The sequence below is a fragment of the Gadus chalcogrammus genome, chromosome 9, assembly GCF_026213295.1.
Source record: "Gadus chalcogrammus isolate NIFS_2021 chromosome 9, NIFS_Gcha_1.0, whole genome shotgun sequence".
Lineage (NCBI taxonomy): Eukaryota > Metazoa > Chordata > Actinopteri > Gadiformes > Gadidae > Gadus > Gadus chalcogrammus.
This window is the reverse complement of record NC_079420.1, coordinates 4,376,969-4,521,147: the sequence shown is the minus strand read 5'-3', so window position 1 is coordinate 4,521,147 and position 144,179 is coordinate 4,376,969. Positions and strand designations below refer to the sequence as shown.

General features: G+C 43.3%; 1 long non-coding RNA gene and 1 pseudogene across 2 annotated transcripts; both read right to left on the bottom strand.

The window, feature by feature from the left end:
* Positions 1–9,881: 9,881 nt before the first annotated feature.
* On the bottom strand, positions 9,882–10,044 carry LOC130389873 (U2 spliceosomal RNA; annotated as a pseudogene).
* Positions 10,045–40,698: 30,654 nt separating this feature from the next.
* LOC130388817 (uncharacterized) lies at positions 40,699–127,475 on the bottom strand. Of its 2 annotated transcripts, none has more exons than XR_008896468.1 (4): positions 127,253–127,475; positions 126,027–126,113; positions 111,571–111,652; positions 40,699–41,463 (listed from the first exon to the last, which is right to left on the bottom strand). It is a non-coding gene; the product is annotated as an uncharacterized LOC130388817 (long non-coding RNA). The 2 variants fall into 2 exon arrangements; XR_008896469.1 differs by lacking the exon at positions 40,699–41,463 and adding an exon at positions 105,569–105,682.
* Between the last annotated feature and the right edge of the window lie 16,704 nt (positions 127,476–144,179).

Here is a 144,179-nt window from a genome sequence, read left to right as displayed (position 1 = left end):
TATTAAAGGATATATCGGAGACTATGAAAAAGCATAGCTACCCCTCTCTCATATCGTGCTTATTTGGCATTATTATGCTGACCGGTCTGTGACCACGCTTCGTTTTGGCTGTGATTATACATGACATATCTTTCTCTTTCAGCTGTTCTCAACTGATGGCCAAAAGTCTATCTGAGGCACAAAAAAAAGATTATCACTGATTTTGCTAAATTTAATTTAGCTTCTACTTTAACAAAAGATAAGCTATGCTTGACTCGTGTGTGTTTTATCCTCTGCGTGCTCCTGTGGTTTTTCGGGCTGTGCCTGGTAGTCAGCTGCCATGTTGATCTATGGGCTTTGTCTCTGATGCGGTCAGGACATCACACGCTCACACCTGAGTGTGCACTACTCATTACCTGTTGGTAACATTGGGGTCATGGCCTTTCTGCGCCCCCCCCCCCCCTCAGACACAGGTCAGAGCTAATCAGAGAGACAGAACAGCCAGGCAGGCCCGAAATAAAAATGGTAAATGTCAGGGCTCATTACTTAGGCTGTGCCATCCGCATGGGGGCGGGTGTATTTGTGTGTGTGTGTGCGTGTGCGTGTGCGTGTGTGTGTGTGTGTGTGTGTGTGTGTGTGTGTGTGTGTGTGTGTGTGTGTGTGTGGACATTAACAAGTTCTCGTGAACTATTTCGATTTTATCGCTGAGGACAAAGACATCATTTGACGTGAATTAAGTAAAAAAAAAAATATAAAGAAATAATTGAACAGCAGCGAGAACGCAAAAAAAAAAGCATTCGGTATACCAATAAAATGTATTTTCAGCGATATTGCAGATTATTTAATGTGATGAATTCAAAAAACTTGTCATTCAAGGGCATCTTGCCTAAGGATGGCCACAGGTACGAGGCAGGAACAAAACCTACAACCTTTTGGCTGGAAGTCGAACACCTGAGCCACCAGCTGTCTAAACATTTGTCTTTTGAGGATGTGACAGCAAACCTAACCTTCTTGGGTATCTCCTGTCCCCATTAACAAACTCCGGCGAAAACTTCAACCTGGATAATGGCATGGCTACTGTGCGAAGGCCCCGTAGACCTGTTGCCATGGAAACGTCATCGTATTGATTGCCCTAATTCCCTGAGATAAATGGAAGTGACCCTGAGCATATCTATGCCCAGCGTGGCTGACATTCATCAATAGGTTCATCGGAGGGTTCAGAGCCTAGCGAGGCCAAGCTGGTGAAAGGCATTTTGAAGTGGGTGCTAGAAAATTACATTTTAACAGCCACATACAAACACACACACAAACACACACACACACAAGCACGTACAGAGAATTCAATGCAGAGTTGGCTCTGTTTTTCCAAAAAACGGGCATTAGCATAGCGGTTATCCCAACCCATGAAAACGAATACAACTAATGAATGAAGATAACAAATTAGAAAAAATTATCTGCAAGCCACTACTTCCACAACTAGTAGGAATCAAAGAGAATGTGACACCAGAATAACAGTCCAAAAATACCATGTCCGAGCCGAAAGCTCAGCCTTTCTTTCGATGTTGTCAACATCTTGCATGCAGGGGTCTGTCTTTCTTTGGGCATATTTTATGACTTCCCCTCGCTGTGGCATGCGTGATTTATAGGCATCTGAAACAGCACCGCTGGGGGTTGCAGAGGAAAATCCAATTAGAGTGTGATATGGATGTGCGGAATGTTGCCAATTTGCGTTCCCCCAACGGAAGTGATTGGCTAAGCCACGCACACGTGACGCCGAGAAAAAAAGAGATGTGAAATGCACAACTAATTCACAATGGTGGTTAGCCTCGCCTCTGATTGGCTGCTTTTAAATAACAATCAAATCCTTATGCATCATCCTCCCGCGCCCCTCTGTGTCTTGCGGTGGGGGGGTAAGTCAGCTTGGGGGGGCAGGCGTGGTTCTCACAACAGGGCCAATCGGACGATATGAAAAACATGCAAATATGTGCTCAATTAAAGTGCCTTGTAATGAGAGCCCATCCCATGGGACACCCTTAGAGAGATGACACTCGCCACCTGCCGCAGAGTAATCCCTCACACCTGATCAACCCTATCGGCTTATTCGTTATGAGCCGAATGGAAAGGACTAATGACAAGTATCGAACGTCTTTCTGGCGGTACAATCGTTTTTTCAGGGTCAATGTGGGGGACGGGCGGGCTCGAAGCTGTAGTTACCATACACATGGGAACCACACATTTACGTTGTGCACGTCGTGTAGGAGGGAAGGATAGTGGGTTCGATTCCCATCCACAAGGGACTGGGTTCGAACCCCAATGTCTGCCATCTGTAGCCTTCCTTAGGCCTATGCTCACTGATGACATATCGGAATCTAATGCATTTGCTAAGCTGCACTGGATAGAAATGTCCTAATATCGAACCACTAATATTTATGCAAATGGGATTGCGAAGGACCTGAGGCAGCCGCATGAGTGATCTTTGATGCTAGGAAAACATTTCGATATTAATATTAAAAGTGCTAATATTCTCGTATCTGTATCACGGGGTTGCCCTTGTGTTCTGCCTCGGGGGGTCGTCTGCCGATCACTCATTGTTAATCAAGGACCCAGACGCCTCGGGCGATGTACCGCCCTCCTCGGGTGACCTAGGGGGGGACTCAGGCTGCGGGTTTGGCTCTGGAACGAGGGGAGCGGGCCCCGGTGTCGCCCTGACATTTGAACACGACGTTCCTCAAACACGGAGAAAACAAACGGACTGGGCCGCCGGCCCCGTTCGGGATGGACGTGTTCGCCTTTCGCACGATTGCCCTTTGAAAACAGAAACAAAATGGATTCATGGAACAACATGGGTCTTTTTTCTTTAAATTGTAAACAAGGACTGTTCGTTCCTGTCCATGTTTTGCACAAGCTAGATGTTTCAAAATGCGAAGCGAAAGAGAGGGAAACTCCACGTTCACCCGGGTTTGAAGTCGTCCGCCGTCAGACTTTTAATATGAATCTAAAGTCTTATTTGTGAGACTATGGTTCCTTTACCACCATTACAAAAATAGTCTGGACACACCAAAATGCAAGCACAAAATAAAAAGAGACCTCAGGTTCAGCCACAGGGATTGGGAAATACTGACAATATTGTTCATCAAGTCTCTATTAGGATTGCATAATAATCAACATGAACAGTTCCCTGGGGAATCATCCAAAAGGGAGAATTAACATTGTTCACCTCGTCCCCTCGGTAGCTCCACAATGCTTTGAAACCTCGGTGACTTTTCTCCGCCCTGCTCTGGGATAATGAGCCTGTCATTGAAATAAAAGGCCAATGAATTAGCCCCTGGCCTTGCTTTTAATCAAGCCTTAGATCAGCAGCAGATTGCTCATCACTACCTTTCCAATCTCCAAAGACTTCAGTGTTAAACACTGGGCTCCGCCCACCAAACTGAATAAAGGAGACACGAAATAAAGACACCCTCAATGATATGGAGATGAATCCACTGTTGGGTGCTTTGGATGTTAGTATCTGCTAAAGAACTGAGTCGTGGTAATATAAACACATGGGCTAGCTGGATTTCATCAGTCATCATCAACCCTGACTGCAAGCTACAGAGTTGCTGGAAAAAACAGTTGTATATTACATACTCACTGGAGTGACAGTTGCTCGAGAGCATCAGTGAGGTTGGGTAAGGTTGCTGGTTTAATCCTCGGCTCCTCTTCGCCAGGTGTCAAGGTGTCCCCCAGCGAGACGCCTCACCCCAACTGCTGCCAAGGACCAGGCTGTTGCCATGCGTGGCTGACACCGCTGTCAGTGTATGAATGAGTGCATGAACGAGTGCATGAATGGGTGAATGGGAGGCCCAAATGGTAAGGCGCTGGCCATATTTCAGACAAGCGCTTTATATGTTCAGTACGTTTTCAATTTACTGATTATCAAGACGATCAAAGCTCAATGTGTCATGCGTTGAATGATGGTTTTGTGAATAGGAATGGTAAATCTTCAAAGTTAATTCAGATTCACAGCAGGGTTTGTTTGATATCGGGGTGGAACAGGCATAGAATAACTTCCCAAGTGAATTTTATACATCTAGTTATAAAAACTATTTAAAAGTAGCACATCAAAAAACAACATCAAGCTACCTAACGTTTTACTTTCTAAAGTAGAGTTTATTACAGTTGTGCACCTTTTTAGAAAAATGCCTGTGCCAGGCTTTTCCCCTCCTCTCAGCAAAGTAATAACTCACATTAAGGACAACAAGAAACATAATTTTTGCCTCGTTTCTGCTACAAAAGCGTTTTGTGACCGGGTTTCAACAAGGAGGAGGTGTCATATTCAAACCATACTAATATTGATGGAGCTGCGTTAGAGCATCCACCCACACTCTTATTGCAAGTCCAACCCCAGGAGAACAATAAATTTCCCTCCTTGATTGCTTCAATCTATCTGTCATGGAGACAGACATGATGCTTCGCTTTCCATATACAATTATTACTAAATAAATACCACACTGTGACACTTCCAGATGTCAGCTCAGTAACACACACAGTAAATGCCTTTGTCAATTGTCCTTTCTGAAATGCCTTAACAATGTGATTCCTGCCTTTGTGTTGCATACTGGATGTGGTTTGTGTTTGAACTGTGCTATATAAATAAGCCTGCCTTGCCATAAAACTGTATTTCAACGGATCAAGTAAATTACTCAAACGCATATTTGGCGCACTTTATTTTAAACGTGGCATCCCCATTGTCTGTTATTCAATTGAACCATATTTTTTACTAACTAAAACTTGGGAGTACTCAGGAGAAAAAAGTAATTACCTGAAACCAATTTTCAGCATATTTATAGCTAGGGGAGGCAATTCGAATGGTTAAATGTATGCACACGGTTTAATTTCGGAAAGCCTTATAACTGAATTAGGGGTCGACAAGTTCACCAAATAACTCTTACCCAACTACATTGGACATGCAAAGAAAATGCTGCCCTTGAATACAAACTGTACAGCAGTCTACCCAATATTAGCATAAATAAATTAATAAATGAAGTTAAGATTTAATAGAGCTTTCTTCTGGCTGAGGCTGAGGTCTTAACTGACCTGGGAACACAAGCATTTCCTTTGATCTAAATTACAGTGGGGAAACATAAACAAAGACCTTTAAAATTAGGAAAAGAGAAAAGCTCCTTAGATAAAAGTTCTCATGTGGTCGCTGGAAAGCTGTGGAAAGATCAATGCAATGAGGGGCCTTATCAGAGGGCTGTGTCACGCACATGATAACCATTTCTGACTTCTTCCCCACTTATAAATAAACAAAATACAACAATGAACGAAATATATTTGTTTCAGACAGCAGTGTCTGGGTTTTAATGAGTATATATTGGAAGATATGCATTACTTTCATAATATCCTCTGCTATTTTTATTTGGCTATTGGCTTAAGAATATGGGAGGATAAAATAAACACATTCTATGCATGCAATTTGAAAAACAAAACCCTGGCCTTTCTCTGACATTTACTATAGCCTTTGAATTCTAATCGGCAATATTGGCGGATAATGAGATGGTGAAATACCAATTGTGTCTGTTACATCTTTGGCTCAAATAAATTGGAGTGCAACCACCCCCCCCCCCCATAATCAAATCCATCTCTACCCCCATAACCTTGTATATAAAGTGTAAATATGTATACCCCGCGAAAGGCAAATATCTATATAAAACCGCTTGGGGGGGAAAGAGATTGTGCTTAAATAGGACATCAGTTCAATTAAGACAGGATTTCTATCTGCTACTAAAGTGCAACACAATTCCAGCGGTTTCACTTGATATCGTAGGGTCTTGTTCGGAATGTAGGTTGATTTATCTACCAATACATCTGGGTTCACACCGCCCTACATTAGTCTGTGTTAAGTTATTACTTAATTACTCGTTTTGGAAATCAGACATCTGGCAATTCTCCCACTGAAACTGTAACTGTAGCTCCAAAGATAAAAGACAACAGAACTATTCTCCCAATTCACAACACTCCACACATGACAATAAAACGCTGTCACTTTGGGATACAAGTGCCTTGTGGAAGTTGGTTTTTTATCCAAGTAAGCACTTCTAAAATGCTAAATCCATAGTGTGAGTGGTGGAAGGAGTAAGTAAAGAACACGGCCTGTAGGCTGCCACCTGGCAGCACGCAGTAGGTTATCAACATAATCAGCCCCGGGAACAGATTGTTCAGTCAGATTCTCTATGCCGCCGTCATCATTTCCAGCTCCTGAAAGAATTGGCTGATTCCAGAGTTGTTGGCACCCAAGCATGTGCTGATTTATCAAATGTTGCCTGCCAGAGGAGGGGCATGTCATTTTTAGCTTTAGCTCCATCGTTCCACAATAGGAATAAAGAATGTGTTGCAGGTTTTTCCATTACTTTCATTACACAATTGCTGGGAAAAATCTGTGTTTATCACAATAATGACACACTGCTGGTGTGATTGACACCTATAGGTTTGTGTGAGCAACACCTGATTGACTCAAGACCTTGTGTTTTCCTTCACACCAGAAATTTGAACATGTGAAATAAATTCTCAACATTATCATTGTATTACGGTAAACTTTGTCCCACACTCACCCTCCAACACCCACTCTCTCCCATGAATCCACCTCACACAATTTTTGTCTGCCTGTGCTTGCTCTGCATAATAGCACAAAATCACACTTTGTTGTCGAGTCCTGGATCGAACAACTAATTCAATCATCCGCCCTGCAGCCATATCCACGGCAAATCCATCATAAGTTAACTTTTTCATGACCACGTCTGTTTATTTCGTATTATTTGATTGTATTTGATGTCATGATAATGACAACGCATCACGCGGTTTATAAGACGTCCAAGCAATAGTGCGTCATTGGAAGGGACGGGTGGCAGAGCCATAGCATATGATTCGGAGCACACATATAAACCCGTCAGCGGGGAAAATTACAACAACGACAGCAAAACGAGAGAAGATGGCGCTGCCTGTCATGTCAGTGGCCATGATGGATGATCCCCCAGCCATTTTCCCGCCATAATGTTTTCCCAGGTGATATTCTTGTCTCTACCAAGCAGATCCACCCCAGGACATCATTACCTGTATGTGTTGAGAACATCATAACCTGGCAGCCATCTTGCCAGAGTCCACCCATGCAGCTCGCAGAATAAGCAGATGTTTTCCCTGGTTGTCCTTAATATCCTGCTGCTATTTGTTGGCATTGGTAGAGAGACCGGACCAATTAAATACACTTTACAATGAACACCAGCACAAGAGGCGCTCCAAGTTTTGACAATCCAATACAAGGTCGGGGCTCATTGGGTTGGGTCTGACCTGAGGCAGTTCATCCTGGTTTCCTAAAACCCACCACCCCAAGAGATGTGTGACGAATTAACCAGTTATCTCTGCATGATCCACTTTTCCATGCTGGCTCGGTTCAAACAGTACTTCTCGCGACATTCACGGTTGAATCTGCAGTTCATTAATGTGCATATAACGCTCATCGTGATCTATACGGACATGACTGACACATCTGTCAGAATCATGCCGAGCACGTACAAATGCATATCCGTGCACATGTCGTATATACTTAACCATGTGATTGCATCTAAACAAATGCTCCGGACTAAGCAGTCCAGAGCATTCAGTCCACGGTCTCTCCTCCGTGGCTCATGCATATGCATGGTTTTTGGTGTGGGAATAGGGTCCTACATTACGATAAAGCAGAGAGAGAGTGTTAAGGGTTAGGCTGCAAGGTTCCTCTCCCTGGGGAGTCCCTGGATGGATGCACTTGAAAGGGGAGCCAATTAGGCACTGGACAATAGTGAGGCTGGTGGGAATAGAGAGATACACAGGCAGGGATTCACACCGTGTATTCTATACTGGAGTTGACATCCACTCACTTATATCTCACCATCTATCAGGGCTAACGCACTGTATAGAAACACATTGTTTCATGCATTATTGACTAGTGGGAAGAATAAATAATGGATTATGTATGCTATCCTTTTTACTCCAATATTGAATTTATGCCTTGATTGTTTTCAGCTTTGTCGCTTTGGATAAAAGTATATTCTGAATGAATAAATGTAAATATTATATTATTCTACTACTTCCACTGCAGAAAAAATACGCTTGTATTCATAAACATAATATTAATAATAATTGTTTTGATAATAACTATATTCCCTGTGTCTGACAGATGTGCACCCTTGTGCTCGGTTTATCACATGCCCTGTTAATCACATGTCCTGCAATCATTGTTCTACACTTGCGGTGCAGTGGACCTTGCATGAACTTGCGGTTTGCGGTTGAGTCTGAATGCCTAGTGACTTGTCTGCCACATCCGAGGCTGGGTGTTGTTGTCAACCTTGGAATGAACTAAGATACCTGTCCCTTCGCCCTGCTCCCGTTCCCCAGAAAGCCCCGATCACATGTGAAGCCTTTTCTAATCAGAGAGGTTGTTGCTGTGCATGCAATCAACAACTATTGTGTGCCTGCCACACTGTCATGTTCAATTTAAAGTTGTACAGCACAGTATTAGATGATGTTTCCAACTTGATCTAATGCTTTTTTTCATATTTCTAAATTGGATATAAAGTTATGCGTATAAAGGGAAAACTAATTAAGTTCCCTGTAAACAATCATTGAAAAGCAATGAAAGACAATAATTGAACAAATAAAATTAAAAGTATGATGCGGTACAATAGTAAATATACCAGTGCAGACATGCACTGGTATATTTGCACAGTGCAGCACAGTGCAGACTTTTTGAATAAAAAGCTGAAGCAAGTAGAAATGCTCTGAGCACTGATGCAAAAGTATAAAGTGTTGATGCAGGCAGACAAACGTGGAGGTCAGCTTAGGTCTCTGTCAAACCCGATACACACAATGCCATAAACCATCCGAGGCAGGCAGGCCTCGGGAAACGATTTTAGCAGGGTTATCATTATACCTTTTTATTGCGGGTAAAGTTATCAGCAAAGCAATCTTACTCAAGGCTAATGATTTAGCCAGTTTTACTGGGCTAGTAATTATAAATATGCACAAATATTACAAAGAGTAATATTTAACTGCAGGAATTGCAGGATTGGATAAGGGAGAGGAGATGAGAGGAGGTTGGTTAAGGAAAGAGGAAAGGAAAGACGAGAAGTAAGAGGTGACGAGAAGAGATGAGAGGAGGTGGGTAAGGAGAGAGGAGAGAGGAGAGAGGAGAGGTGATGAGAGGAGAGGAGGTTGGTAAGGAGGAACGAGGGAGGAGAGGAGAAGTGAATGGGAATAAGAAGAGAAGGTGGGTAAGGAGAGAGGAGAGAGGAGAAGTGAGAGGTGATGAGAGGAGAGGAGGTTGGCAAGGAGAGGAGAGAGGAGTGGAGAAGAGAGAGTTGATGAGGAGATGAGAGGTGGGCAACGAGGGGAAAGCAGGGAAGGACAGAGGAAAGTACTACTATGACTACAATAGCTAAGAGAAAATAATGCAATCACGTAAATGTAGAAAGCGCTCAATCTGCATTCTCATAAGCTAGCACTTTGTTTTGGGGTTGAAAATTGGCTTGAAATTGCTATCCGTCTGTGCCGGCCAAATTATATTGCGTTGTTGTTGAGCCGATTGAATCATATTGCCAGCCACTCCATCGCACAGCAAGGCTTAAGTGACTCACACACGGCCATGGATCGAGTTCTACTTCTGTGCCTGAAAATAACCTTTAAAGGTCACAACATAAGTCCTTCTCTAACGTGGATAAAGACGTCGCTAAGAACAAAGCAATCAGACGGTGAAAACAAGTCGGCATAACGCATGCCCTCGCCAAGCAGTAGGTTTCTACTGTTATGCTAGCCACCTTGCAACCTCACACATTCACACAAATTATACACACAACATAAACGCGCACATACCCGCACACACAAAAAACGATTGTACTTCATTGATCCAAGAAATGTGTGGAGCGAATGAAGCAAGCTCCTTTCTTGACTCCAGCTGCCAAAGCTCTTGTCCCCTTATACTGGAAATACCAGATATTAAACTGAGGAGAACCGAACCTGCCCTTGCTCATAACCAAAAGGCCATTATATACAGAGAAAACACATCCACACACACATAGAAGCATATGACCTTTCCTGCTTATTGCTTTCAACCGAGGGCTAACTCGTTTTGTCACCATTTATCTCCAAAGATTCAATGGCTTCCCCCTGCGTGAGGCCCGATCTACAGCTCTGGCCCCAATATCTATATCTCGGATTGACATAATTTTCAACCATTACATGAAATCATTTGAAAAAAAAAACTCTGTGCCCTTCCGCCAACCAAACCAAATTGGTGAGTGTTGTTTCTCCTGGGCTGGATACGTCATCATCAATGAGTCAATAATGAACTGTGAACTAACCACAGAGCGCAGACAGGGACAGGCGCGGGGCCAGCCCCTGAGTGGGAGTGGCGGGGCTCTCCGAGTGGTTAATTAGAGTCGGCGCTACATTACCTCTAATTGATGAGTCCCACAGCTCGTCCCCACGAGTACACCTGGACGCTCACATCTGTCAACGCATGTGAGGGCTGGTGGGGAGACGATGATCCCTTCCAGTCTTACTGACTGCCCTGCCTGCTTCAATGCCCGTCTCTCTGCCTGTCATACAGTTTGTTTGTCTCGTGATTGTTTGCTCTCCTCACTGACCCTGCTCTTCTACGGCCTGTCTGCCTCCCTGTCTTACTGTCGGCCTGCCGGACTTTCTGTCTACCCGCCTTGCTGTCTGCCTGTTCTGCCTTACTGCCTGCCACCTGTATTGCCTCACTTCCAACCTGAAGGCCATCCCCCCCCCACCCAGAGACACTATGAGGGAGGTTGTAGTGTGTATGGGACCAGGCCACTGAAGACAGATGGGGAGGGGGGGACAGAGATGTCAGACACAGCCTCCCTCCCTCCCGTCGTCTTTGAAAACACTTGAGGTGCTTTTCTGCTTGTCATTGCCTGCGGTATCAATTACGGTTCCCCCCCCAAAGAGACGCCACGTGCCCAGTAATGGGCTGTTGGCATGGAGCACCGGTTCATGGTGGATACGTGGATAGCCTCTCGCTCCATCGCACGCAGCCATTCTCCTCCTCATAACCTAAAATATACCGCAGAACCCTTCCTCACCAAGCATACCCGGCCCTCCTCTGAAATCACACTTCAGAAGGGGGTTCTGAAACCCCCCCTTCCTGTGGACGTCACTTAAAGGACCCAAATGAAAGACCAGCGGGGGACTTGATTCCTTAATGAAGCCATCATCGGCGCATAATTGATCCGGGATCACTTGTTGGCATGAGGAAGGCTTCTGCCTTGACGCAGCTGGGAACAGTTAGTGGCTAGCAGGAGAACAGAGGCTGGGGCAGAGCAGCAGGGCTCTGATCCCCCAGGAGAGTGTTTACACTGATGGATCAGACCATTGGGCTTAGGCCTCATTCTGTGAGGTCCGCTCGTCACCTCTCGTGCAATATGCAAGGAAACACAGGCCCTGTGTTTCCCTGGCCCCGCCCTCCTCTATGCTGATGGTCGATTGGTCAGCGAAGAGGAGGCCTTTCAAATGATCCTCTCCTTGGATGCCAGGAGAGAAATGGATTGAGCTGTACGTAAATGTGATGGTGGTTCAGTTCAAGAAATCGTTATTGTCCAAAAGGAGAAATTCGTCCATACGCTGAAATTCGTTGCATCAGGAGCACCCATTTGGCTCCATTTAAATCGCACGGCGTACAACATGACAATGCAAAGAGCCTTACATGCAGTAAATGTAAACACAAGAAATACAAGAGGCTAAATCATTTTTAGCTATGGTCAGTGATTTAATGAATGAATGGCCACAGGGATAAAGGACCTCATGGTCCTTTTTGAACCCCCCCCTCCACCCCCCCCTCTTGACACCCTGAAGCCTTGCCCAGGGAGGGAGCGGGTTCAACCTTCCCTGCAGGGGGGGGCGCCCCGCAGAGCCCAGGATCACATAGGCCTTTGAAGGACGCTGACAGGTAGGCTGAGCCATTGGGATCAAACAGGAAGTCGAACACTGTAAATCCTTTACTATCCCGATGGTTTTTGTTTGTGCTTAGTTCCGTTTTATTTGCCTTTTTTTTTTTAGGGAACCACGGTAATTTAAGTAATCCTCCAGCATGTTTCGGCACGCGGTGACTCTGCGTTGCTCCGGTTCTACAGTGGCACGGAGAGAATTCATCACAGGCAGAGTGCATGGGCTAACCAAAGAGGAAGTAGCCATAATGGATGTAATTATTAAATGCTTAGCCATTCTCCAGGTTAATGTGCTTTACGTTCAATTGATGCAGGGCCAGGTAGAAAAAAACACAGAATCAAATAATGAGAGCAAGCGCAGGCAACCATTACGGGCAAAATGAATTAATCATTCACCAACAACACTAGCGCTAATAGTTTAAGCCTCATCCGCCCGCGCTGTAAATCCAGACACAAAACGTGTGACTTTGGAAGTGTACAGCTAAGTGTGCAGCTATCAGAGAAGTGTTTAGCTCTTGAGTAGCACATTAATATTATACACGTCAAACGCCGCCCCCGCCCCCCTCCGTTCCTCCATCTTTCTCCTCAGGCCGGGCAAGCGTGTTTTTTGAGTGCCAAATAAAGTGTCTGGGCGAATTGGGGGCTCCGTATCGCATGATTTGATAACATACGTGTTCGCCACACATGGAGATTCCAACACTTACATATGTGCCACACCATTCCATTCCATTCCCCTCTTGACTTCCCCGGCAGTCTTCGCCCACGAAGGCGGAATGAAATAAGAAGGGAATTAATGATTTGTTTCTTTAGATTCTGTAAGGCCTCTCCGATGTCTCAAGCAACATCACCTCCACCACCATCTTCAAATGAATTTCCAATTGCATCACAAGCAACGCAACACCATCAGAGCCGCCATCGACGGCTCCGCCACAACAGCTGTATCATCAAACATAACGTGTGTAACTTTTGTGAGCTCAATGAAACTGAATATGAAATTCATTTTATTTTGTATTCTCCGTTTTATCATTATTAGTGACTGGGTAAGTCGATGGAAGAAGAAGTTCATTTTATGCATGAGTGACACAGATATGTTAGCTTGGCTATTCAAATATAGAACATTTGTGATTGCCGACTTTATTGAAAAGGTGTGGGCTAAGTAATCAAATGCAAGTTTCCGACTTTCAGTTGTTTTTTTGAAGAATTTACGGGTTCAAATAAAAAACTTCCCTTTTCCAAATGTAACATGTATAATTCAATCAATCAAAATATGAAACATTGATATTTGTTTTGACACAAAGATTAAAATGCTTTTAATCCAAAAACCTTTTTTCCGTTCTTTTTTTAACGTTTACTTGTATTTGTTTACAGGCCAGTCCTGGCCTCTCCAATATGAAGCAGCAAAGTTAAACTCCAATATAATCTCCACCACCACCTTTATCACAAACACCTGCACCACTCTCATGTCCTGTTAACTACAATAGACAATCACACGGAGCAGGGACATTGGATTAAACAAATGTTATAAAATAGTAAGGGAGATAGAAACCCTAGGAGGAACAAGTGAACATGACCAGCAAACACAACTACAGGTAGAGAGGGGAAAGGAAAGCCAGCGAGACGGATAACAAGGGGAAGAGAAAGAGAGAGTGTATGTGAGGCGGAGATTAAGTGAACACTGTAGGGAAGGGCTAGAGCTAGGTATGGAAGAGATGTAGCGATAGAGAGATTTGTGTATTGGGAGAGAGGGAGGTAGGAAAGAGATGTATGGCCAAAGAGGAGGAGAGACAGAGAGAGTCAGTCTGGGAGACAAAAAAAAGAAAGAGATTGTTGAGAGAGAGAGAGAGAGAGAGAGAGAGAGAGAGAGAGAGAGGGGGGGGGGGAAGAGAGAGAGAGAGAGAGAGGGGGGGGAAGAGAGAGAGAGAGGGGGGGAAGAGAGAGAGAGAGCGAGAGGGGGAAGAGAGAGAGAGAGAGAGAGAGAGAGAGAGAGAGAGAGAGAGAGAGAGAGAGAGAGAGAGAGAGAGAGAGAGAGAGAGAGAGAGCGAGAGCGAGAGCGAGAGGGGGAAGAGAGAGAGAGAGAGCGAGCGAGAGCGAGAGAGAGAGAGAGAGAGAGGGAGAGAGAGAGAGAGAGAGAGGTTTGTGGATGGAAACGGATGAGGATTTGCTTGAAGGGGTGGGGGGGGGGGTTATCTCTTGCGCTGGGCTACCATGCAGCCCTAATGACCTGGCCGTCCACCCGGGGGGGGGGGGGGGGGTAAGCCGTGTGCAGGGGAGCGTATGGATCCACATACCAAGACCTGTGCAGCAGAACAGGGATGAATGCTGGGTCAGGGTCTGGCCGCTAGCCCTCGCTAAGCCAGCGGAGGACTACAGCATCATTACAACACATCTCAAACAATTATAAAATATGACGTTTATTAATTATAAAACATGTAATTAACATATCTAACATTAAGATGGAATGGGTGATGAATGTTGTCCGTTTTTAATGTCTATATTTTACGCAGGATATCCTGGGGCGTTGCACCGTGCAAACAGAGTTCCAGTCCTGCGGTAACATCTGTTATCTCTGATTGGCAAATGTCAATATTGATTCGCTCCAATTGGTCCTTTGGTATTTGTCCAGCCCCTGCTGGCAATGTAAATAATAATTTGCCCTTTAAATACACCAGAGGAAATCATACAGACATCTGACGGGCACCGGGCCAAACCCGCCGCGGCGAGATTACTGCTCAGTTGTGGTGTTGGTATTGATGGCTGGATTCCTGTAGATCCATGCTATGGATCTCTTGCCACTGCTAAACAGGTGCATATGAGCTTTCCTCTGGCTGCCTGATACCATCCTGATCTCACAAGTTCACGTACTGTTTCTCTCCGCAATTCGTTCTGGCCTCAATCCTGTTGAGAGATTTCTCCACAGTCCAATGAGCACTATGGGGCGGGGGTTTCAGTTCATAATGAACAAGGGGGTCTGCTGAAGTCCGCTGTTATAAAGTGGCCACCGAGGAACGGGCTACAATCAAAACAGTTTGAACAGACTGAATAACAATGCTTAAAGATGAACAGAAACCTGCAAGGAAACTGCTTGGCTATTTTAAGATGAGTGGTTGTTTTTCCTTTACTTCAAACCGGGTTTCACTCTGATTGGCTGGAGCCTTTTTTAAATAAGGCCGTGACCATATTAGGGAACCAATTGCTGCCCAGCCTATGCCAGTCTAGAATTGTACATACATCCTACAAAGTCATACACACACACACACATACACACGCCAGCATGTGTGCACACACTCACGCACTTGTACAGTATGTGAGAAAAGTATGTGAGAGCAGTATGTTCAACGCAGAGCAGAAAGTGCATTTTATTTGGGCATAAATAACTTCCCAAGGCATCCACATTTCTATTTGAAATGATAACATCAAAGATTTGTATGATAATGATTAACATTGAATTATGATTCAGAACTATGTTGGGAAATGTTCCAGCCACTAACAATCATGACAAAGAATAAGTAGCTGAAGGTAATGTACAGATGGGTGGGTGGTTGAATGGATGGATAGATTGATGAATGGATGAATGGGTAGAATAGTGGACGAATGGGTGAAAGTACGGATGAACGGATGGATGGATGAATTTGTAGAATAGTGAATGAATGGGTCAACGGATGGATGTATGGATGAATTGATGGGTGGATGGGTGGATAAGTGGATGAACGGGTGAATGGATGGATGGATGGATGGATTAATTGGTGGATGGATGGAATGATGGATGGCTTGATTGGTGGGTGAATGGGTAGTGATGTCCGCAAGGCAAAATCCAAACAATCAAACTAATCAGACTCGATTTGGCGATAGCCTTATATTCCAAATGTCTGATTATGTGCTGCATCCCACCTCGGCTAAATGGATCGGACCTGCGGAAATATGAGCATTTACACGGCGGAATCCACATTTTGATGATGACATAAGCCCACTCTATGCACAATTTTGGACCTTTCGCAAAAATGACACAGTGACTGGCAGTCTAAAAAAGTACTGCACTCTCAATTCAGCGGCTATCTCTGCAGTCCGCCAAAACAAACCTCAGCCGTCTCCCTGCCCTCTGCCAACGAGCGCCCGATCGATTTCCGCACGTCTTTGTTGCCTCCCTCTGAATGTCAAGAGTTGGACTTTTTTTTTATATCAGATGCCAGACAACAGTGCTGAGTGACTGAACTTTTTAATGAATAATTGAAGTGACATTGCAGGCGGGGAAATGACAGAGAGCCCAGTGTGCGACATGGGAGCTGTCGGCACACACATGGGGTTTGCTGCTTAGCGGAGAAAAATGAATCGTTGAGTGGAAATTAAACATGGGCTGGGGAGGGCTCCCTTGCCAAAACAACGTTGGCATTGGAGCCTGATGGGGACTCACCTGTTGGGATAAAGGATCTTTTGGAAAAGGATTTTTTAATTATCATGCGGAAGTAATTGTAACACTACGATACGCCTGTTTCGACACAGCTTTGACAATGCTACTTCCAAAGAATATAGCATGATAAGCTCAATGCGTGGGGTAACGTAGCTTAGTGCAATGTGTGTTTTTTTACAATAAAACCATTCATCACTGTGTGTTTTTCTCTTTGTTGGCATTTAAATGATTGATAAACTATCCCTGAGACCCCAAGGAGACCCCAATAAACACTGAAAACAGGCACCCATTACATATCCTGTTGTACAGAACAACTCATCCCTAGCAGGCTAACTCCTGTCCGGCTCTCTGTTTGTCCGTCCGTCTGCCTCTCAAGCATCTAGAGTAGATCAGCATCTATCAATGAAGCACAGCAAACCAGGCCACTATATTGCAGTCTTAACCTTAACACCGTCTCCAAGCCAAATTAGTGCCGTTATGCTTACCACCAGTTTGAGGTATGAACCTGCTCCCAACCCCCACCCCCCCTGGCCCGCTTCAGGGAGAGCGCCTGAATCAATTACAGCCTGCCCCCTCCAGCCTGGCCTGCCAGCCCCTGCGGCTGCCTGCTGCAGGCCAGCCACTCTGAGCCATATGCTAATCGGACCTGCATATGTTCGCCCGTGAGACTATCCAAGAGGCCCGGGCGACCCAAAGGGCAACGCGCCTGACGCTGTTGCTGCGACAGGCCAGCGATGTGGGCGGGGGGGGGCGGGACAGTGGCCCAGGCCCAGTGTCTTCAGGGGTCATGCTGCATGGGAGAGAGAGGCTTCAAGCTAACGCTAGTAGAGCTGCTGGGAGTGTAGCGCCAGATGGAACGATAGCCTGGAACGATTGGACCTAGCAGGGGGGGAGCGGTGAACGCACGCACGCACGCACGCACACGCACACACACACACACACAGTGCCAGAGTGCATCCAAAATAGGCGCGATGCTCAATTGTGCAGAACAATTATTTTTTTGGTTCATCTGCTCATATGTATGCCAACTGACAGTAAAAACGTGTTAATTTGTCTTGATATTATGAAACCAGACATTATATTTACTGCATAAAGACCTGGACGAGGCGAGATAAAAAACGGCTCAGTGTATTAAGGTCAGTCAAAGCGTAAAGTAAATTGTGTTAGGTAATAAAAGATGGGTGGATGAATGGATGAATTGATAGGTGGATGGGTGGATGAAAGGGGGAATGGACGAATGGATGGATGCCAGCCCGTGGTGTAGATCTACAGTCTCTACATGGGGGGGTAGTTAGCAGGGAACGCTCTTGCGGTTGCACCTCAGGTCTTAGCCCCTCAAGATCTCAGGCCAACAGTCTCACGCCTCTATATATGGTCGGCTCAGCATGCACACATTGGCAGCCCTCCCCCAGAGACGGAGCAGAGCCTTGTACCTAAGGCACGGACAGACAGCAGGGGTACAGATGGCTTTATTGATCCCGGAGCAAATGATTTAAGACCATGAGACCAAGGGGCTCAGTGACAGAGTGTCACAGAGAACGGGTCGGTTCCTCCTTAACTCCCCAAGCCACAGGGAAGGGAGGGCCAGAGAAGGGCTAGAGGAGGGCTAGAGAAGGGCTAGAGGAGGGCTAGAGGAGGGCCAGAGGAGGGCCAGAGGAGGGCCAGAGGAGGGCTAGAGGAGGGCTAGAGGAGGGCTAGAGGAGGGCCAGAGGAGGGCCAGAGGAGGGCTAGAGGAGGGCTAGAGGAGGGCTAGAGGAGGGCCAGAGGAGGGCTAGAGGAGGGCTAGAGGAGGACCAGAGGAGGGCCAGAGGAGGACCAGAGGAGGGCCAGAGGAGGGCCAGAGGAGGGCCAGAGGAGGGCTAGAGGAGGGCTAGAGGAGGGCTAGAGGAGGGCCAGAGGAGGGCTAGAGGAGGGCCAGAGGAGGGCTAGAGGAGGACCAGAGGGCCAGAGGAGGGCTAGAGGAGGGCTAGAGGAGGGCTAGAGCAGGGCTAGATCAGGGCCAGAGAGGAGGTCCATATGAGCTGTGGGAGTACATTAATGAGCCTTTAGCCTATAGCTTACAGCCTGGAGGCCGACCAAGCCAAGCTGACTAGCGCGCACACACACACACACACACACACACACACACACACACACACACACACACACACACACACACACACACACACACACACACACACACACACACACACACACACACACACACACACACACCTGGAACAAATGCATGCACGTGAGATCATGCACATGCACACATTTGAAGATGCAAAAGCAAAAAAATACAGGACAGAAATACATACGCACACATACTCACACAATTTCAGATGTCAACTTCTTTCTCACTATATGTTTGTTTGTGTTGGCATGTGTGTGCATTTATGTGCGTGCGTGCGGATGTTTGTTCGTGCATGTGTGTGCGTGCTCATGGTATGTACAGTGCGTTCAACCAACGGCCCATCCATCTGCGTGTTCACATCATACATAAGACAAAGCTAATCGCCCTTAAAAGAGTGATGTATCACTCCATAAAACGGCAATAAGGAGGGAGAACGGGTGCCCCGGGATCACCGGAGGACAACCTCAACTCGGAGAACGATGGACCATTAAACCATTCCGACCCCACCCCCTGCTTATCAGGTGAGGTGTGCAGAGGCGGAGCTGGCAGGAGGAGGCATCCACCTAAAAGGGGTGGAGGCACACGCACGCTCCACTGAAGCACGAACACGGACTGTCAGCCCGGCTCCCGTGGAGCGCAGGATTCGCAATTGCGTCATCCCCATAAGCAACTGCAAATTGTATAACCCCCCCCCTTCCCTCTCTCCCCATTCTGTCATGAACAAGTGCCTGTGAACCGCGATATATTGTCTATCATAAATCAACCCCGGGTTTCTGAGAGTTTCTGTCAACTACGGACCGCAGTGACGAACGGTACACACCGAGTCTAATTGGATGAAGGAGTGCATTGGAGTGGGTACATTAGTCTGATGCGAGGGCTCACATGCACTGCATGCCCGGCTGCATGCCATTAACTCGTCTCACACACTGGAGCTCAGTAAAGTGGAAAAAGAACGAAAAAACAGCCAGGCAATATTTGTCAAGTAATGAGCCATCATTCACAGGTGAATTACACAAATTGACTATCAATGGAAATACGAATGAAAATGAATGCTCTATACATTTATTTTTTTATTTGAAAGGGACAATGCATTGCTCATTAGCAGTATCAGAGTTAGCTATTAGCTAATTTACACCTGTAGTCCTTGTGGGTTCAATGGTTATCTGACACATTTTACTATTTCCAATTGCATGCTTGGTAGTTCTAGTACCACTCCTCGAGAACCACTCCATGTACTAGAGGTTTGTTGTTTCATGGTAATGAAGACCTCCGTGTCTGTCATTTGTATTATTGGAGGAGCATATACCTTATGCTCCTATGCTCTGGGTTAGGAGGAGTACTGTGGAGGAACATTGTAATTGTTATCAAATGAAGCGGGAAGTCTAATTTGTCCTCGCAGAATGTCCTGCGTAACTGCTTACATTAAGATAGGTTCCAAATTAAATAATAATTTTCCAGAATATCATGTCTACCTTTCTTTCAATTCTTTTCAAATTGCAATTGGTCTGTCTCTGGACGGTTGGCTTTATTCAACATATTCTTTAATGAACTTGTAAAATTGAGGTTCAGTCACGCCCAATAATAAGTCAAGATATTTGGATTTATCAAAGTGGGCAAATGTAATTTCCCTCGCTGCAATTACCGTCCCTCATATCAGCTCATCGAGTAAAGGACTGGACTTAATGATGTCCTATTCCTCAAATATATAATAATTCAGGGACATATAATATTTACCACGCTGACATCCATGAAGCCAATATTAACATTATTTTAAGGGTCAGCGAAAATGATTGCCAAGCTCCACAAGAAGCCCAGCTAAAGCAGCTATGCTGCGTAATTGCATGCAAGTTATGTTATCTTTTGTTATGTTAATCATATTATCGTATCTTATTAAAATCGTGTCTTCAGATCCTAAAAGTGTTCAAGGAGTTGGTTTAGAAAGTGTTCTAGTGAACAACGAACGAGGTGAAGAGTTCACCGAGTCATTGAAGCTTTTGTCACGAGTGATAATGCCTTTTTTTACGCTTCACAGTCGATGAAGTAAGGACCCCCGAACAAAGGCAGAGTAGGTACATAGCTATGCATAGGTATTGAGTAGGTCAATCAACAGTCCACCGTCTATTGTGTTAAATGCTCTATACGTTCAAAGGCAGTGAATGTTGGCTGGCTGCAACATCCCGAAGTGATGAAACTCGATGATTGAGTTTCTTTCCAAGGGTTTGCTCCAAGGGGAAAAGTTCAGATTGGACACTAATGGTCTTCACACGGTCTAAGAACTAGCTATGTTTGATGTGGCATTTTTTTTTAAGGTAAATCAAACAAAGGGAGGCAGTGTGATTTTATTTTTTTTTTTTAATGATTCTTAACGCAAAGTTAAAAAAATACTATCTTTTTCGCTTTTCAATGTCATCTTTTTATTTTCGGTGGAAGAAATACTTTAATTATTACTCTTTCAGAGTGTGTCCTCCGTTTACATATAGAAAGCCTCTTCTTCGAGGTAATAAGCTATTGGCTGACCTATGAGCAATTCAAAATAACTTATTCAACTCATAAGTAACTACAATGAATAAAATGTAATCTCATGAAATCACAATAATCAATCATTTGTACTCGTACTACCTCAGCTGCCATGGCAACAATCGTACCGATCGGCTTTAAAGGAGGGAATATTTCACACGTTGCCTGATTTTGGCCGCCCATTTCCCTCTGGAGGACTTAGGGTTGGGGATGCCCAATCAGATTTAACGGAAGGCTCATGAGAGGCCCATGAGACAGAATTTGTGATGATGAGCAATATAAATAACACACACACACACACACACACACACACACACACACACACACACACACACATTTTCCTTCCCACAGCCTGCATAATACGGTAAAACAATGCATGTCCATCGTTATTCAATCTCTAAGATTAGAGAGCAAAAAAGAAAAAGTATCCCCCTAACAAGCACCAACGGCTGACTCAGCGCCTGGTAGTAAAACGCCCTTCGGATATTTCACGGTCAATCCCACGCTGGGCAACACCTGCCATCCACCAGCGTTGCCAGAAAACACTTCCTGCGCTTTCATGGTCGTCAGGCAAAATGATGAGCCGGAAAAACACTGGCCAGATAAACCGACCGAGGAGATGCAGACCTACCCCTCCAAAGAATAACAATATGTCGGTTCATCAAAACACGTCGAACTGTATAGCGTAGTATGTCACAGCCAGCTGCTCCGCACCGCTAGAGAAAACAAGCGAGGGGCTCCGGGAGGGAAGGACCCGGCGGCGTTGTGCTCAATGTGTGTCAAAACACCAGTCCTCAGGTGTGCAGGACTGGAGCTTCTGACAACGTGCCAGATGTTGGGTGGCGCGTTCGCTAACCACTTTGGGCCATGGATGGTAACAAGTGTTAAAAAAACACGTTTATTCTGTTGTTTTACTTGAGAGAAGGGCTTACGGCTCTCTTCATAAGCGTTTCTCTTGGGTATACAAATAGAGCTTTGAATTGCATGCACTGTGCCTAAATATGAAGATGAAGAACTATTAAGTAATTTAGCAGGAACCATTATCAAAGGGACTTCCAGGGAAATCCTATGCACTCGTTCGGTTGCCCTACATAGGAGAAATTAAACAAAAACCAAACTAAAATTTAACTTGGGCTAGGTTAAAGGACGGGGACAGTATTATAGCGAAATACCGTTTTGTCCTGTTTTATTTGGCATTTTGTAAATCCACAAAACACGACAAAAACTGTATTTCACTACGATACTTGATTAGGAACATCACCGAACACCACCAACCACTCGATGAGTTTCACATTTCTAAAAACAAACGTTGAGGGGTGTTTCAAGGACAGGTTTGTGAATGCACATAGCCAGCCATTGTGAAGCAGGCAGGGGCGTTTCGAAATTAGCCAAATACCCGAGATAGGACCAATATTCAAAATGTCGGTGTTAACCTCTCTATTTCATCCTGGACAAACCAGAAAGGGGGCTCAATGTTCAAAATACCGGACTTGTCCTTTAACTATCTTGCCAGAGGATAAGAGTTGGCAACTTTCTTACTATCAAATACGGGATAAAAGGTGTTTTCCTAGTGGCATGCCACATTTCGGTGTGTATGGTGCCAGGGCAATGGGGGTATGTTTTGTGGACACACATTGACATTCATGCACTGTAAATTCACACAGTAGGTTTATCCACATTCATGAATAAACCTACATTAATTTTGCAGGTTTATCCATAATCACAGTTTAAGCCTTTCTAGCACCTGCAACACTGACAAAACACCAGAAATGAACTACCGTTTTTCCGGGCGGGGGCAGTGCAATAATGCTATGCATAAAATGGATGCACATGAAGGGTTGCCTGTGCTCGGATGACGGGTGAAACCAGGGTGTGATCACGCCACAGCCATGGTGTGAGCAACACAGGATCTATAGCTGTTGTGATCTAGGATCTGCAGGAGAGCCATATGGTGATCGGAGTAGCAGGCAAGGGAGTATGGGACGTATGACAGACAGACAGACAGACAGACAGACAGACAGACGGACGGACAGACAGACAGACGTAAACGTTATTGATCCCCAGGGGAAATTCAACGTCACAGTAGCATGAAGACATCACACACAGCATACCACATAAACAAGATGATGAAATAAAATATCCACATGGAGAATGTGTGTCATGATGGTAGTACAAATAAATACAGCAGTGCAGAGATAAAATCTAGAAGGCAGCAATCTGGACAATGAAAAGGAATAATGTATGGCACAAATCAAAATTAGCCCAATATAAGAGACGTCTTGGGTGGTACGGGAAGGTTGGCAACCCTATCAAGGATCCCAACAGGTACATTGGGGATCGAACCTACAAACCTCCTTGCTGGATTTGAATACATTAGACAGACTTAAACTGCTATTCTGCTTAAATGTTATTAGGCAGGCCCTTTTACCCAAAGCGATTTACATTGAGCATTTTTTTGTAATATCAGATCTTAATTACCAGATAGGTAGGGGTGTCTTGCTCAAGCATGAATACAGGTATAGAGCAGACTTTTTGTCTGGGAGTCGAACACACTATCCTCATAGCACCCACTCATTGCACAGTACTGTGTTGGGTATAGTGTTGTATGTAAGCTCCTACTTTACAACCTGATAAACAGCATCAGCATGCTATTCAACCTCAACCACAGGAGTTTAATTCAGCTTTGCTTTGGGTGACCTGTCTTTCACCCCGGGTTTTTCGCTAAAACACTAAATGGCATATCACCTGCTTGTCAGCAGCCCGGTACAGACCGCTGTTTTCATTGCAACATGTAATGAATTGGTCTTGATGAGCATGGAGACGAATACTAATTGGCCGGTTAGGCATGTCTCTCGGGCTGCATGTTTATTTCCCATACACTGGACTTTTTTTATTTCCCATCCACACATAAATGGTGCAAACATGAATGAGGAAAATGTATCTAATAGATACATAGATTAAATAAATACATTTGCTCATATTTATTCAGGGTGACGGTGCTGTCCTTCAGAAATCTGAGTTCACCTCACTTTAGACCCGTTTCCTTGCTTTTTACTTTTCGGTCACATGCAATACTGTAGCTTCAGATTGCTACTGTTGTGTTGTATGTTAGCCTTTGCTAATGCCTTTCTAACCCCGCAATCTGAAAGGACTAACAGACCGATGTTGTGGTTCTCTGCAACCCTGATGCAACGCGATTCCTTCAACCCACAACTTTAAAGCAAATCCACTTTAATACTTTTAATCGTGTCCGTATATGTCAGGCTGGGTGCCCACCAAGCCTCAGAGTCAGATTCACCACCCCCGCCTCTTAATTCAAGGTGAAGCCTCCCCAAAAGTGGTCGCGATGGGAAACAGTCCAATTACGCCTCCGGTTTACGGAACTGTTGGTAACAGTAGTGACGAGGAAGAGGGGGAGAAATGCAGAGTGGACACAAAGGGCAAAGCAGTGAAGAAGACTCAGATATGTAATTGCAGTGCCATTGCACCTAAGCTATGGGTCCCTTTACAGGAACTTGAATTCATGGTTCGGCACATGTGTTTCTGATTGTAGTCTGCCAAGAGTCAGTAATTCATCAGGTGATCTTCATAAAGTCAAGGAGATTGGTCGTATGAATTAACATGGTTTATCCAAACCCCCTTAACCAGCCTATAATTAATAATAATTAATTTACCTGGAAGCAGTAGCAGGAATAACGAAGTGGAACGTATTTCTCCCTGATGTTTGGTTACGTTGTTTGAGAGGTTGTATGCTGGGGCAGCAGCCTCTATAAACCATGCGGGGGACATAGACACCCACATACTGTACCTGTCTCTACTGTGGATGGTGACACACAGACCCATATACCTGTCTGTACTGTGGATGGTGACACACAGACCCATATACCTGTCTGTACTGTGGATGGTGACACACAGACCCATATACCTGTCTGTACTGTGGATGGTGACACACAGACCCATATACCTGTCTGTACTGTGGATGGTGAAATACAGACCCACATACCTGTCTGTACTGTGGATGGTGACACACAGACCCATATACCTGTCTGTACTGTGGATGGTGACACACAGACCCATATACCTGTCTGTACTGTGGATGGTTACACACAGACCCATATACCTGTCTGTACTGTGGATGGTGACACACAGACCCATATGCCTGTCTGTACTGTGGATGGTGACGTGGAGACACACATACCTGTACATTGTGGGGCTGGTGACATAGCGACCCACATAACTGTACATACTGCTGCAGGTGAAGTAGCGACCCACATACCTAGATACTGCGGCTATTCAATATATATATATATATATATATATAGATGTATATTTTTTTTAAGTAGATATATTAGATAAATATATTAGTAAGTATAATTGAGGATGAAGTCATTTCCGTCGGCTGGTCTCTGATCAAACTCGACAAACACGATGACGACGGTGTGTGGAGTCACACAGCAGAAGAACAGGCAGGACCCCCAGCGGAGAGGGAGCTTGTTGGTTTACCACCCTCTGGGTTGTCTGGGGGTGGGTGGGGTGGGGGGGGGGGGTACAGTCATACCTGCCTAGGCAGATGGCAGCCTGTTGATGGTCTAGCCTGCTGGGATGAGGGGAGGTCATTAATCAGCATCGTTTGGAAACGCACGCGTCAGCAGCTTGGTCCCCGGGCGGCCCACAACAATAACAGAGGTATCGACGCCGTCTTCTGATGATTGAGCAGTTTACCTTTAAAGGGGAATACCCGTTACGTTGTTACGTCATCACCAACACATCACCGTACAATTAACGAAATTCATCCCTAAAAGGGAAGCTATGTGCCATGTACACACACACACACGACAAAGACTGCACATTTGATTTAATTCTACGCAGATATATTTTGTGTGATAATTGAAAGGGCTCCGTTCACAGCCTCACTGCCAGGTGATAACAAAATAAGGTGCAGCAATTAACAGAAAATTGTCATGCCTGAATTACCAATAAACACTCCAACATAAATTGAGCCGTCATTTTCCCAAACATTGATATCACTCTCACTTTTTACGTTAGATAATGGAGTATAATAACTGCTGTGACAATGCAGGCCACCACTACTCTGAAGAAAAAGAAAACGAAATTCTGGTGGCTTCCTCATAAAAAAATGTACGCATTCCTTGAACGCTACTCTTCATTTGATGGCTAACATACTAAATATACCTTTTACCTTTAATAGTAACCTGTCCATGGTTGCCAATGGTTCAGCCATACACCTTCATTGTACATGGCTAGCCATTGGTGTAAAGAACGGCCAGCCTTTCATACCAAGATGAATGTGAAAGAGCTGAACCTTCCTTGAATCCGGATCCTCCATTCATTCACATGTATCTCCCCTTGGGAGTCTTGCATATAGGAAATAAAAATCAATATGGCTTAATGGCTGTATTTCAAGGACAGATAAAGTGGCCCTAACACATCCTAATACAGCCCTTCTATATCACTTCAATCCCTCAATCTGTCAGAAATGTAAAATTAAACATTCCACCTGTGACTTATTTCACAGTAAAAGCAAACTTTTGTGATTAATAAGTGAGCAATGTAAAAGTGTGAGGCTTCCATTGCTAGCATACTTCTACGTCTCATTTCGAAATTAGGTTATCGTGCTTCTTGTTTTTGCCTTCCAGGTAAAGGAGACTAAGTGAGGCTGCCAGTATGCCCTGGTTAATTGGAATGCAGCCAATTGCGTAACATGGTGGGATATGAGTAATGTAATGACCAACTCACCCAGAGTCCCACTTTAGCTGTCTGTGTCTTTCTATTCCGGCGCTCGCTACGCTGGGAGCTAATTAGCCTAATACAGTAATTAGTATTCGCAATGAGACAGTGGTGCATTGTGTGATATGTTGGCTCCATTCTCGTATCTTCAACAATTGAAATGACACAATGGCTGTAACTTTGACGAAGAAGAGCATACTCTCTATTCAGGGATCCAATTGGAGCTGTTTATATGATATGTTTGACCCCATTCTGTTGAAACAATTACTATAGTCCTTAATTTTAATTTTTTTTAGAAGCTAGTTTGAGCTTGAGTAAATATTTACCATGCAGACATTTAGCAGATGCTTCTATACAAAGCAACCCAGTGAAGTCGCCAGGTACCGTGCTCAGGAAGGCCTTCCAGGTAAAGCGCTGACATTGGGCTTCGAAACCCAGCAACCTTTCTGCTTTCTGTTCTGCCACTGAACTCCCAAGGTTCAGCCCGTCCGCTACAAACTCCGTCCTGCCCAGATATCCGGCCCCTGCTATGGCTCATAAAACATACTGTAACCGTGTTCCCCATGTTACAATATATGAATACACTTAATTTCCAAAAATGGCTATTCAGGAATGATGAATCACCGCAAAGGTTCTGCGGAGGTCCGTCTGCTCGGACACGACGGCCCACTCTGGAGGAGGGTGTCCGGGAGACAAAAGATAATGGATGTCCTCTCTAAAGGTTACTGCGCCGGAGGGCTAATGGGCCCAGGACTCCCAGCAGTGCCTCTGAATGGGCTCCGGTTCTACAACACCGCACGCCCACAATGGAGCGCAGGAAGTGAAGCGGAGGCGGAATCTGGCCCACTTCTTGGAGGAAGGAGAGAAAAATGAATATATACATATGCATGTCTATAGAGAGGGAGAGACAGAGAGACAGAAGGGAGAGAGGAGAAGGGTTGTAGAGTGTCTCTCCCTCCCTGGGAGAAAGGTGTAAAGGAGTGGAGTAGAGTCGAGGGGTGAAAGTTACATGGTGATACGAGAGAGAGAGAGAGAGAGAGAGAGAGAGAGAGAGAGAGAGAGAGAGAGAGAGAGAGAAAGAATGAGAAAGAGAAAGAGAAGAGAGCGAGAGCGAGAGAGAAAGAGAGACTATAGTGGTCTGATTGACTGTCGGTATGGAGAGAACTATAATCTTGGGTGGAGAGAAGCGAGAGAGAGAGAAATTACAGAGAGAGGGAGCTGCCGAGAGACTACAGAGAGAGCTATGATATAGAGAGGAGAGAGAGAGAGGGAGAGAGACTACAGAGAGAGCTATGATCCAGGGAGGAGAGAGAGAGAGAGAGAGAGAGAGGGAGAGAGACTACATAGAGAGCTATGATCCAGGGAGGAGAGAGAGAGAGGGAGAGAGACTACATAGAGAGCTATGATCTAGGGTGGAGACAGAGAGGGAGAGAGACAGACTACAGAAAGAGCTATGATCAAGCGCAGAGAGGCGTGAAGGTGGAGCACCATAAGCTCCCCTCTGGTGAGGAACTCTTTGGAGACGAGACGTTCCCCCCTGCAGCACACGAGAGATCCCGGGTACGTTTGCGGTCGTGACTCGGGTTTGACCCCGGGCCACGCCTAGCTCCCTCCCTAATCCTCATCGCAAGGCCAGGATTATTTGGGGAAAGACGGGGAGAGAACAGAGATTTCACTTTCAGCTATCAGCTTGACCCCAGTGCCCGGATAGGCTGGTGACGTCCCTTTTGACCGGTCCAGAGCCTGAAATATCTGTGTGTGTGTGTGTGTGTGTGTGTGTGTGTGTGTGTGTGTGTGTGTGTGTGTGTGTGTGTGTGTGTGTGTGTGTGTGTGTGTGTGTGTGTGTGTGTGTGTGTGTGTGTGTGTGTGCGCATCTGTTTGTGGGCAGTATAGGCAGTAGTAGGACATTAGGACTGTTTTTTATTAGGCTTTCATATCTGTGATAATTGGATATCAGAAAGAACAATATGGTATACAAGGGGACCACTATAGTGTACACCTCACAAATGGCGGCACCTCTCTCTGCATACCAACGCAATTCGTTTGTTGCATTGGCTGTTGAAAGCGATTGTGTTGTAATTAACAAACTATCACCCTATACATGCTATTCAGAGACATTTGCAATTATAGCTTGAATCTATACATGCTGTTTCCATACACCGCGACTAATTTGTCATTCAATACAAAATTGTGTTTCACATTTAGTGGGCGGCGAGGCCGTATGAAGCGAAGGGCGGGCTAAAGCAACACAGAGAACTGCCCTTTTAACGTTTTTTAAATGCTTAGGTTGAATTGTTGCCTGTAACAGTGGAACTCGCCACAGCGACTCGCTCAAGGGTCTCTCTCTCTCTCTCTCTCTCTCTCTCTCTCTCTCTCTCTCTCTCTCTCTCTCTCTCTCTCTCTCTCTCTCTCTCTCTCTCTCTCTCTCTCTCTCTCTCTCTCTCTCTCTCTCTCTCTCTCTCTCTCTCTCTCTCTCTCTCTCTCTCTCTCTCTCTCTCTCTCGCTCCATCCCCCCCCCCCCCCCCCACACACAGCCAGGCAGTAAACAAAGGGCCACTCTCACACACACTGAGGCGCGTGGTTGGCCCAAGGTGCACATGTTCACATTAAAAAATTTGGAACAACATCCGACGTCTAAACACTCCGGTTTTCGCACACCTTCAGCTCTGTTGGTAATCTGCCTTTACCCAGACTTCCCGGCTCCTCTGCGCTCCCGTTGGTGCTGTTGTGGGTGCATTCTGGAAAGCTCCTAATTATATGTGCCGCCGCGAGATAGCATCCGCGCAGCAAGCGCTTAGCTAACAAGAGCATCTATTACACGGTGTTCACCGGCACCGTTTGGACGTACAGGGGGAGTTTTTTTAACCAGTATTGTCCGCACATCGTAAGCAGGGAGAACTTTTCTTTCTCCTCCTCTCTGTAAACCTTTCAGTATGGATAAATTAGGGGGCTGATTGGCAGATCAATCATGGTTACGGCAACGAGACACACTGTGTGTCAGCGTGCGTGGGTTTCCAGTGTTACCCTGAAGACCGCCTTTCCAATTGGATGAATGATGTGCTCTATCAATGTGGATAGCCATGGAAAATTATTGCACAAAAAATCACATGCACACACCTACCCCACTGGTTTTGCTGAATGTTTTGTTTTAATTGCATGTTGTTTTTTATTTTCTATGTTCTGTGAGGACGAAGAGACAAGTTTCCACTTTCTGTACCATACAGGTCTATCTCATAGAACTAGAATAATAGAAAAGTAAACTACAAAGTCTTTTGAGGAACTCCTGAACCCGAATAACACGCCCTCTATGTTGGAGGCAGAGCTCGAGGTTGATGGTGTTTCGTCGTCAATTTCCCTGGTGGAGGTCACTGAGGTAGTCAAACATCTCCGCAGTGGCAAAGCCCCAGGGATTGATGAGATCCAGCCAGAAATGCTAAAGGCTCTGGGTGTTGAGGGGCTGTCATGGTTGACACGCCTATTCAACATCGCGTGGGAGTCGGGTACAGTGCCAAAGGAGTGGCAAACCGGGGTGGTGGTTCCCCTGTTCAAAAAGGGGGACCAGAGAGTGTGTGCCAATTACCGGGGTATCACACTTCTCAGCCTCCCTGGTAAAGTCTACTCCAAGGTACTGGAAAGGAGGGTTCGGCCGGTCGTCGAACCTCAGATTGAAGAGGAACAATGCGGTTTTCGCCCCGGACGTGGAACTACGGACCAGCTCTTCACTCTCGCAAGGATCCTGGAGGGGGCCTGGGAGTATGCCCATCCGGTCTACATGTGTTTTGTGGATCTGGAGAAGGCGTATGACCGGGTCCCCCGGGAGAAACTGTGGGAGGTGCTGCGGGAGTATGGGGTAAAGGGGTCTATCCTCAGGGCCATCCAATCCCTGTACTCCCAAAGCGAGAGCTGTGTTCGCGTCCTCGGCAGCCAGTCAGTTTCGTTCTCGGTGGGTGCTGGGCTCCGCCAGGGCTGCGCCTTGTCACCAATCCTGTTTGTGATATACATGGACAGGATATCGAGGCGTAGTCGTGGTGGGGAGGGGTTGCAGTTCGGTGGTCTGAGGATCTCGTCACTGCTTTTTGCGGATGATGTGGTCCTCATGGGATCATCGGCCTGTGACCTTCAGCACTCACTGGATCGGCTGGCGGCCGAGTGTGAAGCGGCTGGGATGAGGATCAGCACCGCTAAATCTGAGGCCATGACTCTTAGCAGGAAACCGATGGATTGCTTACTCCGGGTAGGAAATGAGTCCTTAGCCCAAGTGAAGGAGTTCAAGTACCTCGGGGTCTTGTTCGCGAGTGAGGGTACTATGGAACGTGAGATTGGCCGGAGAATCGGAGCAGCGGGGGCGGTATTGCGTTCGCTTTACCGCACCGTTGTGACGAAAAGAGAGCTGAGCCGCAAGGCAAAGCTCTCGATCTACCGGTCGATCTTCGTTCCTATCCTCACCTATGGTCATGAGGGCTGGGTGATGACCGAAAGGACGAGATCGCGGGTACAAGCGGCCGAGATGAGTTTTCTCAGAAGGGTGGTTGGCGTCTCCCTTAGGGATAGGGTGAGAAGCTCAGCCATCCGTGAGGAACTCGGATTAGAGCCGCTGCTCCTTTACTTAGAAAGGAGTCAGCTGAGGTGGTTCGGGCATCTGGTAAGGATGCCCACTGGGCGCCTTCCTTGGGAGGTGTTTCAGGCACGTCCAGTGGGGAGGAGACCTCGGGGAAGACCCAGGACTAGGTGGAGAGATTATATCTCAACACTGGCCTGGGAACGCCTCGGGATCCCCCCGTCAGAGTTGGTCAATGTGGCCCGGGAAAGGGAAGTCTGGGGCCCCCTGCTTGAGCTGCTCCCCCCGCGACCCGACCCCGGATAAGCGGAAGAAAATGAGATGAGATGAGACTACAAAGTCCTAACTACAAAGGTAGTAATGGGTACTGTCTTTGGCTGAACAATAGGAGTTGAAAGATCTAAAGAACAGCTAACTTCTAACTAACTTTTGCACACAGACACGCACAAACACACGCACATAGTTGTATCTCTCAGCAACATTTTGAGCGTGTTCTTGCACTTAAGTACAGGTTGAGAACAGCTTGTGATGAGGACAGAGCAACTAGGCGAGGTTGCACGGGAGGGCCCCTTGGTTGATGAATGAGGCATCGGCGTGGATGCAGAACTAAAATGCTTCCAGCTCAGCTGTGGTGACAATGTGATTAATATTTACTAGGCATTGAGCTAATTCATCATGGCCATGTGCGCACCTATGGCTGACAAGTCTGTCAAATGGATGCTTGGGCTAACAGAGGGAGAGTGGGTTTTGGCGATGGAAAGCAATTATTTTGAACAGAAATAAAAATAAATCGAGGAAATGCGAGTTAGGGTCTGGTAAGGAAAGACCTGAGGAATATGGAAAATGGAAGAGAGCAGATATTTGCTTGTTTTTTAGTTTTATTTTAATGGTGCCATTACATTTAAGTGATGGAAACCGAATTATCTCCCTTTAAGTTCTGGGGCTGTACTTGAGAAAAACATCCTAGGGAAGTGTTCCAACTGTCCAAGTGCATCTCTCCAGGGGTCTATTTTTGAGCCAAAACTCTGGTTACTATGGTTTTGGTAACCAATACAATTTAGCACTAAAGCCCCCGCAGAGAAAAAGCTGTGAGCAATTTAGTACAAAACATTTAAAGGCGTTTTAATGACTTCTAGGTGCCGGGTAGCTTAATGGTTGATATAAAGCATTTTTTGTATAAGCAAGACGTTCTTTTAACAACTTAATTTTGAGGGCATAGTCTCTTTAAGTGGAGGCGTCTATGTTCATCTAAGGCCCCTAGCCAGGAGCTGGTGCCCTGCTGGGACCAAGCCCAAGTTAAATAACCATGTCCAGAATAATCTAGGAACAAAGATTGTGAAGAACCCAGTTCGTTACTGAAACTGTTTATGATCTGACTCTATTATAGAGAATTTCAGTAATTCTTCCATTTTAGTGGTTATTCTTCCATGCACTGTATAAAGCACACAGGGTTCAAATTTGACTTTTTTATATTGTCAGCCCACTGACACTCTTACAGTCCTTTATCACAGAGCTGATCAGGAAAACTACACTCATTTTACAAACTTTTAGTATACAGTATATACAGTATTTACTGTCTATAAATGAACATTTATCCGTACTCTAACTTAGGTTTTTGCACAATGAGATAAAACTTAACTTTAACATAAAATATAAATCATTCATATTTTTGCACTGGTGTTCAGAGGCTTTAATGGAATATAGGGTGTCATTTAGGGCTCCAAAGTAGATAGTACTTAGGTAAGAGATAATGAGCAATGCAGTATCCAAATAATCCTATCCTGGATCGTACAACCCATCGTGCCTGAGGAAGGCAGAATGCATTAGTTTACATGTTCTTCAATGTAACTGCACACTCATTAATGGCTTTTTAATGGCAAAGCTACCCAAGTAGAAATGAATTTGTTATAATCAGCTCATTTTTAATTTCACTCAATACTTTTGCTCATCTTATTCGTATTTGAATGATAGCTAACATAGCCTGAAGATAAAACACAAGTTCTTAACACATGGCTGCTCGCGCCGTTCACATTCAGATTACCATGAGATCTGCCACTAGCGTTGGATCTTCAATTACCACTCCTCACAACTGTTGAACATCGGAAGCATTGTGGATGCGCCGTATGAATCCAATCATATCTCGTACTGGATTCTCTACCGTTTCCTCACAAGCTCTGGGGGACACCAGAAAATCTTGTATTTTGTCAAATAAAATATTGTTCACATGCTTTGAACGGTGGATGCCCGGTGTTAGTTGTATTTGTATTCGTAATACCCTCTGGACCCCATAAATATAAAACACTCGACACTGATCGCAAATATCTTCAAACAAGACATCCACTAGTCAGTTAAAGTTGTCTTCGTGAGAATACGTTCGCACACAAAAAATACATCTTACGGATGTTTTTCAAGTCACAAAATATTGAACTCCAAAAAGCCATCCGATTTCCGGAAGGCTCAGTCATTCCGCATCTCCAATTCTAATGTAGACAATCACAACCCTGCTAGGTGAGGATATGCCCACAAGCCATAGATGGTATCTCATAAATACATGAATGAAGAATTATTTCATTTTGTCGAGTTCAGTCACCGGTCTTCCTCACCTCAGACCGATTATCTATCGCGATGCAAAGAGGGGTTTATGGGTCGCCTGCTGTGCTTAAGATAGCCTCGGTTATTCCTCAAGAGGCTACACTTCATTCGTATAATATACACATACATATATATATATATATATATATATATACACCTCCACTGCCAGCTTGCAAACACACACTTTATATCTATCGATAATATATACTATGTATACAAAGATAGATAGTCACCCCTTAACATTGGTTGTGAGCAGCACACCGTGGTTGTAAAGCACTTGGTTTATGGTCTGGTGGGCTTGCCGCAGTGCCAGCGTCGGGGCTGCAGGACCAGCTCCTGGCTCGATGGGTCTTGCTGCTCAGCGGCCAGAATTAAGATGCGACTGCTGTCAGGGATGGGGAGGGGACGGGCACTCCGTTGGAGAGCGAGAGAGCAAGAGAGGCCAACAGGCAGGGCAGTAACTCACACTTTGAGGCCGCTGCCTTGTTTAGAAAAGTAATCGAACCCCACCCCCCCCCCCCTCACCCAGCCTTGCCTCTAGCTTGCTTGTCAAATGATACATGGTCAACGCTGGACAGAACAGTGCATGCTCAGGGTGGTCCCGCATGGCTCCGAGGGCAGCCTCTCCTCTCTGTAAGAGGTCTCGTACCTGGACCAGACACCGTGTTGCTGGGGAGAAGATGAGGACTGAAGGCTCAGTTATGGTTCCACGTCGACGCAACGCAATGACCACGCAGACGCTTCGACGCAGTCCTGAACCTGTTTTGGTTCTGCGTCGGGTTCTAGTGAGCGGACCAATCACAGCCCTTGCTGCTTCGTCGCCTCAACGCAAGGTTACAGTTTTTGGGAAGCGCGCGTCCGGCCCTCGCGGTGGACGCAAGGAAGGTCCGCGAGGACCGAATGGGTCCGTAAACCCCCTCGTGTTGCGTTAACGTGGAACCATAATCAGGCCTTTAGACCGACCCGTCAGGTGTTACTTCACTCTTCAGTTATGAATGCATAATTGAAGCGGAGAAGGCGGACACGCGGGATTACGGATCCCACTATTGGTCACGGTGGGACCCCAGACTGCCCAGAATAGTGCTATGATTGGCTGGCCACCCAAGGTTACAGGTTAAGGTATAAGGTATGTAGCTATTAAGTTACCTTACCTTTACCTTACGTTTAGGTATTAGGGTATGCTTAAATAAGGTATGGGGTTACAGACAATATAGTTAAAGGTGTTGTTATACCACCTGGTGTGAGTGTGATTAGCCCTTACAAGCTTTTTTGAATATCTTGGCTTGTCCACCTAGGCGTATGACGGATAGATGAGCAACGTTTGCTACAGTCCACTGGGTAGGCTGGTAGACTGATCTATCCGTCTATCTGGCATCTAGGTGGACCCGCCCACTTTTGATGTTAGATGAGGCATATTTTCAAACCGGCTTGTAGCGGCTAATCATACTCACCTGGTGGTATAAAATGTCACCTTTAAGGGTTAGGGTTAGGGAAGGCTGTCTCGTGACAAGCTGATTAGAGCATTGACAACACCTGCCCCAATCTCACCAGTCTTCTAATGAGGTCTCAGGAGCCACGCCCGCTCCTGTCTCTCTTCTACAGAGGGAGCTCAACCACCTACACACTGAATAATTTATGGTTTGTGTTTTGTTTTTATCTTTAAACCAAAAGTTCTGTTTTTGGTTGAGAAGCGTGTGTGTTGCTGCGTGTGTTGCTGCGTGTGTTGCTGCGTGTGTTGCTGCGTGTGTTTCGTGCGTGCGTGTGGTCGCGCGCGCGCCTTGGGGTCTTTCGCGGGTCATGCCAGAGTCTTTGCTTGGGATAAGTAATGTGACTCAGATGGAAATCTGGGCTACAATCCTACGATCTCTGGCCAGAACAAATGAACTATATTTATGTGTAGTAGTTAATATACAGTACCATGTAGGGGTCAGGGCATCTTGGTCAAGAATTCCTACAGGTAAACTGGAGGACATTAGTGTACGAACCCATAACCTTTCGGCTGGGAGTCCCTGCGAGACACTGCCACTACACTATCCTGCCAACAATGGTATATTAATATTTGCCTCGAGCATATTGCAATTTACATACCTCGTACATTATAGCTCTCGAGTGGAAGTTATATTTTGTTTGCATCTCCAAGACCTTGTACACTATTCTATTGCCTTATTTTCCAATTGAATATTGGAATAAAATAAACGTACCTGAACTGAAATACATCTGCCATTCTCTTTATTTGTTTAATATAATACATGGTTGCGGCAATGGAAATAGATCTGCATATAACAGGTTGACAGGGGTGGCCCATGCGAGTTGTTTATGACCATATAAGGACATCTTCAAAGAAGGTAGCTAGTCTAGCTGTTTTGCAGTAGATTGCAAACTATTCAAATAAAAAGGATGCATTTCAGACATTTAATAATGTACTCTAAATGTTTTTTAAATTGTAATGCAAATCATGGTTTTGTTTATTTTTGCAATCAATTTTCGTTCCGCGTTTGTCTTCTTTATTCCTCTAGGTTATAAAATAAAAAAGCACATTTCAACAATAGCTGAATTGTTCACTGATAGTTGATACTAAAGGTGTTAGCCAGCAGAATCTCTTCTGGGCCTCAGATAAAGCCTGTTTTCTCCAAAATCTCGCCGCCACAGTTGCTTGCATCACCGAGCACAGAGAAATATGAACCTTATCGTTCTGGAGGCTAGAAAGTCAGGGCAAACACTTCTCTGCCTACCCTTGAGTTTTTTTGATACTGCTGCTCACCACTTCACAGGTCTGTTTGTGGATGGCCCTACAAAATTGGCGCAAACTGATTGCTGTTTTAATTGTTTTTGTATATCTACTTAACGGACAGCCATACTACATAATGTATTCTCAGAATTCACTGGAATCCTTTTCCTCCCCACAAAATTGCCACAAGGGAACATGCATAATAATATAGATACAAAATATAATTACATATTATATGAATATACTCTTCTACCATTTAGAAGAAATCAAAGAAGAAGGATGAAATATTTAAAAATGTTTGTGCCACGGGTCAAACTGACTTTTCCCCCAGTTCTTCTTCCTGCCCCTAACTTGCATGACCAATCAGAGCTCAGCAGAGCAACATTTTCCCGCCGAATCACTTCCACATAGTCTTATGGTGCGTTTTAGTATTCTCTGCGAACCGACTCGGACCTCGGATGTGACGTCACGCCCACACTTCAAGCGTTTTATCATGTTTCGCACGTCGGTCGTTGGAGAAAAACATGGACGCCACCTGGAAAGCTGTTGTCGCGGTAGCATTGGCAGCGTAGCCTACCAGGCGCTCCAAAATAAGTATAGGCCATAGGCAGAGATACGGATGCAGTAAGGTATTGCAGTAATATGAGTGATTCAATTTGCCATTTTAACGACCAAAGCGGAATGTAAACAGTTCATACTTAGTCACACCGGGCGCAGCCATCTTGAATTCTGTCTCGGAATCCTTGGTCGGTCTCCTCTGAGTTCAACCGAGCAAGCAAGTTCGCTGTCCGAGGAAAAGGGGCGTGTTCATGTGTGTCGCTAGGCAACGTCCTCGGACCTCCGAGGCGGATGGATAATAAAAAGTACCATTACCCCCGTCGTCACGCTGGGATGCCATACTGTATTATAAATGATTCTGTTTATGATTAACTGTCGAGTGGTATGCGGTTGCTCGAGCTAGCAAAGAAGTTAATATGAAGTGGTTCAACTCCAGCGTTGGTCTATATGTACATATATATAATAAATTGACAAATGCATAGTGACTTACTCTGTTCATAATTCAAGCAGTTCAAGATAACACTTTGCATATGCTTCCAAAGCAATTTGTAGCGCTTAGTTGTCAGATTTAATAAAATAGATCATGTTCATTCATCGGTGAACGTTTTTTTCTCTCAGTGTGATATTTACATGCACTTAATCTCAACGCTGAAGAAAGCTTTTTACATTAATGTTGAAATATCTGATGGGGAATCTTTTTGAAAATCCCATAGGCGTCGATTACACCGGGGACGCTGGGGACGCGGCCCCACCAGATTACGTCAAGATTCATTTTGTACCCACCATTTTTTGTGCGAACGTATTCTCACCAAGACAACTTTAACTGACTAGTTGATGTCTTGTTTGAAGATATTTGCGATCAGTGTAGAGTGTTTTATATTTATGGGGTCCAGAGGGTATTACAAATACAAATAGGCTACAACTAATGCCGGGCATCCACCGTTCAAAGCAGGGACGTGCACAGGAATTTTGAGGGGCAGTTGCTCTGACCTGAAATAAGGGCACGGTCCTAGCATGGTCCTCTCATATATGGTGATCAGCACTTAGGCCTACCTGCCCTATGTGCCTCCTCCTGGTCCACATTTTCCGAGTGTCTGGAGGCTTGTGACTGCTCCTCATCTTAAACGTAATGTAATTATGAAAAATTGCCATTAGTAGGCTAAAATATGAGTCTGATTAATTTATCAATTAGTATAATTTTGTATCACTATGCAAAGTCTCTGTCCCACCTGCTGTTTGGCTTTTTCGTAGCCAACCCTGTAGTGATGTGCTCCTCTTTGATGCCTCCTTTAGTTGTCTCTCTTTCTCCTGAATCCTCCTCTTTTCACTGGGCATTTCGGCTTCACTTAACAATAACAAACAATACCCAAAATAGTGATAAGATTTAGGCATGAACCATTTTGAATGAAAGAATTCATGTGATGCATTAGCCTACTTCCATCATTTATTCTTCTTGTTAAAACGAAATGTTAGAAACTAACTATCAGCAGACATGTAGCTTAGTTTGGCTACCAAGAAATGTGTAGACTATGTGATAACGGGCTGCTTGTCTGCAAGCTAGCTAGCTGTCTGATTATTTAGGCTAAACGTTACGTGGCAAACTGAGCCTGGATTTATGAAGATTGTAATTCATTTCATAAAACGTGATGATGATTGTTTGTTTGTTATACATCTCAAATTCACCTTTTCCGACAACATCAAGGCAGTCGTTTCACAGGTGCTGGTGTTCCGGTTGCGTGCAGCGCTGCAGCGCAAACAGGGAAGGGCGGCAGAAGGGAGGCGGCAAAAGCGGCTTTTGCCGTGCGGCAGAGTTTGCCCTCCCCCTACTGACTTTCACTCTCAGTGCCCGAACGGAATTGAATGAGGCTACGCTTACTTTATGAAATGTTTCGAGTGGCGATTTTTTTATCTAGGCCTACATGAAATTCTGCATCCATTAAATGATTAAAAAAAAATATTTATTTTTTTTCCTCGGAAGGGCAACGTGAGTCGAGGAGGGCATATGGGCAGTTGCCCAAGCAACCTGAGCAACCCCCCTGTGCACGTCCCTGGTTCAAAGCATGTGAACAATATTTTATTTGAAAAAAAACATTAGTTTTTACAATAGTAAAAAATAAAAATCGAGTTGAATAATTATGGATTATTACACACGGGTCTTCTCAATACCGTGGAACGCTCCGTTCACTTGCATGGGCTCTTCACAACTTCCGGCGGTGAATCCGTTGCTAAGTATAATTGACCGCTGTCAAGGAAAACAAAGGACTTTTTGCCTCTAATGACGTCTTTGGTATCACTCCTCAAGTAGTCCGGTAACTTTTCAACCCCAGAGTCTTCGGTTGCTAAGCGACTTCAACGTCTTTGGCGGACTATTTCTCTGCTGATCAACACTACGAATGCTGGGTAACAAATAAATTGTAAAAAGACACACCATGTGAAGTTATTTTTTCGTTTTGGCAAGTAGCCGTGTAATAAGTGGGATAATGTATAGAACGTCGCCGGTCATTATCGAAAATAAGCCCCTTCAGGGCGAAGCAAGACACCTTCGCTGTGCGTCGGTGTCCTGTTCGCCCTGTTGGGGCTTATTTTCCCGATAATGAAAGGCGTTCTATACATTATCCCTTACTTATTACACGGCTCTTCTCAATGCAGTAGACTGCTCCATTCACTTGCATGGGCCTTCCTAACGTTCAGCTGTCAATTATTTTTGTTTATTACACGGCTCTTCTCAATGCAGTGGAATGCTCACGTCCAGCATATTTGACCGCTGTCAAGGAAAGTGTTTATTTTTGCCTCTGATTCACGTCATCTGTATCACTCTGCCGCCTGGTAACTTATCAACCCCAGCGTATTCTGTTGCTATGTGACGTCAACGACTTTGGCGAAACAATTTCTCTGCTGATCAACGCTACGAATGATAACAAATACATTGGAAAAAATTTTTTTAGATTTGGCAAGTAGCCATTGCTAATAATGCCAATACTCTTTGGCTGGGATGACAATCAAGTAAATTTAGCCTGAATACATAGGTAAAAAGCACCAGAGCAGTTTGCTAGTTCCATGGACAGTATCAGAACGATAACCTGTTGAACTAAATGGATGTGGTAGGCTACACCATAGGGATGCATCTGCCGACCACTGCCACATAAATAAAGGTAAGACGCGATATTTATTGCTTAAGATTTGCTGGTGCTGTGGCGAGATCTTTTGTGTTTTTTCCACTCAAGTGGTCGGCTGTTTTAACTTGCAATTGATAGTCGGTGGAGTCAGTCTCTTGTTGACACAAAGTGACTTTTGGTCATTCTTGCTTTGCTTCAATTCTGGAATAATTGTGGGGGGGAGTGCTTTTGCGTTTTGGTCAGAATGCCTGATGTAGGCTAGTTTCGATGGAATGCGTGTTGTGAATTGAGAACAGCCAGCTCATCATGCGATACAGCGTTCAGCTGTGCAACAAATATTTTTTTCTTTTTCAATCTTGACGACTTCTGTAGTTAGTGTTTAAGTCCTTCTGAAATTAAACACGCAGATAACTTCCTTTCCTAGCTCCTCTTGTTTATGTTGTTAGCTTAGCCATTTCATGTCACGTTGTCAACATTGGATACATGGAGCAGAACATAGTGGGTCATATGTCCGATGATTTTTGGAAACGTTTTCTTCATAAAACTTGTCAGACAGATTATGTAGACATTTTATTCCTTAGTAATAACTACATAGGTATGCCGTCTTTCAGAACCTTTCATTACCGGCACTCAAGAGAGAAAAAAAGAGTGCGTCCTCATTGTACCCAGCACTTTTGAAAATGCACTTCCGAATGGGTCTCTGTCCCCAGCACATTTCAAACCAAGCTGACGCCCATGTGTAAACCCAAGGAACTCAATATTTGAGTAGATTTCTCTCTTGCTTTTCACACGAAACAACTCTTTTAAACTAACTCTTTCGGATCGTGATAAAAACACAGAACCAGAAGTAACACCGATCCCCCTTAGCCTAAAAATAAAAACGTCCACGCTGGGGAGAATCATACCTCTGCGCTGATTCTGAAGGCCAACTCCGGAGCGAAACAAGGCAGCCATGCGCGACGAGACATCAACAAGCCTCGGCGTGGCAGCAACAGCCGTCCCCGGAGATTAGACGGGGAGGGAGGGAGGGGGACGTGGCGATCGCTGGTGTCACTTTGCCTCTCCGCCGCGCTTTGTCTTCGACGCGGCTGACATCGACGAGGACGTGTTGCCAGAGATGGGCCGCAGTGCGCTCCGCCTCCGCACGTATATCCACTCTGACCTTTGACAGGAAACAGGATGCGTCGTTAAAGTCAGCGAATGTGACGTGCGGTGTCACAGCCGGCTGACAAACGATAAAACAGAAGGACATCTGTCAGACATCTGCCACACAGCGAGTCAATATCTGTGGAGGCAGCGAAAATAGCAACCAAGAAAATATATAAACAACAGGCTAAATGGAGTGAACAGGAGGATAACAGTTGTTAATGCCTGCCTGATGAGACTCATACGGTTTTTACGACGGTATAACCAGAGTCAAGACGAAATGGCACCCAGTGAGTGTTGAACATGAATGAACACACACATTCACTCACCCCTTCAACCCGCTCGTGGCTAGCTTCTCTGGGTGCAGTGGAAGCACGGAAGCCTCCCTCACCTCAACTAAGCTGCACTGTTTTTTTTATTGGTGCTATCATAGACTAATTCGATTTCCAGTGCTATGGCCAAGCATTTCTGTGAATTTGGCTGAACGTTAAAGCTTAGGGGGATATTAAGTGTCTTAATGCAGCTCTGCCAAAGACCGGTAAACTAATTAAAGTCTCCTGTTGTCTAGATGTCAATGGAAAAGCCTAGCTGCTTCTATCTAGAAATACCCGATACCCTCATTCAGTCAGAGTCTATCTTTAACCTCCCCTACAGAGTGAATGAGGATGTAGAGAACCTGGTAGGCTTTGAATAATGTGGTTTCATTCAAAGTCCATTAACTTTTGAATATAGTATGTTTCGAGGGGAGGGAGGAGGGGGTCTTCATTTATTGCCAAGTCACCGTGGTTGAGGGCTTTAACTCTGAAGGCCGGCTCGACCCAGCTTCCCTCAACCCACCTTAGTGCCCATATAAGGGCATAAGACAGTTCCAACTTCGAGAGGGCGTGATGAGCATAAAGCTAAATGCTTTTGCTACCCTTTTTAGTTATAATTTCTATAACTATATATCTATGCGGCCAACCACAATGGTGACTGTCTGACTAACCTGGCTGACAGACTGGCTGACAAAGAGACTAGTTGCCTGGCAGACTGACTGCAGTTACCTGGTGTATAACCACCTGGTGTAAAATGGGGTCAAACAAATGAAGCCAGCAGTCATGCTGGCCTCTACAAAATGGTTCAACCTTCCAAAGAACGATCCTTCCACATTATTCAAATGGGTTGTACTTCTAGGGTGCTTTTAGACAGAGTGCCTAGCCATAGTACAAGTGCACTCATTATTTGGCAGTGTTGATAATACACCCACTCAACTAATTGCTGTACTGAAATTGATGTGACTGCAAAAAAAGGTTCTGTCTGGATAAAGGCAATGAAATAATATTGTTTTAATAACGATATCATGGTAACGTTTATCCATATCTGGAATTTCACGTTAATACATCCACTGTCTATAACTGCCAATGGTTCAGTCTAAATTATACCAGTTGACTACCGGGAGCAGGATGGCTCAGTCCTACCCAGTTCTTCATGACATGTGACTTAAGGATGACTTAAAGACGGAATAGTAAATACTAAAATAGTATATTCACTAACACAGAAGGGTCGCTACCCCTGAACCTGCGTTTGAGGAAACATTTAAGATATTTGATATTTTTTGTATATATTCATATCACTTTTATATATTTTTCAGTTATGCTGTAACTCTTTAAAGAAGAAAAGAACAATAAAATGCAACATGTATGTTCCCCAATGTTAAACGTAGGCGGGGTAAAGTGTAAAGAATGTGACAGGCACTGTGTAGGCCGGTTAGGGACCGGAGTAACTAACATTAACGTTGGGGGGCATTCAATTAGGGTTTGGGTGCCTGCATGCCGATTGGCCAGTGACATTCCCTGCCGCTTCCCCGCCTCGCATTGATTGCACAACGGGGGGGAAAGCAAAAGGCGGAAGTTAGCGATCTCCTCTCTCTCTCTCTCTCTCTCTCTCTCTCTCTCTCTCTCTCTCTCTCTCTCTCTCTCTCTCTCTCTCTCTCTCTCTCTCTCTCTCTCTCTCTCTCTCTCTCTCTCTCGAAAGTTTCTCATTTTCACTCGCTCATGAGGCTTAACGCACCTGTCATCCTCGCCAGAGAAACTGTATCGGGAGAGAAACTGGAGAAAGAGAGAGAAACTGGAGGGAGAGCTGGAGAGAGGAGCTGTTGTCATGGCAACCAAACTTGCCAATTTGCCCCCACCTATACGTGAAACACCAGCGCAAGACAGAAGGGAAAGGAAACAATGCAGGAAAAGGTTATAAAAAAGACAACGATGGCGAGAGAACAAAAGCCGTCGTTCTCCGCCTCTCTGTCTCATGTGGCCACCGGGAGGAGATAAGCAACCATCGTGGGATATTCAATCCATGATCATTCCGCGGGGTTTATCGTTTATCCTAATCCAGGTCTGTTGTGCTTTTTGATAACTGACACGCCGTGTTCAGGTGCAAAATGTCTGAACGAGGGGCTAACACCCCACGTCCTTAGCAGGCTGGGGGTCTTTAGTGTCAACCAGGAAGTGTTCCTTCTCCTAGCGTGTGGTGGTTGAGGGCATCCGGCTGTATGGTATCTCCACCCGGTTTGGGCAGCCTCAGTGTACAGCTGAAACCCCAGATTACCCCGGCCATTGAGGGAGCCATGAAAATCATGGGAGTCAGGCAGCATCCCAGACTCCAGGCATTTGCAGTCTTTGATGAAACATTCATGAGACGGGCCCAAATAATTATCTCAGACCCCACCCATGTCCTCCAACCCTGAGTACCAGCTACCCTTAGGCAAACTCCTAGTGCAGGCTCAGCCGCTTTAAGAACTCCTTTGTCGGCCTGTCCATCAAAGACCTAAATGGCAAGTTAGCCAGAGGCCTACCGCTATAACGTTGCTTTCCAAATGCACACATGTACACTTTTGACAATTCCCTGTTGATGAGGCTGCTTTTTACCCTTGATGCACATGTTATGAATGTTATTATGATGACTACAGGTGTGTTGGACCATGAGCAGGGAGAAATTTGTTTGTTAATGGCAGCCAGTAGTCTCTGTATGCATCTGAATGGTTGAGCGCCTTTGTTTTTGCTGTATGTATGCAAATGTTATTTGTGTTATTTAACAGTAGATACTGCATGTGTCAAAGACAAATTTTCTTCCGGACAATAAAGTAAATCTTGAGTTATAATGTGTGATTTGATTTGGTTATTTCGCTGTGGTATATGGGTTGTTTCTGTTGCGTTCTGTTCGTCAGTCAGTATCAAAAGAAACAAACTGCATTTGAAGTCTCAGTTTGTTCATTCATCAAGGCTTTTTCTTTAGTTTTTCATCAAGCAAATGTGAAGGAAACCAAACAAGAGCACTGTCATTAGGATGTTTTGTTCCCCACACGTTCAAGAGAAGGGGAAAAACAACAACCTTAATGGTGGTTCCTTTACAAAGCGTTGAGGAGCTGCTGCTTAAATGACGGTGCGCTGACAGACTTGGAAAAAGTAAATAAAGGAAAAAACAGGATGAGCCCTATCCGGCACAGCTGAGCTACTTTGCTGTGTACTTCCTCCCCTAATAGCGTACGTTCATCGCTACATCACCGGACCGCCTCCATTTTGGAAACATAAGAGAAAATAATACCTCATTACGATGCGGCGTTGTGTATGAAAGGGCCACAGCATTTCTCACGGGAGACATGGCAGAACGTGTCGACCTTAGCCCGGGTTACGGTGTATTCATGTTGATTCAGGATTCTACAGAACTACAATTCTCTGAAGTACTCTCAATATGGCCGACGGAAATCCCTTGATGCAGTCTGAGGTACAAGCCCCGGTGGTCCAAGCTCTCCACACCCCCATGGCTCTCAATGTCTCCTCCTCCGCATCTGTCTGGGAGGGAAACCTAAAGGGGGGCCACGGCGGACGAGGAGACGGTGGAGGGAGGGTGGAGGAGGAGGAGGAGGTGCAGGTGCTTGGAGGGGAAGGAGGATGGGCAGGAGGAAAGGGAGGAAGGTACCTCCAGAGGGCATAATTACCAGCAAATCTGTGCACAGCCACTATCATGGTGTTGATGGGCGCAACCGAGCGGTGTTATCAGGTGGCAGGGGTGGCTGCGCCCTCATTAACGACCCTCACCCCCGGCCGCAGGAAGCAAGTAAACAGGGGGAAAAAAAGAGAAACAGCAGGAAAAAAAAACACAAGAGATACTCTTTTCTCTTTTTTTTTTTTGTTATTGACACACACGCATGCACACACACGGCCACAAACTCACAGACTGAAAATAATAGGCACGACAAATAGACACACATACACACGGTAAGCCGGAGATGTACACATATGGGGTAGAGTTTCCTCGTGCCCTGGTTTGAGATTACATAGATTAAAACAAACAGTTTGAGAGGCGAGAAAATGATTTTTTTGTACCCGCCGGCTGAATGTGTGTGCTCTCTGATGAAGGAGAGTTGTTAGAGATACAACAGTACTGTTTCTTGCGGGTCATTTTGTGCATTATGCATTACGAAACAACTGGATTAATCAAATATTTTAATAACTTCTAGGAGTGGTTTAAAGATCTTTTCGACAAAGAACCCAATGCCTAGGACAGTAATGAAAGTCAGAATTAGACCTTGGAGTTCTGTTTGTTGGATAATGTGGTACATGTTAATAGTAGGGCACTTCACTGTTGTATCTCCAATGATATTGATGGTCCAATATATCAATGAAAAGACTAACAAACCCACTGGAGAAGACTGAATGAAGAGTATTGAAGTAGTCTGTAACTGACTGGACACTAATACCTTTTTTATATATGTATATTTAAACTATTTCCTTTGTGAACAGAATATCAAACGATACGACGACACACATGGAACAGAATGAATCAAGAGTATTGAAGTAGTCCATACATTCCTAAGCTCCGCTGGGTTTCCTTTTTCAAGTTCATGCATCTTTTTTTTTCTAGTTCTGCACAGGGTTGTCGACGCCAGTTGCCACGGCAACCCGGGCTGTCATCACACCTTGTTTTGGTACTCCGTTTCATAACTTGATAATTAAGTTCTGCATAACACTGCTTAAATCCTGCTGGCACTTGGAGCCAGCAGGATTCCCTGCATCTCCCTGCATCTCCGTCTCCTCCTCTTGCTCCACTCCTGCACAACCTGCTCTTGACAGGAGAAAGAACACAGCCAGCCCACCTTCACCAGTTGCTGGCTCCTCTGTCTGCTCATAATTGTCCGAGGGATAAAGACACATCTATATATAGAGAGATATGTATGTCGCATCTGATATCACAAAGTAATAGGACGGATTCTCTTTGGCTTCTGCATTGTTAGTCTTGCTCACGGTGAGTCTGGGAGCGCCTCGCTTTCAAAAAATGTACGACGCCCTTGAATGTGTTTTTTCTTTTCCCGTATACAGACGCCAGCTACTTGTTTGCTTATAAGCCTGTGTCTTTGTTGCTGTTGTTTTCAATGTTCGACTCGTACATTTCTTTCCCGTCTCTTAACTTTGTCATGCCTTGTTTGTCTCTGCGACGACAAACCCCCAAATTGTCCCCTGTTGTGCAAGGAACATTTCAGGAGAAGTTTGTTTGTTCGAGATATTCCTTTTGCATCATTCTCCATGGGACTTGAATGCAGAATACGACTCTGAATCAGGCCCTCTGCTCGCAATTAGCGTCCTCGGATGGCTTGTTTCCCCCATACATTTTTAATAAACTGCTCTCCATCAGAGACCAACACACACACGCACACACACATAGGCCCTCGTAAGGTATAGGGAATACACCAGCTCCCAATACACACTGTGATGATGCTGTCCCAAACCCAATTACTTAGATGACGTCACCTTTTTTTTTTTTTTTACAGATTATTGACCTTTAAAGGGATACGGCGAGAAATATTTTTTGACTTCTTGGGTTCCAAATTCATCATTGTGTGTCCAGAAGGGGGCCCCGGTCTGAAATCGCTTTGTCAGTGTTGTTCCTACACCATCATAATTAATGTTGCTCCAGGAGCATCGTTGCAATCACGTTGTTGTGGTGACAAAGCGTTGTGTCCAGGTGAAGAGACAAGAGAAACACTGGAGCGTGACTCCTTGCTCACACCTGGAACAAAAGGTAAGCATAAAATACTTTGTTTCAAACATCTATAATAACCCACACTCTAAATAAGACGCTAACATTAAATTGTTATATCAAAGATTTAAAAGGAGATAGAGATGGCTTGAGGTGTGAGGCAACAAGCACAGAACACACACTCGCACAAACACACACGCACACACACACACACGAAAAATTAAATATAAGACAGAACTCTGGAGAGAGAGCCCAAGTCTCTGTCTATATTAGTTTGCACAAAAACCCACTAAGCAAACACCAATAACTGACCATGAAGAATATTCGTCAGTTAAAGTTAGGGATAAGGTAGAACCTGCCACCGACGCAGATGCTACAGCTTGTGATTCGATGAACAACGAAGCACTAGCTGTAGATGTTCACAAGTTAAGTGGTCGTTTCACTTGGCCTTTTTTACATTGGTTTCCGACTATTCTTGCACCATACAAAAAAAGATGTCCGTCCATCCATCTAACTGTATCTATCGATCCATCTACCAACCTTTCTATCTATCCTTCTTTCTCTCTCAGAGGTTTCCAGATTTCTGTATATGTTTTATTTATTTGTATTGCTTAATGCAGCATACCACTCCCATTGGACCCAATAGCTGAACAAATGGCTGCGTCCAGCTCACGTTTGACCATGGAAATGCAAAGAACCAAATAGCCAGAAATGAAAATGAATACACAGGGGGACAGTTTTGAAAGTATTATTTTCATGTTTTGGTTATTCCATATGCTAAATTCTAATTAATACACCACGATGTTCAACCATGCGATATGCTACCAAATAATACAAACATTAAATCGATGGCTGCTTTAGTCCGTTTAAGGCAGGGGTTCTCAAAGTTTTGACAGCTGAGGGCCAATTTAGGAACCCAAAATTTGATTGAGGGCCGCCAAAGGAAAAGAAAATTGGCGAGAAACGCCGTCAGCATCCCAGTGGTGAAAGAAAACATTGCACCGTGGACCTCTGGGAGTGAGGTCAAGTGAGGTGTAAACCACGAAACTGAGGTTCATCCTTTCAAAGTAATGTACAGTCGGATTAAAACAAACAAATTTAATAGGATTTAATTGAAAGCTAGAGAGTCGACTTTTCTCTTTATATTTATTTATTTTTGTTTAAATTAATATTGATATAACAATAAAAAAAAAAAAAAAAAATTAAAATCTATTTATTTTTTACTTCCATCTGTATGTCATTGCGGGCCGCCAGGAATGTTTCTGCGGGCCGCCATTGAATAGAGACTTTATGGTCATTGCACATGTCATTGCACACGCGGGCCGCACTTTGAGAACCAATGGTTTAAGGTAAGAATAACACAAATTTTTTGGAATTAACTATTCATGTTGCCTGTGGGCCCTTCGTAGTTTGCTCTCCAGAGAAATCTAGAGGATGAATTGGTTTGAATGAAAAATGTATAAAAACAAAAAGCCTTTCCACTCATTGCTTTCTGATCTCGAATGAAGTCATTAAAGAACAACATGTTCACTAACGTGCTGCTGAGAGACACATTTAATTTGAGTATGCATGCACTTTTATTGTTTTCCACTTGTCGCAGATCATTAGTAGCACTGGCAGTGCTGTTATTTGTGTCGTTTCACATTTTTACCTTATTCAAATAGAAGAAAAGAGTGGATGAAAACAGTAAAACTATTTTGCCATTGGGCACAATCTCTTGATGATGATAGCGCATTAACTGTAACATTTTTACCGGCTTCTCTTCCAGTTAAAATAGTGCTCATTTCCAGTGCTTGGATTACTTTAAAATATGTACTGTTGTAATGTACACAGAGCAATTTAGAAAACGTTGTTTTGCGAATAAGGACTCATCTCAATTTGCCAGAACTCACTTTCCAGAATTATTATATTTTTTTGTGTTAGAATAGTTTGAATTCTCTCCATTTGACTACCGCTCAATTATGTAGAACCACAGCTATGTTTGGATCTATAAGGGTGTCAGTGTATCAGTGACTGCATTGACTAAAGAAACCTGGTGTCGGGGGTCTCTCCATGAAGCCATTGGACGAGGATTGCCCTTGGCACTTGGATGAGACGAAAGTTCCTGCTGACTGAGCACCTGGTGCCTCTACTTTGAACTGGCTCCAGCCTGACGGAATGCCCTTCCTCCAGGGGCAAGCCTGGACTGGCACTATAGTTTTGGTTGTAAACAATGTAAAAAACATCTCTCAGAGAGACAGAGAGACAGAGAGACAGAGAGAGAGAGAAAGAGACAGAGACAGAGACAGAGAGAGAGAGACCTTATTCGGTGTGAATACTTTTTTCAATTGCTGTCCAAATGTTCAATAAAACAAGAGTCACAGAGCTGTTGCATCGATTTTGATCTGTACAACACAACATTGTCTGATTAGGTTGTTTCAATGAGTGGAGACAAGTCAAAGCAGTAATACACCAGGCTTGTCCATTTGGTTAAGGGAAAGCCCTGTGTACCTACTACAACCACCTTTAAATGGTTTCGATACAATGAATGAACGCTGAATACATTGAGTGTGTAGAGTTAGGCAACCATAAGCAGTAGCATATCACATTTATTCCAACATAAACTGAGGCACGCAGCGGACAGAGTGGAAGATGTGTGTTATTTATTTTGCTTTTGTTAATCATTGATATTCTTCAATTAAAAATCGATAATCGGGTTTGGTTTGAAAAGATCAGAGATTTCATTTTTAGGCCAAATCGCCCAGCCTTAGTTGACAGTGTGGCACCGGCGACATCCCATCGTTTCATTTGGGCCGAACGAAATGATGGGAAGAGCTATCACAGGCCGGCGACGGCCGCAGATGCCAGATTTTTTTTTTTTTGTAAGAGCATTGGATTTATTGATTACTGCAGGGATGCAAAGCGTATTTCAACAAATATGAAAAGTATACTTTTGCTTTGCATTGCCTTGCTTTGATTCAACAGCTCGCCCTCAAGCAAAATTAGCCTATCAACATGAAAGCAAATTGTGACGGGGCTTTTTGTCTCCCAGTGTGTCGTAATGAAATTAGCAATAAGGTATCTTTGTAATGAGTGTTCTCATCAACGTGTTCACTCGAGATGCGTTTGGACACCGTACGAACGCCACCCAGGAGTTTGCAGTAAGGGGTCTCCCTTTGAAGCTGTAATCATTTTCAACAAGCCATATTGTTTTTGGCCGAAGCTTTGCCCGCCTTACTGAGGCGCAGGCTGTTCAACAGCGTATCAAGTGAGCAATCAGTGCACCTCAGAAGCTGCAAGGGTCGCTGACTTTGTGTGGTATTTTCCCCACATTCATTCCAGTATGTACACACAAACATATATACACATATATATATATATATACACATATACTTATATACATATATACTAGGGCTGGGCAAAGATTAAAAGTTTTTACCGTGATTAATTTATTACCATAGTATTGGTGAGTTAACTCACGATTAATCACACTTTTAAAATTATATTTTTAATCCACTCCAATTGAAGTTAAATGAGATTATCAAAAGGAACGACACATTATCATTCATACCAAATGTACTTAATAAGCAAAAACTAGACAAGTGATCTTGAGGGAGTTTTATTGACTCACTCAGTGTGGGTTGAAGATGAAACCTACGGATCACCACAGACTTGGGAATTGTAAACAGGCTGTCACTTACCTCAAGTGTAATTGAATGTAAAGTAAGTGGAACTGAAAACAAAAATGATTTCTGATATGAATGTTGACATTCCGTGGGCAAAACCTTTCACAATCAAAGAAAAAAAAGAAAAAAAAAGAGATTCTGCGTTAATGCGTCAATTTGTATTAAATGCGTTCAAATAAGATTGCGTGAACGCGTAATTAACTCGTTAACTTGCCCAGCCCTAATATATGCATAAACATTTTATTAGACTAAACACGTTACTTTTTTTACTTTATTAACTACAAAATCCGAGTGCTTTTCAGATTGAAGGGCATGCCAATCCGTGCAATGTGGACCCTATACAATTTCATCCCCCCATATATATGTGTACATATATACATACATACATACATACATACATACATACATACATACATATATATATACATACATACATACATACATATAGCTATTCGGGAAGGCTTGGCTGACTAAAATGTTATGACTGTCCTTCCAAAAGTAAGGATTGTAAAATGATTTGAATACCCTTGAGCAACCCTCCTCTCGCCTTCACACCGCAATTCCATCTCCAGCTGGGCTCAACGGGGAAAGAGGTGCAGTAGTTAAGGTCCACCTTCGGAGGATGGCCGTTCATCTATGTCGTTGCCCCAGTCGGCACAAGACCTTCCGACAACATGTTGGAAAAACTCAATGACACAGCCTCTGCTCCTCGCTGGGACACCGTGCAGGCCGGGACAATGGGTCAATACAGAAAAAAACAAGCCACACATGTGACTCGCAATTACGCATCACATTCCCCCGCCCCCCCCACCCTCTCTCACCCCCTCCCCCACCCTCTCTCACCCCCTCCCCCACCCCCATTTCAATTGGCCTTTCACATTGTCAACACATCCGAACCTTTCCTCTTCAAATAACAAAATAACAAAATCGACCGTGTCTAAGAATTAGTGTATGAGACCAAATTGGTCCAACTGTGGTCCAACCTCCTCCCCACTGAGGTGGGGAGGAGGAGGTGGGATAGGGAGGGGAGGAGGAGGAGGAGGGTGTATAGAAGGATCCGAAGAGAGGGAAGAGGATGTGGGGTGAAGGAGAAGGGAGGAGGGTATAGGGAGAAGGTGGAGGAGGAGAAGTTGCGAAGAAGTAGAAGGTGGGGAAAAGGAAATGGAGGAGGAAGAGGAGGGGAATAGCAGGAGGAGGTGATGGTTGAATGAGGAAAAGTGTTTACTCATGCTTCGTTCGTTTTTTGTTGCGAGGGTTTGGTTCCTCCCTTCAGGGCCTTCCCTCTATGTAATGCCTTTCCTTCCTCTTCTACTACCTGCAATTAGCCTTGTGCATTAAACCACCCGCTGATGTCTGACTAATGGCAAACATCACACACACACTAACACACAAACAGAAGAAAGGATTTAGCTGGAAGACAAGCACGCCGTGTCATCTAATTTGAAGACAGAAATCCTGTGTGTTTACTGAAATCAAACAGAAACCGCTAGCCGCTATTTTTTTCAGACTGTTGAAGTACGGAGAAGAGAGCAAAAAATTGACACGTTTTTATCTGTTTTTCTAATCAAGGTTATTTCTCAAACAAAGTGTGATTGTATTATCATGAAATAGACTATTTTGTCAGAGAACATTATTTTGTGTCTTTAACAAAACATTGATTACACTGATCACTGTCGCCTTGCTGGCAAAGCAAATCCTTTTAAGTGATTTTAGCACACGCTTGTATCCAAAGTGTATTAAGTTGTATTAAGACGCATGTTATGAAGGCAACATGGAAAGCATAGTCATCCCAAGCTCAAGGAGGCCTACCGGTAGGTTTGCAGAAATAGGGGAACCAAAAACCAATTCAACACCCTACAGTTCATCACCTACACCCCCCTGTTGACTATTTAGGCTGCAGAGATACTGAGAGTTACTTTGCGCAATCTTGTGGGCAAAACATTCATGATGAAACATGATTGCCTACTACACTGAAACACTGTCATCCTCACAAGGGAATGGGCTCACAGTGCAAAACCAAACTATTCACTCAATTAGTTGTTTCTAATGGGCTTTTTGAGTTTCTTGCCGGGGAAAGGTCAAGCCATTTGCACAGTGTCATTGTTTTGAAGGGGAAGCACAATGAGGGCTGAAATTAGCATCATATTTAGCTAAATAGGTGGCAGAATAGTAGAGTATTGGCTAGGGTTTTACAGCCACACACCACCGAAAGGTATTCATCCCGAAGATGCCAAATCTCTGCCTGATCCTTAATGACATGCATCTTGATTCACTGTTTTTTGCTGTGAATAAAAGTACCTACTAAATTATCAGGGTGATGGTCGAAACTTAAATTATCAGGGTAGGGTCGAAACACCATATACCCAAAAAGGTACTGGTTTTGATTTCAGAGGAACAGGCTTTAATCTGATGCGACAAGATTAATTTGTCAACAATGAGCAGGTAGGGTTGAGGCTAACTTGCTCAACGATTCCTACAGGTAGACTAAGGAGAACCGTTCAATCCTTCTCTTCTTACCTGCCCACCTGTACACATACGTCCTGAAATGTCCTCGGTCAAGATGCAGTATGCCAAAAAAATTACCACAAACAGCATGAAGGTTGACCATAAAGGCCAGACAGGAACCCATAAACACAGCAACAGTACTGATCCGTCAAGGAGATGGTCAGAGCGAAGACATTATGGCCGTCACTAAAGCGCTCCCCTACACGGTGCTAATCCCTCTTCATAAACACATCACTTTCACTTTCTAAAGCACATATCTGCTGTTTCTATGCAATTTCCAATGGGTAAAAAGTAGAGCTGTCAGTTAAACGCGTTATTAACGGTGTTAACGCAAACCAATTTTAACGGCGTTAAAAAATTTATCGCGCGATTAACGCAATTATTTAAAAAAAAAAAAAAATTCTTTGGCTCAAAACAAAGAAGCAGTAGCCTGACTGCTATGTTCAAATGACATTTGTTCAAAGCAGTCGTTTAATTGCACTATAGGCTCATTTTTTGTATCGTCCTGTTTTGATCAGTATATGCCAATGTTGTTATCAATAAAAAATCATTTGCACAAGGCAAGCCGATGCACTTCACCATGTTGATAAGAGAATTAAAATGAGAAGAATTATGGGACAAAAAAATCAAGGGATATTTAGCATAGAAAAATAATTTGCGATTAATCGTGAGTTAACTATGACATTAATGCGATTAATCACGATTAAATATTTTAACCGCTTGACAGCTCTAGTAAAAAGCAACGACTCCACACCTGTTGTGTTTTTTGTCACACTTGGTTTTGTTTCATGCAGGAATCAAAAGGATTAACGCCTTTTAAGCAGCACTAGAACTGTGCGTGACGTGCTGTACATTCACCACAGTGCTCTGAAGCAATGGGAGGTTTGAAAAAAGAAGAAGGAAAGGTGCAACTAAAATAATACATTGCATAGCTAGAGGAGATGTGTGTAATTACAAAAGATCTATTGAAAATGTAACTTCCCCAGGCTTATTAAACGACCGCTGGGGAGCATGTTTAAGTCAAATGCTTGGGAGATTCAGCTCTCTATATTAGTTATATACTTTTGGTCTTCGTCAATGAATTCCGTGAAAATGGTTTATCTCCTCATGTAGAATTTTTAAGTATGATAACCAATGTGTTGTCCCCTCCGCCAAAGTCTGGACGCGCTGCACAGTTGACTTTACATAATCCATCTCAACCCCTGACTCTTTGATGTCGAGATGTGCCTAAATCCATGCACCCTGCTCAAACCCCCAACCGCCATTCCATGCCCTGGTGTCCAGAGTTTCTGTTGGTGGGGGGAGTCATTAACCCTAGTCACTGGCTCCGAGCCCCGCATGAAAAGAGTGAAACATAGTCAGCCTCGACGCCCTCTGACAGGGACAGTGAATAACAAACAAAAAACCATCAAAGTGATGCATAGCATCCACATCATTGCTTTGGCTAATATATGCAGACTGGCTGCACTGCTTCACACCCCGAAGGGGGGTGGGGGGGGGGGGGGGTTGGGAATGTGGCTCTTAAGCCAGATGCACAAAAGTGACAAAAGTTCTGTCCTTTTTTAAACACTGTTGACTTCTCAGATGGCACAAATGCAATATAATATGTTAATTATAACATAGCTCGTTTTAGTTAAGTAAACAGCATTATGTGGTGTGCTAAGAAACCCTGAGAACAAATTAATTAAGGACTGCAAGGCAAATCTAATTCTGATCCCATAGATTCTAGAATAACAAAGCAATAATGGCTCTGCAAATAACCATGGGACATGAAAAATAACAGTTTGACGTTATTGCCACCCAGCAGAATTGGTAGCATTTTGATTGTCTTCCTCTGAATGAGATGGCTATCACCCTCAGGGGTGTGAGATTGAAAGGCAAACAATACCAAATACCCAATGCAATACAGCTCTACTTACTTTGAAAAACATATGGAAAGTTGAATGGATGGGAGGTGAAGCCCCGGGATTACCTTCCTTGGTGGTTCTGTGTGGGAGCAGGCACACAGGCCTACTTTATGATTGGCACACAGGCTACACAAAATTGGCTGTGATCCATCTAAATATATGTACATAGAGAGATGGTCAGAGCAAGCTATAGGAATGGTGTAGAATTTTTCCTTTAAAAGTGAATTCAGAGTTATCTTGGGGGAGATTATGAAGACATAGAAGGAGAACATCACATTCAGCAACAAATCAGACATGCCCACTTGGATCCTGCCCCGATTGTAAGATGCATTGTCTTTTCTTTATTCAACTCCAACCTTGCTTTGAATATGGTGCACGCAGGGCCGGCCCTGTACACCTGGGGACCCTAAGCAGGATCATTTTGGGGCCCTGCTTTGCGGTTGATAGAGTAGTTTTGCCTAGGGCTACCAAAGGGCTAGAACCGGACCGGGGGGAGAGAGGCGATGTCGGACATAGGTAGCGAGCTTCGTTTAGCTTCGTCATGTACCGTATCGTCATCATCGCGGTTGCCAGTTTGGGATCAGCCGAACCAGAGCCTGCGCTGAATCAAACATCATGCTCCTTGCTTGTTGCCGTCTCAGCAACACCGAGCATTACATTAGCAACATGTGTAGGGTTGCCAGATCAGTCGGAATCACTTCATTTTAGGTCATCATGATCAGACCTCTAGACAGTCTATGGGACAGACAGACAGTCAAAATTCTTAATTCCACCATTGTTTTCTTAAACTATTATGAGCTGTATGTTTAGAATGTTTCCTTTCTTGTTAAGTAAATTGCTTTTTGAATTAAAAACAAAAATAGTAAAAAAAAAGATATATATATTAAAAACTAAATACACTCTTGCGGGCCCCCTGGTGGTCGGGGGCCCTAAGCGGCCGCTTAGTTCGCGTATAGGGAGGGCCGGCTCTGGGTGCACGACCAGATTATTGAAAGTGTGAAATGATTGTCTTCGGTCATGTGATGCATCACATCTAGTCCCTTATGACCATGAAAGAGGTAGAAAAATGCACTCTGTTGCTGTTGGGTTGATCGAAGGAAAAGCTGGGTATATGTATATAAAGGCCCATTATCACATAAAAAATTAGATTATTAATTGCTGGTCATAATGCAGTGACAAATATTGTTATTAATGCTACAATGTCTGACTAGTTAATACTTTTTTACCTCATTGATTGCTGTAAAACGTATATGAAACATGTCACGTTAACTCAAACTAGACTGTGATGAAGTATTCATTTTACAATCTGCATTGAGTTCGGCCATCTTGTTAAATCGAAAATTGAATTAGAACCAAGTAGCATGCTTTTTTTTATGCTATAGCCAAACTACAGGGACAACCCTGCTTTTGCTTGTTGTACTAGAAAAAAAGCTGAAGCATTTTTATTTCCCTAAGGGGCTTTCATTTCTCAGGCAGAATAATATCCACTCAGCAGCTATGCTAGCACGACCCGACATGACCGTTAACCGTTTCGACTCGCTCAATCAACAGTGGTCACCTAATTTGTTGTGCAGGAAAATAAGATAGGTATCCAAACTGTTTCCCTTTCAGTTTCTCTGATCACGAGTTTCAAATTACGCTTAATTACAATTACCATTGCCATCTGTGCATAATCATTTGCGCTTCAAGACCCCATCCATTTGTCGTTAGGACCAATATTTAAACAGGGGTAGAGCTCCAAATGTCAGTCTTAACATTAGTGTTGGGGCTAATGCTAAGGTTTGGGATATTTTAAAGGCAGCTAAGAGCCCCCTAATTTGATTCCTATTCTTAGGCTGTGAAGACGCGTGGTTAAATGTCATTGTGTGACCTGAATTCTGAAGAGGATTTACCGAGGTGATGCATCACCAGATAGCACCCCGGATTACCCAGGCCCTGAGTTAGTGAATGTAGATTGATTGACCATGATTAACATTTTCATTTCCTAAAGAAACCCAGCATCATTATGTTATCTCAGCATTACAAGTTGGAGATTGATTTAACAGCTTTAAACTGAAAACCAAATGACAATTTGGTTTTGATAATTACAGCCACCTTGTAAGTTATTGAAACCATAGAACATTACTGTAATTCAATTTCATTGAACATATTACTAAGTGGTATTACAATGCAGAGGCTAACAATGAGGAGAACTGCCACGACAGTGTGACCACCTCATTGTATTGTCATTGGATGCAAATCCACTGTAATGTTAATGTCTTAGTGAAACTTACATTTATTAACACTGCCTACTTAATAACCTGCTTAGTAATATAATGAATTTTCAGATGGCCAGAAGGACAAAATCAACAGACATACAGTCCCACCAATTTCAACAGGGACACATGTGTGATGTCTTCAAAAATGAAAAAACATCTCAGCAGTGTATCGGTACAAACCCCAGCAACAAACCAGGAAAGTATTCTCTTATGTTTGATCTATAAGTTTCACCCACTGCTAACTGTTTGTAGAATGCAGCATGAGGTGTCCAGCCTGGTTACTCGATGTACTGTACCATACTTTAAACAACACTGTAACTCCAACGTGTAATTATTTGACGGGTAAGTTTCATCCCCCCCTGACACACGTGTCGTTTGGCAGAGCAGTATATGTTATTGTCCGACAGCGTGAAAAATAGAAGCAAAGTTCATCCACTCGCACTCTAAATTGATGGTCTGTGTTTGACAATACAATCCAGTTTGTGAGAGTCACTTTTCTTTGGGAATACACTTTTACACGGTAACCCCCAAAGAATGATGTTTCTCGATGGAGGGTTTTTAAATGTATGATTCTGCATAAAATATTGATCTGCTGGAATCAAAGCTGCAGTGAGATGCATACGATTAATTATAATGAGCATAAACAAACCCTGTCAATGGAAAACACTGCGATGAACAGGGGCCAATGAAGAGCCCCTAATTAGACGAGAGCAAGAGAAACAGAGCAAGATTACCATGTAATTATCCGGCGCAAAGTAAGACATCAATCCACATTAAATCGAAAAAATATGCAAAACATCGATGGCATCCGATATGCACAGCATTATTTTGAAAATGTTTGCTTGGAATTTGTTCATAAGACACATCATGGAGTTGTGGAAGTTTGATTGGTTTTCACCAAATTCACTTTTAATCTGCAAGTAGGGGAAAAGTCACATTCTGATGACTGTACTTTCGATGACTAGCTTGAGCACAACATTAGAACAGCCTTGTTAAGACCCATGTTAAGAAATATATTCATTCATATATTGCAAAACTCTTGGCCTATGGGCCTACAGATGAAAAAATCCATCAATAATTGCTTTGATCAACAAGGTTGATGTGATAGTGTTTTGAATGTTTTATACTGTATATCCTGTCTCAGATGTACAGAGTATATTTTGTATAAGGAATGAAAAAATATCCCAAAGCCTTTTTGTTTTAGTTTTTTGTTAAAAATGTGGTGGGGAGTCATCTATTCAGTGTGATAATGGGGTGGTATTATAACGCTGTTCACTTAAACCTCAATCAATCACTTTGATCGATTCCAAATAAGGTTGTGTATCTGCAAAGTCTGATTGTTAATTCCTTGCGTCAATGATGTTCTCATCACCAGTCCACAAAGGTTAACCGCACTCGCTTTGGGAGTCCTTCACGAGAGGAGCGGAGTAATTCTGATCAGATTTTTGTCAGTCAAACAATTCGGAATGAGAATTCTTGCTAACAATGTTTTAATCCGGGCTCGAGCCCATAAATGTGACCAATGGGACGGGACCTGTGACGGGTTCAAACAGAACATGCACGGGTTTGGGTAGGGCAGTTTCATTGGGCCCGTTATAGTCTGGTCTGGTCTCAGCAGATACCTTGACTCTGTTGGTTGTAATGTCATATTTGGAAGCTCAATCTGTACATTTTCCCCCAAGAAAATCTCACCAGAAGTAACCATTTAAAGGGTTATACTTCAACATTTTCTTACGGGGGGGCATCCCCCCGGACCCCCCTAGCATTTCGAGGTTACCAACTCGCAGCACCACTGCTACAGAAAAATCCAGGGGAAACGCTTCCGCTGAGAGAAAAAAACGCAGTGGGCCGCACAAGCCTCCTGAGACAGTGGGCTCTGGAGGCTTTTCCAATCCTGGGCCTCACTCACAGCACCATCACGGCCACCCAGGGGGCGCTCATTTGTTATCGTTACGAGACAATTTCCCTCTGTCGCTTTTGTGTTGTTTTCTGTGTGTTTCTTCCCTTTTTCACCAGAAGGAAACCAAACACCCTAAAGAGAAAAGACCGTCAGCACCATGAATCAGGTGCATGGGATTTCCATATGAAGAACGAGCGGGGGGGGGGAAGAAGCAGATGTGTCCCAGCATTACTTGGGAGAGTCATCATTCATGTGATTTGTTGGTCGGGAATGTTTGCGGCATTATGTTTGTTATGCACTATGGCACAGCATTAACCCTGGATGAGATCAATGGATTCCAGGTGTCTATGCCTGTACTAGGGCTGGGTAAAAAAATCGATTTCGGATCAATTTAATTTAAATCTTGCAATATCGATTCATAGGGCATGATACCAATTTTTCCCCATGAATGTTTTTTTTTATTTTTTTTTTATGAAGTTAACCCCAGTAGTCTCGTGCGTGATGATGCAGCAGCACGTTTACGTCAGGTTGACGTTGAAGCGCACAAGCGTGCATAGACAAAATGACCGACGCAGGTAAAACCCCGCTCAGCAAGCCGTCTCAAGTAAAGTCTGACGTCTGGAACCATTTCGGATTTAAAACAACAAAGGACAAAGGGCTGGATAAAACCAAAGTGGTTTGCAAGATCTGCCAAGCGGAGCTCAGTTATTTTCGAAATACTAAAAACCTCAGAAACCACTTGACAAGGTATCACCCTACGCTAACGTTAGCTTCCGACAACAAGCTGTCCGGGCCAAAACAAAAGAAACTGAGGGAATCACTAACATTACCAGCCCATTCTCCGCGGGCCGTAGAGATAACCGAGGACATCGCAACTTTTGTTTGCAAATGTTTACGCCCGTCCTCGTTCGTGGAAAACGAAGGCCTTAAGCGGCTCATTCAGGTGCTCGAACCACACTACGTTATGGTGCAACGTAAACATCTGACTGAAACTGTTATCCCCATGATGTATACATGTGTGAAAGACGACATCCTAACGAAAATGCAATGGAATGTTCAAGTAAACTTTCACTTGCAATTCCTTTTTAATTTCAAAATTCCACTTTTGAGACTTGAGACAGTTTTGGCTACAGCTCAAGTTTAAACAGTCCAATTTACAAGTTTGCACTTAAAACCTGTTGTTTAAGGTGAAAAAAAAGAAAAAGAAAGTAGGTTTGTATTTTGTAACACAGTTGAGCCATTTTCATTATTTAAGAGCAGGTTGAATCGAATCAAATCAAATCTCGATTAATCGATTCAGAACCTTATGAATCTAAATCAAATCAATTTAGGAAATTGGCCATGATACCCAACCCTAGCCTATACTGCCAAGAACGTTGCGTAAACCTCATTACACAAGACATTATCACAGACCATATATTATTTAGTAAGCACTAAGACTCGACAAAAAGTGTTTGGAAAACGTGGACCTAGCGTGTGAGGAAAGCTTTAACCCCATGGAGCTGGCCTAATGGAACCTCTGGTGTTGGCCTGATGCCACTATATTTACTTTACTGTTTAGTTTTTGGAGTTGGAGTGATTACAGTTCAAACAACATTCAGGCTGGTAGTCCAACACGCTTAACACTAGACTACCCTTCCAATAAAGAACAAGTACTACATAGTCACGTGTTTTATGTATCAGCAAAATAAATTGCAGTTTGCCAGCAGGGTGGCCAGTAAACAAGTATTTTTGATCTTTAGCTGATTCGACGTCTAACTGAAGTTCCAAGACTAGACGAGTTTGTATTCTGATCCGTCACAACTCTCTAAATTAGCATTGAAACCACAGGGTGTACCAGAATCACAAAGGACCTGGTGTATTTCCATCAAGTTATGTTGTGGCTACAGGCTTTGTTTATCAAAGAGTCTTGATCTTTGCATCTACAGTTTGCTATGCCTCCCCTGTTGGATAGTAATGTGGCACTCCTTCCTGAACCCAGGGGTCCAGGGTAAGGCTGCAATCCACTGTATTACCATGTCCTCGGTTAAGTCATTGAACCTCTAACATGTCAAGGTAGAACAGTTCTCAACCGGGTGGCCCGCTTCTGTCAAGACAGTCTGAAACGAAGCCTGCTGGGATCAATTAAAAAAGTATGAAATGTCTGTCGAGTTTTCTGAACACAAAGCTGTTTGTTGTTAACAATAAATTGAGACGGATGGACGAGCAGAAAGAAAGATAAATACTGTTTTCACAGAAGGGGACTTCAGGTGTAACAGCTGCATACACATCAGTACTAAAGGTGAAAAATAATACAAATAGAAATCCAGTGAACCACCCCTGCCGTTGGTCAGTCTCCTGTCCCCTGCAAACTCAATTGATACAACAAAGGCGCATCAGGGGTTACCTTCACCGGACCAGAGTGGTAAACGGGCTCCAGCGACAGCCAGAGCAGAGACCCCTGCAGTGCAGTGTACCTTAAGGCCATGGACCCCAACCCCCCCCCCCCCCCCCCCCCCCCGCAACCCCCAACCTGCCATGCGGAGCGTCATACTTCCTCTGGGACCCACACAGCCGCTGGCAACACATTTCACTGCGGTTGAACTTGTGATCCTTGTGGAGGCCATCTGGGAGAGTGAGGGGAAAAAAAGGGGCCAGAGGACAAGAGAGGGAGAAAATAGTGGCGGTTCCCCAGCTAATAACAGTGGCATGGCGAGTGGCTAGCCCGTCGCTACGCTAGCTACTCACGCTGGCCCCCAGCACTGCAGCCAGTCTGATTGATGCGTTGAGAATTACATTCTGTCACTTTAGGCCCCACCAGGGTAACACAGCCGAAAGCTTCCTCCTCCCAGGCCAAGACAGGGGTCTGGCCCCTTGATATTTGGAGAATGAGTAGGGGGTCATATTCGTGCACTTTCTGCCTGCCATGCATGGCTACAGACTCGCCGAGTGCTTGACATGTGCTGAACGCTGTAGTTTGCAGATGTATGCGTGTTTGAGCGTTGCCTTTTTTTGCTTTACTTCGCTTCAATACCCTTCAAGACAGATGACACAGTCCACAGTTCTCACACTGTGAATGGCAGGAACACTGAAATGCAGTCAATTAAGGGGAATTCCAGAAAAGTAGTTTTAATACTATGTGAGCATTATTTTAACACTTCTTCTTTGAATAGGATGTGGTAACAGCTTTATAATACATGTGTGAATTCATTTTGAATGAATGCACAACAGCAGTGTTGGATCACTTATGGCTTACTGCATTTACAACAGACTTCATGCGACGCCAAGACCGGACTTTGCTTTAGACTTTACTTAGGCGGGCTGCACAGGTATAATAAGGTCCGTCAAAGTACATTTGGCGACCCATTTTAGCGTTACATTTGTTTTTCTGCCTGAGAAACAACCCCATCCGCCATCAATAGTATTAGTACACATTCATTAAAAAAGAATCTCCAACTCCATGCAATCTCCAAACATCATGCGCAGAAGAAAGGATTGTTTTTTCACATTTCCGCACTCAGAAGACTCACAAATCAGAAAGGTAGGCCAGAAATACCAAAAGAACTTGAATCAAAATAGTAGTACTCGAGAACTGAAAAACGTCTGTGATAGTGCCCGCCAATGTACAGTTCAACCTGTATAATACTCAGTCTATCTTACACCTACAGCTCCCCTGGCCGTGCAGTGTTTACCTGCTTTTTACTGTTGTAGAGCTACTGGGGATACACAACGATTTGAATGTTATATCCATAGGGAACATTTTGAAACGTTAGACGTTCTCTGGATTAATTGCAGTTTAGTTTGTTTATTGTTAAGGGCACGGTAATTGGTTTTTCGCCTATTGTGTAGAAATATTGAGAGGTGGACTGCTTCCCAATGGATTCAAGTTAATTTGTCTGATATTGGGCCCTTTGCTTACTTTATCCAAGTCGGTAAAGCCCTATGGAATTTCCTTTTGCCCATCCCTGATTTAGATTCACAGAAGAGAGACTTTATGTTTAACCTTATTTAAAAGTCATCTGTATATATTCAGAAGATCCTAGATGATTTCCTAAATCCTGCTTTTTTGTTTAGCGATTTGTTCATTTTCCCTGCAATCATTTAAAAAGAAATATATGGTTTATGGGCCATCTGGAAATCGCCAAACACCAGTGAGTAAATGTTTGGGTGTACTTATCAACGGCGTCCAAATGCAGCTGCTGGCTCGATAAATAGAGACCAGAGCCAAAAAGGTACCAAGTATGTTTTGGCCTGTACAGTGTTTCAGTATTTCTCGAGACTGAAATTTGCTGATTGTTCGTTGGTCTCTATCGAAACGAATTTGTATGCTTCATAAAAGGCAGTAGGCTGATGTCCTACGTATTGCCCTGCACCAACGTCGATTCCTCTCATGGGAATCGCTCCATGGCCTTTGACCTGACCACTCGACAACACAACGGAATAAAAAAGAATATCAGCCAGCCAGCGTTAAACGAGATGACTATTTAATTCATAACAATCACAATAAAACCACATGAACAGAAAGCGCATTCCAGAGGCATGTGGCTGTTGAAGCCGAAAGGGTCATTGTATATGACCCTATATAAAGACAGCAGAATGAATGATGTCTGACAGATAGGAGAGATCTTTTAAGACTTCTCATTGGAGGATTAGAAAAATAATTATACTTTTAAACTTGGTGTAAAGAACGATGAAAGAAAGACGGCAAGCCAAGGTCTTCTACAGCACATCCTGTGTGTGTGTGTGTGTGTGTGTGTGTGTGTGTGTGTGTGTGTGTGTGTGTGTGTGTGTGTGTGTGTGTGTGTGTGTGTGTGTGTGTGTGTGTGTGTGTGTGTGTGTGTGTGTGTGTGTGTGCGCATTTGTATAGGCGTAAAGTGAGTGGATAGTTCCTCCATTCTTGACTCACAGTGCTGCGCGGAACCTCTTAGAATCCATTTTGAGGGAACCCTAATTATATGAATGGTTTCGGACGCAACATGTGACAGCATGCACACTCTACCTCAACACTGTCACACATTGCATGTGCCATTTGCATAGAATTCATAACATGTATTGGGTGATGTATACGTGGAATCACAATGTGTGCTTGTGTGCTTGTGTATATATGTGTCCACATTCTCTTCAGCCGGTGCTCTTTTTTTTTCCCCCATAAACCTCATCACTTCCAGAAGCACTCTTCTTATCCCAGGCCGCTGATTTGCAGGGTCATGGTGTGCTCGGTGAGTCTTATTTAAAGTAGCCCTGGCTGGGGCTCACAGCTGTGTGACTCAGCTGTTTGGAGGCTATTGCAAATGACCCGGCCTGCCGGATAGAGCCGGCGGGGACGGAAGGAGTTCTGGTACAATTAACCGCAGCGCTTCTCTAAAGGCCCTGGAGCAGGGGCCTGGGTTTATCCATCTTCTCCTCCGACCCACTGCAGATCCCAGAATGATTTTTTATTTTTAGCTCTGGCCGTGTAAATACTGTTAAGTGTTGATTGTTTTTTACTCTGATAATACCATTCAGATGAATTGCCGTATAAATTGTGGATTCATGTGATTCACTGACAAGAGGAATTATCACCCTGTCTTGAATTTGGTATTTGGGAGTCCCACTGTTAGTTACATTTTATAACAGATTTTCGTTCCATTCCATGGCTGAAACCCGTAAATTAAATGTGTAGGTACAGTGATCCACTTAAGAAAAGGTACAATCCAACATTTGTCTGACAAAAGCTTGGTTGGTTTGTACTATCTTTTAACAATAAAATGTATCTGAACTATTAAACTATCCTATCTTGACTCAACAACAACTACACCCCCAAATGCGTAATCTGCCCCTCGATTTTCTGTCTCTAACACCACTTTCTCCTCAAGAGATACACCAGAAGACTGAAACTATTTTTCCATGACCCTTTGTGGAGGCAGTTTATAAAATGACGATGGAATTCACTAAGGAATATGAACGTCTTCTTTTCAGTATGACCGATAATGACCTTGAGTTTAGGCTAGTCGTTATACTACTACAACGTGGCCCGGGAAAGGGAAGTCTGGGGCCCCCTGCTTGAGCTGCTCCCCCCGCGACCCGACCCCGGATAAGCGGACGAAAATGAGATGAGATGGTTATACTAATTTCATGGAGAAAGAAACGCTATGAATCAGCACATATGATTCATTGGCAAATACAACACCCTGGCTCTATCTGAAGGGTTCAGGGCTGACAACTAAAGCACTGTAAGAAAAAAAGGAAAAGGGAATAACAAAGGATTTCAAAACGTTTATGTTGAATGTTCAATGCAAGGAATAAAATGATGAAGGTTGTATACCGGCTCTGAATGAACGGATATCCAGGGCTGAGCTACCTTGAGCTCTGTTTGAAACGCTCATAAAGAAAGTTTGTGGGGGGCCCATTATAAATTATTGACACATGGACACATTTCTGTGGAGCAAACTATACTCGATCAAATACAACCAATCCTTTGGTCCTATGTATCGAGGCTACTGGTAAATAAATAAAAAGAATCCTCCGTTGGCTGCCAAGGTCTTCCGTGCTGCCCGGTGTTGAATATAAATTAAAGTAACGACTGGTATTAATGCATGCTTGTTGGCAACGATGTCAAGTGAGTGCCAGAATCATATTGTGGTGTTGGAATTGGACAATGACAGGGAGCCTGGTAAAGCTTTTCAATATAGCCTACCGGAAAGAACTGTTAACATTCTGACCCGCTTTAATTTCCCAGAATGCGTGGCCATGGTGGGTGGGCCTCGCCGAATGCCACGGTGTACTTCGCACGCTGTTTGTATGTGAATCTCCCTCTATATATCTTTCTCTAGAGAGGCTGTGTTCATGGGATTGTCTCTCTTTTTTGTGTTTAGACTTCTCACATGTGTAGGCACGTGTGTGTTTGCAAGTGTGCAAAAGACGATAGAGCAACCAATTAAATTAACCAAATTTCAAGATTTACAATGCTTGCCTTTGAGTCCTGAAGGTCTTAATTTTCCCCCCAGTAAATCAACCGCACAGCTAAAACCAAAATGGAAATGTCAGATCAGTTACTTTAGGAAGTAGAAAGAAAAAACATAAGCTTCTGGCCATCGAGCAGTGACACATCTCAATGTGCAGAACTCACTGTTTTGAACAGCCCCATGTTCAACGGGCTGCCTGCAAGCAAATGAAAACGGAAAAAGATACGTGCGAAGCCCCCATAGGCGTAAACACATTGCATAATAGGTACTTTCTTCAGAATACTAACAGCCCCAGAAAAATGGCTTATTATTTCAGAGGTTTGAAGCGCAGGGGGTTGAAATTCAGCCGAAGGTAAATAACATACCATTGCATGTGTAGTATTTGTACTATAAACGGAAATGGGACCGTGCACTATGAAACTGTCGGCACTCTCACAGGCTACCACTGCCAATATTGAAGGTCTCTTCAAGGTTAATCCGGAACACACTGCTATCTTTTGCCTTCAGGTTAGCGTAACTGGGGCGTGGCAAGGAGTCTAGCTCCTTACGGCACCTTAAAAATGGTCTATTCAAGTACAACTAAGTGTTAATTGAAACCGGGTTCCCCAAATACCCATGTTCGCCAATGAGACGGAGGCGTGACTTTCCCCAAAAACAATTATAGTTTTTAACAAGTAAATGAAAATCTAATGAAACGACCCAAACAAAGCAGCAGTGACGAGATCTAGGGGAAGGGGTATTAAACACATGCTTAGCCTCATAAATAGACAGGGGCTACAGCTTAAACCTGGCATTTTTAAGGATACCTTGAGTCTCGACAGCCGTACCCCTCACCTTCAATGAAGTAAAATTGTCGTTTAACTTTCAGGCGTGTCGCGTCGCGTAAAGAACAAAGAGATTATCACAATGAGCCCAAATATCGGCATCACTTCCTGTGACAGAAGCTCCTAGCAGCTAGCGAGCTAAACGTGTGGCTCATTAGAGAAGCATGTGTCTGTGATAGCATATATTCCCTCTCTCCTGAGGGACACTAGCCTTGCGGTTGCAAAGGCTCTCTGCTATCTCCAACCACCAGGCTAGCACTTTGTGCCTTGGCCTCCTGTCAAAGCCATGCAGAGAGCCACTTGGTTTAAGGAATGAGAGCAGTTATTGAATAGGAGCCTTCTAATTAATGTGGCTTCTTTGCATTGAGGGATCATTTGCGGTACTCAGCTGTCGCCCCGCATGCAGCGCTTTCTGTGTACAATATGGAGCAGGTTACTGTTCAAGGTTTCCGGATGCTTCCATTCAGAGGCAGTTTCCTTTGCCTGATTCAAAAAATTGAAAGAGGTTTTTTGTTCACAGTGTCTGTGTTTCTCTGGAGGTGGTACACATAGTACATTCAAACACAATTTAAGCACAGTGATACAGCAGCTGTAAGAACACCAAGTACATAGTACATAAAAAGTAGAAAATGGCCGGCCGTTACAGAAAAAATAAAAAAGATCTGCATCGAAAATGTTTTAACACCTGTACATTCCAGTAATATTTATGCATTGGAATTTATTTTAATGATCCATCCTCTGGAGAACATTCAACCATTGAGGAGCTGCTCGATCACACTCTACTGTTTAACCCCCCCTCTACCGGTGGTTATGCAGGATTCGAGATGAGCAGCTGAATTATCATTGAGGGGTGCTTTACGAATGCCAAAGAGACAGACCATGCTATACGGCCTCATTATGTAGAGTCAATAAGATGTTGTGACTCAAAGATCTCTCCTCACCCGGACAGAATTCTTCCTCTCGTATTTGCTCTGCGTGTTGCTAAGCAGCTCCCGAGGACAGTGATAGATAGCCTGGTGACAGCGATAGGTGTCTACCGACCTGCTCAGGGAAGCCCACCAGTCAACCCAGACTCACAGAAAAGCGTTGTTCTCTGTCTCCCCACACTGCACGCCAAATAACGTGCTGAGCCTTCAACACTGAAGTATGGGAAGCAATCAGGGTATTCCTATTCTTAGTATGTATGTGAATTGGTATGCTACCGGCATTTTGATATCCCCTTTGGATTTCAATGGAAGGAATGCATCTATCGCTATCTGCTCTCTCCGTCGAGCACCGAAAAGTATAGTAAACTGAATAGTAAGCAATTGAAATAGTAACCAACTGTGGAAAACTGCAGTGCAGATGTACCGAGCACCTGTTTAACCACAGTACAGGGCTTTAATTGAACTGAAGTGAATGATGAGAAGGATTACTTTTGAATGGAGGTAAATTGCACACACAAATCCATTTTGAAAAGGAAACATCATAATGTGTCATTAACGGGGACGAGTGTGCTTGGGATTCTACCAGCAGGAACGCTTGTTTATTTGCCGTCATATTTCTTTTGAGGGGGAACCTAACATGTTGGCAACATCTTGAATGTTATTAAAGAAAGTGTCAATCATAAAAGCCAACATCTGGAATCTTAAACAAATTTGTCAATCATAAGTTAGGTTTGGTCATTTGAATTGCAGCTCAATTGTCAGCAGATGATGCCACGACAACCTTTCACATCTGCAACACATAAATGTGTAAATAGCATTGATCGCTTGTCTTGATCCCTTCGTTTTTACATATTTCCCCTATTGTTTCTGTTTGAGGGTGACGTAGCATGGCAGTATACAGTATGCTTCGGGGACGTGAACACAGAGCTAAATCATCATCCCTGCCGATTGTTCGCTCCACTGCTCCCCAACAGGAATTCAGGATCGGCTTTAAGCGAAGGCTGAGTTTTACAGATCATTGTGATGACTTCAGTTATGACACCCTTGCCTTTTTCATGTTTCCCGTCTGAAAGCTCATATTTGTGAATGACATAGGTCTTAAAAGATGTCTGCTCCTTGTATATGACAGCAAGTCTTTATCAAAGCTCTCTGCAAAAAAAAAGCAGACTTTTGTGTCATTTGTCACAATAATTATGGGCTCTGAGCTTCAGGGGGTTGAACACCACCAGTGTTGCTGTGTGCAGCAGTTAACAGATTCAATGAATGACCTTTTTTTCCGGGAGGATCGCACCAAAACTGAAAGAATGACATTTATTGTCCCGGTTAGAATAATAACAATAATACCAAATTGTTCTTCGTCACTTCTGCGGAAATTAGGCATAGATTAAAGGAAAGAAAGAAAGTGTCACTGATAGAAACATATGTGCAGAGATCTTGACAAACAATGAGGGATAAATAAACTCTAGTCTCTTATCTATTGCTTAAAGTATCATATATATCCTATTCTAAGAGAATAACTTCAAAGAGAAGGCCAAGACCTGGGGCTCTAAAGGAATCGATTTCCTTCTGAAAAATAGGAAAAAACTATTTTGTAGGTGAAGGCAGAAAGTGAATCAGTAATTGTATGAGTGCGTGAGTGCCCCAAATGAAGTGAGCACCTTGCTGTCTTATTCCACACCAATCCAGTGGTGTCCGTGTTAGAAGGCAACATTAAGGGTGTTTTCACCCTTTTTTAGGATGTTACAGTAATGCACTGAAGTGTCCCTAATAGGCCTTTTACACATGCACCGAAAGTCTGACAGTTTCCGGATCATCCAACCCGGAGGGGTTGTGTGTGTGAACAGAAGCGTCAGAAACAGCCCCGGCAGAGTTTATCCCACCAGGCCCCTAGTGTATAGTCCGGTGAATCTGAGGGCCAGGGAATTCTCAACGAGCAATGGGAGCACTGAATTTAGCTGCCACCTACTTTTCTCTTCTCGCTTGTGTTTTGCGTTCAAACTGTTTTCTGCTTTCCGTTCTTCTGGCTGTATTGCGGAAATTTACTAATAGATTCCGGATGGATACCAACGCAGAAATCATCATGGAGTTGGTAGCGTCACCCGCCATCTTGGATGTGTTGAAAACAAAACACTGCGACCTCCACTGCATTCATTTATGTCCCGTCCTGCCTCCTACCAATCTGCCCGGACACCAGCCTTATCCTAAACTAAACAGAGTATGTCCAATGTATATATCTCAGTGCGACAGTTTTCATGAATTCATCGGTTGTTACTTCTGCAACCCTCTCACAAATGAGCCATTTTTACTAGTTCTGTCAAGCGATTAAAATATTTAATCGTGATTAATCACATTGATGTCATAGTTAACTCGCGATTAATCGCGATTAATCGCAAATCTTTTTTCTATGCTAAATACCTTGATTTCTTTGTCCCATTAATTGTTCTCATTTTAATGCTCTTATCAACATGGAGAAGTGCATCGGCTTGCCTTGTGCAAATGTTTTTTTATTGATAACAACATTGGCCTATACTCATCAAAACAGGACGATACAAAAAAAAAAGCCTATAGTGCAATTAAACGATCAACATACAAACATACTGCCTTGAACATAGCAGTCAGGCTACTGCTTCTTTGTTTTGAGCGAAAGAAAAAAAAAATATATATAAATATATATATAATAAATTGCGTTAATCGCGCGATAAAATAATTAACGCCGTTAAAATCGGTTTGCGTTAACGCCGTTAATAACGCGTTTAACTGACAGCACTAATTTTTAAATATGAGGACGTCATCTAACTATCTGTTCCAGGGTTTCTCAAAATTTGCAATGGCCTTGCCATGACTTTCTGTGTTTGAGGACTGATGTGTTATGCTCGGCACTGCTGCTTCTGTCTGGTTTGGGTTATCGTGCGCATCGTTCGTTTTTTGTTTTAATCTGCTCTTGTTTCTGTCCTTCATGATCCGGTGGAAAGATACAACCATGGAGCCAACACTACATTGGAAATATTCAAGATGCTTGAAACGCACAAGCATCGGTTTATCTCCTCTGTACATCCCATCCATCAACATACGTCCGTTCTGATAAGAGCATTTGGGCGGCAGTGACACTGGGGTCGCGGTGGCATTCACTCCTCCAGCAGACACATTTAGGCCCAATCCCATTTCTACCCCTTACCCCTTCCCTTTACCCCTCCCCCTTGTTTTGAAGGGGTAAGGGGAAGGGGTAAGGGGTAGAAATGGGATTGGGCCTTAGGCCCAATCCCATTTCTACTCCTTACGCCTTCCCCTTACCCCTTCCCCTTACCCCTTCAAAACATGGGGGGGGGGGGGTGCTGACCATGACCAGCGCCTCCTGGGGGGGGCGAAAGGCAAGGGGGGAATGGCGGCCGCGATGCGGGGGAGGGAAGGGGGGGGTCATTGCCCATGGATCCATTATTATCCGGGGCAGATGAATGTGACAGGTTATTAATGAGGCGAATGCGCACCGCGTGCTCATTAGATAAGCATGAGGTCGGAGTCTCCTTCAATCAGCGCTCTCGGGCGCGACGGAGCCCCCGGTGGAGCGGACGGAGACCCCGGGCGCTGTCACGGTGCGTCTCCCCTCAGCGGGGGGACCCTGGATAGCACAATATGGGATTCCTGTCATGTCTTGAAAAAATTATCGAGGGGTTTTAAACTTTGATCCGCGCCGAGAGGGGTGATCGACGTCACACGGTCACGCGGCAGTGCACTCTGGAGGGGCCTTGAGTGATTGATTTCGAGCTCAATCCTCCTCATCCTCACTGTAGTATTCAGAGAACAACTCCCGATGTTTCTATTAAAAGCCGAGGCTATGAATAGCACATGTGCAGGAATGAACATGTGACGCATTGTTCACTCGAGAGATCTAAATGCTTGATGGCATTTTCATTTGGAGCTTTTATTGTGCCTGGGAAAAATGCGGGTGTTGCTTATTCATTTATATTCTCAGACTGTTTCTTATGAAAGTTTGAATCCTCAACCATTAAAAGTATATGGTACAGATTTTTTTTTATTTTATTTACGTTCAGAAAAAAATTAATTGTATGCACTGAATGTGCTTGTTTGCATTGGGGATGGTGGCTGGGTTCCAACAGATTTGCCCGGGCCACAAATCAATCAATCAAATGTGTTTCACAGTCAGTAAATTTACGAGAGACTCAACAGCAACCAGAACACAAAGAAATATTAGACAATCACACATGCCTACTCATGAACTCACTTGTTTCTAGCGGTTATGAATGTAATTTGATGTAGAAGTCTGATCGCACGTTTTGAGAGTTCAAGGTTTTTTTATTTGGCCGTGTTGCTCCAACTTAGGTTGTATTTGCTTAAAAGCGTCTGCTAAAAAAAATTATAAAATACATTTGAAATATGGAGCCAGATAAACATTAGCATTTTATTATCTAATCATAACAACTTTGTTCTAGCTCATGTATTTCCAGGATTTTATAACCTATAAACTGCATCCAATGAAAGCAGAAAAAACCTTGATTACACATTCATGGAAGATTTTCGACAAGATTTCGCTTTTGGAACACTTCACCGTTATCAAGCAGGAGATGTTCTTCCTACATCTCAGAGACGTGCTGCAAGTTCCAATGATAAATATATGTCGAGGCATTTGCTGTGAGACACGGCATGGCAGGGGCCTCAGGCTGGATACATCTCCGCTACAAAACGGAGAAAAATAGGCTTCATAATATGCAGTATAATATATTCAGACTTGAATATCTCTCGGTTTTCCAAGGCTTCACAAACAAAATAAACAAACTAAACAATCCGATCACATCCACAAAGATATCCATTTAGGCTCCCCATTATGACATTGTAAATCATTCTAGATTAAATTAGGTTGGGTTTTTACCGCTGGTTTTTAGTATGTATCATCTACATTTGTCGGTTGGGCGTAACAGGCTTTTATTGGGTTCTTGCTTGTTATTTGAATCCTCATAGAAACAGATCTGAGGTATAATGCCCTGCTGATTCCTATGTGATCTGGAGGTCAGGTTGCACTGACCTTGTGCTGCACGTATCAGACACGGGAGAAGTAAAGGGACTAGCTCGGTGAGGGGTTGTCCTACTCGCCTGATTATTGGCTACTGGCCTCGAGGTCATCCACGCTGCTGTCTCCGTAGTATTGAGTAACGGAATGACAGCCTGTCAATCAGACTTCGATCTTGGTTGGGCATCTAAAAGGCTAAACTAAACGTCCGTAGCTTGAACACTTCTGTTGCAGAAGGCGTTCAAAGACCCGCTGTTCGGCGACTGAAACTGGCATTGGGCTGTTCCAATTGATCATTCAAATCACGTGTAAAGTAATGAATGCAACCAGATAACGTACAAAGTCGTTTTGTTTGCGATTAATTTGGGTTGTAAAGCCTCGCCGCTGGACTTAAATCCAACAGCGCCATGACGTGGAGGTCAAATCATCTCAATTGACACACTACAAAAAGGGGTCAAATATCCTCCACTCGTCACCGTGTGCTGATGTGGTGACAGATGGAGGGGCAAATCTCACATAAATACATGCAAAGCCTGGAACTAAGACCGCAAATTGTATCGGGCACGCGTCCACGATAGCCATCCTCTCGCTGACACAGGCATCTGCACCCGTGAAGATAAAAGGCTGCGGTTCTGGAAGGGGATCCAAACTCTCCTCAGAAGGAGGAAGAGGAGGAGGAGGAGGAGGAGGAGGAGGAGGAGGAGGAGAAGCTCTTACTGGAGCTCTTGCTGGCGACCGCTTGACACAGATGAGCTCTGCCTCTCAGTCCCTTTCTGACAACCATTTGAGGGCCAAATCCCTAATCCTCTTCATCCAAAAGTTACAATCGTTTTTCCTCTGTGCAGGGCCACGAGTTCCATCAGCACTTCAGAACAAGGGGTTTCATATACCATATATAGAGAGAGTGAGTGAGCGAGTGTCCTATATATTCTGTATGCACACACACACAGACGCACACACATACACACTTGGCAGCGGGTCACATTTCAGGCAACACAGAGCACTGTCTACAGGCTCATGGGTTCCGCGATGAAAAGACGAAATGGAGAGCAAAGCCTCCATGAATGCTCAAAGCTCCATGGTCAGGTGGCAAGCCGGCGTGGTCAGCTGGCCAGGAGGATACACAGAACCTGCTGACCAGATCACAAATCGTGAATCCCCCCACACTATGCAGAAAGTGTACATTCTATGCAGATACATTGTGTAAGATGGTTGTTAAAGATGGGAACAACCTACTTTTGCAACTGCACTGAATCTGTAGGGGAACCGAAACTGTTCACCGTGTGCGTTGGTCATTCCCAAGTACGGTTGCAGGAAATTGCAATAGTGGGTGACTTGGTGCTTTAATGTGATTACTTATTGGTCCATGCAATCATGCCATTCAACAACAACCCATTTAGTGATTCCTTTATGGGCTGTGAGCACTTAGAGCCATTGGGGGTACCTGGATGTGTTGGAGCAATTTACTGGGTTGTGCTAGTCAAGTGTGAATAAATTCAGGAAAGTTGCCAGGTAACAGACACCCAAAGGTAAATCGTATTCACTTAGCGGGTCACAGGAGGAAGAACCAAACACCTATGGGAGCGATTGTGCATTTTCTTGTTTTTCCTGTTTCACCCCGAATCGTACATGTTTAAACTATGGCTCCCTCATCTGATCTTCACGTCTAGGAAGTACCGACAGAGTCCATAAACAACACACCAAAGAGATGTCCCACCATAACCCCTTTCATTATCCAGTGTTCCGTTCACAGAACTCATCCAAAGGTGCATTTTAGATATTGATAATAGATAATAATAATTGATAATAATAAATTAATTAAATAAAATTGTGAGAAATTCAGAAAAAAAAAAGGGGGTAACATTTAAATTTACAAAAGTGATACTGTACCTAGCATTCTCATACAACACTTTGCTATAAGAATGCTGATAAGGCTTTTGTCGAAGTGAAACATGAAGCATGGAGGCAGATGTAAAATTCTTTCTGCTACGAGCCCTACAGTGGTCTACTGCAGTTTCCCACTTATCATGCCAGGAAGACGGCTATAATAGATGGTGAAGCCAATTACTTCTTCAACACTATGCAATATTTATGCAACACTTAGCCACCGGTCTGGAGGTTAATATTTCATTCACAGATAAGACAGGAAGGCAAACCCAGAATAGAACTTCAAAGAAAATTGGTTAATGTACCCCTGCACCGTATTCAATGCATTCTGGGTGACTTCAATGAACCAAGAACCAATAGCAGGAGGCCTGATTAATGAAAACCTTTTTTTTCTTTTTTTTGTCCCAGCAGGCGTCTCTATGCACAGAATGTGTGTGTGTGTGTGGGCCCACATGCATGTGTCTTTGTGTGGGCTACACTGGATACTGCATGTGTGTTCGAGACGAAAGCCTTAGATGGGGCATTGATCCCGTTTCCTACCTTCAGTGTCCGTAGGCGTAAGGAGGGCGAGCAGGAGGATAGATTAGTAGCTCAATAAACAATCTACTATTGTCTGACTCGCGTTCTACTGCACCACAATTAAGCACTCAGCAAGTGCTGCGACTTAGCACAGTGATATATCACCAGAGTCATTTGGTCGAGGGAAAGTCCACTGCGGCCAACTGTACAGTCTGTGCAGCAAAAATACTTGCATCAATTTTAGTTTTTCTGATTTTGTCAGCAGTAATTATATGTGATGCTAAGTGAGAGGACTAGGACAGACCAGTGTAAAGGCCCTGTTTGGTACAGGCATCTTCTAGTGGGGACTGCATTCCTTTGACTGATACAAAACATCAAGCTATAGACTAAATAGTGTGCACTTTAAATAACTATTTTCTTTGTTTGTTCACATTCATTCTCATACACAGTTAAATGTACTTTACTCAAATAAAGTGTGAGTGAAGTATAAAGTTCAGATGTTGGGTCAATTAGAAAATGTTTAGGATATTTGCAGCCTCCGATTAAAGATGCAGATTGTTTGTATTGCCCACTTTCTAAACTGCATCAGGCTCTATGAAAGTTTCGATAGTGGAGTTGTCTTTGAGTGCCCTGATAGTTTTCAGTGCTGTTTACAATAACAAGTTAAAAAAGGAATAGAAATATGTCTTACCCATCAATGCATCCTCTGTATTCTCAAATATTTCTCTTGTTTCCTGAATGAATTGCAAAGGCCATATATCGCCTCAGGAATTCATTAGTAAGTAAGCCGTGTAAGCTGGTTGCGGATACTGAGAAAGTTTAGTCCTCATCCTGGCCGAAAAGTGGAAGTATATAATAGCAACACACACACACACACACACACACACACACACACACACACACACACACACACACACACACACACACACACACACACACACACACACACACACACACACACACACACACACACACACACACACACACACACACACACACACAGACTTCCAATCAGCACCAAAACACATTTACACAGACTTTATTATCTGTATTCAGGCGACTTTCCTCCTGAAATGTGAGGTTTCAAGAGACCATGTTATTATAAGTAGGTTAATGGTTAAGCACAAATATTTAGATTTTTTTTTTTAATTAGACGCTGAAGTGTAGAAGTTGCAGGTGTCTTTGACATTTGAGTTTGAAAATCCTCAGCTGTGGTCAGGAAATTACAAATATCATGACCTAGCCGTGATGATAAATGACACGATACGTCAAAACTTAGTAAAATATATATTTTGGGTTATAATTCCAAGGGAGGGGAGAAGAGAGGGATTCTATAACTGTTGTTGATTGCATCAAATGCAGATGTGCAACAGCGTTCAGCCAAGCAAAGGCCGATGTCCAAATAATGAAGTAAAATCTAAATATAACCCGGTGTATAATACCTCCTGATTAGAGTATGCTTGAATGGTCGAATGTAGCGTATAAACAGAATGCGCCGGTTAGATCAAGCCAAAGTCCCGTCTGAGTAATTTTTCTACAATTATTTGTTATATTTTATACAGGAAATGCCCAAAAATCGAGTCAAGGGACACCATTTTGTGTTCTCTCTGCCAGTTTAATTGGCTGCCCCGTCATGTGTATTGTGTTCTTTCTTCCATTAAATGGCTGAAGTAATTTTAATCCAATAACAGTTGTGACAGATTACATGGAGTTTGAAAGCTGTGGGCCCTGAAGGCTAAAGCCCTGGCTCCAGCCGACGCCTTTAGGAACACTAATAGCACATTTCTTTCCTCACTAAACTGAGAAATAGTGCTCCAATAAAACGTTGGCAGTAAATGTTTAGGCCAGGGCACAACAGCCAATCATTTTTACAAGAAACTCAATTATCCAAAACCGTAGAGCAAATATACTATATATTCCATGCAGGTGTGAATGAAAGTTGGAATAGCATTAAGTGATTTATACGCTTATTATTTGGTAAAGTGACAGACTGATGTGTTTTTTCATGTCTAATTAGAGTCTATGGAATCACAGAAAGATTTGGCTTGTTCTTGTTATACCTTATTCACACTCGCTTTTATTTATGTTTCTAATACAAGGCTGTAGGTCGTGGTTATCCCCATCGGGCCTTTTCTTGTGGTGTATCATCCTATTATTGCTAAGGGATAACAACACTGAGCAAGCATAGCAAGCTGCAAGATAGTGGATAGGGTGCTTAAGTCCCTACCGAAAGTACCAACGTGTTTGAATTCATTCTGGGTCGCTTTGTGCCCTCAAAATGAGTTAATGGTCATCTCCCAGACGTAAATCCCCTCTTGGACTCCAGAACTTGTCCCATTCAGTCAAGCCACATTGCCTCCTTCCCACATCCCTCGTCTCTCTCACTACCTGTGCCCACAACATCCCGAGTCTAGACCTTAATCAATTACTCCCTGTCCTCAGGCTGAACTCTCACCAAATCATCTCTTTCCAAACCTGTACCTCTGCCATCATTTCTATCAACAACAACCAAAAATCCACAATCTCCAATCAACTCTCTCTGTATTCCTCCCCTCTCAAACCTCCATTCACCTCAGGACTTTTTACTTCATCAAGATACAACTCCGAACAGTAAAGACGTGGTCCGCTCTTACATTTACCTCGTGGTTCAATTCTTATTTCGCTAAAGGCCTGTTGAAAGTCACAAGGAGTCCATTTGTTCGGACGGTGCACTCCTACTGAGGTGGGCTTCAAAGTTCAGACGAGTTCATCCTCTGCCCGCCATCTCGGGCATATGTTTAGCAAAACAAATTATTTTTCGACCTCCTGTCGCCTTGATAGTTATAATAATGTTCAACCAAAATGCATTATCGCTTGCTGATTTGGTAATGATGCATACTTATCTGTAGTCACAATCGGGGCTGCAAGCCAAAATAAATTCTGCTCCTTTCCGACCCCAATTCGGGTTATCTCAGGTTTGGCTTTGGCAATACAAATTACGCAGTAAATACGTGCAATTCATGTCAATTTTGAGACCACAGATAAAGAGGGAATAGTCATTATGGCCTCATGCTCCAATCATCAAATTATCGGCGGCACCAATTTCATGCGGCATGGCAGTTGACCTCATAAAGTTCAGCAGTAGGTACATCATAACATCGGTTCTGATGTTCCTACACCATGGTCGAAACCTTGATTCATTAAAAAATAATCAAGGCGTGTTTTGGAAAAAGTCCTCGTAGTGTTTGGTTTGATTGTGATGTGAGTCACCACCCAATAACTGGTGTCGAGGCAGGACTGCTATGATAATCTTCCCTCTGATGCTAAAGTCATGTGCAGCTAGAGCCATAGATGAATGCCAAAGGTTTGCTCACTGAAGTTACATTCAACAGAGTTTGACATTGGCGTAATAGTTCATAAACATTGACTGACTGAGGCTGGTCATGTTAAAAAATAGACAAACTAACAAATATATGTCCTCATTTCTTTTAATTAAATTAAATATCTGCAAGACCATACAAATAATAAGAATACTAATAAAATGAGTATGCTTAAGACTGAAAATGAAAATGAAATCTTATCATAATGTACATATAAAATTGAATGATACATTATATATCATTCACATTAATTGTGTAATTAAATCACAGTTGATGTTTGAATATTTCAAATGGAAATGTTACCACATGTTTTTTATCGAAAGTGATAGTCACTTTGATTCGTGTGCAACTAAACTTCGGCATACAAACCAATTTTATAAAGCCTCTCAACAACAATGCACCGAAACCTTGCCAAAATATGAATCAACATAATCCATTCTTCCCTGCCATAGGGGCCTTACGTTTCATTGCCCGTGGCTTGGAGGTCGGTCGACCCATGAACAGCTAAAGCCGCCATGGCTAAGGCTGTGACAGCCGGCTATTAAGAACAACCCGAACCCATCGCCGGAGCCTTGTCCTTTGTCCCCAAGAAATTCATTAGATTACACTAATAAGCCCAGATCATCGGGTTAGCAGGTTAATGCCACAGGTAAAGTACACTTACACCTTTGAAATCCACAGCTTGGGGAGAAGTTTAAATCCATCCCAGTGGGTAAGAATCCATGGTCTCACAGTCTCCAAGCAGAGACTAGGGGCTCTTCACAGAAGGGGCACTTTTATGCCAATTTAGTATTCACCGCATCTGGGGCCAAGGGGAGATTAATTCCTAGCATGAGGATTTATCTGCAAAGGCATGAAAGCAATCTCTTCTTTTAAATCTCAATAGCCATGGCAAAGAGAATGCCGGCCTTACATCAAAGAAGGATGTTTGCTTGCTTGGCCATTTGCAGTCGCTTTGATTAAATCCACATCAAGCTCACATGTGATCTTTATATATTTTATTTGCTTGGTGTTCACAACATTCTCCTCACTAACATCAAATCATCCTCGTATTGATCCAGTGAAACAATACGAGGAAATACACCTTCATTGAATTAACACCAGATGCTGTTGCAGACCACTGCAAATGCTGACTATTGGTTGATTTTCATTAAAAGAAATTGGGGCAATTTGTTGCAATGGTATTTCACTAAAGCCTTGTCAACATATTGGAAGTCAGACTTCTGCATGACCTTCTATGTTTACTAATACTTCTCTTTACTTTCCTACAGACTCTTCTCCTTACCAAGGAGAAGTAGGTCGAGCAACAACAACGGAGGCAGAGCAACAACAATAACAACTACAACAACAAACAATCATAACAATACACTGATTGGAAATATAAATATAATATATTATATCACATAGGTTATACGTTATACCTATATTTTGATGACATGCATTTCAATATGTTTTTTATGGGATTTAATTTTGACATACCTGATTAAATAAAGCTTATTGCCATCTACGTAAATCCGTCATTTGTGTGATGTGCAAAGCAAAGTGTGTTGCTGGACTTCCATGCGGATTGAATTGCTGTGGATCATGTGGCCTACTAACATGGAAGACAAGTAAGAGAATAAGCATAGGAAAAAAATTATAGTTTGAGCAAGCAAAGGCGACATTCTTAGGGGATTTTGCAACTAAACAGAGAAAATAAAAGTCTGAAATAATTTATCTTCTGGAAAAGTAAACAATTCTTTCAGATTGCACCAGAAAATCAACTAAAACGGCCCTGCAAACGATCTATTGCAACTCGTATTTCAATCATTGCAATACCGTGGCATTAGTGAAGGCTATTCAGCACTGAGGGAGGTAATAATGTTCCCATTCCCATTTTAAATGATGACAGAATAACTCCCCTCAAATATTTATTATACTACATTATTTAATTATCGTCAACGGTTACTGCTGCAGTTTTTTGAGGCTCAGTGCAATCTCAGATACCCTTTGGAATAAAACACCATTAACATTAGGCCGGCGTGGTGGCTGACTCATACTGCACCGTCCTCTTTTGCTGAGCTGATTATGCTCCTGTCTCTCCCTCTCTCCTTCTAACCCATCCCATTCTCTGTCCCTCTCCGCCCCTCGCTCTTACTGCCCCTCCCTCTCTCTCTCTCTCAGTCTCTCTCCCAGGCACAGTGGTCTGTCATCCCATCTTTTAGAGAGAATGGGTAATTATATAAACAGCTTTCAGCGAGGCAGGGATTAGGTCCCAGTGAAAGAGATGCAGTCGTGCACGTAGATATCACGTGCGCACCAATGTGCTTCAAGGGCCCGCCACGGAGCCAGAGAGATAGAGAGAACTGTCTGTGTGTTTTTCTCTTCGTTTTTCCTTCCTTCCCTCTGTAGACTTCTGTCTGGTCGATTCTTTCTCTGGATATTCTTAATTTCTCCCTCTTTCTTCTTGTCTATCCCTCTGTCTATTTCTATTTGTAGGTTCATCTATCGCTGTCATTTCTTTCTATGTTTGGTTCCATCTTCCTTCATTTTATCCATCGATATATTTTTTTCCTTGTCTGTTTATTCTCTTTCCGTCGCTAAGCCCTTCCCTGACAATCCGTGGTAAATATCTGTTCCCCAACATCACAACTGAAAAAGGAACAAAACGGCAACCAGGAAGAGAAAAATAAAAACCTGACAGATAGAGAGGAGCGAGGTGCGGCGGCCCACAGAGCAGGTTCAGAAGCCTGCTGAGCGTTCTCCAGGCCAGGAGCCCTCCTGCAGTGGGGTTGCGTTCACAGACGGGAGTAAAGCGCTCAGCCCTGCCCTACTCAAAAGCAGGAGAACTCCTCGGCGAATGGAATGCACCCCCGGCACTAATACATATGCCATCTCTATAATGTGTGTGTTTGTGGGGTTATGTGCTTTTATATATGGGCCTACTGGCTTGGGAAGACTTAGTTTCCCTTTGTGATTTCAGCACAGAACAAAAAGGTTCACAGTTAAACTGATGTTACATTTTCGGATAAGTGTATTGCAATTCTTCTTGATGCCATTGAGTTCCTAAAGCCAAAATCTAGTATAAAAGGATATTATTTTATTGTGTCTATGAACACAACCAGCATTACGGTCAACCTGTACTACACAGCCATTTATTTGTTTGAAATAATGAAGTATTGAAGTATTGTTTGGTATAAGAAATAGCAAAAAACATGTTTGCCAATGCTTGAAATTAGGCTTTCATACATTGCTGATAACTATTGCAAAGGCTTTAAGATGACAACATAGCATTGGACCAAAGCAAAATACACTATGACTGTACTAAGATTTTACAAAGACAATTTGAAACTGAAGACCATCATTATCATTTGGGTCAATCAATTCCCTGGAAAGCCACCTTAGAAAACACTAAAACACAGCCTTCTTCTACTCAACTGGCTTGAATTGAAAGGTTTTTAAACTTTTACTTTTTAAAGTCTTCCAAAGGCTAATGCTAGCATTTTGTCTGTTGCAGGTTTTTTCCAAGTGTAGGTTTTGTCTAAGAGATGTAAATGACCAAGCAACCATTGGAACGCAATCAAAGTTGCTGAATCAGGTATACCAACTACTGGGTACTAAGAGTCTAGACATTACTTTACACCTTCCACAGAGACAGATTAGCAGAAGGGTCTATATTCTACCCATCTGGCATCCTGCTCCTATGCCCTGCATTGAAATTTACGGAAAGTTGCTTTGCTAAAAGAGTCTGCTAAGTTTCTAAATATTGTTGTGGAAATATAGAGAACAGACTTTGGCTGCCTTTGTAATGCTTGTACTGCGGAAAATACTGCAGATAAATATGAAAAACACATTCACAAGCAATTCAGTGTCTCTCCCCAAACTAAAGATTTAGAGAATCTTTGCATACGGTTACGTAAACATTTGTAATCTTTTTCCCAAGGTAATGACTTTTACCTTGTCACCTGTGATTGCTTCAGCGCTTAAGCCAATAGCCTTGTCCATTATTTTGGAACCACATCCTGGAGTGCACAGTCCAAAGTCTAAAGCAATACTTGAAACATAAATGTTCCTTATTTCATTAAAATGTACATGTGCCTCAAAAAAATTACAGCTCGAAAATTGATAAATTGGCCCATCAGAGCTTGTTCACAGGATGACTGGGTATTGCCTTCACTTTGTTATTAGTAGGAGTTCTCCTCCTTCTATGGAGAAAGATAACTCCCCTCTGAAATAGACTAGGCGTATTCCATGCTATATAACTGATATTTAAGGTGGCATCCATAAATCGACAGGTTAATAATTCATCCTCCTTTAAGCATGCATACTGCATTGCAAAACAACCTTAATTAACCTTGTCAGAAACAGATCTGGGATCAGGTTTCCCGAGGCTTATGCATCCATAATGCACAGATGTCGGTTAAATCAAATTATTACACATAATCATTGCTTTAAATGCTGGTATTTTAACGTTATGCATTAGTTACATTAAGTGCACAACACTAGTTGTTAAGTACAGAAAGTTTTCAGAGTAGTTTGAATTACCTGGGTGAGTCCATTCCGTTCATATTTGTGGGGGGTGAGTTGGAGGTGTATTCGTTCATATTTATTTTTATTTTAAAGAGCTCATATGCAGTATTTTTTCATCTACGGCAATAAATAAATGCCTATGCAAATGACTTCATTGTATTCATTAAAATGCATTAAATATTAATAATGGTGATATAACACATTCATTGAACTGATTTTAGTTTTTAATGGCTTCCTCTCCTCTATTCTCATTATCCAATTTATTAGGTTTTTTATATGATGTATTTCAGAACAAATGATCAATTATATCATGTCCTTTTTTTCCCCCATGATATATCTTCAATGAAAAATACTAAGAAACATCATCCCAGTCTCCACCATGTGTTTGATGTGACATCATTGATGTAAGTGTGTGGTCCAAACCCAAGTCTTGTATTCATCAAGAAACCCCTTCCTGTGTCTCAGTCCTACCATTCTCTCCTCTCAATCAGAGAAGATGGGAGTTTTCCGAGTACGGGGGGAAAGGGGACAAAGAAAACCGTGCAACAATTCTCCCTCATCGGGTGGAGTGCACCATCTTAAACACAATACACGTATAATCAGGGCCGGATTAACAAATCATAGGCCCCTGGGCACAAATGTCTGAAGCCCCCCCCCCCGAAAAAAATCAGGAAAAAAGCGAAACCACTCAGTTGGTGTCTCATCATGTCTGTGACTGTCAATTTTTCATCAATTTTTCATCTCTACCGCAGGTTTTTTTTTTCACCATAGGTGGACTGGCTCAATTGACAGGTTATGGGAGGGGGGTTAACTGTCACATTAGGCCACTCTATTGTTCAGAATCATTATATTGCTGTTCTTATGACATTCATTTTAATAATGAATTTTAAATGAATACCCTATTTAATAATACCAATGTATAACTATTTTAAGAGTACAAACATTCATAAAAAAAAAAAAAGTTTATTTCGTGTGGTGCCATCCCACTGGCTGGGAATGGTTGGGGCCCCTGGGCACAGTGCCGTGTGCCCTAATGGTAGATCCGGCCCTGCGTATAATCACAGCAAATGAGGCATAAATAAAACCAGGACAACACACACTTCCGCCGTGCAACATGAGCACGAACATCCACCGCAACTATAGATGCTCAAATGAATCACAGAGACTGGGACAAAACCACGATAAACACTCTCTACACTCTGAATCCCCCAATGGGGATGATAAAGGCAGCACGTACTATTGTATATAACTCATTGCCATGCCTCCCCTTTTCTCGTTGTTTAGTCCAGGTGGGAACCTGCGACCTCACTGCAACAGGTGAAGATAGTATCTCTCCACAAACAACAAATACCACCCAATGGTCGGCCATTCCGCAAATGGCTCTGTCAACGGCTAATCCCGCCATTATCGCCGTCATTTGGCCGCCTGATAGGCTGTCAGAAACCGTCGCTAGGGGCAGCGTTTATGAGTGAGTCTAAAGGGCAATCTGATAGGGGCCAAACAGGGGCCCTCACAACGCAAAGAAGGCATGTGCCCGGCAGCAAGACACCGGTATCTTACACCAATTTCTTTAGCAATCTTTAAATTAAATTGTCAACTATTGTTCCAGCTGCCCAACCACAAGGTGTGTATATATATATATATATATATATATATATATATATATATATATATATATATATATATATATATATATATATATATATATATATATATATATATAACTGTCACACAAAGACAAAGAGTAAGCTTCAGGGACACATCAAGACTTGAGGAAATGTCACCGAATGACAATTACTCAAAAAGCAAAGTTAAGTAATGTAAGTGTCAGAAATAAGTTGGCACTGGGAGTTGACACACACAAACACACAAGATTGATCTTAGCATCTATTTTACAAGCTGGAATAGTTTTTATTTTATTGGCTTGGATTAAAGTCCTATAAAATAACACCAAACTTATGCCTACTCCGGAGCCCTTGGGCAAAATATAAAAATATATATATATTATATTTATGATCTGCAATCAACGGGAAAAAAAGTCTCATAATAATAATGGGGCAGGATAGCCTTGTGGTTTTAGGTCGTTTGAGGACCAGCCTAAAGGTTTGGATTTGAACTCCAATATCAACAGACCTGTACGTAGTCATAAATAAACTGTGGAAGAGTCTTGAATCGAACTGAAGGTTGGCTTGCTATACATTGTTTCTCATATTACCAGCTGCTTACTAAAGAAATCAATAATTTGACACAATTAGAACAACAAACATTGATTTTACCCTTAAATCTTTTTTTTTTTTATTGCTTCCACAAGAAAATCGTGTCCGTTCGATTGGAAATTGAATCCATAGCAACGCTCTGTTATTCATAGCAGTGGTCTGCTCCGCAGAGATAGCAGACCGAATGCAGTAATCTACCAATCACAATCTGGTATCCAACAAAGCCTTGTAATAATGACGCGTATCTAAAAGCATTGACTGTTTGTTGCTTTGGATAAAAGTGTCTATGAATACATAACTCTAATAATAGCAAGCAGGCAGGCGTCACGTTTGCCCACAGCCTCACAGTGTGTAGTCCGCTCCTTCTCTGCCAGACCAGAGGTTGATCATGGCACAAAACACAATATATTAGCCGTGACAAGTGAAGCCCAATGGATTGCCTCGGCAGGCCTGGCTCCGTGTTGGCCTCACTGGGTGCTCTGGTTTTAGTATCTTCCTGTAAAGACTTATGGCGTTGGCGGCGGTGAGACCTCTGCTCATTAAACCATTCTACCAAATCATTGTGCCCCAGCCTTGGGGTCAGCAGTTCACTGAGCTCACTTAAGTATGTTGTGATGTTGATGGGGTTAAAATATTGTGTGGCGAAGCGGATTCGAGATTCAAGGGTTGCAGGAACTTTCAGTCGTAAAAATGGGGTCAGAGACATAAAATGTTCTATGTTGTGATTTAAATTGATATTCATGTTGAACGATAATTATCACTCACACGATATATTATATGACGTCTGGCTTTTTCGGTTTTTGGAGACTGGAGATAAAAGATGATTTATTATTTGACATGCTGCAAACACTTTGCCACATTTTGAAATTAATTATTGTTTTTAATTATTAAAAACAATAATGGAATCAGTTTTCTGTAAATAAATTTTAAAGGGTAATTTAACCCATGAAGACTTGTTATTAGTAAGTTTTAGATTCTGGCACTTAAAAATAGAACTTAGCATTGTGTAGCGTCTTTGTTGTGAGTGGGGAATGGGTTAACCTAGTTATTGTAAGTGCTTGGCACTTGTTTCTATGAACATCTTAACTGTACCAACAGCGAAATATTGCTGTCTCACCCTCTTTTTGCAAATGTACTTATTGTAAGTTGCTTTAGATAAAAGCGACTGCTGAACGCCCTAAATGTTGTCAATGTAGATTCACAGGTGCTAAGCCAGCATGCATACTGTCACTGACCAGAAAGGCTTCTTACTGGTTGAACCATGAAATAGGTCTCCAGGTTCTCACACCAGCTTCTTCACTACACGGGAAGAGCAATGAGTAGCTTTCCTCAGAGCACTGTTGCTCCTTAACACAGCAATTATTGCTGCTGCAATGTAAATATCAGGGGAACTTTAGCAACTTTGCGGCCTATTTCTGCTTATTTTCGGTAGACCTTCTGGGATCGGTCCAGCGCTCTGACAGCCTGCGGCTGGACGCCGCTTCTCCCGTCTGCAGCCCAACGGGTCGTGATCAAAGCCCCCTCGACACCTCATAAACAGGCTGTCAAAAGGATGTACCTTGATTTGCTCTGTCATTTTATCCATCTGTCTCTCGATCTCCCGGGCGGCGCACTCAATAAATTAATTACATTCAGTCTGTGAAGTCAATCGGCTGAGTGGGGCGGAGTGGCTGACCTGTCTTCGGCTGTCTCAACGCGGTGCCTTCAATTCCCCCGGACATTTACCGCCGTGATCAAACTTGTCGGTGCTTCAAAGTAAGAACTGGACAAAACAGTTGATTCTCTCGCTCTCGCTCCTCTCCCTCTCCTGCAGCTGCGGTTGCGTTCCTTTTTGTCTGGGAAACAAAACCTTTAAAGGCTTTCCCTGTCAAGGCACACATTGGATATTTCAACATAGTCGGCACCTAAGCCCTCTGAATGGATTCAAAAAAGTTTCATTGCAATCAGGACAAACAGAGATTGCAATGAAACTTTGCATCAACAGAGATGATACGATTTTAAGCTGTACCTTGAAAAAATTGATTAATGTATTTATTTTGAATTAACTGCCTGTCAACAGTTAGATAAGACAAGACAAGCTAAGGTAAGATGTATTAGAAAATATGAACATTCAATTTCCTGTAAATCAACAGCACTGGCATATTACTTCAGTAATCTTACTCACAAACAATAATGTCCAAGCATCCAATAGACTTTTACCTAAACAAGTCATACTGTAAAAACACATCAGCAACAGTTGAATTCATTGATTCACTGGAACAAATATTTTAATAGAACAAGTTGCATTGTCTTGCTCGTGATCAATCGAAACAATTGCTCCAGTATGACTAATACTAAGTACAACATTTGGGTTTTCAATTCAATTGGTTTCATATATGGAGCGCATGAATGAGTTAACTACTCGACAATGTGATTGGAAGCATTGGTAAATAAAGAACTAAGAGTGATCACAGGCCAGCGATAACGCTGCGTTATCGAACGATTTACGGAAGGTACATAACTAATTATGTTTTACTGCCGTGCTACTGATATTGAGCTGTTGCCATCAAGTAGTAAATTGAGGACTTTAGGTGTAAGAGTAGGCCTTCCTTGGATGTGGTCGCAGAATTTAATATATATATGTGTGCGTGCGTGCGTGCGTGCGGGCGGGGAGCATAGAGGCTATACTGGCTACTCTGAGCTGAAAAGATACTGGGTCTGATCCCTGATGTCCACATATATGCGACATCCTTGAGTATCCTCATCAACATGGATTTTAATCATGCAATAGCATCTAATGCTATGCAGTTTTTTTTACCATGAGATGGAGCTAGTTTCGCACCATCACGATCACGCCAGAATACTTCCAGGCTTCAGGTGATGGGTTATGCGCTTGCTGCCGAACCACAGTGGCTCGGACTAATCAGCGTCCTGGGAGGAACGGCGTGATCTACCTGATAGACCCTGATGGACAGATGGTTCATCCAATCACCTGCCAAGTATTTGCCTGCCCTTTTTTCAACCAGTTTTCCAAGGACGACTTTCCAGATGGTTCTGTGTAACACACCGTCTGGCGCGTCAGGTTAATTCAGTTTAGCTTTGGTTACAAATATACCTTCTGTAGATTACTGATTGAGATTGATACACCAACAGGCACCGGTGATGACATGCTGACAACCGCAGCAAATTAACTTTGTAAGACAAAAATAATCAGTCCGTACAGCCACAAAACATCCACTTGATCTCAAATGAGCCTGCTAATTTTAGATCTACATTATCCCGCCGATAACCCTCATTAGAGTGTGAAACCAAAACACCCAAGAGGATGATGGGAGAGCGGCAGAGAGAAGCCATGGTAACCGTGCAGGCCGGCAGCATGGCAGACTGTGAGGCGAGACGGATTCAACATGGAGGCCTCCTCGACACGGGTCCTTCCTCGTCGTTATCGGTCTGGCTGTGCACCCCCCCCCCCCCCCCCCGCCCCTCAAACAACAGGCTCCCCTTTGCACTTTCCCCAAAAAACCATTCCAAACACACAACGCCAGATGCCAAAACCTAGCGTCGATGTCAGACGCCCACCGCCTTTTTTGTTGTGACAGAATATTGTAGCGGAAGTTGGGGTGTTCGCTCGGAGCCAAAAGCTGCCGGATCCAATCCCCGATGGCCTCAGCCTAACCCGAAGGCGTGCTCCCGCACAATGCCTCCCTCTCCCCAGCCGTCACGTGGCTGTCTGATTTCACTCTGAGTCGCTTCGGATAAAAGCGAAAATATTGAAAAGGTAAACAGCCGCAGCACGGAAGACAGGGGACTCCCTGCAACAGAAGGGAGTGTTGTCAATCGCAGTAGTTGGTGGGTGGGGGGAGGGGGGAGGGGGGAGGGGGGAGGGGGATTGCTACAATTCCGAGGTGTGATTTCTGAATCCCTCCCCAGGGAATAAGCGCGGTGCAGAGAGGCTTGCAGCGTGTGAAGACTCCCACCGGGAACACCTGAGCAGAATTAAAAGCAGGCAGGTGGGTGGGGGGGGGGGGGGGGGGGGGTGACCGGGGAGGTTAACATCGAAGCCGGGCCTGAGCTCTCCATCAAACACGAGAGGTATGGTGAGGAGGGCCAGAGGAACGGAGGTGTGAGGAATGCAAAACGAGGACTTAGCATTCCGACACCATCTCATTCACCGGAATCATATCAAAAGGTTCCCCCACTGCCACGATAATATGTCTGTGTGTGCCTGTGTGTGTGCCTGTGTGTGTGTGTGTGTGTGCCTGTGTGCCTGTGTGCGTGTGTGTGTGTGTGTCTGTGTGTGTGTCCCCTTTTGTGAACTGAAAAGCCCTCTCTAAAACAAGTCCCGCGAGGGGAAATGATTAAAACATTAGGAATTTTGGAGGTGAGCAACAAGTTCAGGATGAGGGAACATTTGTATTCAGTCGTCAACAGCACAGTATACCACACAACAGAATTGTTTGTTTGCTTTAACCTGCCAGAAGACGTGCGGTTATTTCCTTTATTATTTTATAACTATTTAAAGTTTTATAAATAAGTAAAAGGACGTTTTATAAATGAATGGCATTACATTAGCAAGGGCAAACGTTAATCGGAAATTTTTCTTCTGGCCATGATATTAAGAGCTTTTAAAGTGTGTTTTGAGTACAAACACAGCCACATGACTGCAATGCAGTGTCAATCATATGCAGTTAATCCGTGTCTACTTCTCTTCTAAAATAAAAAATGGGTCAAATATGTGGCTGCTAGACTTTAACAACACACAGCCATGAATACTTTGAATGTAATAACCCAACATTCACCACAACGATTCCATGTAGGTCCTTTACTAACTCCATGCATGAATCCAGTCATTTTTATTCGTGCTACAATAGCATGAAATAATGCAGTGAAAACTCCAACAGAGATTCTCTGTTCTCGCATATATTAGGGGCAGTCTAAAATGTGCATGCAGCCGAAAAAAAAATGAAATTGCATCAAAATTAACATGTTCCCTTCTCTTCACAAAGAACAGGTTGGTTCAGTAATTAAATGCTGTTGCACTGATAGTTTGTGTCAAAGGTTGTATGACAGGGGCAATTCAGTTATAACAATTATAAAATATGATCTTGAGTTGACGTTGGACACAAAACAATGAGCATAGAGGATATAAAAAAAAGTGTAAAAGGATTTGTTATTCATTAATAGTAGGTTTTTTTCTTCATGCTGAAATAATTGTTTACATTTATTAATTAGTAATAAAAAAAAATCACAGGGGTCGAACCGAATTGACTTTGTTCTCTCCCGTCTACCTTTCACCTTCCTACGACAAAATGCTCGTATAACATTTTGGGACAATCATGAAATAAATATAAAAAGAGAAAAGGAAAATAAATCCCCTTCATGTCATGTTTATGCTCATGTTTTATGTTTGAATGTATTTCCAGGACTCAGGTCCTGATTTAAGGCAGTGGTGGCGAAACCACCACCAAGCTACACCACCACCCCACCGCTGGTCGCTTGTTACGCGGCTATATTCCGTTTCAGGAGCTACACGGCAATGAAATACAGCAGGAAGGACAGGTCCTGCCGTGACCCCCCTGAATCATCTTCCCGGAGGTGAATTATTCAGTAACAACAAGGGGGTGAAGAGCACAGCAACATGGGAAAAGTTGTCCGAAAAAATGAGCGGTGTGGGTGGAGCATTAGATCATCCGGGCTGATCGTTTTAGTGCCGAGCGCACGGCCCTGGGATATCCAGCGTTAAGAGTCCCCCGCTGGTGTGAATTACAACCGCGTAGGTGCAGCCCGGCCGCCCACCACAGGCAATATAAACGGCTGATTGGATTTATAAAAAAAGAACCTGAGCGATGCAAAGCTCATCTCTGAACAAGGCTTAGTAAGCCCAGCACTAGGACCGCGTGCGTGGGCGTGGGGGCTGATTTACACAGCTCTTGTTTGTTTGCTTGGTTGTTTGTTTGTTTGTTTGTTTGTTTGTTCGGCCTGTGTGGGATTGCCTGTCTGAATCCGTGCATCTGTCCTTTGAGGGATTGTGTGGTCCATATCTTACAGTGCACGAGGAAGCAAGAGGACAGTTATGATGGACCGTTACCCTAACCCTGAGATACATTTTTAAATATACATCACATGTTAAGGCATTTAGCAGACCTTCGGTTTTTTTTTTATAAATGTACTAGACTCTTCTTGCCTAGAACTATGATGACATTTTTACACCACGAGAAAAACACAGCTCAACACAACACTGAATCTGCCCCACAAAAACTCAATGTACAACTGTGCATTCACGCCGCCTGTAAACATTGGAGACAAGGAGACCGTCATTTGAGAATGGACGCAGAGCTCAACGTCATTATGCATAGGAGTAGCGATTGGTGACAAGCGACCGCCTACTGAACAATTTTGCTGATTGATCGCCGTCTTGTATTATATCGTTCTTCTGCGTATACCGTTGCCTTGTTCGTTCATAGAGCCATAGCTTAAATTAATGAATGAATGATTATGCAGAGGCACATTCAAGAGCTTGCGCCGTACCTCCCTGTGCAATTCAAATTCCCCTTTGCTCCTGGTTTCGGTAATTTCCATAAGTCGTAAGAATTCACTATTCAACATAGTGTGAATTCTTTGATAGTTTTTGGCTGCACAACATTTTAAAGTGTTATCACATCATTTTTGTAGTAGTAGTAGCAGTAGTTGGAGTAGTTGTAAAAGTGGTCGTAGTAGAAGAGTAGTTTTCAGTTTTAGTAGTAGGAGTATTAGTAGCAGCAGCCACAGCACAGGCTAGTGGGGAGGCGAAACATAGTTCAGCATGCCAGTAATCCCTGTGTGGGCTTTCTGCAGGACATCAAATTAATGGAGAGAGATGAGCTGGTCAACACACACACACACACACACACACACACACACACACACACACACACACACACACACACACACACACACACACACACACACACACACACACACACACACACACACACACACACACACACACACACATCCCTGCAGGCAAATGGGCCCCAAATCCCAGTCCCCGCAACACACTTCATGCTGGCTCCGCTTATTTAGGAGCCCTCTCAGCCGACCCCCCCCCCCCCCCCCCCCCCCTCCCTTTCTCCTCCACATCCATGAGGGCTATATCCATCCCATCAGGACCGCAGCGCTCCTCAGGGCTCTGCTCCCCCTCCATCCCAGCATTCCACTCCCCATCCCTGCGCAGAAACAGCCGGTATCTGTCTCTTGCAGTCACTGGTTTGGCATTCCAGAGGAGCATGGCTGTGACCGAGAGGAATCACCACCACGTTCGGCTGTCCTCGGATCCCTTCAAAAGGTCAGACCCCTCTATAGGGGCCGTGAATCGTTTCCCGTCGGAAACAACGCCACAGCGCCACCCGTGGACGTCATGGCGTGAGCCATGTGTCGCCTGTTGGACGATGGTATCTCGTGTGTTTATCATTTATTATATTTGTGTTCAGCTTTTTACATTTGAATTAGCTGGTGTCGAAGGTTGTGTTAAGGCCAAATGGTGTTTGCAAATCTTTAACACTCAGAGTCAGAGTCGGGAAGAAACCTCTTGAACATTTATACTGTACTTATATGATTCAACATGTCGTGGACGAGTTTGGACTTTTACTAAGTACGTTTCAGGATAAAAAGCTGAACTTTTACATCACAGAATAAAAAATTCTTCGCAACAGATCATGCACCATGTATTTTTAAAAGACCATCTCAACCCCTTTAGACCCTAAGGGGAAGACATGCAATCCCTTGATTTACCAATTCCTACATTATAACCGCAATTGGCTGCCTGTCACCCAAACCAAATTTGAACTGCTAACACCACAAGATCAAATACCCAACGAACACACTTTTCAAAAGAGAAAACTTGTGGACTGGATAACTTTAGAGATGCTAATGACTTGTCAGTTTGGAAGGGGAAGTAAGATAACTGGGGCTGATTCGACACAGGCACCTTCTACAGTGCATTGAAAAATAAAACCGATTTTGAATTGAATATCTGAGACCATTATTAATTATTAATCGTTCCTAAAGATTACCAATCTGACGGATGGTTTTCATTAGAGGACTTTCATGGGCGTTAAAAGACAGCCTCAAATTATGCTCTGGTAAAAAGCTTCAAAACCTTTCATCATTTCAACTTCTATATCCAACTACTAAGTTAAACAAAGGATCCCTTCTCTGTATGATGTGCGTCTGATTACCCTTGTATTCACTCTCTATTCTCACACACACACACACACACACACACACACACACACACACACACACACACACACACACACACACACACACACACACACACACACACACACACACACACACACACACACACACACACACACACACCCCCCTTTCCTGTGTCACTAATGTTTTGACATCCTTTGGCCTTTGAAACCTTCCTCTGGGCGAATGCTGTGGCTATCTCCACTCCACTGCCAGCTCTCTCACTGCCGCTGTTCTTTTCTTTCTCTGGCGGAGTAGGAGCAGTGTGCAGCAGAGGAGACGACAGTAACACTAACACACAGACCTCATCTTGCTTGCGTTTCACCTCTCCACACACACACGCACAGATGCACATGCGCACACAGAGACACACACACTCACTCACACGCACGCACTGTGCACAAAAACACTAACACGTAGCCACTTCAGGGTAAGGGATGGATAGAAATTGAACGAAGAGAATATAGCAATAAGAAGGATAGTGTTCTTCTGACAAAAGCAAGGGGGTTCATGTTTATACATGGGCCAGACAGGACTCTGTATAGTCGTCAGGCCCCTCGTATGTGGTATGTTGGTTGTTAGATCTTTTCATTTCGCAGACACGTTCATCCGAATCCACTGACAGTGAACACTGGATACGTGGTATAGATAAGGCACGACATATTTAGAGGCATGTCATTAAGGAGCAAGTAGGGGTTAGGTATCTTGCAGGAAAGACTGCAAACTCTGAAGTTCACACCCAGATCCTTTCGGCGGGGAGTCGATCACCTTAGTCCTAAGACCTTAAAGCGTAATTCCGGCGCAAATTGAACCCAGGGTCTTTGTTTTGGCATGAAAACCCATCAAATAAGCCCTCCAGACACCTTTTCATTGAAAATTGAGTATTATAGTTTGCCAGGCGCAATGTTTGGCGTCCATGTTATTGTCTTGGGGCATTGAGTTTTGCTTCCAAATCGGCATTTTTTTAACCACTAATATTCTTAAAATAAAAGGAAGCACAAACAACTTGGTTTGCAAACCCGGAGTTCAATTAAAAAGACAGTTTAACAAGCATTACCGGTAGGTCCGTGTTTACACGAAGTCCACACAAGTCGATTGCCGAATGCGCCGGAGTTCAGTTCAAGGAGGAACGTTTTGGAATTTATAATTAATATAATTTATATTTATATATATTTTTTATTTTATTTATATATTTTAAGACCCTGGGCTCAATTTGCGCCGGAATTACACTTTAACTGTGTCAGAAAAGCTATAGGTATATGCAGTATGCTTATGTGCACTTATTGCATTTACATTGATGGCTCTGATGAGCTATAGTCTGTCTCTTTGGGTTTATGGAACTGGCTTTCTCCAATACCTTATCCAGCAATATATATATATATATATATATATATATATATATATAATTATAAACCGTGCTCATTTCAGCGTGCGCCAAGTCCATCTGCAGATCATTAAATCCATAAATCCATAGTATTATTTCCATAATATAGGATAACAGTAAAGACTATCCCTAACCAATAGATATAAAAAAACATAATTAAGACCATTTAGTTATTATACAACCCATATCAGCAGTGGGCCCCCATTATGCTCTCGTTAAAACCACTCTCTCGCGTGTTGCCAAATCTAAAAATTACTATGGCCTCAATTCTGCTCTATAGTGGAACTATCTTAATAATGAAAAGACAACCCCCCCACCCCCCCGGCTCCCCAGAGAGAAACACCTCCACCACCTTGATTAATTAATCTCCACCCATTAATGGGAGCGGTCTCTTGGGACTCCCAGCGATGTACGGCCTTCCTGATGGGAATGGTTGATTACAGGTTACCTCACACCCATAAGGGCTGGATAGGGGAGAGCTGATTGAGGGGGCGAGGGGGGGGGGGGTACCTTTAGGGGAATTGTAATTAAGAGCCTCATTAATGTCCTGTGATTACATTGAGATTGATATGAAACAGGGTCTCGTTGGGAATTGCTTCTTTTTTTTGTGCGTGCTTGTTCCTTGTGTATCGCACCTCAATCTTGAGTGCGGCAATTATGTTAATTCCTTACAGTCGGGGAATGGAATGTTCATTTCTGCCGTTTGGCCCATCTCTTTGCCCGCCGCCCCCCCCCCCCCCCCCCCCCCTCCCCTCGCTCTCAAAAAACTGGGGTTGCTGACAGTAAACATTAGCACATATGTGTGTGCGCGCAGAAGAGATTGGATCACTCCAAGAGACAACTGTCATTATCTAATTTTGAGTGTTTTTTTTTTTAAAACCTGCGCTCTTAATTTGACATCACACCTTTCTTTGCCATCCGCTGTTTCCGGCTGCACCCTGGCAAGCACACCGAATACTAGCAGTTAAAGACAGATGCAAAAGCTAATCCCACCTGCCAGTTGACATAGGTGGCTCCTCATCAGGTTTCTGTCATCGAGCCAAAAACCCTCACCCATTTCCGTGAACACATCCAGAGTTGTAATTCTGGCTTTGCCGGGCAGCCATGGAAGAACCATGTCTCCATCTTTTTTCGCAAGCTGCTACATCTCGGGAGACTGTAGCTCATCCAAAACACAAGATGCTGCAGAATGGAGATACAGCACACGCACACACACTCACACACTCACACGGACAAACAATGATTGATTACCAGGACACCCTGTGTTCTTCGGTAAACCAAACTAAAAGTATCGCAACAAATCAACAGTTCTAATTTGAAATAAAAATGACAAAACAAAAGTAACGACTTGGTCTTGACATGAGCAATGTCCCAGACAAAGGTGAAGCGACACTCTGAAGATTTCGGTGGCTAGTGACGGCAAAAGTCGACTTTGGGTTCAAAATAAACAATCTTACAATTCTCTGGTGCTTCTATCTTTTTTGTTCATCAAATATTGTAGCACCCCGAGTTGCAGAGGTGGTCGTAATTCTTTTTCAGAAATCTCAGTTTTCTCAAAAGGAAAGTTTTTGTAAACATGTTTTCGAAAAGGAGAAATGCGGGTTTAGCAGGTCAGTTGTTAAGCAGAATGAACCTTCTCCATAGTGCCTCTTATTGTACGGTATGATCATTTGTAACTCTTCATAGCTTGATAATTCAAACAATTAATTAAATTAATGAATTCAGGAAAACCACTGTCAAATAGAACTATCGATTAGAGGTTACCTTGAAAACAATATGCTCAAAGCACAACAAAATATATTTCTAATTTCATCTGACTGACCCTCACCCTTAAATTTCATTGATAGAAAAACAAAAAATATCTTAGATGAAGGTAATTCACTGTGGTAGGCTATAATCAGAATCAACAACTCGCCGCTTTCTCTTAGCTGCATCTCCTTTGCCCTTTGCCCTTTGTACAATTGTTTTTTCACTAACTGAAGGTGGATTCATACCTCGGGATCCGGACGAAATCGGTCCGTCCTTACCAAACTCCCTCCGGTTTCAGCGTTGTTATGGATGTTACGCAATACATCCTCTAGAGGGCAGTGAATGTTGTGTCGCAAATTACCGGCATCGACAATCACAAACATGGCATATTTAGAGGAGATGATTTTTTCTTTTGCGTCATCCAAAATCTGCAAATTTTACTTCGGACTCTATACCAACGCCTCGATTTCCCTTGGTATTGCTCCGTTTCTCCCGGAGCACTCCGGATTCGTAAGCTCAGAGGCGACGGACACACCGACGGACGAAACGACCTCCGGGACCGGACAAAAGGGTCCCTATCCGTGTTTACCCCAGGGTGTGAATGGGCCTTAACAAAGAAACACTGCTGAATAAAACGCAAACGAAACGATATGCTCAGCTCACGCATTCAGCTAGGCATCTTTATATTTTTCAACTTTATCTCAAACCAGCCCAACAACATATTATCCTCTCGATTATGACTATTGACCCCGAGCTCGTGATGAAGCGGGCCCCCCCGAGATGGGCTGAGCTGGGGGGGATCACAGGGGACCTATGGACCAGTAATCCCGGATCAGCACCCCTCTATCTTAAAGAGAAGATCACTGCGGGGTCAGGACCTCTCGCCCTGCCTTCTAATTCCCTCTAAACTAGCTGGGATTGATTCCTCTGGCATTCAGTACAGGCCCCCCCCCCCGTCTGCCTGCCTTCAATGCAATAGCCATCTTTTAAAACCGCTTCAAAGTCTTTGAGTGCGGATGCTGCCGGCCGGCCGCCCGGACGGTGTGACCCACATTCCGTCTACCCTCCGCCCTCCTCGTTCACTTTGGTGCCGTGCTCTCATCCCAGCCCCAACAGGCCCTGCCAGTTTTATTGGCAGACATCACACCACAGCCCACATATCTATCATTCCCTATCCCGGGAGAGGAGCTCCGTAGCACACTGCCGCACCTTCACCGTGACCCCCCCCCCCCCCCCGCCAGGTGAGACATCTCCACTGCTAGCACTAGGAATAATGTTCAAAAATACAGGACATATACAGGAGTCGTACTAAGGGATGTGTGATAAATATCTCTCCCATATCGGCCGTTAATTGGAAATGGACTTTCTTTCTTCCTTCGTTCCTTTTGCCCTGCTATTAACCGTTTTGTAATTGAGACGATTTTCCTCCACAGTTACCTTGAGTTCTAATACAGATTATTAACGAGCAAGTTGGGGCTAGGGAAGTCTAAAGGTAGTCCTGCAGACTTCGGGGACATCGATCCAAATAAGAAAAAAAAGAAAAGTATAATGCTCTATATAATGCATTCTGTATTTTAACTTTCTGAGAGTTCACCGATTGATGTTTTGCTTCATTTTCTACCGTCTCATCGGTGCGACGTCGAATAGAAGTGCTTCCTCAAAATTACACACTTCATATCTGGGCCGTGTCCTTAGAGGTCCATCTGACACCCTTCCATTTATCCCGCAGTCGAGCTACCCATGAACCGCTGGCTGTCTGCGTGTGATAGACACAGGCATTTGTCGCATTAAAAATTCACAGAGAGATGGAATCGGAATTTAAGTGAGTCACTGAAACTGCTGAGGAGTTGGAAGAGTATCTCCCTTCCGTTCACTCGCCTCGTCTCTCTCCCTCCCTATCGCTCTCCATCTCTCGATGGCTCTCTCTCTCTCTCTCTCTCTCTCCCTCCCTCCCTCCCTCCCACTCACTAAATAGCTCCCGGGCACATTGCATATCCTTTCGTCCAGCAGCGAAGAAGAAGGACAGAGCGACGCAGGCTAAAAAGACATCGACACAGATAAGAGATCTGGGAGTGGCGCGGACTCAAGACAATGGATCAGTCTAACCTTGAACGTTCTAAGGAAATAGGCGGGAATCAGCAGGGGGGGTGTCAGGGTAGGGGGGGGGGGGCTGTGGCTGTGGATTCAGAGCAGCCTGAGTACCAAACCACCGGGCGACCACCAGGAAGAGGAGACTGGATCAATAGGGAGGTTTCGTGTCTGAGTGGTGAACGTCCTCTGTGCCTGACCGAAGAGATAAAAGCTAGGTTTCAGTTTTTTGTTTTTTTTAACTAAGAGAAGACGAATGATTGATCTTTGCACAGTAATACAGTGTCATAAGATATGACAGCAGGTTATGCAACATGTCATGTTAACTGACCTGTAAATCTGATGACAGGATTTTATTTTGTCTATGGTCACAATCTGAACAGGACCACGAGTTATCTCCATATCTTGTTGCATTATCATTCTATTGTTGTGTGACCCCAGGAGATTGCAGGGGCAACAACATTTCGCCTGTCCACCATGCAGGAGTGTCCTTGAGCTAGGGCCTCAAACCATCACTTTTTGTCAGGTTAACTATATATATGTACTCAAGTCATTTATGTTCATATGTTTTAGTGATAATGTCAAATTCATTCATCTGTCATACTTTCATTCAGTCATAATATCCGCAAGTCTTATACTAACATATATTCCATAGTCGGGTGAGGACAGGTTGTGAAAAGCTTGATCATCCTGAAACAAAACATGGATCTCAAATCATAGTATGTGAAACCCTTAGTGTCTTATCTTACCCCTAAGATCTTTCGAACTGACAGGATTGGCTGCATTGGTAGGGCTACCCATGCAGCCAATCAGTCCGTTCACAAGATCTAAACCAGAATATATTGAGGAAGCAAGTGGCAAGTTGCAGTCCAGCTTAGTTTCTGGATGTTATCTTGATAGTGGGATGAGCCACCTAGCCCCTTATGATCTGCAGACTCCCTCTGCTTATTAAAAAAACATGCTAAAACCCATCACTTCCATAAGATGGGTTTCTGGCATACACAGTCTCCTGCTGTGCACTTGACTGCTACGCATAATTTAACAACTACCACCCTTCATTTCTGATCCCTGTAGCCACCGTCTACTCTCTGTAGTTAGTGTTTCTCTTTTCGATTTGGTCACGCAGCGCTGATTTACTGGTTTCAGTATTGATTCCATACTTTCCTTGTTCTAAGCCCCACCGGTAATTCGCTTCAGTAAAAGAGCATCCGCTTACTGAAGTGTAGTGTATTGTCGTGTGTAAAGAATCCCAAAAGAAAACCGTAATGGTGGCACTGAAAACAGAAGTTTGTATTAGATTGTGTGTTGTGATGCAAGACACAGAGGTTGAACAGTACCATGTTAAGTTACAAGGATATTATGTATGATGGCAGCATGCCACACAAACGCTGGCTTTGCATCAAACTTGGCAAATAAAACAAATTCATTAATTGCAGATCCCTTTGAGAATAAGATGCTACCTAAAAATATAATCGTACGTTTTTACCGTAATATTAAATAGTTCCACATTCAGAAAGGCCGTGATTTTAGCTATAAGCAACCCAAGACAATAGAATTGTGTACAACGCATCCATACATTAATTCATCCAGATGCTATACCGTTTACTTACCCAGAGATAGTGGCCGAAAATGACCATGTCGGTGTACTCAGCCTTGGTCTTATCGTCTGCACTCCTACAGCCTCATAAACACGTCACAATAACCCGCTAAGTTCCCCCATTTACAAACGCAAACAGACAAACAAACGATTAACGATTTCAGCTGTCGCCGTGCCGCCCCGTGCCCCTGGGACGGACACGTTCAGTTAAAGCTCTCCAGTGGAGCGAGGGACATTCGATTCCTCCGTCTCACGGCCGTTCCACGCTCCTTGGCCCTGTTGTGCCGAACCGCTCGTGCAGAACTCACTTACCGAGGCTACTTGAACTGTATCCCCCTGGGCTGACACCACGGCAGACCTGTGAAACCCCTTCCCCGACGCCGTCAACCTCCCGAATGGGTCTCCATTCTGGACCGGTCCTAACGCTGGGTACCGCGTACCGTGTGTGTGATGTAAATGGACAGAAACGGAAACGGGACACCGAAAAGGGGCACGCGAGGCTTGTCCTTTATCATCAGTCTGGTTACATGGTAACCACTGGTACATCGTGACCACTAGCGTGGCCTACCTCGGGGCCCTGTACACGGCTGGTACTTTTTTCGAGGGCCTCTATATTCTCTCAGTTGTTTCCTAGACAACGCACAGTGCCCGCCTACTTTTTAAGAGGGCTCTTCATTTTTCTGTGAGGCAGGGGTCCTAAGCAAGATCGTTTGCGATAGGGAACACAGTGGACACCGGGATTGTAGATTATTTTAGGCTACTTGAACTCAATCCCCTCTGGGTTATGGCATTGTAGAACTGTGAAACAGCAACCCCCCCCCCCCTCCCTCTCCTCTTCCTCTCAGTCGGTCCTCATGCTGTCAGCGTAACGCATTGTGTGTGTGTGTGTGTGTGTGTGTGTGTGTGTGTGTGTGTGTGTGTGTGTGTGTGTGTGTGTGTGTGTGTGTGTGTGTGTGTGTGTGTGTGTGTGTGTCCACACCTTGCCCCTTCACAGGGCAGAGCCCGAGTGTCTCCCTACCCCACCACGATAGCCCGTGAAGACTGACGACAGGATGAATGACCATGCGACCGAGCAGCACTGACTCCCGCTGTGTACTTTTTGGGATCTGATGCGACGGCCTCTCCGAGTGTACGACGGTGTTATGGACACCGAACCGAAGGGATAACATCGGATGAGACATGAGAAGGAGGCGGAGTACCACTTGGGAAAAGCTCTGCCGGAACACCTGCCCGATTTATTTTAGAAATCCGTAAGAACAAACGCAAAAGACCAAAACAAACAAAAAAAAAAAATGGTATGCCTCCACACAAACAGTTCCTATAAACGAGAGTCTGACACTTTCCCCTATTGAAAAAACCCCATTGATACACAAACAGATAAAGAGAAATATGTATAGCTTGGGGCCATGATTCTAAAACAAACGAAAGACAGCGCCCATTTGCTATGATTTATACATCAAATGATAAACTAGTAATACATATTGCTATGTGCAAACATTACTTTCTTCCAGATCTGTGTACCTGCCACGGGAGCTGTTTAACACTGAAGGCTTCTCTAAATGAAAGCTTTTAAGGCAGCACAAATAACGTATTTAGCACTGACACATTACAGATATGTCCATTAGACGACAGCAATTTGTTAGATTTTCCTTTTGATTGATATTTTTTATGTATTCCTTTGTTTATATAGAAAAGGTCATGATGTAAGTTCTGTATATTTTTAAATAGCAATTAAGTGTCGATGAAGCGTTCTTGAATGCCAATTTTCTTGGAAAAACAACACAAACGGAATGAAATGCCAGTTTGACTTGAGTGCTCCATGTTGCCATCCATACACCCCCCCCCCATATCAGACCGACACACCAATAGTGTCGGCCTGCCTCACGGATCACAGCCCCTACCCCTACCCCCCCCCCCCCCCCCACTCTCTCCTGGTCTTCCGTGCCCAACCATCGGAAAGCTGAGTTCTTTATCAAAGCCAAGACCATGAACTGCCATGATGTTTGCATAGGTTTGCAGTATAATGGACTCGGTGGCCGACAGAATGTTTGCGGAGGAGCTTCCCGGAGCCAAGCACAGCAGGCGTGTCAGCCCCTGTTATGGCGGGCGGTGGTGGGGGGGGGGGGGGGGGGCTGTCAAGCTTGAAATGTCAGCTTCCTGATCGGGTCTGACAGCGAACTCTGGAAGAGACATTTGGGCCTTGTTGCAGAGCAAGCGCGCAGAGACCTCTCGCCAGTCCAATTGTGACGTACAGTCGGACAGGTTCAAGCGCAACAAAACATTTTTTGAAGTTGTGACTGTTTTGGATTCCGGCAATGCGTGTGGCAACAGTGTTTTGCTGCGTGTTTTCTTTTTTTTTCGATCAACAGCAAGATCGGTTTTATGTTGCTGAGAGTCAGTTATGTTTTGCGATTTTGACTTCTAATGCACTTTATTTTGATTTTTTCTGGAGAAAGTGCCAGAACAAATTGTTGTTAATTAAGACTGCATACGACGGCACATTTATTCTTAAAAGATAATAATTCCTTTGAGTTTCTTTGATATTAGGGACTACTAGGAAAACTATCTGACCAAACACAAGTTACTATTATTACTTTGATTTGTTTTTATAAATCGATTGTGGCAGTGAATTAATTTAAAATCACGGACACAGTTTGACAATGCCATCTATTTAAAGCTTCACAGATATTTGATTAGTCCTTGATTGGTGAAAAGGATACTCTATACATAAGCAATGTGTCATCGTACAAAGAACAGGAATTAATTGAGCTTCCCTTGAACAAACTTTGACTTTTGACCACCAGCAAAAAGCTCCTCACAAATGACATTCATGTGAGGAAGTGCTCATGAGGAAATGGTGCTGCGGCACTAGCTCACTAAAGTTATAAAACAGGAATGGAATAAAAGCAGTACAGTGTCACGGTCAGTGCTGGGGGGGGGGGGCCCGGGGGCAGAAAAATAAGGAACAAATTCTCTGTAAATATTCCAATTAAAAGGCTTTGAACATAGAAAACGAATCACAGCTTCACAAACTGGCTTGGTTATTACTAATAACTAGAGCGACAACAATGACAAAAGGACATGAGAAATATAATGCACTGACAAGGGAATATAGGAAGTAAATATGTATGGGGAGAGACTGATCAGAGAACAGGGTGCAGCTGGGAAGATTGGTAAGGACACTCTGGTGAGGGGAATAAAGTGATTGCAGATGGGCGTGGCAGGATATTGGAAGTTAGGGGAAAAGTCTAAGGACATCTGGTGGACAGGTGGAGAATGGGAACTAAATAACATAAATACAGGGTCAGACTACAGAGTCTGAAAATTGAAGAATCAGTGCAACAATGAAGAAAAAATGATTTACAACAAATCAATCCAAAGTATATTCTTCATGATAGGGCTATCAAAGAAATACAGTACCAGGGAACCAGACTGACGCACAAACCCTGGTGTTGGATCTTAAACAAATTAAGGTCGTGGACTCGTGGCTGCGTTACAGACCCCACAAGGTCGTACTTATTTGCATGGTCGTACTTAAACCTGCACTTAATTATTATACAGCAGGGATTTCGTGTGGCACAGGGATTCAATTATGTTAAAGAAGAGGTGCTTCACACTCTTAGCCTTCAAAAATCCACCATAGCACACCAAATTACATTAAGGTTTATTTAAAACCTGCTTGAATTAGCCATAGCCAATTGCAATCTAGACACTGGTGTTCAAAAATAAATGATCCAAAAGTGATGGATTCCGCAATGGAAAACTGTTAAAAATAACTGAAGAAAAAGTGATGGCTACAGTGCAAAAAAGTTACATAGTGCAGGTTTAACATAAGACCTTTTCAAGAATTACCCCCAGTCCCTGTGGCATTTCGGAAAACTTCCAACCCACTGACCAAAAGACAGAAAAAGCCCACAAATCTTGGACAATCTTATGTTTCCTGCTTCAGCCCCAGCCAGTCAGCCTGAGGGTAGGCCACTTACTTTGGGAAGCAGGAAACCCAGGCATGGCTTGAATGCATCTGAGGTGAAATAGAAGAGAGGGCTAAGCACCTAGCTAGCAATTCATAATTGCGGAACGTATATTTTTTATATTATAATTTGTAGTCGTAATCGTGTGCACTATTAATCCAAATAATAAATAATAGTAACATGTCATATGGTATGATTTGTCATATTTCAAGACATCACTTATAAATGTTGATTTTCTTAGAGCTTCATAAGGATACTGCTATGGTCAGGTCAATAAGTTTAATTTTAATAAGCAAGAGGGCATTTTATTTGGCTAAACTTCAATGTCCAAAGTTGAGCTGATTACCAGTGGGGTTCAAACCATTAACTCGATGCCATGCCATGCCACAAAGCCAAGTGACAAGGTGACTGTATTCTATGATCAAAACATATTGTTGGTTGAAATATTAAAGCTCAGCTTTCATAAAAGCTGAGATGCCACTCTATTACTCTTCAAACACATACTTGGCATTCTGTATTATTATTATAAGACTTGACTGTGCATCACAGTCAAGTCCAACAAACACACAACACACACACACTGAAAATGAGTCACTGCCTTTGTGAATCACAGTGACCCCATCTCAGACATCTGTGGGACTTGATGTTGAAATTGCGGACACATTTTCACACACTTGCCTTGTGGGAGCGTAGCAGTAGACTCCAGTAGGATGCTACCGCCTACATTGTAATGCCATATGTCAACAGTCTCCAGAAGTGATGTTTTCGCTTTACATCTGTTTCTCTGTGGGGGCTGCAAGTAAAATAAGACACATGTACAATATTTGCTCTCCTGAAGCTATCCTGTGGACCAGGGGCTATTTTGTTGTTTAGACCGGAACTAAGATATTCAGACAGGATGTGAAAGTAAAAAATCCACATACACTTTTGAAAATATTGAGAAGGCATCCTGCGAATGTTATTCAGACGACAGTGTATACAATTATTACATTTCTTACAAAGGTTATTTAAAGATATGGGAAACGCACAAGCATGGATAATTGATGTATTAAAAGTTACTGTGCAATATATTTTTACAAAATTAGAGACAAAATTAGAAAGTTATTTATTGTCAAAAAGATACCGAATGGAATTTGGCACTGACCGTCTTCAATTAAAAAACAAATTCCTGACTTAGAATTTATAGGGGATAATCAAATCTAACAATTTAATATGGAAGCCTCTCCCTAAAGAGACAGGTAGATAATGTCTATTCATACTGACTCTAAATGAGTGAATAACGATACGCATAAAAATAAAAAGCCAAAAGGACAGTGTGAAGGAATTGAAGATACTGATAGAAAGGAGGCAAAATTAGGTCCAAAATTAAGGAATAAACTACATTATTGACCAAAAAATGTAGTTTTCCTAAATTTTTCTTCTCTTGTTGTCGCAAACTTGTTTGTGGTTTTAGTCACAATTCCCACAACATATAATAAAATAATGAGTATGATACATTGCGTATCCCCAGTTCCTGACCTCAAACAAACCATGACCTCAACTCTCTCCAACCAAATACAGAACCATCTGAAACAGTTTACCTATCCTTAATCAGCCTTTAATCTAATCTAAACCAAAACTTTGTCGTTGGTGTTTTGGAATACAAATAAATTCTCTGCCACTGAATCTCAAAAAGACCACGTTCTTGCCCATTACTCTCTACCCCTCATGATATACCAGCCAGTTTGCACCTATAGTTCACAGTGTGGCATGAAACTCTTAAGACAGGCATGTCGCAATGGAACAGGATATCAGGGCATTACCGAACGTAGGCGGAAGACGCTAGGAATTGGTATTGATCCGGGCAGGGGGTGGGTTGATTTGTGATAGTACGTAAGTGCCAACGGCGTCATCAATATTAATCGTGTTCGGAAATGAATGCACACCCGCCCAGATTTGCTTTCACTTTCTTCCCGACAAAAACAAGGTAATAGTCGGAAGTGTATAACAAACAATTCCACGATTAAAAAGATGAAACGTCTCGTTGAATCCAACTTGATGAATGCAGCTAATGCAGTGTTTATGGTCAATTTAGCTATATACATCGAAAGACATTTCACCAATCAATCGTTACTCCATTTATATGTTTTTTCCCATATGGACACGTTAATTAAGACATTTATACCTACTAGTTGCCACTCCCTGAAGTCATCACTTCACTCAAAAGATAAAATCTGTATATTCTGTTGACAGGGATTTGATTGGACACACACAGAGACAGAGACAGAGACAGAGAGAGAGAGAGAGAGAGAGAGAGAACAGGAGTAAGGGGGAGAGAAGGGAGTGAAGGAGAAAGCCATGGGAAGAGAGGGGAGGAGGGACAGCTAGGGGGACATATGTTTTTAAGGCACCTGTGGCTTTCATCGTGTGTGTTTGACCTTGCATCAGCTACGTTCTCTCTCTCTCTCTCTCTCTCTCTCTCCCCTCCCCCCTCTCTCCCCCCCTCCCTCTCCCTCTCTCTCGTGTGTCGCCTGTGGCATAAACAACAGGAAGTGATGCTTATACACTGCACTGTTCAAAAAAGAGCATCATTGTACTCCACACAGGAGACACAAACACACACACAGACTTGCATCACCAACACACAAATGCAAATGCAGGCCAACACTGGATTCTTTCGCACGCACGCACACACACACACACACACACACACACATATATCAAGCCCCAACTGTGCAAACACACACACACACACACACACACAGAGTCCTTCACAAGCAAATCCTTTGTGTTGGTTTCCGTATTACCTCGCTTCAGGCCATGGAGGAAGAAAGGGACTGCAGCAGCCCGCTCTAGCCTTGGTCCGGCACACACAGGGTCAGCCTTCAGATACGCACTGCTAACCGCCCCCCCCACCCAACCACCCACCCACCCACCCACCCACCTGCCCGAAGGGATGCACACACACCTATCCCTGCCTCAGTGGACTGTGACTGTGTCAGGGATATTTGAGCCGGCATCGCTCAGCGCCTACATAACAAATACACTGGGCTGCATCTGTTGTAGGTAGGAGAAAACACACACACACACTGATACACGTTGCACTGGCCCCCTTAAGGGTGGATGCCGCTTTCTTTGTTTTTGCTTTGTCTTTCGTATCAACACTAACTGCGTCGGTGTGCCGGGGTTTTTCCGATGGTGTTGAAAGAGTCAATTTTTTTCACTAATGGCTCTCTTGCTCTTTCTCTCTTGTTGTTCATACCCCCCCGCCCCCCTGCCCCTTCCCCCCCCCCCCCCCCCCACTCCTCCCCCCCCACCTCACCAACAAACAAAATCGTTCTCTCTTCATCGTCCTCCGTTGCTCTGTTCTGCAGAGAAAACACCAAACAATTCTTCCTCCTCCTTCTGTCCAACGTTCAGATCACATTACTCACCCCCACCCCTCCGATCCCTGTTTCTTTGTCAACTCCCCCCCCCACCCTCTCTGCTCCCTCTATCGCTGTTCTCCTTCCAGAGCTTCGAGCTCTACCATACCCAGTGGAGGAAGAGAGGTGAGAATGGAGAGGGATGGAGAGATCAGCAGAGAGAGAGAGAGAGAGAGAGAGAGAGAGAGAGATCAGCAGAGAGAGAGAGAGAGAGAGAGAGAGAGAGAGAGAGAGAGAGAGAGAGAGAGAGAGAGAGAGAGAGAGAGAGAGAGAGAGAGAGAGAGAGAGAGAGAGAGAGAGAGAGAGAGAGAGAGAGAGAGAGAGAGAGAGAGAGAGAGAGAGAGAGAGAGAGAGAGAGAGAGAGAGAGAGAGAGAGAGAGAGAAGAGAGATCTGGCACAGATGTTGGAATCTGATTGGCAGACTGGACGGTCGGCCAGCTAAGTGAAGTGGGGTCCAGGACCAACCACTAGAGTGCAAAACGTCTTAAGGAACCGCTCCCAGACGCCCCTTCCTCCCCGCGCTCTTCATCTCCCAACGCTCTTCCTCAGCCCAGTGCGTCTCCTCACTTCCCTGCGGTTCTAATATTGGGGCGATTCCGAAGTAATTTCTTTGGGGATATCATAAAAAACAATATAGGCTGACCGATTAGATCTGACAGCACATTTCACAGAAGAGAAGATTGCCAATGATTGGGTGCTGCACAAATGGTTTTGATAGAATGTAAACACGAGGAAATTAACTCAAAGCGCATGCATCAGTGGCATCAATGTGTTTCTTTCATCCCTCATTTTGCTGCAGATTCTTTTTCCATTCTTTCGTATTCATCCAATCCTGCTTCTTCCTCCTTCTAACCATCAGTCTGCTCTCTCTCCATCCCACTCTTCGCCAGCCCACGCGCTCTCCCTCTCTCTCGCTCTCTGATTTTCTCACTCTCCTTTTTTGCCAGGCTCTCCATCTATCATTCTATTTATATCTCTCTTTTATTGGTCTGTCATTCCATCCATGTAGCTCTCATTTATTCAGCAACATACTATTGCATTACCTCTCTCTTTGCTTCACCAGCCCATAACTATCTATATAACTATCTATGTATCGGTCTGTCTGTCTAACCATCCATCTATGTCAATGTTTATCGTTCTGGTCACAAGCCTATGACTATCTATTTAAATATCTAGATCCGTCTGTCTATCTATGTAAATGTATATCTGTATTTTCTTCCATCTTCCATTATTTCACCAGACTATCATTCTCTTTCTCTAGCTATCTCTGTCTAGATTGCTGTCTGTCTGTCTGTCTGTCTGTCTGTTTATCCATCCTTCCAAGGGTCCAAATGTTTTGGGCTAGGTCTGGTCTATCTATCTATATATCTACTTTGCTAGAACCGCATACAGCATCAATAATTTGATGTTTGGAGACCGACAGGTAACCGACAGAAAATATTAACCTCACAGCACCAAAAGGTTGATTTCAGTTGGATTGCTTAATTGTGTACATACAATTCAGCCAAAGGAAGGTAAATATTGGAAGATGTATGTCTTCTAGAAAAAAACAAAAAAGTGGGCGTATTGAAGCACAATAGGGACCCCTACTGATGGTTAACAGTACTGCAACAGAAAATAAAAAATAAATATAATTTTTTGTTACAGTAAACTTGGCTGTTGTGTCTTAAAATATACAGACAACCACACTGACATGGCCAGTGGCCATGCTACCACTGTGGAATAAAAAATATATGCTATTCAACAATGTTAGTTGTTGGAGGAAAAGCGCTCGATATGCTGGATCCATAGGCATTCGTACATTTGAGGCAGCCACAACTGTGGAGAGGCAGGGAGAGAGGTAGGTTCCCATGCTAGTCCTTCTGTCACTTCTTTGGCTAAGGCTGCTGCAATGTGTTGTGTACTGAGAGAGGTAGCTTGTCTGTCTCCAGCAACTGAACCTGCGATGCATTCCCATGCATAATGTATTTCTATGGAGTTGTCTTCAAACTTCCCCAGCCAATGCAGGAACAAGGTCTGAATTCTGAGTAAAAGATACAATTTTTTGTTTACACCTTTGCCTGTCAAAATTGTAGACGGCTAATTGTTCCAAATTCAAACGCAGCCAGTATTCACCTACCATGTCTGATAGGTAAATATTGCATTGATAATTTATTTTGACATTCTGTGAATTAAAAAGAAAAGGGCAAGTTTTCAAATGAACCAAACTCCAGTCAATCTACTGTCTGGGTTTATGCTGGAGCCTTCCACACAAGTCCGTACGAGGGGGCGACGGACAGACGGACAGGCAAACAGCTTTTGTCAGTTGACGGCTGAAGCTCCTGTTAGCATGTGTCGGCTACAATTGGTTTTGCTAGCCTTGCGAGACGCCAGAGACAACAAGGAGGGCTGGATGCGGATGGCGTGAGAGATGGACTCACTGCATTCTGAAGACACGTCACACAGCGGAACACTACTGAGGAACATCAACCCATCCAGGGCTACGTACACAACACTCACATGTACACACACACATACTCTCACGTGTATACACACACACACTGGCTGATGCACAAATTTAGCCGCATAACACAAACACACACACACACACACACAATGTACAGATATGCATGTGTACGTGCAGACTCTGGTGTCATGTCGTTCTTATGCATATTGCAGAAGAGAGAGACAGAGCACAGAAGTCATTAAGGCCATACTATTGTGTGTAAACCACCAGCGAACAAGACATTACTATAGTGAACGTCTCTTTCCACCCTACTCATCCAAATGCCTCTTGCTTATAGGGAACATACTGGGAGATGACATGCATTGTGAAGCATATTATTGCATGAGCGAGTGTGGCATAAATGCATAAATCTGCGTATTAAGAGGATAGGTCACATTGAATGCAGTAGCAGTGGCTTGTTGTCATGCGAGTGTGATACATCGATGGAGAAACCCCTAGGAACGATTGCAAGTAGTAGGACTAGGTTAACTAGGTTGATGATGAGAATTATTAATGATGTTGTTCATGTCGTAACTAATAAAACAAATAATATAATTATTCAAACGCCTCTCAAGAGCTTCACTTGAAGACGGGACACAAATGTTTAGCACAAAAGGGAAATACAATGATTAAAAGTAATAAAAGGAAGTACTTAAAGTTTGTATTAGTCAAATATAAAAGGACTGAAAAGGAGACAAAGAAAACCTGCTGACGTTAGGACCACTTGGGAGGAAGGACTTTGGGACTAGGCAGACACAATATAAAAGCAGCTGATAAAAAACAGCTAATTACCTTTGTCGTTTCAAGAGCCTTCAGCCTCAACAGTACTGGGGAAGGCAGGTCTGGTTCTCGTTGACAGGATGCCTTTGAATATCTAGTATCAAACAGAAGGACTGATGTTCAGTTTGATTACACAAAAATATAGGAAGTTGGTCTGTATGTATATCTATAGATATAGATAAACATGCATAGACATGGCCAGCCCCATGTGGGAATCAAACTGCTGGCAGTATTAAAGCCAAGGTCAGGATCCAGAGATATAATATAAGTGGAATTGCCTCTACTCAATAAAAGGTACAATCTTAAAGTCTGTGTAAACTGAAAGTGGCATGCATGCCGCAAAATACTGTGTGCCCTCCCTGGTGCTTTTCCTACCGGGCATCTGGTGTGGTGTTCCCGTCAAGGGATTTATCAAAGCTTTGGCAAAAGGCACCCATCTGTACGGGAGAGAAGGTGTGCTACCTGAGACTTTCACTGAGGGGACGTTCAATCTCCCATTCAGGAGAGTGAGGGAGGACAGCCACGGCCGTGAGGGAGAGTAAGGCCCAATCCCATTTCTACCCTTCCCCTTACCCCTTCAAAACAAGGGGGAGTGGTAAGGGGAAGGGGTAAGGGGTAGAAATGGGATTGGGCCTAGAAATGGGATTGGGCCTAAAACAAACAGTAAAACGGGCTTCCCAGTTACCCAGTTCAGAGAAGGTAAGCCCAGCAGGACTCCTGAAAGCCCGGTTGGAGCTGGTACCTCGCGATTGATTCGAGTCGAGCCTCAGTGCTGGCTTCAAGGTTTAGCAGACAGTACGACAGAACTAGGATGTGTCAACTGGGGCTGTGTCACACTGTCAATATGCACATTGCACTTGAATGCCCAGAACAGGACTTTTCTTATTGGATGGAAATAATGGATAGTGAGAGGACTTGCGTTCTAAACTGTGCTAATATGCATCTCAGTTTCATGTTTCCACTTCCAGACTACAGCATTCTAACTCACTATGATGGGTGCATTTTTTATTCTCAGGCAGAGAATAAAACAAATGAAGCATTAAAATAAAGATATTTAAAAAAGAAAGCTACATCTTTGTGTTATTTTTTAATCATTTTGTAATTAGAAACATTAAGCCAATGAGCAGCATGGTACAATGTTCCATACAGCTCATGGAGGCATGCCATCAAAATGAGTTTGGTGTCACTTCTGTGATAGATAATCTTACATTGAAGTGCCGCTAGATTTGTTTTTTTGCCTGTCGTGCCCGGTGAGTAATAGTATAGTTTATAATATGTCCAGACAGACTTAATGAGGCCTAGCCTCTGTTTTGTTTCGAGAATATCTTTATGGACCAGCACACAGATGTTGTTCTGGTGGACTTCTGCCAGCCCAGCCCCAGTTCTTTCACCTATTCAAATCGCTCGATTGACCAGGTAGAAATTTTTATATTTGAAAATGTTTCGATAAAGTGTCTATGTTTTACCTTTCCTCTAAGACGATCGCACCGTGGTCACCGAGAATTTGCTAAATAAATGTCATAAATTCGAGGGAGAGAGCCATAGAGAGATTTTATTAAATACATTTAATAACTTCTGTCCTTGATTAATGTTAGATGGTGGCCTTAGTATCTAACTGTACCTCATCTTTCCAAGCTTAAATAAACCTTGGATAAAGTTATATTGCCTCACCTAAATAACGGCAGGCTTTAGGTGAGATCAGTTGGAAATGACCCCATTATACTCTTATATTGAGTTAGATGTGGCAGGGAAAACACTGCGGAAGCTTAAACGTTTCATTTTGGTCTGAGCAGCCCAAATGTATTTTGCCTGAATTCAAAACGATCGTTTAGTGCTTTTGCCTCCTCTCTCTCTCGCTCCCTCTTTCTCTCTGCCTGACTAATCCTCCCACGCTGGTGGCAGGAAAAAGGAGAAAGAGAGAGAGCCAGAGAAAGAGACAGAGTGAGAGAGACAGAGAGAGAGACAGAGAGAGACAGAGAGAGAGACAGAGAGAGAGAGCGGCAGCCAGAGAGAGAGAGCGAGCCAGAGAGAGAGATAGAGAAAGAGAGAGAGAGAGCGAAAGTGAGAGCGAGAGAGAGAGAAAGATAGAGCCAGAGAGAGAGAGAGAGAGAGAGAGAGAGAAAGATAGAGCCAGAGAGAGAGAGAACACATGACTGAACGAGAGAAAGGCGGGAGGTGGCACCGACTGCACAAAATGAAATGGGGCCATGCAAGTTAACGAGCAGGTGTGGGATAGAGAGAGAAGGTGAGAGAGAGAAAAGGTGAGAGGAGGGGAGAGAGGGAGCGAGAGGGAGAGATGTGGCTAGGTACTACGAGGCAGAATGAGAGACAGTTTGGGGGGGGGGAATAGAGAAGAAGTGAAAGCCATATGGAGGACAGAGGGCGCCCGACTGAACATGTATGGCGGGGGTGGGGTCACGGCGTGTCGTTTCTTAACCTCCTCATCCCGCCCATGGCTGGGTTGCATGCTGGGTAAAGGAGGCCGGGACATGATGTGGGACATGTCTTTTTTTTCGGTGACATTTTTAGATGAAGTTTGGTTAATATAATTTAAATTAATTTCACACATGGCCCTCGTGCCTGTGGGCTGGACTTTTCGGAATGTGTTGAATTTCTCAGGGTTCAAGGGTCAAGGGCTTTGGCTATGCTACTGTATCGCCTCTGGTGCTGTTCTAGAAACATCACTGAGAAGTACAGCCTGGTTCTGTGGTGGCTGAATGAAGTCTGGTGTCATTGGGCATGACTCATTTGTTCGTTTTTTACTGTGTAACTCATGTGATACCAGATATCAAAAAAATCAACATCATATTGCAAGAGCAACCCTTGGGCCTCTCAACGAAATGAAGGTTTACCCTTCAAGCCACACAATAATTATATTACTTCATCATATGATATCTTATGTTACGATTTCATACGCTCCTTAATCTGACTTTGAGCTTTTTGGTAATTCTTACTACTTCAACTTCCTCAATTTCTTAACCTGAGCGCTGCCACACCAAACCCAACATAAATCATCCAACATATGACATACCATAAGCTAACTTCCACAACCCATTCTGCTCGAAACCAAAAAAACAACCCGAGGATAACGAATCAAAATCATAACATTGTTTGATTTAATTTAACCTCATCAGCCACAACCTGGCCTGCTGTGTATCCATCCAACTCTCTCAACCCTCAAACAACCCAACCTTAACATAACAAAACATACCTATTCAACAGCAGTACCGTTCAATCCTCAGTTGAAGAACAAGAGAGTGCAACCATTCGCCCCAACCTGTTCACTACGTTCAAGTTTCTTAAGAAGTCAACCGATACACCCAACTGCATGTCAACCAACGCCCCGAGTTCAATCTGCTCCATTTCTCATTGCACCGCGTTTGTTTTGGACAGTGTCTGCCTGGCCAATCTTCCTTCTCGATCCTCGGTTTGTCTCAAACCCCTAGCGTATCCGGTTACCAGAAGGCAGTGAACCTTTGAGACTTTTAAAATCGCACTTTAATGGGTTTTCTCACCAACGCATGGGATATTCAAACAAGCTAAACGTGATGCTCGTAAAACACTCCTGTATGCTTGTAATGCACCCATGGCTTAATGAGCCTGCGTGTATAATAAGTTATAACTAAGTTCCACTCACACACGGGGAAGGTTTCTTGGGGAGAAAATAAATTGTCAAATTAATATTTCCTGCAAAGCAAGGCAGGCGGCCTGTTATTTTTTAATTCCAAGTCAAATAAATAGCTAGGCCTACTTTTCCTTTCTCTTAGTTCCATGATAAGTTTGTTTACCATTTGGAAGCGTACATGATTTATTCGGTTTTATAATTGATGTCATCATTTTGAACGTGTAGAAGAAACGGCAAGCCAAGCATTCCTCATCAGGTATGCCTGCCAGCAAAAATACTCCCCATCAACGTCTTCCCTGATCCATTTATTTGCAGATAGCGTGATACAAGAAATCATTGGTTCATTGCTTGTGAAAATGTTAAATAATCCATTGTGTGTACATTTGTATATACCATCTGTCTTTGATGTAAATCAGAGTCCCAGCATAAACACAACACGTTTGCCTGCCTGCAAGCAGTGTGTAGGAATGTTCTGCCGTAGAGGTACATCCTGTTCAAAGGGTGTTCAACTCTATGATGAGTTCAGGCAGTTACTGTAGCAGATGTTACAGTCTCGGGGCTGGGTTTACGCTCGGGAAAACGAATGGAATACCGAAGGCAATGCAACACCGTTTGTATTTGGTCCTAACCGCACATAGACGTGTGAAAATACAAGCTTTGGGGTTCCTGCAACATTTTGTTTTGGTTTGTGATCCATTTATTGGTCGGCATTCATTTATTCAACTATTATTTTGAACAAAAAGCTGTGAACAACATATCCGCAACATTTTGGCCTCAACCATTTCAGAGCTATTTACAGTTACCCCAAACAGCTACCCAAGTAATTATTTTACCCGGCGTGTTGTGTTATGTTGTACGGATAGCAGTCTGAGGTCACCAATAATTAATTGTGGAGTCGTTTTGCTGCCGTTATTCAAATAATCCTTTGTACATTATTAAAAAAAAGAACACAAACCGGTAAATTAATGACACGCAATGCTTAGTAGCATGATCTATATTAGGGTACAAAGCGATTTTCGGTGAGAACATAATTGAACAGGTTCAAAATCAACAGAGCCATTGAATCAGCGGGACTATTGAAAATGACCGTGGATATTTGTTCATTTTTCATTGTGTGTAGAAAACGGCGCAATCCAATCACATTTATTGAACCCATTAAACCAGGCCAGCCGTAATAGAACATTTCTAATGAAAGCGAAGGAAAGAAAATGTCCTGAATGAAATAGGATTCATGCCTCGGACCAGTTCTAAGGCATCGCAATAAGGGTGACACAAAGAAAAAGAAGGTAGGGCGAGACAATGGAGGGGGCAAAATTAGCAATGGCCCCCGACATGGTCTATGTTGAAATGAACACCAAATAGCCTATTTTTGGCTCTGTCACGCACAGTGTGCAGGATTTTATCACTCGCGATGCTCCCATCTTCCGTTTGTGTGGTTACTGGTATTAGGCCCTGCATGGTGAGGGTCACAACCCTGGCAAACAAGGAAGGAAACATCTCCATCCTGCCTCCCTGCTGACTGGATCCTTCCGCTGTCTTCTCGCTTAGCCTAATAAATAACGGCGAGTTGGATTTCTCCACGAGTGGACTACTTGTTACGGGTTGAACACACATGTTAAACATGTGATGTTTGCCATTTCTTTCTCCTTGTGTAATACTTTGCGAACGTGAATGTGATTTCACAAGTTGCCAGATCAAACTGCAAAGGTTGTTCCACTGCACGTGCAAGCAGTAGCCTTCTTCATGTGTCTCACCCACCCCACACTCAAGAAAAGCATCAAATCAAAGTTTCATGAGGAAGCAAACAATCTAGGGCTATTTATCAGTCTCTCTATCAAAGGAATTTGCTAATTACTGGGTGTGAATGCACGCAATGTGTGGCGTTCAATTGAAAAAAAGATCACATCCGACAAAATTGCTTCATTTGTGGCTGAATAAATAACTATGTACTGAATTGGTGAAAAAACTATAATTTAGATTTTCTTGATGGAAGCCACTTAAATAAAATGGGGTGGCAAATTCCAATGATTTGAATAACTTGAATGATGATCCCTGATGTCAAGGCTAAAAAAATGACTAATAATAATCAGTTATAGTAATTTGTATACTTCAAAGAAAGAAGAGTCTTTTTTTAAACACTGAGCAACACTTAGCCACGCTTTTCATAATTGCGTTGCCTCTCTTTAGATTCTTTCTCTGCCCCTCTTTACCAAACCTTGCTCAGACTCAACGTTGCTTCAAATGAATGTTTTTACGTTACCACGTTGAGCTCATCCATAACTAACCAGGGATCAAAGACGAACAAATTGCAGCGAGCAAACTCAGTTAAGCTCCAAATAAACCACCATTTTCCAAACACTTTATCGTTCTGTTTTTCTTGTTTGAAACATGTTTTTGTCATCTGAGGCTTGCTGACCGAACACCGGATTGAATACAAAGGAGAACATTAAGGCAAGGTGGCTTCGCTCATAAAGATTGCAGGTGGGGATTATTCAGGCTACTTCTTCCTTTTCCTGCATTCCAGGCATCAGCACACCTTAATACGATTTTATTTTTTTCCTTCTCATGTTCGATCCATGCTTTCTTTATTGCATCCAACTGCTGATGGCTATTATTCTTCGTGAAATCTATTTACTCGCAATTTGGTTAATATAACCTGCGCATGAGCAGTAGAATGGTGTATCAACATTGCCAAGATGTTTTAACAGCCGGCAACCCTGCAGACAGGGTGGTTGATGCATCGCATATGAACACACAACATTACCTCTGAGGTTGGTATTTAAAAAATATATTGATTTCCAGGATACTCCATTACATAAATTATCCATTGTTCATGTTGAGGCATTGTGTCCACAAGCATTAGCCTACTGCTATTCCTGGAATAATATTGGCAAAGATGATGAAAACTGAAGTGGCCATCAGGAATGATTAAAAGAATAAATGACCAATGAAATAGGAAAAGAAAACCTCAAGAATAACAGACAAGTAATGCACCACTTACATTGGCACTAATTAAGTTTGCATTGTAATACATTCATACATACTTGTGCCTTCTTGTTAAGAGCACACCTGATTGTTTGTTGAAATAAATATCTAATGGTGAATTTACTTGACAATGCAAGCCTATCGACTGCTACCCATTCAACTGATCTAATACTTGCTACATAAAGCAGCTATAGCTAACAAATGTATTTTAATAAACAATAATATGTCATTAGAGATTATGGAAATTACTAAATCGAATAACTGGTATCTCCGACCAGTCCACAATACTACAGGCAGTATGTTCTCCTTTGAAATTGATGTTCCGGAATCGGAAAGTTGTTTTTGGTTTTGGCCTGTCTTTTGTGATTCACTTTTCTCTAATAATCTAGTAAACATTGCACAATATTTTTTTCCCGGCCAAAAAAGCCCAGAAAGATTTCAAGACTAATGCCACCTGAGCTCTTTTATAACTTGACAACACTAAATAAATTACAAAAGTATACCGTAGCTAACCAACTTTACAGCATAGGACTCGCCATAGCTTGTCATTGTTGAATAGAATAACTGCGCTCTTCCCAAAATATAACGTTCAGCCCAGCTCGTCTTGCGTTCCCGTTCAATGCCCTCAACCTGGCAACCCGCGTAAGAATCAGGTCTGGGGAGGAAAGGGAGGGCGGAGACAACTCTCTCCAATATTGTGAATTTCGACTGCAGTACAAATTTTAAATGCTGAGCATCAAAGCTACAATACTGCACCCTGTTTTAAGACGAAGTATATAACAGGCACTTACATCTTGTATCATTGACATGAAACTCTAACAACCTTAAAAGGTATCTCTAGGGGACACCTTGGTTTGATCGATCTTATCTTTAAAGATGCGTTGGCGTCCCTTCCTTGCATCAACGGAAAGCTATCTGGCTTAGACATGATGGGTGTAAGACATGTTGCAAGGAAAATGTGCAATAAAAAATGCAATAATAAATACAGATGAAATCCTAAGGGTCTCATGACCCAATGCCATCTTCCTGAGAGGGATTAAATATTATTTATAGGGCAGGGGGTAGATTTAAGTTCCTTTCAATGCCTCTCCCTCTGTTGTCAATGTAAATGATTCGCTGGGGGGTGTGATGCCTTTCACTGGCTGACTGGACGTATTGGAGAGTTTAAATCCCTCATTTGACTGCTGGAAGCCAGTTAGGCGAGTTGAAACTTGGGCCAAACTAACCGGGAGTGAGCTAGGATTAAAGAATTGATATTGATTGACAGCATGCAAACGATGAGCGTTCACAGATTTGATCTAATCATACACTAGTTTGCTAGCATAACTTTTGTCAGGGGATTGAACACCCCGTCCGCTCTGACCTCCTCTGGAAGATATTCTTCGTGATTCTTTCACACCTGTTATTTTTTTTTTTCAGTTTGTTGGCTTTCTTTCCCTTCCAGCACTGTAGCCCATCTTGCCCATTTTGTGCGAGAGGATGATGCATTTAAAACACAATCCAGTGCCTCTGCGGAGCCGGGGCGGCTCCATAGATCTATATTACAGAGCCTCTACTGCACTACCATTCTACCATGACTGATTCTGCTCTGCCCATCTCAAAACCTCTCATCCCCAAACCCACAGTTCCCCATGACAATGAAGTTTCATGGTTCTAATAACCCAGAGTAAAGGGTTTCCTGTGAGTTTCTCATCGGTTAAATACACGTTTGTGAAGTTCGTATTCATTAATTAGCACATGGAATTCCCTCTGGGGATAAGCAGAGTATTTAATCTTCTGCATTTTGTAAATAGACCAAATAAATATAAATCTTGTCATATCAAGGGCCATTTATTCATGTCTTTGTGTCCGGATCTTGATTTCTTTGTGTGTGAAAGAGACGTTGCCTTTATAAAAGTTGATTTAGTGGGGGTTTGTCTGCGTGAGTCAGTGATAAGTACATCGAGTCGTCAAAGTCTCCCACTGCCAACAATCACAGCAGGTCTTTTAGAAGTTTCCTGCGTAGTTTTCTAACCAGCCCTAATCATCATTGGCGGCTGGGTTTGTTATTTCTGCTTGTCTTACGTTTATGGGAGCTACGGCTTCATGATCAAGACTTTTACTTTGCACCAACAAAAAAACAAAAAAAGGTAACGATTTTCGTCAGGTCGGCTTAGCTCCGGAGGGAGACCGGAAGGTTGCTAGTTTGATCCCCGCCTCCTCCTAGCTGACTGTCAGAGTGTCCCTGAGCAAGACACTGAATCCATACTGCTCCAGATGACCTGGTTGTCACCTTGCATGTTTGACTCTGCTGTGTGTGTGTGTGTGTGTGTGTGTGTGTGTGTGTGTGTGTGTGTGTGTGTGTGTGTGTGTGTGTGTGTGTGTGTGTGTGTGTGTGTGTGTGTGTGTGTGTGTGTGTGTGTGTGTGTGTGTGTGTGTGTGCACATGTACATACGTTGTGGCAGACGCCAGAGAGGAGTGAGGGGAGTGGTAGGTCTGGCAACCTGCTGGCTCCACCCCCAAGCCTTCCATGGACTTCCTCACTTTAACGAGGCGAGCCTGGGGATCATTAAGCAGGGGTGCTTGGGCTTAAAAGAGCTAGCAAACGATAGAGAGGGGGAACTGGAGCTAGAGAGGTGGCTAGGGCTAGCAAAGGACCGGCAGGATCTGTGTGATCGCCTGGCAGCGTGGTACTCCCTGAGAGAGAGGGACAGGTGGAAGGTGTTGGACGGACTGGAGCATAAAAGGAGATGGATGACCCTTTTCCCACCCTGGGTTTAGGTACTAGGTAAATAAACCATTCTTCTTGGAACTGCTCTGTGTCGTGTCATTTTGTCTACTCAACTTGGTAGCGTGGAAACCCCACACCCACTGGCCCGCTACAACGTGTACCGTCGAATATATATATATATATATATATATATATGTGCATAAATGAAGTCACTTTGGAAAAAGCAGCTGCTAATTGCCCTAAATGTATATGTATAATGTAGCCTATATTAAGAAATTCACGAACACTATTTTGGGTTATTTTTTTCAGCAGTTAATAATAACAATAATAATAGGGGCCCGAGGAGGGGGGTGTTACGAGTCTTTCACAATTTATTTACGCCGGCCTGTCGTTGAGCGTCCCTCCCCTCCCATGGCAGGCGAGGTTGAGGTTGTTATTATCTCCTGTCACAACCCGCCCTCGATTCTCCCCTCTCTGCCCCCTGTGTCTCTGTCCTTATCAATGCGCTTGCTGACAGAGTCGGGGCAAGGAGGAAGTGAATGGAGGAGGGGGAAGAAAAAAAACATCTCAATAGAAAGCAGTCTTCAGAATCCTCCGGCCTGCCCCCCAGTGAAAAACAAACCCACCCTCACGCGCTCAAGGCTGCGGCTCCACCATATCTCAGGGTGTCAGGGAGCGCTTGATACGAGCCGTTGGATTTCTGATGGGGTTATTTTCACACAGGGCTTACTTGACAGCGTATATTTCCCCTTTCAGCGTTTAGAGGCTGACCCGGAATAAAGTGATATTTTTTTTAGGGCCGATGGAGAAAGGAAAAGCTGTTTATTCCTATGACTTTGGATGTGGGGTTTTAGGCCTCTGATATGTTAAGAACTCCATTGGTAAACAAAGGCAAATCAGCCCTCCATGGCCATCTTCAAGTCCCTTCACAAAGTATTTTTGTCATGCCTCAAATCAACAAACGCATATTTTTGAAATATGAATATACATTGAGCAGATCCTTTGAGCCAATTATCTTTGAGAAAGGGGATAACCTTATTGGATATTGACGATCCTTGACGATCTCAGCGCTACATGGCTCTGTGTTACTCCGCCTGACACCCGCTCCCAGATCAGACAACATAGGGGCTCAGCCAAGAGTTACAGAAGACCATTCAAAATCGAGTGTACATCAGTAACCCCCCACACCTCCAAAACCACAAGCTTGAAGGAGAAATGGAAAGTCAAATAGAAAGGTTTCACATTGAAAAGCCACACTTGCCTTTTTGATCAAGCAAAATTGATTACATTGAAGAATAAGAGACGGACTCTCTGCCTGATACCCGAAATATAAACATTGGCTTGTTAGCCTTCACTGAGCTTTAAAGTATCCATCACCCTCAAACTGCCTGGCTATCAAGTGGAATGAATCGAGCTAAGATGACGAATACCCGAGTAGCGTTCCTTCCTGACGTGAGCTGCGTGCCTCGAATCGTGCGCTGATAATATTGCCGTTACTTCCAGGATTAAGGAGCCAGACTAAAAATATGAACTTCCTTTGACGCACTCTGCAAGATCACAAGAACCCATCCCATGGTTCCTAGGAATCAGAAATCAGATTGTAGTAATTAGTTCGTTATCTGTGCCGACAGTGCACTGACACCAGGAAGAAAAGATTATAAATAGTGTGCAGATAACTTGGTGGTATTATTAGGAATGATAAAAAAAAATCTAAATATTTACCCATTTCTGAGGCATGGGAGGAAACGTTCTTGGAAATTATTTTTGCCTTGCCCCACTTTGTGGCAATAATTAGATGCAGTTTTGATGATGGAGTTTAAAGATAGGACTTTCATTAAGCTTAAATAAATCAATTTAAGAAGGCACAATTAAAATTACCCAGCTATGAACAATTTGAGCCAGCGCACGTATTAGCAATCTGTAATTAAAGCGGAATATGAAACCAGGTTAGTAACGCCTCATTACGTTTCAGGAACCACTTTTGGAAATGTGAATTCTGGGTGGATTCATGAGTGCACTGTTGATAAAAGTTTGTATTCTTAATATAGACATTGACAGAAGCCTGACCAAGATACAAAAAATAGCATTAGTTGTTAGATCATTTGAATTCATTTGGATTTATTATACAGTGCGTGTGGGGAGGGGAAGGGGAAGTAAAATAATGATTCACTGAGGGACCATGAAGTGGAACATACTGTATATATCTAATATAAAAAATGTTTTCAAGCATATATATATATATATATATATATATATATATATATATACATATATACATAATTATGTATCCGATTCATCCATTTTATTAATATGAAAACCAAATTGTATCTAGAAAATTATTGCTCATTTGTTTCACTCACTCACTGATTATCACAGCGGTTTTCAATCATCTCGAAATCGTGCTGCCATCCACTTAATAAAGACTCACAATAACGACTATGATATACCCGTTCTGATTCACGAGATTCATATTCAAGAGTGTCACATAAGTCCCATCCCTTATGTGCTCATATGAAGGACAATTATGTATTGATTCCCAGGGTGCCATGCTGACCAGGTATGCCGAAAGCACGTAGTGTACAGGCCAGTAAAAAGCAAGGACATTACTACCCGCTCAAATCTGCCGTCAACCCCCCTCCCGTACTGCCGTGACGGAGGAAATGATGCGTTAAACATGGCTGGGCCCCTCATTTTATAAAACTGCACTATGAAGGAGGGCAGACATCAACGGAAGAAAGACGAGGGGGGAAAGAAAACCTGGCAGAAATGACAACTCGTTATTCACATTTCTCAGACATTACGAGCCGGTGCTGTTTTATGGGCAGGCTCTGCGACCAGAGGCCATGATGAACACCCACGACAAATCATATGAAATAGACACGAGACGGGACAACCAGGTCACTTATCGAAATGACCTGCCCATATAAAGAGGATGACTAGTCGTTGTGTACATAGAAATGCTGTGAAAGTGGTTAAAGGTAAATAAGTAAATCGCCAACTAACTGAACCACACAATTTTTTCTGCTTTTTGTGGCTGGTCTTGGGTTGTTTTGGTACTGCAAAAACAAATTTGCCTGAAACCAATACATATGTATCATGTAGCCGCTGTATCAAGAGGAATAGCTGAAGATGCCGCAGTAATCCTATTTTTCTCTTTTTTTTTTCGCTACTGAACTTTTAAAGTTAAGAGGTAATACGTGTAAAGGAAAAGCAATTGTGCGTGGTGTCCTTGGAATTTGTTAAATCATTATCACTGCATATCTAACAAAATTATGACTTCAATGTCAGCCTGTTTCAAATACCTTTTTTTAATAATGGAACTCAAACATTACAGATATATAATGGTTAAAATGAACTTCTAGTTAATTATAACTCTTAACTCGCTCTCCATTTACTGTTTAAAGAAAAGGATAGGAGGAGAAGTTAGGCAGTACACTCTTAGGCTGTATATTTTTACTGGACATCACTACATCGTAAACAGAAATGGGCAACTGACCAAGACTCGTCCTGAAGTTGAACCCATTCTGAACTTTCTATCACCGATGTGAGCAAAAAAAAAAGGAAAATATCTGAAACAATTGGCTGATCTGCTGTTCGTCCACACTGTGGCCCCAAGACCTCCAAGCGAGCTGAACCAATCCCTCTGTCTCCCTGCCAAGTCAGAAGACGACGGTAGACAAAATAAATAAGACAACAACTATCCCTAATTGCTCCAGGGGCTGGCGTTTTAAAGAAGTGTCTCGCGCTACCCTGCTGTGCTGCTACGCTGACATGCGGTCATGCCTTTCGGGGCTTTTGAGTCATCCATCAGCCGTGAATAGACAGCACTATTACAATTACTCCCAATCATTCTGGGCCATGGATGGACCTGGAAGCCTATGCAGAGTCCAATCACATTTGGAGGAAGTCAGCTGGCTTCATTAGGCATCCAACACTTCCAGACACTCCTTTAAAGTCTACTGCGCCTGAATAACTACCAAGCTGGCGCTGTCGAATGTGGGGAAAAACTGATTTTTATCTATACATCTATATAAATATGTATCTATATATTTAAATAAAGAGCAGCTGCTCATGCTTAACGGCCAGTTGTAGTACAGACTACTAATATGTGCATGCTTAAAAAAAGATAGATTTTCATTTTTAAGTTGAAGTTGTTTTTATGAGTAAGACTGGACAGAACGCATGGTGCCTTCAGACACGATGGACAAAAAGCCAGAGTGTTTGTTGTGCAGACAGCAATAGTGTCAGGATCTATTGATTTATCTACCGGCTCTTGGCGAAACGTAAGGCCATCCCCAAAGACAGTGCCCTCGTTGCTCCACTGCACTCCAATCATATTTGTGGTGGACGGTCTCCCAAAAGAGGTTGTCACCCCTGTGTTTTGTGGCACTTAAACCCAATATACATTCATAGATTGTAAACCGGTTTGTTGACCTTCCTTTATCTGGATACGCTTCGAGCTCCATTACCCACAGAACACAATGTTGTTCTTCGGAGGGGTTTCCTTCTCACTATTGCACCATGTGAGTAACCTTGCAAGGTTTGCAAGATGGCGAACCCGTGAGAATACATCTCGCCAGGCTTCAAGTTATCACGCGTTTGTGTCCGTGCCAATCAGCTTGCTATGAGGAACTGCATGATTGACGTGACAGACAGATGGTTCATACAATCACCTGCCAAGGGTTTTTTGAAACAGCCTGCCCCTATCCAAAACGAATAAGGATGAATTCCCGGAGGGTTCTGTGTAACAAACCATCTGACGTCAGGTTACCATGTGAGGGCGGGGTTAATGGGACGTGTAACACTGCTAACTCTCACATCTGCTCGGGGTAGCATGGGTCCGACCTGATCTGGTGGGGTAATTGCAGGTTTAGCGGCTTGGATCCATTACGGAGATTTAAGGTTTTTAAAACGCCTTTTCCCAGACACTAATTTTATTTTCCTCTCAGATCTCGTCTCGATACGCTATCGGGGAGCGAGTGGGGAGACGGTGAACCAAAACAACAGATTTTCAATTAGCAGGGACAGATGCGACCCATGGTGAATTATGTCGACGACTGTGAAGGTATCGGGCTCGTCAGGAGATAGAAACGGTCGGCAAACTAAGCGTGGCGGCTGTAATGTTGTCCCAGGGCCACGTTGACTCACCAGGGAGCCTCCACGATTGGTCCCTCGGAATCTGGCAACCTGCCTCCATCTATGTTTGACAGCGTTGAGCCACCAGCTACCTCACATCTGGAATAGAAAATCAAAAAAGCACCTAAATCAACACCTGATATTTCATGTGCTGTTCCAAAGTATCAAGTCAAGTTCATTTATATAGTACATTTAAAAACAAAAGTTGACCAAAGTGCTGTACAATGCAAAACAACAAATAGGCCTAAGATACACAACAACGGCAAAAAACAACAGCAACAAAGCAAAACAAAATAAATGGTTAATTTGTGTTAAAGGCCAATGCATATTTTAGTGAGTCTTTAGTAGCGTTTTAAACTGGTCAATGGACTGGGCAGTTCTCAGACTCAGGGGAAGACCGTTCCAGAGAGCAGCCACAGCGAAGGCTCCGTCACCCTTTGTTTTCAGTCCGCCCCTAGGTACATCCAGCAGCACCTGCCGAGCTGACCGTAATTCTCTAACTGGAGCATGAATGCAGTATCAAACAAACTACACTGGCAACATCGAACAGAAAAGTGTAACCGAGCCCTTAAGCGTAACCCCAGTGTCTTTGCAGAGGACGCCAGTTATAAGTAATTCTTTACCCTTGGTACCTTTATGTTTTGCCATGTTTTGATCGTATCCCAGCAATATGATTCAGACTAAGTACCTCATTCATTAAAATAATAATCTAATAATTGATAACCTACAAATGTAAACCCTGTGACCCTTTTATGGTGAGTTTTCAAAAGTTTCCCAGGCAGCTTTTTAATAGCACTACCACAACTAGAAACGGCCGGGCACATGGAATGGCGCTTTGATGCGAAGCACACACTACATACGGTTAAAGACTTCTAAACCATGAGATGAATTATTAAGCAATGTTTTTCGGTACCGCGATCCTGGCGACGTTCTATGATATTAAAATATTCAATTATAAGTGTGTTTACTTTGCGTCCGTATTTACTTCTGAGCAAGTGCGGCATTCACATGCAATATCATCATGCCCTAAATGCATTTTCTCCCTCGGCGTTCCCAGTGGTAAACACAAACATGCGTCGTAACAAGGGCAGAGAGGGAGAGACAGAGAGGGAGAGACCCATTGTGGCGGCGGCAGGGAAAGCAAGATTTGTTGGGCGTTAGCTCGAGCTGTCCAAAGTGTTCCGCTTCATTGAGCTTCAACCAACGGAAAGTCCTGGGAGACGAGAGGTACATCTCACCTGTCTTTCGGCTGCCTTTCCGTGGACTATTCTTTCTTTTTTTTCTATCCCTTGCCTCAGCTCCTCGGTGGCCGTTGTTATTCCTTCCTACACATCACTGTCACCACGGTTAGCTCTGGCTCTGTCATTGCGTTTAATGTATGTGGTCGGCAACTGAGCCGAGGCCGTGTCGAGGAAGTTTCACTTTCTCTGACATCCGACAGTGGGGGGAGGCTATGCGCTCACGTTTGCTCTTCCTGCCGTCGGTAGGTTGATTAGTTGAGATGGGCGTTCAGCTGATTGGTTCGTTTGTTTAAATGATTAGTTGATTGGTGGACATTTTTGGTTGGTTGAGGTCAAAGTCAGTGTGTTTTATGTATAGAATGCACAGGGCACAAAGGGTTATTCTGAACAATGAAATTCTTGGGGCATTGCAGCTAATAGTAGGATTATAAAAAATAAAAGAAACTGTTTTGAAAGGGTGATCAATAGCAGCAAACATGGCTCAGAAAATTACACAATTATATATAACAGTACAAAACACGAGCTGCATATGAGCATTAAACAACATAAATATAAAGGGTAGGAGTGCTGGAGAATTGTGAGGAAAATGATTTGGCCATGAGGAGAATCTCTCAACCCGGCCAAACCCCAGTCCTACTGGAAACGGACAGCATGCAATGCAACGCTCGACCCTGGAAAAGCCCTTGATCAATAGACAGATTGATTGAGGAGTAAAAGACAGAAGATCCGTCCGAGAGGTGTTTGTGACAAAACATAAAATAAAGACTACACCCATGCTAAACCGTACTCGCGCACCCCAAACTCCTCTCATATGGTAACGTCAGCCTGCTTGTTGCTGGCGGGTGGACAGTGATTGATGACAGCTGTCAGTCTGGCACCACTGCACCTCCACAGCCCGACAGGAGCCCACCTCTGCCACGCAGCCCCAGAGTCCCATCTCCGTCCCCAGGCAGGTGTGACAGGCCCCGCCTCCCTTCAACGCCGCTGGCAGAGAAACTAGGTCTCAGCCAGGGGAGGGGGGAGGCAGGCAGGCAGGCAGGCGCTGACAACAGCTGCCCCTGCTGTACCACTGTAAGACTCCCGGGGGACGGAGGGGAACCATGTGCGAGAGGGGAGGGAGGAGTAGGTGTAGGTTGAGCGTTGCACGCTGATCCGAGCAAAGGAGCAATCTGTTCTCTTGGAAGACATGGGGTGGCATTTAGACACGCAGATATATTCCGTCGTTGCCTCTCTTGCCCCGCCAACGCTCGGAATGAATCACTCCGAGGCTTATCAGGGAAGGCGACGGAGACAGACCGACTGAAGGCAGTCGGAGAGAGGAGGAGATGAGGCAGGAACCACAACAGACATGGGTTGAAGGACAAAAAACACACACCTTTGAAACATTCTGCTAATTACACTTTCCGCCAGGGAAAAGAGTGTCTTTGGATGTCATTTGTCAACATGACTCAGCAATGTAAGCAACTTTAATTCGATTCTAAAACCTTCTTGCCAGTGGGTCCTTAAAGGAGTTGCCCATTGAAGTGTAGACGCACACATTTGCCCATCCAATCAGTGCTAGCGTTGCACCAGACTAAATCTGTGATTTAATGGAGGACATCAAAGTGGTAGATTTGTGCACTGGTGCATCTTTCATTACACATGACACATTTGGGATGTTTATTTTCATGTTTTTGGATGCAAAGGTAGGTGATTATAGAAAAGTATATGCATATGTATTTGTGGTCGCTAGCTCTTAAAAATAATTTTTTTTTAGAGTTTTTTCGGAAATATACAGCAATACCTTTATGCACCAGGGGATAGATGGGGAGACAAGCTGGTAGGAAAAACAGTCAGGCAAGTGGTTAGCGAGCAGGCAGGCAACAGGTTGCAGGTGATAGAAATCCAGGCTAACAAAGATGTTCATAGCCAGCCCTTAAAGGGTTCGAACAATAATCACTGCGTTCTCCAATTGATGGTTAAATAACTCAAACGTACGTCTCTAAGAATAAAGCGTTAAACTGTAGGCATCCAACAGATACTTGCCAACCAAGGAGACTTAAATCTGCAGGGTCTCCTAAAAAAACACGAGAGCGGTGGCTTAGGAAACTATTGGGGATCCTCAATCAGAAAAAAGTCAGTGTCAGGTCCTTCATTTCCTTTATTGTAGTGAATTGTCATGGGTAAAATAAATAAGAACCACATAGAAAATCAGTTTGAATAAAAAATATACAACCCCAAGCTAAGACAATTTTATATATATATATATATACACAAAAAAATCCATTGACATACAGTAGTCTTTTATTTCTTTGACTCTTTTTATTCCCACATCGCTGCGGAAGTGTGAAGGCAGCACTATAGCAGCCTTTACACTTGATGGAGTTCTGCCTGACAGATGATCAATCCCAACACGCGGGCACCTCATCACGACGCGTTATGATTCGAATAGTAACTTTATTGAACTATAAGCCCATAAGACAACAATTCTGTCTGGTACAGTGTTTTGATTGAGCAGTAACTTCATGTAAAACTTTTACAGACCACATAGATACCAAAAATAGACACAATATATAAATACGAGGTTCTCGTCTTTCGGTGGAGTGCAGGGGAGTATGATCCAACATCTTCCAAAGTCATTGACACTAAACGGTTTTTCGTATAGTCAAATAAAAGTCACATTACCTCAAACTGTTTTTTAAAAATAAAATGTCTTTCAATATGAACAAACATTAATTGGCCTGTTTTAAATATAAATCAAATATGGCTTCTACAATATGTATATATGTTTATATTTGAATGCATATATTTGAAACATTCCTAACAGAGCAAAGTGACATCTGCTGTTCACACAGGGCTTCTCGACAGCATACTTTGAAAACAAGATTAGTAAGGTACATGGCACCTTGGCGGCCATCTGTTTGCGACTGCCTTGACTTTATCGTTCACATCTCTACTGCTACCAGCTGCTTCTTGGCTCAGAGGAACTATCATGCAGTTTTATTAGCTGAGCCACCACCAGTTCATGGCATGACAACATTGTTTGCAAGCTATCTTACGTTGTTTGTTAGTTGGTTTGAAGTCTTTCAGAAAAGAAAAAAAAACGTTTCGCCATCAAGACTCAAATTTGAGCATCAGCTCTTAATTACGAAGATGTACAACTTGTGCCGCATTTTTTTTTTTGATGATACTGATGAAAGTGGCGGTTGTTGGATCAATTGTGTACGTCCCAATTTGGTGGTATGCCAGTTTGTTATGTGTGTTGCGGCCGGTCCAGTCAACAGGCAAATAAGATAAAAATATAACATGCACGGACCAAGACCCAACAAAAAGCTGACTTTAAGGAGCATTACGGCACAAACATTAAGGAGTCTACACTCCAATTGGGAACAATTTACATTTAAAAGCATGTGCCGAAGAGTGAGCAAAACGCATCAAAGTTGTGACTTGACAGACAAAATGACTCATGCCGTCATCGGAATGGTGGCTAGGAACAAAAATGGTTTTCACATGCTCATCCTGTTCTCACTACTGGGTTTTTAACAAGGGATGAAGAGAGCGGAGGTTCATGAGTGATCAGTTTATGGTAGATTCAGTGCATAGATTCGCAACCCCGCTACGATGAGAGCGTAGAAGAAGAACACAACCTAATCCCTGAGGTGGATCACAGCATGCACACTCAAATAAGGAGAGGATATTTTCCTGTAACACTGTTATCTGTTACAGGAGAACACCCCACCTGTGGTAACAGCTGGAGTCGAGGAGGGGTTCAGAAGCTCATTCTTAATTGTTACTTTTGCCGTGTCAACAAGGTGAGATAATTGCCATTGCTCTGTGTGTATTCAGTAAAATATCATTTTATTTCATTGTTATCATCATCTAGCAAACCAATTGGTTCCCTTTTGCAAGCCACTTAAGTGGCTGAAATTGAACAGTCATAACCCAGTTTGAAAACCAGATGAGTGTAGAGTGGTTTTACTGTACTGTATCGATCCTTCATTTGTAAACGTTTCATTTTTCAGATTCAGCATTACAGATGCGGCACTTGATGCAGTTAACAAATAGTTTCATTGTGATAACAGCAGCCGTGGAGAGGAATGTATGGTGACATTTGAGTGTTCTGTAGACCTACTATAATGAATCGCTCCTCATCTGTGGTCATTAGTTGTAGATACATTAGCATTACCTTTGTGGTAATCAAGGACCCTTGAATATATATATATAGTAATCTATGATTCCTTCTCTTGCAATAAACTGTTGCTGGCAATTGTTTGCAGGTACAATAGTATTGGCTACAAATGAATTATTGTGTGCATCAATAATGCCAGAGTTATTACTGTTCACAATGCTAGCTGGACCGACAAGCGAGTATTAAACAAAATTAAATATTGATGCCAAACAGATAGATTGTAACGAGACAAACACGGCAAAGAGAGATAAAAACCCACCACCTCGTTGACTTACAATTGACAACCGTCTGATCAGAGAGAAAATTAACTTTCAATACGCACTGACTCGCAATGTATAAATATAAACCTGCTAAAATATGGTTGGTTTGGATAGTTGAGGGATTGGAGATGAGCAGAGAGACAGAGAGAGCTCTTGGCAGACTCTTCACGTTGAATCAATACAGATGAAGATGTCCTCTACGATAGAGGCCGGTTTGGAGCCAATCGCTCTTTCCCGTTGCTTGGCTATCCCACTGTGTCATTCTGATGGGTTCCTTCGGAAAGCCAGAACACAAGTGCAACCACTTAGGTATTAAAAAGCCACAATGGCTGTGTTCCCAGATGTCCATTTTCTCGCTGGTCACAGCTCTGAGCAGACGGCGTGGAAACACAACGCTTTGGAATTTTAGATTACAATGAAAAAGAAGACATTCAGAAGAGGAACTATAAAGTCTATAATTGTGTTCAAATAATTTATTGCACTGATTAAAACAAAAATTGTTCCAAAGACCAAGATGGTTAAAACTATACATGACATAAATCTGATGGATGGTTGCTGGTCATTGCTTTGCATTCTGTGAGAGAGATAGGAAAGTATCTATTCAATTTAGAGATTCATCCAAAGCCACAGGGAATTCATACATTCCATTAAAAAGCAGGTAGGAGTAAACCTGCTTGCTCCCTTACTATTTTTATCACCATTATTCATGTAATTATTATTATAACCCTAACCCATATGAAACACTTTCATTTGTCGTATTGTAATAATTTGAATGGACAGCATGCTCTCTTAAAAGAGCGAGAGATTGATTGCAGCCATCTAGAAACATCGACTAGATGCTAATCCCATTGCCAAATGTATTGCACTTCATGGGCCTTTTGTACAGAACACATGAATACGACATGAAGGAACAGCCCGTAACTGAAAGTCCTTTTTCACATTGGATTTGTTATGTTGATTCACGGTGGATAAATGCGTGTGATGCAACGTGTGTGCCAGTTCTCTCCCAGAGCAGCAGAGTACCACAGAGTACCAAATTATTTCATATAAACATCAACAATCCATGTTCTCTGAGACTTACACTACTGACTGAAGCCGTCAAGTAGATCACCTAGATAGGGGTATGATGTAAAGGAAACCATGCACACAGTGTTCCAACTGCCAGAGAAACTTGACACCAGTCACAGTAGATGCCAGCAAGAGCCCTATATAGATATTCCATAGTGGATCAAACCTCACCCCATTCCCATGGATTTTTGTTAAGAAACGCTGAAAACACAGGGAGGAAGCAAGGAATAACAAAAGTGTCATCCTATACATCCTACGAGAAAAGATTCCCTCTTTAAGGTGTTGTTAACAAGACTTAGGTACCGGTGCCGGTCCCCCTCTCCCTCCCTCCCTCCCTCTCCCTCTCCCTCTCCCCCCCCCGAGCCATTTCTGTTCTTTAACTTTAACCTATTTAGGTTTTGTATCGGCATGGTGAGACTCTGCTCCCTCTGTCTTTGATTAAAAGAAGGGCCAGTCACCACATACCTTCTTCAGTAAGCTTGCCCCATTCCTCTTCTCTCTCTCCAAGTCCTCAGCAAAATGCACCAAACCCATGCCAGGGACATCATTTATTGTGTCCCTGAGTTAAATCCTTCGAAGGAATTCTGTCCCCTCTATTGATTCTAGTAAAACCCGATAACAAACTCTCCGAGAGGACATCAATTCTAAGGGGATGGTTTGTCGTTAGGATTGTCTGGGTAAATTACTTAAAAATAGGTCATCCTACCCTGATGCCCCTGACCGTTTCGCAAATGTATAGTTGTCTAGAACAACATTTTTGGTTCTCTATATCAACGGCTGGAAACCAAAAATGCCCCTGGATGCAATCAGAAGGAGCTACAACAAATCAGGGTGGTGCAATCATGGACATAAAAAGAATGGACCACAGACTGAAAAATGGCCACCCATTCATTCCTATGAAAACTCCTCAATGGCGCAGTAGAACATCAAGGAGAGATTTGCTTCCGCATCATGGGCGCCTAGACACGCCCTAGCCCGTGACGTACCGAATGCAGAAATATTGTCGTTTTCTATTGTTAGCATTGTAGCATCACGAACGAGCACACTTGCATTGTTTACCGACCATGGAAGTATAAGTTACTAACCCCCCCGATGATTCTCTATGTGATCTTTAAATGACACTCCTAATTTACACTATTTTAGATTAGTTTTTAAATTTTGGACCTTATAAAAAAAAACACCTTGTATATAAATTTTCATTTTGTATTTTAAAACAAAAATCTTAATTACAACTCGTTTTTTTATATATATTTTTCTGTTTTTCTGTTTCTGAAAACGATAATCAAATGACCAAATATATACACAGACCCATCAGATCTCAATGACAGAAATACAATTGTGAGAGTCTTTTTATTTCAATATTCAGAGGAAATCAGAAAATAGATACTTCTTTGTTAAAAAAAATGTGGTTATCTACCCTGATGTCAGGTGTTACCTTTTGAGATGTATGACTAGGAAACAAGATATCAAAGTGGCAGCACACAAGATAATCTTCTGGCATCAAGCTGGTACCTGAACACATTTACTCACTGATAAATGGTCAACACCGTTCTGGAAATCCACCCACAAAGAGCATGTTTTTTACAAAAACAGATTGACATTTGATAAAATTGGGACTGAAAAAGTTGCAATGCTTGAATATACTATTTGTGATTTTATAATCATACTTCAGTTGAGCTGTTCACATGATGTGTTGATGCAATAGCCTGAGGCTAATGCATTTATTTTGTATTACATTTACAGTATTTTAAAGTCGCAATGTGTAATATTTAGCCCCACAAGGTAGCCGGCGGGAGACTTTCAGAATTGAGAACACTCAATAACAGTGTTCTGTCCACACTCACTCTATGATGCCAGAATGGCGTAGCAAGGCTGGAGGTTGGACGTCTCGAGTGGGAGGGGATTTGGGAAGGTCGATAGTAAGATTCTTGTAAACAAAGAGAGAGGCACGGGCTGACCAGCATTTTTTATTTGTAGGATTTGTCAGAGGATGTGTTCTTATTGAAAACATTATTGAAATCACTATCGAACTGAAATTGATGGCGTGATTCAATCTAATATATAATACAGTGCTGTCCTACAGAAAGCAGTACAGAAACTGACCCAACACATCGACATGGTATGTGCTGTGCTGTTTGGTTCCGATATTTATCATGTACAGTGGAATGTGTATCATAACTTAGTAGGTGCTCTAAAACAAGCCCACGATTTAGACAGATAGAGAGCTATGAAACAGCAGAGAGAAAAAGAGGGAGTGAAATGACCATCATATTTTATCAATGGTGGTATTCTGACCTATTTCCACCTAGAATGGAGATTCCTTGCGCCTGGCTAATCCAGGTTGATGAGGTCTTCAAACTAGGCTGGTACTGTGGCCATGAGGAAGGATGTATCAGTGCATTTCACTCGACTTGACCCATTTGACTCCACTCAACTACACCTCAAAGGAATCTCTTACGATCAGGGTCAGCAGAAATTGTTTTGGGCATCGCCTGAGTTACAGTTCCGCTCAGCAAGACAATATTGATTTCAATTTCTAGTATAGACGTGATGAAAAGCTATTTAACTGCTCTGGGGAGAAAAACATATCTGTCAGTGGCAATGGATAGACATGAAGGATGCCAAGACTTACAACAATGGCAGTGCGGAAGCAAGCCATGATGTCAAGCCTGTGATTACTAAATATTACTGAATATATCCGTCTGCTGTTTTCAAAGAAATTAAGCCTATTGCTGGAGTGTGCATGGCAAATATCGTTATCCTTGATCTCTTCAACATTGTGGTCGATTACATCACATGTTGACCTGTGTTGGTGTGAAACTGACAACGACTGAAAGATCATTCATCCTACATTAAGCAATGTGTTTTATAATGTGGTCACATGTGCTAGTGAAGAGAAATTATGGGAGGAAAACCAAAAAGTATATGGAAAATTTTAAAAATATACACATAACTAATCCTTACACTTTTTTTAATATTCTGTTGATGTGTTTTGAACATCAAAAACCTGCTGGGCACTGAAGTTTAATTTTGTTGCCTTCAGATATTTAAATATTACTAAGTTGAAAGGCAAAAAAAAGAAATTTGATTTTGTTTGATGCGTACAGCGCTCTGCCAACGTTTTCCACCCAGGGTGGAGGTCGACACGAGGAAATGTGTCAGTGTTTATCCCCAGGTTTTTGACAAGGCTGGGGACATACCGAGCTATTGTTGTTTATGCTAGCGTTCGATGGCTGTGGGATTGAGTTTCGAGTCAGAACGGTGCTCGCAGTAAGACAGGAAGATGACATGTGCCATCCTTCAGCGATCATCTCTCAATCTCCCTGAACCGTTGAAAAATAGATCTTCTCAATGATCATGGCAATCCACCGAAGGCAGAAAGACAACTGTAGCTATACTCTCGCCGCAGTCTATGGAAGAGCTTTACGAAAAATTTCTAAATAAAGAGTTCCGTGACAAGAATAATAGTAAAAAGCTAACAAAGGAAATCCTATATATTCTGTGATTCTGTGATCAATAAAAAAAAGCCTTCATAGTTTGGATGGTTTAAAATGATTGACTGATTAATTGTACACTTATGTTATGTTTTACAGTTTCACATGAAGCTGTGTATAGTCAAACTTAAAATAGGAAAATGAAAGGTCTGGACTGAGGATTCTAACTATTACTCTCCCATTGGGATAAGATGGGCTAGTTAGCAATTTGATTTCTCCGTTACTGTTTACTCTGCAAATAAAGCCCCTGCAGGTGGATATTCCAGTACATAAGACAACCCGAGTTCCTCTTCAATGTGGACGGCGAGCAACGCATCATCGTATATAGTTAGTGTAACAAAGTCCACGCTACACACCACCTAGATGCCTGCCACACTCAACCTAGTGTGGTGATGTTGAAGCAGTGTGGCGCTGGTGAAGCAGGGTGGGGATGTTGATAATGATACATGGCCTGGTACTCAATGTTCCCATGCAGGAGATTTCTCGTATGGGGATGGCTGGTTTAACGAGTGCACACTGATTACTCAATGTGCAACAGGTGTGCATTCTCAACCAGCCTTAGAGGCCAATCAGACTCTGAGGGGTCAGGCAGCTTAAACCAGCCATCATCCACACACATGGTGCGTTCACATCACTGGAAATTATGGGGGGGAACATTTTCGCGACGTCGGAAAGTTCTCATGAACAGCACCTCACGACGGGCCAGTTTTGATAACAGAGTTGCCCAGTTGGTGACGTATGGTTTACTTGTGACGCGCATGAACATGGCGGAACGTGAACGTTTTACTCAATATAAAAGAATCAACCATCATATCATACTTTACTATTGATTGACCTTGTAACCGTCTGTTGGTATGAACTTCGCTCAGTTTTAAACGTTCTGCACTGGTAAACCAGCTCTAGACAAGGGTAGGTGTAGCCTTCCAAACACTGGCAATACAATGTGCTTCTCACTATTAAAAGCAAAAGGATAGTAGGTGATAGGCTACAAGGAAATAAAGGCATTTGAACTTGAAACTAATCCTACTTAGTTCCTTTTAGTTCTGACGGTGGCTGTCGGGAACATAAGTAAGCGTGAGCGTCATCACTGGCGAGCCGTCTCGTCAAAAACAGGACCATGAACGCGCCTACACTCCCACAGTTTGCTAAAACTAATGATAACCTAAAATTATATTTTCTTTAATTAAATTAAAACTATGGGTTTTATTTCGCCAAAATGAACAAGCAGGTTAATAACTAACTAATACATAACATATCATTTTTAAATGATACAGAAAGTATTTAACAGTACTATAAATAATGATTTCACAAGTGCATTAAACGATCAACTTACCATATGCATATTCGCTGCGACTCTGCATTTGATTACCAATGAATCCTTGCAACTGTACATTTTAATCAAATGTTATATTTGCTTTTAAAATGATTGAAATGATAGTGTAGAAATGTGTCAGGAAAATTAAGACAGGTAGAAATTAAGAAATACAGCTGCACAACCTGGAAATATTATGCTTCGCCCTTTTTATTCTTACGTTTTTATTAAATTTCATCTTAATAATACATTCTCACCTTGAAGTTAATGTTTTAATTATACAGGCTTAGTATCGGAAGAATTACATTGATCTAGGCCTACTTCTTAAGAAAAACTTGATCAGTTATTTATGGATATTTAATACAATATTATATAACAGGAAATTATCAGATTATATTGACTGGTGAGTTCATATATCCCAGACTAATGGACATTTTCTATTACTAAGTATGCAAGGGTTCGTTGAATCTGTATATCGTCTACACGGCAAACCCAGGAAATGTGAATTTCCCTGTTGTCTTTAACTATTTTCAAGTGAAGTTGTTGACATGGTTACAAACTGACATGGCATCAACCATGGGCCAATGAGCAAGCACCATGTGCAGTGAACCGTGCGCTGTGGTTGGTGGGCCCATCAGTGGAGGTGGGGCAAAGGGGAGTATTGATGAGTGACATGTTTGCATGCACGCTTGGTTGTTTCTGGGATTGACAAGTGTTTGAGCAACAGTTGTTGTACTAGGACGTGGTGTTTTGTCTCCAGATTGCCATTCCTAATAGTAAGCCTACAACTATAATTAAGAGTTTAGTTAACATTAGTTAAGGCAGTAAATCACATTAATATATGGCATTAGCATAGGGGTTAGGGTTAACCCTTAAACATTCAATTATGTATGAATGAATACCTTAGTTAATATGAACTTCAATAGTAAACATGAACACCATTATTAGATGACAGACATTAGCTAACGGTTAATTAACTGTTATTTAATGCTTTATGCTTATTACTGCCTTTACTAATGTGAACTAATGGTTGGTTGTATTTAACCTTGTATCCTTATTGTAAAGTGTTACCCTTTAAGTGAGTTTAACTGGAGAAATTTTAAACGGAGCAAAAAAACGTATTTATTAGCTGGGTGTGTCAACCGTTGACGAAGGTCGGGGGCCTGCATGGGATTTTGGGGTGACGGTAATCCACCTAGTGCATCACTTGGCCTGTGAAGAACAATGAAGAATGACAGGAAGTCCTTTGACTCTTTTGGAACAGGGGTGGAGCTGGGGAAGGGGGGGGGGGGTCATGCCTTCTCTGATCTCATTGCGGGGCAGTAACTTTATGGTTTGTGACATATTGTTGCATGGTATTTCATTCGCCACCAGATTGGTAGTTGATGCGGCAGGTTGACGTCGGTTCAGTTTTGGTACGAGGAGAAACAAAAGAATGGAATAAATAGCTTTAGGGTGGCAGGGTAGGGCCAGGGTGGTCGCCTCGCATCTGAAATGTACTGGACTCTACCAACAATGTCCGCCTGGTCAAGTGTACTGGTGGACCTGCTGGAGCCTGAAGCCTGACCTACCCGGTCATTGATGACGTTTCTGAATCCGAAATCTGTCAGTTATATATTAAGTGTTATGAACGAAAGAGTCGACTGACTACTCAAATGTTCGAGATATTCCAAAATAAAACAAAATAAAACGAAAGCAATTTCTCACAAAATAAGTAGCTCCCTTTTTTCCCCCCATATTTCCCTTAAATAGTGCTTGTCAATAGACGGCAGCCACAAATATCCGTCAAATGGGAGAATTCAGGCAATGCAGATAAATATTTGAGGACACTATAGCGTGCTATGTGGTCGGCTTACATATTCATGGTCTTGTGTGTTTCATGAGATCCGTTTCCGTGTCATGCGGTTGCTTTATTGTGTGCAACGAGGCCCATGATAAATATTAAATCATGGCCAACGCCTTGCAGTCTATGTGACTGATCGTTGATCCTCAGGAAGACATTTTTCACTGGGTACCACACTGCCCTCCTCAAAACCCTGTATTTGTAGTCAGCCTCCATTTATAGGAATCCCTGAATATAAGACTATTCACATCCCAACACCGTATGTTTTGTCGTTAAGATTCTCATTTTCATTTTAATCTAAAGGAAGCCACGACATTGACCTCTGAGGTCAGTGACAAAATGTCAGCCAAGCAAGGGGAGACAAACCAGCAAAATGGTTTGATTACATTGCTGGAATACTGCTTAATATTGCGGTAGCCACAGGAATGTCCCAAAAGTAGTTTATCTAAATTGTATCTACATCTGGCAATGGTGAAGGAAAAAGGTCATATTGGTTATGTGATATGCATTATTTAATAATTAATGTCAACCCAACCCCAGTGACATGCAACGTGGACCGTTTTCCTTCCCCTCATACACTGTAAATGTCACGCTTATCCCGGGGATTCCGGTCCATTTGTCATTTGAGGAAGGTTGGAATCACGTAATTTAGATTCTGAAATGTCACGCGGTGTCATATTAAGGTTTGAGGCCCTACAACATCTCGCTGGCCCTGTGGGCACTCCCTTTAATGAGACAGCTCAAACCGCCATTACATGAAAAATAAAACATGAATAAATAATTCCGGAAAGATCCGAAAGGTGCGGTCGGCAGAGGGAACCGCCTGTATTCATTCAAATGTTTAATAGATCAACACTTCAAACAGCGGCCTGCCTTTAACTCATTAAAAGGAATCTTCAGATAGGGGAGCGAGAGGTGGTCACAGATGATCTGAAGAGACGTCAAAGAAGAAACAAGGGAAAACAATGAAAACGGAAAACCAGCAGTTTGTTAACTCTTCCTTAAAATCCCTGCCCAGTCGAGTTGCAAAGGAACCCGTGTAGGCCATCGTGAGAGGCATGTGGATCCGCCTCCCTCCTGCCTGCCAGCCTGCCTGCCTCTCTCCTCCCAAGGTTGATAGGAGGCATGTACAGCTTTAAGCAACAGCACCCCTTACAGGCCATGGTGTGAAGTGAAACCCCTATGCGAGTCAGACGAGGGCGGCCCGTGTTACATCTGCTGAACTCCACCGGTCAAACGAGCCTCGGGGGAAATCGAGGGTGGTTTTATTGCATTTCTCTTTTGTTGTCTTTTACGTCTCGTCTTTTCGAATCTTTCCTCCCATTCTTGATGTGATTCCGACAGGAACGGACGTCTGATGCAGTGCACCTCCGTGTCTGCTCGAATCACTTGGACAGCGGAAGGATCTGTCCAATGCTTTGCTCTCACTCACTGTCTGCTGCGCGTTATGATCCCGCGCTGTCATGCAGGCTACCGTTGCGTGCATGTGGTTGGTGTTTGGGATTATTTATTTGTCCCCTTTTCTTTTCAATGTTCTCGTTTTTTTTAATTTATGCGTTGCACCGACCTGATGAATGCTAAATACCTAAACGACCTACCCTAAATACATCAAACTCTGAACAGCTGCAGCATTTTGATCTGATCTCACGTGTTAGTCGTTAGAGTTGTTCTATATCATTGTGTAGGGTCTATATTGGATTATTTTTATTCACTGATTAGACAACGTTGATCATATCTGACATACATACTGTACAGTAATGTCGATGAAATGGTGCACATTTATGATTTATGTGTTTTTCACGCTACAAAAATGTTTCTCTGGACCCGTTTAGGGGACATTCTGAGAGATTGCAAAAAATATATGAATAATAAAGAATAATATCCATACCTTCACCACTTGTGCCTATACTGTTGACAATAACGGTTGAAAAGTTACAATTCCAGTTTGATCTAGTGAATCATTAATCATATAAATGGTACTATACCAACAGAATGAATGTTCTAATACACAGAAGAAACAAATAAATTGGTATTTATAGAGGGATGAGCATAAGGCCAACGATTGGCTTGCTTTTAGACATATCTCCAAAGGTCCAGGCTAATGTGTCCATAAAACTGTATGGTAGGGAAGCCTTAAAACGCCATGACTGTGATTCACTCATTGTGTACCTCTAATAGTTATTATCGGGTAAATGGTGTCCATTAAATGTACACCTGCTGCGCTAAAAGACGAGGGGTCGCAGTGATTACCTTCATCTCCGAGTCTGCAAATCAGAGCCGCTCAACGATAATGACACCCCGTCCCTCTCTCCCTTCTCTCTCTCTTATCCTCCACAGATGTGGAGCAATATTCAACCCTTAGATGTACTATAGTCTCTCTCTCTCTCTCTCTCTCTCGTCTCTCTCTCTGGAGAGAGAGAGAGAGAGACATCAGAAAGCACATTTAAAAGCGCCGTGCCAACATTATTCTCCTTTTGGTCTGACTAATTTCATCCTTTTCCCTCTTTACTCCATTCTTCCCTTCTTTCTTCTGAGATTCATAAGTACTGCCCATTACCCTTAATGTCATTATTTCATTACCTAGCAGAAGCCAGGGTGCCCTCCCTTTCAGAGCGAGGAGAGAGAGGTAATGAATCCAGCCCTGGCCCAGAGCTTTGAACATGATAGCGATTTCTCTCTTCTCCCCATGTGGCCGTTGCTGATCTGCAGACTCACTCAGTTCTACATCCGAGACGCCACCATCAAGGTGAGGCGTTCGCTCTGTGGTACTTTGTTGTTTTTCCCTTGTTGAATGTTCAAATTGCTTTCCCATGTCCAAGTATGTTTTGCACCCCAATAAAGCTCTTTTTAATTGGATGAAATTGAATTGAATTAAAGTTATGGTGCTGGGGGGGGGGGGGGGGTCTCGAAGCGTTGAAGGGGGGACGACCAGGGGTGAGGCTGTGCATAAAGAGCATGAGGAGCATATTAATGCCACTGCAAGTGTCTGGGTGAGGGTGTGATAGTGCATACATGTCTACCTAAAATGATGTGTGTGTGCGTGTGTGTGTGTGTGTGTTAGCGTGTGTGTGTGTGTCTTAATTAGTGATGTGCGTGTGAGCGCGTGTGTGTATGAGTGTGTGAGTGTCTAAGTGCGTCTAAGTCTCTGTGTGTGTGTGTGTGTGTGTGTGTGTGTGTGTGTGTGTGTGTGTGTGTGTGTGTGTGTGTGTGTGTGTGTGTGTGTGTGTGTGTGTGTATATGTGTCTCAGTTCGTGTGACTCCATGTGCAGTAGATTGGGAGGAGGGAAGGTGTGATAATTAGCTCCTGAATACTCACTCACACTTTCCCTTCCACCACTACTTTGACTTGCCCCCACATTTGGGCTTGCAGCAGCCATAGAGCAGAGATCGATTTCCGGTGCCCTGGGTTGACAGCGGTGAATAATCAGCGCTGAAGGAAGAGAACGTTTTAACGAGGGGAGTTCTAGGGTAGAATAGCCCAGCCTGCTTCAGGTGGAGCAATCAAAAGAAGTTCAAATTAACGCAAATTATTTTTCGGGGCCAAAATGCAAGGTTGTCCAAGTACCACCTTGAGAATTAAAGGACTGCTGTTCAATTGTGTAGCTAAAGGGAGCCAAGGAGAAAAAGATTAGTCACATTATATTAATAGGGATACACATTGTAACAGTAACTAAGCAACGCTTTTCTTATTGCTTTAGAAATACCCTTTTGGAAAGAGCTAGGCGTTTCCAGGTAGAACTTTTACCGTTACAAATCAATCGTGTCCTTTCTTCCGATTTCAAAGCTCAGTGCGGCATGTATCAGTCGAGATTCATCACGCACAAAAGCCCCACAATTAAGTTTCCGCTCAGATCAAGAAAGTAGCCGTGTTTAATCCTAATGCGCACGGAGGCGCTGCCTGATCAACGGGGCTCTCTCATCCTCCTTCTCTGTTTAATGTCAATGGATCTTAGTGACATCAATGGGTTCTTTGTGGCGGGATACCAGTTTGGAAGACAATAACATCGCTTTTTGGCCATTCAATGCCAAACATTTAGGGCAGTTTGATGGTCAGCGTTGTGTGTTTCTGTGTGTGTGTGTGTGTGTGTGTGTGTGTGTGTGTGTGTGTGTGTGTGTGTGTGTGTGTGTGTGTGTGTGTGTGTGTGTGTGTGTGTGTGTGTGTGTGTGTGTGTGTGTGTGTGTGTGTGTGGGATGGCATTAACCTGCTGTTCACTCAAGGGTAGGCAATAACCGCCAGGAAGGTTAAACCTGATGCTAACGTCCAGACTTCCAGTCATCATTCAATAACATTATACATAATGTAATGACTTTTTTTCTCTCTGTGTGTGTGTGTGTGTGTGTGTGTGTGTGTGTGTGTGTGTGTGTGTGTGTGTGTGTGTGTGTGTGTGTGTGTGTGTGTGTGTGTGTGTGTGTGTGTGTGTATGCCTGCAGTGTGTTTGTGTGTGCATGTGTTGTGTTTGTGCGTGTGCACGCATGTGCACGTGAAATGGCATTCACCAGCTGTTCAAGGGTAGGCGACTTCAGCCACAGAGGTCATACTCGACGCTAACATCACGACTTCTCAGTCTCCATTCATTTACATTCGATGCCCTCAAACGACAAATCTTCTGTGCGTGTCAATGTGTTTGCAATGCGTGCGTGTGGGAAAGCACAGCAGCCTTGCAGTAACGTTGCGCGTTTCCCGACTTTGACGAGCGCTGTAGGAAGCGGAGTACAGTCATTACGGGGCCGCGGGCGGCTCCAACCACTTCGAACGTAATGCGATCATCGGTCGGTGAT